We start from the raw sequence: 144,179 nt of genomic DNA on the forward strand, positions 1-144,179 counted from the left end.
GAAAGCAGTTGATAGCTATTGTCTAATGCCATATACTCATGGCCTCCCGACATAATGGGTATGATTTGGTTCTGCCTTGTTTGTTGATGTACCAGACTACTGACATGTTGTCTGAATGTATTACAATAGTCCCTGATGGAAGGATGGAGTGGAATGCTTGCAATGCTAGAAGCACTGCCCTCAGTTCTAGGACATTGACCTCTAATTCTGACCAAGTGCCTTGGACTGTCTTTCCCTGAAACAGCCCCCCCACCCCATCAGGGAGGTGTCCGTGTCACTGTAGCCTTGGGCTGATGGGGGGTGAAGGGATGAGACCACTCTAGAGAGTTCTCTGACATCCACCAGATTAAATCCTGTTTGCACTTTTGAGTTACATGAAATTTGAAAGACAGAGGGTATAGTAACGGGTACCACTGGGTGAGCAGTAGCCACTGGAGGAGTCTCATATGAAGTCTTGCAAGGGAAACAATGGTAATAGAGGCTGCCATCAACCTCAGCAGCTGAAGAACAGAGTGAGCTGTGGATCTTTCTTGAGAAAGAATTGGTATCAATTGCTGTTTTATCCTTTGAATTCTGTGGTCAGGGAGATATGCTGTGCAATTTCTTGTGTCTAGGAAAAAACCCCGATAAACTCTAGAGGCTGTGAAGAGAGTATGCCAGGGCTTCTTCCAGTAGATCCCTGGTGGGGGGCAGTAATGAGCCAGTCATCTAGGTACGGAAACACCTGGAATCCTAGAAGTTGCAGGTGGGCTGTGAGGACTGCCGTGCACTTGGTGAACACTCTGGGGGCTGTAGAGAGTCCAAAGGGCAGTTCTCAAAACTGGTAATGACTGGCTCCCACATGGAAGCGAAGAAATCTTCTCAATGTTTTTTCCATTTTTATGTGGTAATACGCATCTTGAAGATCTATAGAGCACATCCAACAGTGGAAGGACAGACTGTACCGTGACCATCCGGAATTTCTGTACCTTTACAAATTTGTTTAATAGACTGAGATCCAAAATTGGTCAGCAGTCCTTGGTCTTTTTTGGCACTAAAAAGAGTCTTGAGTAGAATCCGGATCCTATCTGGTCTGAGGGGACTATTTGAATTACTCTTTTTTTGTAACCGCTTTGATATCTGTAGTGCTGCTTCATCCCTTTAGTTTCTGAGGGGGACAGGACAAAGATTGAAGGGGATGTGACAGCCTCTCGTGATTATCCATTGTACCCAAGAATCTGCCAGGCAGAAAGGTACAAGGAGAAATGCCCTCAAACTGCTTCTAGAGGTAAACAGCTGGGCCGCCCTTCGGGAGCATTGGTAGGGTTGACCAGAGAAAGAATCCCTGGAACCCTGGTTTTGCAGACCTCCCCTGCCTCAAAAGGGGCTTATTCCATTGGAGTTTACCCCTCTACCCCTGGGGAAGAACTCGGCACATGTATCATGGAAAGGGCCCTGTGATTTCTTATGCCACATCTTTCCACTCTTCCAATTTCTGGAACATAATCTCTGAGGGAAAGAGAAATGGACACCAATGGCAGATAGGGTGTTACCGTCTTGTTCACATCTAGCCAGTGTGTCTTTTACTTTGGATCCAAACAAAGAAGAAGCTTCAATGGGAGTGTTCAGGAAGGAAGCCTTGAAGGGTTCCTCAAAGTTACAAAGGTGCATCCAGGCATGCTGTCTCACGACTATGCCTGCACCCACAGCTCTAGCTGCTCCTTCCATGGTGTGAGAAATCAGGAGCATGGAGGAGTTGGAGATGGATTCAAGGGTGGCTAACTGTGAGGTCACTTTGTCACAGACCTCATCAGAGATAGCTCCAGCCAAGGTTTCAGAGAGTTCAGTTATTAAGTCCCTTTGAAGCCTGGTGAAATGTGCCAGAAAGTCCAAGAACCTGACTGCAATGGTCAATAATGTGAAAACATGCTTCCCTAGTCTATCCACCACCCAGGACTCCTTGTTGTGTGGATGGATAGTCTGGCTCTCTTCTGCCAATTCCTTTTTAGTTGCAGCCACCACAACCATGACATCTAGTGGGAGACCTTTAGACCAGTTGGGATCACTCTCAGGGCGAGATAAGATTTTATTCGGTCTCTGGGGAATAGCTTCAATGGTGTCAGGAGCCTTCCATGCATGTTGCACGATGAGCCAGATGAGCTAGTCAGCAGGTGGAATAACCCAGGAGGTAGGGGGCCAGGCATGGAAAGCCTGCAGGAACACAGACTCCTCTGAGGAAGGGTTGGAAGACTTCCAATCACCTCTCTGTTTCAGGATATCATGGATGTCACCAAAGGACACCTCATCAGAGGGTGACTGTGGAGACCCTTCCCCATCATCGAAATCTGTGTCTTTCATCAAGGACTCTACTGGGGAGTCCACATGCTTCCTCTTGCATGTGGTCTTATGATGTACTTCCTCAGAGGGAGGTTTTGGAGAAGAAAACATAGAAGGGGTCTCCTGTGGGAGTGTGTCCTGAGACTCCCATGCCTGGTGTCTTGCAAGAACTGCATCCCAGAGGAAGAGATAGATTCCAACAGTATAAACTTGCTTACCGAGGCAAGGGCCTCTCCATGACCCAGAAGGCTGGCCCACCTGAGGAGGGATGGGAGCCTGGAGCGAAGGGCACACCCCACCCAGAAGAACCAGCCCCCTGGTCTGGAGTCTCAAGAGGGCTGTGAAGCGGAGGCACACCAATGGCACAGCTACTGTCCTGAGAAGTGACCAGTGAGACATGCAGGAGAATAGGTTGGAGTCTGTGAAGAAAAATGATTACCTCCAAAGTGGAGAGATGTCCTGGAAGTAGAAATTCCTCTGGCCACAAGCAGTTGATCGACAAGGCACACAAAATCTTGTTCAGAGAGGCTTCTTGCATAGATAGTCCTGATCCTAGCTTGAACAAATGATGTCTGCACCAAAGATAATGGTGCTGTAGCGGTAGTTTGCACCAAAAACTCTGCTGCTGATGAGGTCTGCACCATCAGAGATGGTACTGAAGGTGTCTGCACTGAGAACAAGGTCGTCAGTGCCAAGGAGGTTGTCTGCATCAAAAGGGTTGGTGCCGAAGGTGTCTGCACCCCAAGGTCGGTGCCAAAAATGGCTGAATCGGCAAAACTGTCGGTGCCAAAGAGGTCTGAACCAGAAAGAACATCGGTTCCAAAAGGGTCTGCACCAAGGCTGGTGCCAAAGGGGTCTGCACCATTGGTCAGTGCTGAAGGGGTCTGCACCATTGGTCGGAGCTGAAGAGGTCTGCACCATGATAGGTGAAGAAGAAGAGGTCTGCACCATGATAGGTGCCAAAGAGGTCTGCACCATGATAGATGCCAAAAAGGTCTGCACCATGATAGGTGCCAAAGAGGTCTGCACCAATTCCAGAGACAGTGTCAAATATGTCTGCACTAAGTACTTTGGTGCCAAAGGGGTCCTGTCAGTTTCAACTTTTTGAGTCTCGGTTCCTAGGGTCTCCAGTGGAAGACGATGGAAGAGACTTTGAGGACGTCTCAGCATGCCATTTTTTTTTTTTTTGTGTGTGTTTGTGTGTGGCTTCAAAGGAGGCGATGAAACCTCTGGACCAGAGATAGCCTCGCTGAAGGAAATTTTTAGGAGGCCTTTTAAAATCAACTTATCTTTCCTCTCATTCAAGGTACGATTAGAAAACTTCTTGCATATCCCACCCAGAGGGTCAACAGTGAGGTGGGAGACACCCAAACAGTATACACATAAAACATGTGCATCTAAACACCTTTTAAAAACCAGGACTTCCTTTTTTTTTTTTTTTGGTCAGACATCGTTATTCAAAAAAGAAAGAAGAAGAAATTACCAGCAATGGTATGAGAGAGGCTAGCCAAGAGGGTAAAGAAGGAGAGGTTACCAGCGATAGTATCAAGGTTACCTAAAAAGGTAAAAAATATTTCAAAATACTGTAAAAAAATGCGATAGGGTACGATAAAGACTTAGCTGTTAATGAAAATTGGTAAATTGTTGAAATATCTGATAAAATATTGAACAAATATACTTAGCGCAAGAGAAGTGGCTTGACACGGCTGTTAGGCAACATGGCAAACGAGATCTGAGGTAACAGGGAGAGGGGCATACTGGGTAACATCTTAGCTTGAGAGTTTTTGGCTGATGCAAGCTTGGCATATGGCTAGCTTGGTTCTGAGGACAGAACTGATAACCCATCAGTAATGAGTGAATGAAGATTAATAACATCGGATTATCCTTTATGCAAATAATTGTTTAGTGCCAGTTGAGAAATCTGGAGATAAGGGCAGCTGTTCATTTTGTTCTTATGTTTCCATGGAAACAAACTGACTAAAGGTGAGAGCAATAAATGGAGACATCTGGACATATTTTACTGAGTGAAACATAAAATTAAAAGGTACAAGGGCAAGCAGTTCAGTAAAAATAAAGTTTGAAATAATTGGAAGTGAATAAGATATAGCAACTTTTTTCTGGTGAATGAATAATGCATGTACTAGAACAGTATAAAATTTATTTTTATTTAAAGATAGCCAGTCCCTGAATAACAAGTTGTTTTTCACACCTGGGAGGGGGAAAAAAAGCTAAGGCATAAGCACAGAGCAGTTAGGCTAAGTAGGATCACATGATGTAACATGCATCTTAGTATGGATAACCTGAATTTTATATTAGGTTTTGCTTGTGTGTGCAGCTGTCAATTTGGGATGATCGTTCCTATCAGGAGGGTTAAACATATTATTTGAAAATGTACATAGTTTTATATATTTGTTTTAAATTAATATGTTATCAGGTTGTTCTGAGATGTGTTTGATTTTTTGTTTGATGGTTTTCATTAGAACAAAACATCTTGTAAAATGTGACATAGGTTCAAGTGAAGATGAAAAGAAATGACTATATAAAAGATTAACCTGCCAAACATTTATTGGATGCATGTAGCACAAAAGCAAGAAATAGAAATTTTAAAAAAGCTTTCATATGTAAAAAGTGGGAATATTAAATTCTTATCATAATGGCTATACTTTTTATTGACTCTGACTTCCTAATGATGACTAAATTTGCAACATTTCTTAAAGTGGTTGTCTGCTACAAAAAAGACGGTTATTGTTTGCTAGTCAGATGTTCTTATAAGGATACTTCCCACCACAATTTCTGCACACAAAATTATTCAAGAGATTTTACTGTATTTTCTGTCTTGCATTTTGATGGTTACATAACATTTCTTAAAGTGATAGCAAGTCTGCCACAGGGAAGACATTCCTTATTGTTTGCTTGTCACTTCTTCTTATTCTTACATGAACATTTCTCATCCCAGTTTCTGCACACTGAATTATTCAGTAGATTTTACTGTTCTTTCTGCCTTGAATGCTGTGCATACTTTTTAAAAAATGTTGTTATAACCGAATGTTTTAAAATGCATCTATTCTGTCTGTGCTCTTTTGGCTGGTCTGATGTTCAGCTGCACAAACAAATATTTTGTTGCTTTATCACATTGTCTGATGGCTTACTTTTTTAATGTTTGTAAATAAACATCTTGATCTTTTGCACTGATTTTCTAAACATGTGCATGACTGTGACCTTTTCTTAAGTTCAGTACTAAATCATGAGTTTTGACTTTACATTATTTTTTTGCATTATTTGCAAGTATCATATATATTATGTACCCTTTCATAAGCAATATGTAAAATAAGGGGGTGGGTTTAGCATAATGGTTAACTTGTTCACCTCATAGACAAAAAATACAGGGTAGGATTCTAGTGTCAGGTTTGATTCTGACCTTGGGTTATTGGCTAGGTTTAAAATGGTCCCTCTGGGCAGTTAGCCTAATATTCACCTTTGAACCTAAGATATTAACCAACTGTCTGTTGTTATAGTAATGGCAAAAATATAGCTTGTTTATTTATTTACTGACATTTGATTATCGGGAAAGTATGAGTGTATAGGAGCCCAAAGCCCATTTTTATTGGATGCCTGTGGAAAAAAAGCTCCAAATTATTCAAGAACATTTTACATTTTTTATTTAGTTCTCAAACTCAAAACTTTTAAGTTAGTTCTCAACATTTTGCATCTATTTGTACCATTTTGAACTAAACAGAGTTTGTTCATCATCTACATCAAATTGTGTCAAGCCTGGCATTTTCATGTTTACTCAAATATCTATTTAACATTTAAGTGTGTTTCCGTGACAGTGGTCCTTTCTGGTTTTATAGAGCTAGATATATGAGTTCATTTGGCTAGACTTAATTGAATGAAACAATTTTACACTAACTTGAAACAGCATGTGCTCCTTATTAATTAGCTTACTGAAAATGGATGCAGTGAATCTTGAAATGCCTTCATTGTCCGTATTGTTTTCCTCTATATAATGTAAATGAAATGAGCTTTTCTTGCTTTGTGACGGAAAAGAAATTGACTTAATTTTGGAAATTTTCACAGTGGTTTTGTAACTTAAGCAGTTTTGTACTACCACCGTAAAATATAATACATAACAAGAAGCTGTGGCATAAAACATTGACTTACTTTTGGAAGATTTCACAGTGGTACTATAACTTAAGCAGTTTTCTATTGTCACCATAAAATATAATGCATAACAAGAAGATGGAGGTACAGATTTTTGACAACAGAAAGCAAATAACATGGAAATAATGTGAGCAGGAACAATGAAAACAGAGAGAGAGCAATCGAAATCCATTCGGGGATTCTGGGGCAGTGTAGGAAGTGCCTACTGTTCAATGACAGTCAAATACAACTGGACCAATATGACTTGATTTGTTAGTGGGGCAGTTATTTATATAACCTGGGGATCACCCTCTCACTTACATATACGGTTGGCAAGCAACACATAAACTCATCCATACCTCCACAAGATCACACTAAACAAACATAAGCTGAGGAAATAAAACAATCTCCACATCTCCAAAAATCAGGACTAAAAACCTCAGCAACAAGCAACTACCAAAACTCCATCATGCTTACAGAATTCAGAGAGTTGGCAGGTTACAGGCCGCAAACTTCCACTGCCACTAAGTCTGTGAATCCAAGTAGATATGCCCTAGGAACTGGTAAATCCATTACTGGCACACTCTATACTCACTTGGTTGAACAAAGGATCACAGCTACCTTTACATAGACAAAACCAGTGAAGTCAGAAGGGCCCTACAATTTCTCAGATAAGACAGATATGACTATAACCTGATGGTGACTTGAATGACATGAATCACTCAGTTCAGAAGGACATGTAGAGAGGCATGCTGTAGTTCACAATGTACAAGTTAAATATATAGGTTAGATTCTAGCTGTGAGCAGAATTTTGGCCACACCTTAAATTAAGCCCATATACATTCAGAGCTGCATGTCTGTCCAGGATTTTGTGTTCTAATTATTGACAAACGATGCTAGGAAACACCACTGAGATATCTGGGAGCATTTATGAGGGGAGGCCAGAACAATTATTGTACTTCTATCCTTGATTTCATATTACTCTTGGGGTCAAACACTGGAAGGGGTGACCTTTAAATGCTGCATGCAGGTTTTAGAAGGAAATTACCCATATTTTTTCTCAGTCATCTTGGATATTGCAGATGAGCTGTTCCAACAGCGGTCATGACCTGAAATAAAGGGCATATGGGTGCTAGTAGGTTAGAGAGCTGATAAATAGAAGCAGTGCTACCTACAAAAATGTCTATAAGTCATACAATAAAAATCATAGCAGATGATATTTAGCAGGTCTGTAGGCTACATTCACAGAAGATTAAAGGAGAACTTCACCCAAATGTCAATTTTTCTTTCCAAAAAAATATTTTACTACATACATACATCACATACACTAAAACATCATTTAATAATTATTCCATTTGTTTTATGCCTGAACTTATTTTCTATTTGCCTTTTTTTCTTGTACTTGTCTCTTCATCTTTTACATCACAAAGGTTACTAAGAGTAGTATAGTAATTAGGCTACATTACGTATTCCAATTACAGAGCCATTAAGAAAACAATGGCGTTTAAATGTGCTTTACCAGTCAGATTGCCAGCATGACACTTCAGATAAAGTGTGTCATGAAAACTCCCACTTAGTTTATTTGCATATTTACACATTAGTTGTCTTTAACTTTAATCAAACTCTGAGTGCCACAAAGAAAGGTAATATTTGCATCTTACTATTCTTATTTTCTGTCAGTATTTGATTTTGTATTTTTCTACACTGTATTTTCTGTAAAAGTATATGTTTATTCTGGTGTTTTCTTATAGCATATTTGCATTGCATACAGTGTTTTTTGAGGCATGTCAGTGAGTTGAGGAAGGAAGATTAACATCAAAAACTCAGTCCTAGCTGCAATATTAAAATATGTGGACACAACACAAACCATCTCAGCCTAAGTAACACCTATTAATTAAAGGGGTCAGTTTTCTCACACTTCAATACTGAACTACAGTTGTTACTTTGAAAAGAACAATTAATTCAGCTACATTTCAAGCCTGTCATTCAAACATTCCTTAAATTTCTGTTGCAGAAATGGCCACTAATAAAAATGAAAGGAAACAAAGTAATTAAAAATGCAGATTGATGCTGACAGTCAAAAATATGCAGATGAAGTACTGTTGTAAGCTGTTGAGAGAGAAAACCACAGTAAATGATTCTCACATCTGTCCCGCTAAACTGTCATCATGAAGACTAAGGGATAGACTGGAAAACAAAATCATGCAACCTATGTCAGCTCCCTTCCAGGGCATTTTGGGGTATAACAAATTAGAAAGTAATAAACCACTTACTTTGACACAGAGGCATTATTAATGCAAAGAGTTCAAGATATGCTGAAAAACATATATTTTTGCAGTTTCTGAGTATGGTTCTGCTATAACTAGCAAATGTTCTCAAAGGTACAGAAGCAGACAAGAAAAGCATGAGTGGGAGTGGTGGGGCCTGCGTTGCTTCCGAATGTAAGTATGATTCTGAAAGCGAAAGTTGGTATTTAAGAGAAACATTTTCATGAGACTGTTAACCTATTCTTTCTCTGGCATCATTTGAAATATATTAAACAGTTTATCTGCAATTTTATTATAAGGCTAATTAAAAAAATCCACAACAGGTTTGTATGTATGTTTTACTGGAGAGCCTTCCATATGCATTACTATCATACAATATATATGGAAATTACTGATTTATAAATAGGCCTTCCATATGCATTTCCATCATATGGTATACAGAGTTTATTGACTGACATTTGCTAATCAGTGCATGTGTTTCCTAGCTGCTGTTAAATGTATATTGATATTTTTTGGTATATTTGTAAAAATCTACTGCCAATCATTAGCAGACCGGAGTACCGCTGTGGCGACCCCTAACCGGGAAAAGCCGAAAGACACAACAACAACCTTAGATGATGAAAGGTAATGTTTCATAGTTAACCTTTTCTGGTTTTTACCTAAAAACAGTCCCTAGGGGTTCATATAAGTGTATGGAGTAATGGGATAGCACATATGTGCAATAAGGCAATACATAAATGAAGTATCATGTACACGCATACCTCACAACTGTATATATTTTCACAGAATGTCCAGATTTTTGTCTCATATTTTTGATCTGTTTCTTATAAAATTGTGGTTTTCTGGCAAGTCATTGGCAAATCATTGAGGACTGAAGTCAGAAAATAATAGCAGACGTGAATTATACACCTCATACCCTTCAGAAAACTCATGCTAATGCAAAACATGTTATTCTATCAACTTTCTAAGTTTGTAAGAGCAATATTTAAAATGTGTTCCTATTTTTGGGCCTTTATCCCCCCACTATCTATGGCTTTGTCCAGATTTCTTGCTGTTAGTGGGTGAAAGGTATGGTGTACAATAACAAACATTACTAGGTCTCTAATTCTGAATATCTGCAAAGATACATAAAATCTTCTGACAGGAATGGAGGAAGGGTAGTTTAAGTTATTTTATTTACCTATGTTTGATTTCTCTTTACTGACCCAAATTTGCATCCTTCTCTACTATCTATGCTATCTCCCCCACCACGTTATACATTTCTGTTATATACACCTTCCTATTAGACAACAAAAAAAATAACTTCTCCTCATGAGTTTCAGAATTTATCCATTTTTTTTTTGTCAAGTCATTTGAACAAAGTATTTCTTGAAGCTGTTAGAAAGACAGAAAGAGAATGAGAGTGAGAGACTAAAATGAATCTAATGCAAACTAAACACTTAAGAACTGTTACGGAAACTACAAGGCTTTAAGTGTTTATCCTTAATGGTATTTTATAAACCTGCAGCCGACAGCTGTAAATGGAGAAGACAACGATCATTTCAAGCCTGAAGTACAGGCCTTTTCAGATGGTAATGAGTGCTTAACAGAGATTGCGAATGCCAGGCACCTAACTTCTTGTACTTAATCATCTTTGCATTGAATTCTACTGCAACTTTATTGTACCACAAGTGGCAGTAATTATGTTAACAGTATATTTAAATTATTAATAGCGACAGAGAGTTTTCTAATAACAGTACATTAGTATTTTTTCACATAAATAATACCTTATTTTGTAATTTATTTTGAAAAGAAGATATATTTAAAATGGATTCACAACATAAAAAGAAATGAGTGAAAAAATGCAGCTGGCACATTCTCCATTATCAGAAATTAATTATGTCTGATTGATTCAATGGTTTTGTGCTGCTCTTCAGTTCATCTCAATAACGTAGGTGTGCAGTTCCATGAAGAACAAAGCAGATGTTAGTTCTTCTCTTACAGCTGGGAATTTAGGAATTTACCCAGGGAACCCTTTATGGCATACAGCTTTCTCCAAATAAGAGAAAAAGGACATGTTTACTACAAAGTAAGCTAGATGTATACATTTTATGTTAAACTTATTTTAGGTGTGTTTGCACTAAGTATACGTGAAAAGAGAAGGTGATTCCAACGCCATTACTTCTTCTGCTATATACAGCACTAAATCTGCCATAGAGGTTCTTAAATGTAAAAAAAAAAAAAAAAAAAAAAAAATCTGTGAAATGAAGGCTAACAAATCTGGTTGGGAAAAATAAACCCAGAAATTCAGTATCATTCATACCTTGTATTTTGAGACTAAGAAAGCAAATGCAGTGAGCAATAGATGTGTCCAAAGGCCTGATAGCCACTACATAAAGGGTAATAACACAGAGTAAAGACTTGGACTTAACAGTCCCAGGCTGCTTTATCACACATGCAAGGGTAGCCAGATATAAATGTGACCATGCAGACATGCTACGTCTTGTTGGATGCTAAAGTGGGGAAGAAAGGTCAATACAGAATTCCACTGATTTCATAAAGTTTAACAGCAACAGACCCAGGGTATGACTCAAGAGGACAGCAAGGGTAGGCTTAAATGTTTGTAATGTTAGATACAGTTAAACTATAGCACCTTCAGCAAGCAAACATAGACTTGTGCATTTTGACACCTACTTAAATCATCTGCATGCTGAAAATAGCTCATCAAAGAAATAGTGATATAGACTGCCATTCCTACTGAGTGTATATTGATAGGTATTAGCATATGGCAGTTCTATGGCTTTGAGAATGCAATAATATATAATATAAATCAAGTGTCTCTTAAAGAAGGACCTTCTAATGCAATTATTTTATGAATTCTCTAATTTCAGTCTCAGCTAGATAATGTTCTTAATCTATAACAGCATGACTACAGTATCATAGGAGCAGCAGGAGTAAAGAAAATGGAAAGATATTAACATTAACTTCTTGTGAGAGAAAAAAGTTATGTTTGGAAACAAAGACCAGCATAAACAAGTGCTACAAATGTATTCTGTGTTTTCTAAAGTATTCGGGTAGCAGACTAATCAAAGATGAAAACAAGTGTTTTTTTTTTTTAACTAGGTTGAAAGAGAATCACAAAAAGAGTGCTTTCATATGGGGGTCTATATCATATAATCAGAATCACTATTAGTCAAACACTTACTAGTCAAACACATATATGAAAAGTCTAAGTGTTGAACGAAGGTTTCAGTGAACTGTTTCGCTGGGAAAACAACCAGTCAGCCATCATCTGTGATTTGCTCTTTTCCCCACTGTAGTGCAATCTCGGAGGTGGTATATTTAGAATGGGTTTTATTTGGTGATGTTTTTGTGTAGCTCGCTGGCCAACTGTTTTTTAACCCAGGGAAAAGTTTTCGCTGAAATGTTCATTCGACATTTAGGGTTTTCACTTATTAGTGTTCGACTAATAAGCATTTGACTAACAGTGTTTTCAATGATATGATACAGACCCGCATTTGGATGGGGTGGCACAGATCAAACTAAAATATATAAACATTGTAAGAAAACAGCTGTTCATTACTGTTGAATGGATGCCAGCGAACACATTAATTAGTGTTGCTGCCTTACTCATCTGGGGTCCAGACCTCAGTTTGGACTTTAGGTTTACCTCTGAGTGGACACTGCATATTAGCTATTTTATTTTTAATATATTTTATTTGGTAAATGGGGAAGAATATTGATCCAGGAGGGTCCTTTTTCAGGTTCTACCCAAGGTTGCCATAACACAAACAGTATATAAATTGAACATGAAAGTACAATAATGACAAAGGAAGCATCAAAGAGGACAAAATATATACATGCAAGTGCATGAGAAAGCAAAATACAATGCAAAATAAATTTTTCATATTTTAGTAAAAATTGAAATGGTCTTTGTACAAATCAAGAGAGAGATGTGAGTAGCATGCTAGAATAGTAGTAAGCAATATATCTCATTTTTACTGTAAGTAATAGTATCTAATTTTACCCTAACAGGATCCATCACACAGTGTTCATACCTACAATATGTACATATTTACAATGTGAGGATGAAGAAGCTGTGACCACGATAAAAAGGAAAAAGTTGGGGTGAGTAAAAGAGAGGAAGGGAAGTGAGTTGAGGGTGGAAGAAAAAGGAAGGAGGGAGTAGTAAATGTTTTCAACAAATGGGAGGAACAGGCTGCCCAATGAGACTGAGACAAGAAATGAAAAAGAGCATTTATGTGATCTCTGAGATGCAAAATCATTTACATTTTACTTTTTTGTATTCACACTGATTTTTCTAAGTATATTCTGTTTTCAAAATATTGCCTAAATGGTTACTCTAAACTGTTTCAAGGCTTGCATTCACACTTTCTTCCTAGAAAATTAAGTAAAATGATTTTTTGCAAATAAGGAAAATACATTTTGAAAGAAAAAGTCATGTTAACAGATTAAAAAAATGAATGTCAAAAGATAAGCAGTATTACCAACTCCCTGCTCCACACTGGTTCTCATACCATCCCTAAGTCTTTCCCCTATCACTCTCATATGTAGTAAATTTTAGACCACTACTATCAGTGCAACCCTTAATGCTCATAATTTTTTTCTTTTGTTTTTCTCTTTATAATTAAGTTTGTATTTGCATTGTTATTTTTAATAGTTTTTTGTCCTGTATGTTTATCTTTGCTTATGTTTGCTGGGACTCTTTCTCCTTGGGTCTCCAATGAAAACGGGTTGCTTACTATCAATGCAATGCAAATAGTTAATAACCTTTTCTGTTTTACAATTATTTTGTATTGTGATTCTTATTTAACATTTGTATATTGTCACTTTATTTTTACTTATGTTTGCTGGGGCTTTTCCCCTCGAGTCTCCACTGAAAATTGGTTTGTTTGCAAACTCAGTTGGAATAGCCCAGTTAACAAATGTGAAATAAATAAATAAATAAAATATCCATCTTGAGCATGTTGTTACTGTTTTTTGATACCGTGGCATAGCAAAATGTCTGCCAGAGAATGATCCAGTGATATAGTGCCCAGTGAACATAAGGCAATTTTTAAATATGACAGAACATATTTAGCATTCAAAGAAGGCTTATGAATGCTAAAACTGATGAAGCCATACAATAGCAAGGACTGCATTGAGAGATGCTTAGTGTTTGAGATAGATAGTTGGACTTGTCTGTATTATGCACGCCGTGTCCTGTCCATATCTTCCTGCAAATTCAGAATCTTTACTTCAGATGCTACTTTACAGTCAAACCCTCCTTCTACAAGTAATTTTCAAAGAGCACTTATTAGATTCCTCTGTAATAGCATTAATTATTGAAACAGCCACACCTAGTGACTATAGTGTGCTATATACTGAGAGACATAAAATTATAAAATGTCATGATATGCAAGCAAAAAACTAGAATAATGTGGAACAAAGACACCCAGCTAGTTTGAGTAGTAGTGGGGCAAACTGATATAAAAACATTTCCACGCATACTTAAATATGCAGGTAATACAAGTAACTCCATATGCACCTTAGAATGAGTCATTTTGTGTACTTTCCAGGTGTGGAGAAGAGAACTCATGGCAAGAACCAAAGGCTGATGTAATACCAGCTATGAATTTTGTCTATACTTTGAGGTAGGGACGGAGTCTATTTCTGACAAGATAGTAAAAACCTGAAACATTTGGAGAAATTAAAATGGAAAAAAAAAGACATTTCTTCTTGTCCTCTGTCTTCATTGCAATTATTAGTCAATAAGGTCATAAAATACCAACAACCTTCAGGGTCATATGGTTAGTTATGCATCTTCAAGTAAACATTATCATCTACAGCCCTGAAACTTCTTTACAGCCCATGTAGTTGTAGTAAGATCCATCAGTAAAGAAAATTACGGCATATTCTTTAAGACTCTTTAAAACAAAAACGATTGCATTTCTTTCACTACACATTGCTCTTGGAGAAAAATTAACAGCTGCATTTCAAGTCTAGATGCATCACCACAGTTAATAGTGATCATTACGCAAGCGAATTACACAATGAGCCATTATGCATGAGCAAAGACTAATACAGACAATTACAGCTTAGCATAGTCCAGTGATGGAAAACCTCTGACACATATGTCAATGGTGACACAACACAATATTTTGGGTGACATTATTTATTTATTTATTGACATTTGTTAACCGGGCTTTTCCAACTGGGCTTGTGGCCCATTTTCAGTGGAGACCCGAGGAGAAAAGCTCCAGTACTGCATTTTTAAACAAGTACAATTTTAAACAGTTTTGATATAATAACAGTTATAGCAAAAAGATTCACATATGTTGGGTTACATGCATAAAGTTAAAGTTGCATTAAAAAGAAGTTTAGTAACATAATTTTACATTGATATAGTTCAATAGGTCAACGATAACATTTTTTTGTTTGTATAAAATTATGCAAATGCATAGTAGACACACTGGAGAGAGAGGTGCAATGAGGTACTAAGTATGGACCTTTTGAGGGTACATAAAGGGAAGGAAGCCATGCCAGCATCCACCAATACCCGAGTTATCAAAGAATCTTAATGAACAAAAATATAAGAAATATGAGACCCTGTACCACCCAGAGATTAAAATGGATTCTCATCATTCATATCAGCACATCATCTGTCATCACGGCAGCCACACAGTTCATGTGACTTCTAACCACTGTACCAAAACTCATTGCACATCATCTGTCATCACGGCAGCCACACAGTTCATGTGACTTCTAACCACTGTACCAAAACTCATTGCACATCATCTGTCATCACGGCAGCCACACAGTTCATGTGACTTCTAACCGCCGCACCAAAACTCATTTTCAAGGCACAAGCATGATATCGTGCACTGCAGTCTCCAAATAGGAGCATTTGTTTGAAATCAGCTTTTGCATTCATTGCTTGTGTGAAGTGCATTCAATTATTCTTGTACCAGCAGCCAGTTCAACGACACTGCTGCAGAGGTAAGGGAGTTATTAACCTCAAAGGATATTTCGGTATATTGTCTCGAGATTCTGCAAAGGGCAGTGATCACATTGTTTTCTGTTCGTGGTTACAGTTCTGCAAAGGGAAAGTAGTTTGCATTTCTAAGCGTGTGCTGTTTTACATTCCTCTCAACTGTCCTACTTAATCCCTCCTAAACTAGTGACTTTTTACACTTAACAATAATTAGATTTATAGACTTATTTTATTTAAATGTATATTAATTCACGTCCATTTTATTCTGTTTACGTTTGGGGGGACGACACAACAGCACAGTCAAGTTAGGGCATTTTCAGAATTTGTGACATGCCAAGCCCAAAAGGTTCGCCATCACTGGGCCATAGTCCATGTAAATCTCCATTCGTATAGTCTAACACTGTTGCAGTGGTGGTACTCATCACCCGAGCATGGAAGCTATTGCATATTATCTAAGCTCATAGTAAACATCTTCTTACCTTACTATTCAGATTTCAGGTGGCTAACTTCTGTGAAGTCCTGAGATCAGTTATTTCAAAACAGATGGACCATATGGAATGGATATATCTAATCATCATGTATGTTATAAAATGAACAGCTAAAGTCAGAGGGATATGGCGGTGTGAATTTAGAGGTTCTCAACCTGCATTCAAAAGTTAATAGATTTAAAATCATGCTCCCCAGAATAAAAGAGCTGCATTTCTATTTATTTCTTAAACAGGTAATTATACTCATCCACATGCACATTTTTGAAAAATCATCTTAAGTGCAGCAGCACAGCACTACAAGGGCAAATTATAAGGCAATATTAAGGAAACAGATCTACAAGGACAAATTATAAGGCAATATTAAGGAAACAAAGGACAAATTATAAGGCAATATTAAGGAAACAGATCTACAAGGACAAATTATAAGGCAATATTAAGGAAATAGATGCAATATTACAATAAAAGTTATAGCAACAGATACTCTGTGTGTAGTAGGGATACAGAACCAGTTGCTGGATGATTTTGCAGATGCAGACATTTGATTGACTCTAATTACACAGCTAATAACCATTAGGTCATATATAAGAATAAAGACAACAGAATGTTTTCATTGGACATAATCTGGTGAATTCTAATATTTGAACCCTAACATATTTAGTTTCCTGAAGTCTAATGTTTGATTGCAGATGCTTTTAATTGCTACTGTCTGGTAATGGAGCTTTTTTGTAGCACTGTTTCAGAATTGCATGAGCGTATCAGCACTTTTCTCAGTTATGTTCTGTTAAGGATGAAACTAAATGTTCTAGATGAAATCCAAAGCATGGATCAAATATTGAATATCGCTGACCAAAATAATGCAGAAGGAGAGCTAGCTGGGCCTTTTATTTACTTATTTGTCGATCTGTGTGTCCAAAATAAGTTATTATATATCCTCAATATCATATTTTGATTTGTTTTGACATTATTTTATCTTCCCTGTGTTGTTGGCTTAGGTATTGGAACAGCATACAAAAATAAAGCTCACAGGATTCCATAAAGTGCTTATGTCAGAATTTCATCTTTGACGCTGCTGATAATGTGTTTGCATCTCTTGCAGCTTGTAGTCAACTGTAGTTGATGACAAAAGGAAAAAAATATAAATTATGTATCACTTGTAGCATATCTGTATCACTGCAGGATATACTGTTTCCTAATGTGAATAGACTGAAGATTTTGTAAGAGAACTGTTTGCAGTGCTCCTTTTCCACAGCCTGGAAAACAAGGCAGGCATCCTTTCTATTATCTGTTTCTTTTATTATTTCTGGCTGGTTGTATACAATGCAAAATGAGTGTAGCAAAAGCTTCACTCACTGATATTCAGATGGACAAGAAAAAGACAAACTATTATGCCAATGTATTTATGAGCCTAATGATCTCTCCTTTTTAGATGTCACTGAATATTCATTGTTAAAGAGTTGCAAGAGTAGTGTGGCATTACATGACTGATATGCATTTGACATTTGAAATGCATGCAGTCTAACAGATGGTTTGTGTTTGATTTAGATACTTAGAAAAAGGAATCTTGGTTTATGTGTTGCTGCAGAATCCAATAAACCAGAGCTCACATATCTTTATGACAGACAGGCAAGCTGGTGTGAAAAGCATGAAAAATAAAACAATACTGTGGTGTTTTTTGTTTTTTTTTTTTTACTTCGGGTAGCTGTTATTTCTTTCTTTCTTTCTTTAATGTTGTTAACTGGGTGATACATTGCACCATTTCAGCCATTAGCCATAAATGCTAACAAAATAATAGAGTATAATAGACACATACAAAAGAATATGCAACAGAAATAACAGCATATTATATGTTTTATATTATACATTATATAAATGACATAGTTTTGTTCTATGTTGTTGATTGTATTACTATTTTTGAGCAAGAATCTTTGATTCTTTTATGACTCAAGGCATGCCTGAAGAAGGCCCATGGGTTAGTGTACTGCTCCAGTTAACAAAGCTAAATATAAAAACAAAATAAATGCATAAATAATATAAAAAAAAGAATTACAATAAAGTGCAGGTAGTGAGAACAATGTATGGTAGCAGATGCATCAAAGTACAGAGTTATAATACACAACAGATAGAGCAGCTACACTAATAAGGAAGTAATCCTACTACACCGTCACAATAATTTCCAAAGGAGTGTAGTTAGTGCAGGATTTATAATATAAAGCATACATTGAGCAGATGTTCCTTTAGGTAAAAGGAAGGGTGGGGAAAGGATTTACATGTTGCCCTTTCGGAAAAAATAAGACTGGTTCTAAATTATTTGATGTTTTCACAGTTTCAGATGTCAGTGTAATCCTGGTTTCACAGGCCAAAACAAAAAACACAATTAGTGGATCTAAAATAGCTGTGTGGATGTTTTTCAGCAACAAGAGCAACATTTAAATTAGATTATGGAAACCAGGGGGTTGTTTTGGAGAAGAAATTATAAATTTCAGGATCTTAAAAATAAATCAAAATGTTCTCTTATTGGAAGTCATTTGCCTGTATATATGGTGACATGAAGATATCCATATCTGGGAGACAGGAAGAAAATATACAGGCCCTGTTAGAGAATATCTGACATCTGTGGAGATTTTTAGACAAAACACTGGCTTTAAATGTGAGATGATATTCTAACTGGGTTTGTAATATAACTTTCCCAATCACTTCTGGGATCAGAAATCTAAAACATTCATGGCAGGTGAAGAGCAGGTGAACAGAGTTTGATTTTGAGCTTGAACTGCTAAAGGCGAATATTCATGGACAGGGAGAATGTTATCTACAGATATCTCCCAAGATATGGAAAAGTAGGTTATCCTATTGATACTGACAGCAGACCATCTGATGTTTCTGAAGGCAGGGTATTTTTCCAGCAAGTATAATGTTAAATATGAGGGGATAGTGCAATGTTAACCAATATTCAACAAAAAAGCACTGAAGGTGAAAAAATAAAAGTACTATGTTTGAGCTACAAGTCAGAGAGATATTAGGGAACAAGAACATGATGCTTGTAAGAAAATGTAGGGGGCATGGGCAACAAAACAGTCTGAAATATAATAAAACCCCATTTCCTGCATATTTCCATGTCTGCTAGTACCAAAATGTGTTATTTGCACACTATACTGGGTTCATATCTAGGAATTTCTAAGAATAGTGACAACAAAGTAAAGTAATATTATCTTAATTTTACTGAGAATATAAATCAGATGTCACATAGAAAATGAGTTCATCGGCTCATGACCTCAGCATTATGTAATAACCGTGGTAGATTTAAGGATTGTCAGCTGCCAAACCTTTAATGAAACATTATCTCATCTGCTACCAGTTTTCTTTTGGTAATAGTGAGCAATGGATATTGAGAGGGTATCTTACTCCCTCAAGCAAGTGATGTAACCCATAAATAGATGTACCTTCCCTGTAAGTTAATACATCTAAGCAAGTGTGCACTCTCCACTGAAAACACGTTGATGGGATCCATGTCTTGAAATATGTGCAGTGCTCGTAGCCTGAGGAAGAGATGAGCAGGGCTTCCTCATTCTGTGCTATGGAGCAGGCTCTCTTTGTTACCCTGAGCACCATCTGTACTGTGTTTTGATAAGTTGCACTACAACGCTCAGCTCTTCACCCTACTTTTAACTTTACCTGGCTCTGTTGAGTACCTTACATGCTGCATATCCATAGGGTGAGTTATATTATCTACTTATGCATCCTGACTTTAAGGTTTTGACCTCTTATCTGTATGGGAAGTGGCCCTTTCAGCCACATGGTATAAAGTGCTGCCGTCATATGAATCATACATCTAGTAGTGTAGACACCCCACACATGCACACACCCACCACTAGTGCCTTGTTTACTGCATAGTTATAGGTTTAATATTGCTACATTGTCACCATTCTAGAATGAAGAGTGCAGTGACATTGTAAACATCATTACTATAGTCATTAAGATGACCGTTTTAAATGCATTGTTGCATATAACTAACAATTGCATTGTTGTGACCAAATGTTTAAACTATATCCATATAACTTTATAAATCTTAATATATACTGAGCTCAAGCTTACATCCAACTATCCATAGGAGCACACTGAGGCATTTATGATGCTGTCAATATACATTTTGATCCATAAAGGTGAGATTACAGAGTAACTAAGGACCTTAATGCAGAGTAGCTATGTCTTACTTTGCCATGTAATTCCAAAATGACTTTTTCATAGCAAAGTGGCAGTGACACCAACCAGGGATACTGATGATCTTAGGTTTAAATCCCTAATGAAAGCTAATAGTTTAATTTGATATTTCCATTATTCTAACAATGTTTAAGCAAAAGGCATTCTGTGTGTGTGTGTGTGTGTGTGTGTGTGTGTGTGTGTGTGTGTGTGTGTGTGTGTGTGTGTGTGTGTGTGTGTAAGAGTATGTTTGCATTTGTAAGTTGACCAACATGCTAGGGCTTTCATAGATGAAAAGAAAAAGAGCTACTCTATCCAGAGGTGCGTGCTACTCGAGCAGCAGTCATGCCAGCCCATGATGCTGGAGGTCTTGGGTTTGTATCCCAAATAAGAACTGATATTTTCCTTTCAAATTTCTAGTGTCAGAGTAAACTGAGGAATGCTTAAGAATATTGTGACAATATACTTTGAAAACAATATTTTAAACTGCTAAAGTTATATGGACGCATTTCAGTTATACAACGGTATCCTAATAAGTTTTCAATTTTATAATTCAAGCATAAAACTTTCAAAATAAACATTTCTCTAGATTGAATTCAAATTCAGCAGCAGCCATGTCTAAAATCCTTTCATAAATGTGCTTTACTCTGTCTCAGTATTACACAAATCCTTAAAAGCAGCAAATTTCATGTTGTCCCGGTCCCCTTCAATAAACACATCACACCGAATGACATTTGACGATCTTTATTAAAACTTCATAACATAGCTTTGTTCACCAACTTTATTAGTTACAACTAACCATAATATAGTAGATTCTATACACAGCATGAACATCCTTGTGATGTTAATCAGGGCAGCGTACCTACTCACCCTGCCCCAGTAAGCAGTGTCCATACCTCTGCTCGCTTACCTTACTTATGAAGTGCTATCCTTGCAATACTAATCAGGGCAGTGTACTTACTCACCCTGTCCAGTTAGCAGGGTCCATACCTCTGCTCACTTACTTTACTTATGAAGCAACATCCCATCTCACTTCATACACCATTCATTGAATTACCTTCCACCAAATAAGCAACATCCTTACCTCACCTTACCTAACTATTCAGCAAGCTTCCTCCAGCTGCTCATTTCCTTTCCCCAGCTCCTTGAAATGAACATCCATACACCAGAGGGGGAACAGAAGAGGGCAAGCCTCCCCTCTTCTCCACCTACCCCAACTAATAAACCCCAATCCCCCCAACCCCCGAACAAACAAGGGGAGGGTGGGAGGGTAGCAAGTTCATGCCAAAAATGTGATTCCTTACCCAGCTACACTTGTCTAAATCTCTTAAGCCCCTCCCTACCCTTATCTCATTTCCTTTCATTCCTCCCTGTCTCCACTTAACCCTTTCACCTCCCCAACCCACTTACTCATTAATATCAAACTAACCTCTCATGAAGATGTCCCGGGACAACTTGGTTTGTTGCCAAACTTCATTTATAACACAGTGTCAAATAAATGATTCTCTCATATAAACAACTTAGTTTACAGTTAACTACACTGAAAAAAATACAAATACTCATTTTTAAAACAGAATAAGGAACATACATCCACTTAAAGATATACATGGGACAGATTACAAAAGATTTGCTCTCTCTATAAGTGCTTTACTCCAGTGTAAGACCTAGCAGTATAGCAGGTATACACCAGAGGAAGTCAGTTACATTGAGAGCACATCTTTTGAAATTGGGTGCCTTGTATCCCTTGATACTCAGAAATGCAAGTAACATACAAACCCTCCTCATTTTCTAGTTCAACAAACTCACATCGGTTAAAGAGTTGTGGTATTCATTGTACTTGCTATTCAGGGGAAAGTAAATACTGTTATCAGAAAGAAAAAAAAACAGCTTCAGGGTAGAGCATTTGCAAAATGATGAGTGAGACACATTTAAATTCCAGCCTAATGCATCTTTTCTTGTTTTGTTTTTTATTTTTTATGGACGGGAAATAGCACTGTTACTGGAAAGTACATTTTCAGTCATAACCAAATGAAGACTGCATCTCTCTGGAAAGCATAGCATTCGAGAGCAGTAAAAAGTCCAAACAAATACTTTCTTGAGTCACAGAAAACAAAATTAATTCTTTTATTTAGAACTTTTGTTTTTCCAAAGTATTGAAACGTCACCTGAATTTTAGAGCAAGTACAAATATCACATAAATAACATTTAAAACATGCCATGTGATATCTAGTAACCAGTCTACAAGTCTAGTGAGTCTCTCATTTAAATACTTTACTTAAGTGAACTGAGTTTCAAAGTGTTTGATACTGACACTGTCATTTAATCTTGGGTTGACATCTGCATTTAATATCAGTTACCACTGCATTTCACTTTGTGCTTCAAAGTCTACTTTTCTGCGGTCTAACACCACTAGATCCAAAACAGAGAACATGGACTTCCTAAAGTTCTGACACACTAATAAATGTCTACATAGAGCATTTCTCAAGCTATTTTCCACAGTGTATATGTGCTGTCATACAATGGTACCTCCTTAGTATTCAAAACATGCATGCTGATTGGTCAGCCCAACCAGCCTGCCCATTCTATATCAAGCATATACCAACAGAAAAATGTCTGGTTGCTGAAGTCTGACCGGACTTTCTTCTGTTAATACATGCTAAGGCTTTGCAGTTTTCTTGAGCTAAGAGGTCAAGAGGTACATAAAGAGGGCATAGAATCTATAAGGAAAATCAGGTATGTCATGCAAAACTAAAGAAAAGTACATGATTTTCCTTGTATGCTGCCCTGTCTCTCTCTTGTACCTCTGAACTGTCCTTCAGCACTGTTTCCATATTCACAATTTATTTGTTTTGTTTTGTTTTTTTTTTTCAAAAAAAAAAAAAAAAGAAGTAACAGAGATCTTACTTTCTCTGTTGCTTGCTGTATAAGATTGTAAACGTAAGTCCCATATGCATGCACAGTACATCAACAAGGCAGAAGAATGCGAGAACAACATGGAAGAACACCACGTTACCATTATGCGAAGACATTATTTAAAAAAAGTAAGTAATTTATTTCTTAAAAATATCATTGTATAATAGCAATATCTGACTCACATGTGGGGGTATATTGAAGAGTTACCCATGGATGCCTTTGTTTAATTACTCGGGCTTTGCCCTCATGATTAAACCATACCAACCATCAGTAAATCTTCAATATATCACACCCACTCATCAGTTATTGCTAAAGTAAATTCTGTGTAGCAGCTTATGAGACATCTTGTCAATGCAGAATGCCTCAAATCTGTTACAAGTAATAAGATAAGCCTTTCCCCAGACTTCCCATTTGAATTATTGAGGATCAACTGAATATCTGAATCCTTACTGATGAAGCAGCATTTAGCAAACATATGATAATTTAACTGTTCCTTTGGGCTTGTGGGTACTCCTCTTTTGGTTTGCCTTGTTTTTTTTTTTTTTCTCTAGAACACATTGTAAGCTGAAGCTCTCCGTTTATGAAACGTTGGGTTCATTACACTCTCTTTGAAATACATCAGTTACCCTGATGTATTTTCCAGTTAGAAAATGTTCTTGATGTCATAATAATTAATAATTTAATTTCTAACCATGTAATCCACATGCTGTCTACCTTTTGTCTTATGGATATCATTAGTCACTATCATTCCTTTTTATGATTAAAAATTGGAAGAATCTACTTGGCCTGCTATCCTCAATCTGTTCTAACCGTGGGAGCAAACAATTTGTAGTGAGTAAGTGTGGCTTTAGCAGTCTGTAGAAGAGTTCATTTCAACGCATAATGTGATACAACAAGCAGCATAATCATTTGCTCACTCAGTCATTCAGACAATGAATCAATAATAAGTTAAATGTAGTTATGTTCAATAAATAGATAATAAAGAAAAATGGAACAGTACATTCCATGGGAAAGTGTACGATACCTGGCAAACAGTGTAATAACACAGATGTAATAAATATTTGTCTACCATGGGATGATCAGTTTTAGCAATAAAGCTAGAGATTTGAATTGCCTCACTAATACCCTTACAATAAAATGCATTTGTGTGTGCTATGCATTGAATGGAACGAAAGCTGTTGGAACTACTTGTGTAACTAAACCATGAAGAGGATAATGAAGATGTGTGGAAAATGTTATAAAAGGCAACGCTAGGGCAGGACAAGGGGTGCCAGCCCTGGGCACAGAGTGTTAGTGTGATCATCATTTGCTATTAGGTGGCATTACAGTATGGACATTCAGAAATCATTTCCACTACTGTACTTGCAGTCATGGCAAAAGTACTTTGTGTGTGATATTCTAACTGAAGCAAACTGCTTGTTACATTTGACCTCATTTAGAATTGAGGGGCGTGCCAGTTTGAGAAATGCAGCAGACACTAGATAAAGTAGCTAAGGCTCTGGATGTAATGGAGATTATGAAAATAGGTAATTATGAAGATGGTTAAAATAAGATGAAGGTAACAATGGAGATAACTAAGGTACAATGAAGATGATGGAGATAGCAAAGATGTGAAGAAGATGAGTATAAAGATGTGATGAATATGATGATGATGATGAGAGTGATGATAATGTTGAAAATATGATAAAAAAAGACTTTGAATATTGTGCACTTATTTAGTTATGTAACTGCTAACTGGCATATAGCTCTATTCCAAATGGTCCAGTTCAGACTCAGCTTCGGGAGGATCTTCGCAATCTAATAATAATAATTGATTGATAAATAACACTAAGATGAATGAATGCTATGATGTGCTGAAGATGATGCAGTGAGGATGACTGTGATGATGATGATGACATAATGACTATGCATATTATTTATTTATTTACATTTGTTGACCGGGAGAGTCCGACTGGACACAGGTCCGTTTTCAGCGGAGGCCCAGGGAGAAAAGCTCCACATTAAGTATTATTTGCATTATACAGTTAAAAAAAATTGCTAAATATGCAAGGAAGATGCAGTCAATGATAGAAAAATGCTAGAGCTGAAGATGACAACAACAGTAATGATGATAATGATAATGACTATGTGATAAAGATAAAGTTGCAGTGATGAATATATGATATAAAGCAATGAAGTTGATATCAAAATGAAGATGAAGAGCATGGCCTGATGATGATTAAAATGAATATGCAATGAAGCTGACAAACTATGATGACAAGATGATGTAATTATGTTGATAATGTGATGAAAATGAAGATCATGCAAAGAAGAAAAAAACAATGATTATGATGAAGATAATCAGTTCCATCAACATTGTCATCTTCATTGTATCTTCATCATGTCACCTTAATTGCCACTGGCTGTTGTTTGTACTTAGCGTACTCCCCCAACTCACATGCAGACATATACACACACACACACACACACACACACACACACACACACACACACACACACACACACACACAGTTAAGAGTAAGTATTTTTTTAATTTCGTCCATAAATCCCAATTAATGTGTTATCTTTTAAAGCTATTCACATGTATTTGTTTAACTGATAAGTATATATTTTGGATTTTGGCGGCATTTAAATATCACTTAAATTGTATGTATGAATGAAATACTGATTAGTTTGCAGATCTTTTTAACCTAAATAACTCGATGATTAAGCATATAGTTAATGTTATAATTTTCAAATTATTTGAATTTTGTTAGTGCTGCCTGGGTTTTGTTTTGTATTTTTTTTCTTTCAGGAGAAGACAATATTTACATATATTAATTAATATTTTGTGTACTGGATTAATCCTACAAGGCAGTATGCGTTTTGAGAAAGGACCAGAGTGGGAGGAACTCGTGAACAAATGTAATTTAAAATGATTTTGACACCTTGTATAGAAACAGAACACAAATGTTGCTGTTATTTTATAACTGCAAGAAGTGTCATTGCTTATGCAGTTGTTTTGTTACATAACTGAGTTGCTTTATGACAGAAACAAAGTTGAAAGTTGACTTAATTTATTTAATTGTTTTACTGCTGCTTTAATTTAGAACTGTAATAACTGAAACTACCTATTTAATCACTTGTTCTGTTACAAAACTGAGTTTTGTTTTATTTATTTTTTTTTATAAGAGAAAGAATCTTGGCCACATCCTTGGTGAAATCTTGATTCTCCCAGTGAAGTGCAGCGCTACTACTGACTGGCTTATTAGCTTTCTTTGATGTTTAAATTGCTGTGACCTGCACACCATTGTGATCTACTTGCTTGGGCTACATTTCTCTGTGTAACAGATCTTCTGTGCTTGACTTGACTGAACTGCTGATCCCTTGACCACTTGTAGCTCAAGCAGTATGAGCGAAAATAGTAATAATCCAAAAAACTCAACTGAAAGAATGGAACAAACAACTTCCAGGTACTTCACAGATTTAATATATAAACTTCAGAACAACTAGTTCAGCAGCTTTCACATAATGTGCTTCATCAGGTTTAAAACATGTAGTAAAAAACAGAACCATTTAAATAATCTTATTCAGTACTTCATCAGGTTTAAAACTGGCAGTAAGAGATTTTATGTTAATTAAGATGAGTTCACTGAATGAGGTTATTTAAATGGTTCTGCTTTTTACTGCAAGTCTTAAACCTGATGAAGCACATTGTGTGAAAGCTGTTGAGGTTGTTGTTCTGAAGTTTATATATTAAATCTATGACATACCTGGAAGTTTTTAAGACATTCTTTCTGTTGAGTTTTTTTATCACAAGGGAAGTAACTTTAATTTTATTTAGCACTGCTGCTGTTATTTTTAACTGTAAGAAAAACTACTACTAATTTAATTTTTGTTCTGTTATGTAACCGAGTAGAAAATAACTTGGAGGTGACAATTTGATTTTATTTATTTTCTTTGCTGTTATTTTATACCTGCAACAGATGCTACAACTAATCTAACTAGCAGGATATAATAATTGCTTGTCCTGTTACATAACAGAGATGTTTTGTGAGAAGAAGGAATTTGGCAGTGTCCTTGATGAAATCCCAATCCCCTAGAGAAGTTTAGAGCTGCAGTTAATTTGATGATTAGCTTTTCTTGCAGATTAAGTTTCTGTGACCCACAAACCTCCATGCTATACTTAGCTGGTTTATACAATGCAGTGCATTGTGCAATAGTGTAGTCCATAGCTACAAGGCATCTGAAGTTAACACATGGTAAAGCTTTACTGCCCTGTTTTACTCTATGTACTGGATTTGACCTCAGATTAGTCCCTTTAATACCAAGGAATGAATTACCTCCTCTTCCTTTCATATCTCAAGATGCTTTAGTACTAACACTTGCTGCATCTGTACTGATTACTAGCTAAGACTGTAGCTACCTAAACTCTCCATTCAGTTCTTGGCCAGCTAAGATATGTCTCCATTGATCCTTGTTGTTCTGGTAGAGTAAAGCTTAGAAGTCCTTCTGCTAGGTTGTCTTAATAAATCACAAGTCCTCTGACTATCTTAGTTAGCAGATAATCTTCTACTACTAAATTAAATGAGCCATAGGACCTTAGTCTGCAGTTACACCATCAGTTGCCAGCTTATTAGCAGCAGGCTGCCTCAGGTAAAACACTGACTGCCTCATGCTTATTGTTAATTACTTATTTCTGTCTCACACTTATACAGTTCAGAGATACAGATAGATATATATTAAATCTGGAGGTTATCTTCTCATTTAACACATTGTCAGTATCTGCACTCACTTCACATGAGCATGCCTTTTACTGAAGTATAAGCTTCTTATGCTGAGATACTTGAAAAATCTCTGCCCAAGCCTGCAAGGCATCCAATGTGGGGACTTGATACACAATTACCTCAGTAGCTCAAAGACACTCTGCCAAATACATTTACAACACCATCCATGACAAACACTGCTAACAGGAGGCTCCACATTGGGCAGCCCCCTAGATCTTTGCAGCCAGTAGTCTTACAAGGTAATGTCAAAATGATGCATGGATAGATAACAAAATAATATATAGGAATGGGTCAATAGAACAGATCCATTTTGCCTACCCCTATCACAAGAAGCAACAATCTGTGAAGAGTTCTAACAGTTTACTTTTAAAATGGATTGTTTCAGTTATATTTTTAAATCATCTGGAAATGTATTCTACTCACCCACCACTGTCTGTGACAGACAATTACAGAAACTAAATAGTTATATGGAAACTATTTCTTAATCTAAGGTTCTTTACTGTAGATTTTTGTAAACTAACACATGCTAGTGGCTCTTGGAAAAAATATGCATTATTAGAAGGCCTCCTGACAATCTTCTTCTTAACAACAAGAATAGTTTTAGGCATTTTAATCTCATAATAACCCATATTTCCAAGATGTTTTATACTTTTAATGTAATGTCTCTGGACATATTCAAGTCTTTGTATATCTGGTTTTTTTACTCCATGGATGCCACATTAATACTCCATATTCAGTTTTAAGATAACAAGACTTATAATTTCTTCATCAGATGTTCCTCACTGTTCTTACAAAATATAACTATACATCCTACAGTCCTGTTTGCTGATACAAAAACTGTCTCAATATGATCTTCAAAAGAGAACTTTGCATTTACAATTGCTCCCAAACAGAGGTAGCTCATGGTATTAGCTGCAGGGCTGCAGAACCTCAGAACCCCACCAAAGAAAAAAGCAAAATTAAAAAGTTTTATTTTACTTACTACTTATGTACTTAATTATTTATATCTGAAAAATGATAAACAGATTTCATCTTTCTGGATCTCAGAACTCTGGCAACAAAGAATTCCAAGTTTTCTTAAACAATCTGTGTACTCCACTTGCAGGACTACGTTTAAACCAGTCTAATATTATAGGCATGCGAAATGGATAATGAGGTCATCTGGCCAGCAGGAATATATTTTTTAAAAAGTCGTTGACTGGGCTACTCTACAAAGCAATGAAAAGCTATTTCAATTTTCTCAGGCTGCCTCAGGTGACAGAGGTAACCTGGTATGGAAACTGAAAGAACAAATTAATGGACAATTGCAGGGTGATAAGCATGGAAGCAAGGTATTTTCTTTTTCTTAGTACTATACATGCCACTGACAGCTAGCATGTAGGAAGATGAGTATTTTGTTATTATTTAAGTGTAACTTTGTATGTGTGTGTGTGTGTGTGTGTGTGTGTGTGTGTGTGTGTGTGTGTGTGTGTGTGTGTGCACTTGTGTCTGTGTGTGTCTGTGTGTTTGTGTGTCTGTCTGTCTATTTTTGTCTGTGAGTCTAGGTAAACAAGCTATTGCAGCTGAACAAGGCTATCCAGCAGGAAGTGGAGGTAGTTAAACCTAGCAAGGAAAACTCTCTACTGTTTTGTGTTGTTGTCATATCTACAGTATATCTTTAAGTAAGATATAAGTTTGTGCTAATCCTGTGTTACTGTGGTTGGAGCACCTCTAACTGAGCTTCACTTAAGTTAATATTTAAAGTATGTAACTTTAGACTTCTTTTTTTTCTTTCGGCTGTTGCCGTTAGGATTCGCCGTAGCAGATCATCTGTTTTCATTTTTTCCTGTCCTCTGACCTGCATGTCCTCTTCACCACATCCATAAACCTTATCTTAGGCCTTCTTCTTTTCCTCTTACCTGGCAGTTCCATCTTTAGCATCCTTTTCCCAATATACCCAGCATCCCTCCTCAGAACATGTCCAAACCAATGCAATTTTGCCTCTCTGGCTTTGTCTCTAAACCGTCCAACCTGGGCTGATCCTCTAATATACTTATTTCTAATCCTGTCCACCCTCATCACACCCTGTGCAAATCTTAACATCATTAACCCAGCCACATCCAGCTCTGACTCCTGCCTTTTTGTCAATAAAACTGTCTCCAACCCATATAACATAGCTGGTCTCACTACCCTCTTGTAGACCTTCCCTTTCACTCTTACTGGTACTCATATGTCATAAATCACTCCTGACACTCTTCTCCACCCATTCTACCCTGCCTGTACTCTCTTCTTCACCTCTCTTCCACACTCACTAATACTTTGAACTGTTGATCTCAAGTATTTAAACTCATCTAACTTCACCAACTCCACGCACTGTATTCTCACCATTCCTATATCCTCCCTCTCATTCACACATATATATTCTGCCTTAGAGCTCTCTAGAGCATATCTCCACCTCTCCAGGTTCTCCTCAACCTTTTCCCTATTCTCACTACAGATCAAAATGTCATCTCCAAACATCATAGTCCACGGGGACTCCAGTCTGATCTCATCTGTCAACCTGTCCATCACCATTGCAAAAAAAAAAGGGCTCAGAGCTGATCCCTGATGTAATCCCACCACCACCTTAATCGCATCTATCACTCCCACCACAGACCACATCGTTGTCACACTACCCTCGTACATATCCTGTACCACTCTTACATACTTCTCTGCCACTCTCAACTTCCTCATACAATACCACAACTCCTCTCTAGGCACCCTGTCATATGCTTTCTCTATGTCCACAAAGATACAATGCAACTCCTTCTGACCTTCTCTGTACTTCTCCATCAACACTCTCAGAGCAAACATTACATCTGTAGTGCTCTTTTCTGGCATGAAACCATACTGTTGATCACTAATCATCACCTCCCTTCTTAACCAAGCTTCTACTACTCTTTCCAATAACTTCACGCTGTGACTGATCAGTTTTATCCCTCTGTAGTTACTACAGCTCTGCATATCACCCTTATTCTTAAAAATTTGGTACCAAAACACTTTTTCTCCACTCCTCAGGCATCCTCTCACTTTCAAAGATTTCATTAAACAATCTGGTTAAAAAGTCCACTGCCATTTCGGCTAAACACCTCCATGCTTCCACAGGTATGTCATCTGGACCAATAGCCTTTCCATTCTTCATCCTGTTCATAGCTATCCTTACTTCCTCCTTGCTAATCCATTGCACTTCCTGATTCACTATCCCCACATCATCCAACTCTCTCTCTCTCTCATTTTCTTCATTCATCAGCCCCTCAAAGTAATCTTTCTATCTGTTCAACACACTCTCCTTGCTTGTGAGTATGTTTCCCTCATTATCCTTTATCACCCTTATCTGCTGCACATCTTTCCCAGCTTGGTACCTCTGACCAGCCAATTGGTACAGATCCCTTTATCCCTCCATAGTGTCCAACTTTTCATACAACTCTCCATACGTCTTATCCTTAGCATTTGCCACCTCTGTCTTTGCCATGCACTTCATCTCCTTATACTCCTGTCTACTTTCTTCATCTTTCTGACAATCCCACTTCTTCTTCACCAGCCTCTTCTTCTGTATACTCTCCTGTACTTCCTCATTCCACCACCAGGTCTCCTTGTCCACCTTCCTCTGTCCAGATGTCACACCAAGCACCTTTCTAGCCGTCTCCCTTACTAGCTCTGCTGTGGTTACCCAGCTATTTGGTAAAGCTTCACTGCCACCCTTTGTCTGTCTTAACTCTTCTCTGAACTCCACCTCACAATCACCCTTTTTCAGCTTCCACCATTTGATCCTTGGCATTGCTCTCGCACTTGTCCTCCTCTTCTTGATCACTGTCATCATACAGACCACTATCCTATGCTGCCTAACTAAACTTTCTCCTGTCACCACTTTACAGTCTCCAGTCTCCTTCAAACTGGCCCTCCTGCATAGAATATAATCCACCTGTGTGCATCTTCCTCCACTCTTGTATGCCACCATATGCTCCTCCCTCTTGTTAAAATATGTATTCACCACAGACATGTCCATCCTTTTCGCAAAATCCACTACCATCTGACCTTCTGCATTCCTCTCCTTAACACCATACCTACCCATCACTTCCTCATCCCCTCTGTTCCCTTCACCAACATGCCCATTGAAATCTGCTCCAGTCACCACTCTCCTTAACCCTTGGGTACAGTCATTACCACTTCATCCAACTCACTCCAAAGTTTTTCTTTCTCATCCATTGCACACCCAACTTGCAGAGCATATCCACTAACAACACTAAGCCTGGATAAATGAGGAGGGTTGCATCAGGAAGGGCATCCGGTGTAAAACGTTTGCCAAATGACATATGCGGACAACAATACAGATTTATGTAACTTTAGACTATATAAGTACATTTATTCATTCATGCATTCATTCATATTTTAATTTTAGATTCTAAACCCGTGACTAGGCTATGAGGGGATGTAACTTTTTAATGTAGTATTGCTGTTAATTATTTAGGAATTAAAACCTAAAAACCTGACCAATCATGCACACAGCTGCATAGAAGGAGCAGTACCTATCAGAAATAAGCATAGGACAAACTCAAAAAGCAAGCCTACCTGGTGGCATCCCAACAGGTTATATAACAAAATGAAGAAAACTATGACCATGAATAGGAAAGACAAGGCCAAGCAAGGGACAAACTAAATAAGCAACTCAGGGTAAAAGTAGGCTTTCAGCCTAGGAGCAAAATAAGGCATTCTTCAGCTATGTCTGCAATCTCAAGGGCACTAAACAGCAATGTACCAAACTAATTGTAAATGGAACCACTAATACTGAGCCAGATGATATAGCAAATCTACTGGCCAATAAGTTTTGCTCAAATTTCACCACACTTTCACCTCTCTGACATCTTTCAAGAGATGCACCAAATCATAACTCCCCCAACTATCACTAGGGAACAGGTCCTAAATGCACCCTGTATGGCTGGGACCTGATAATATATCAGTATGCCTGCTTATAAATATGAAACATTGTGCGGACTAGAATCAATATTTAACCATAGCTTCCCAACAAACTTTGTGCCTAACAAATGGAGGACTGCAACAGTTATTCCTCTGTAGAAGGGTTCGTCATCCATGGATCCGAGAAACTATCAATCCATATGCCTGACTAAGGTATGGAAATAATAATCATGGATAGGATAAATAAAGACACAGGAAACATTCAGACATTAGATCCAACTCAATTTGGTTTTGTCAAAGCAGGTTATACCTACTCAAACTGGTGGATTTCCTCAAGAAAGTCATCAAAGTAATGGATGAGGTCAAAATGGGACAAACCGTTTAACACAATACTTTACATATGTATTGTAGACAAGCTCACTAAATTGAGTGTAAATATCAATGTCACTCACTGGATAGCCAGCTGGCTCACAAATAAGACCCAAGAAGTTATTATAGGGCAGTCCACCTCCAAAAAAGGCTGGTCATTAGTGGGGTTTATCTGGGCTCATTGCTGTTGCCACTCCTGTTTGGTATGTACACTTCTGAAGTCAAGGCTAATGTCATAAGACTTCTGGTGGACAAAGTATGCACATGATTGCACACAAGATGCTGTCAATGAATTCCCCCAATATCACAAATATCTTTCAGGATGGCCTGACACAGACTAATAACTGCTGCTATAGTCATAGTCAGAAACTCAATGCCAAGAAATGTGTAATAGTTTCTTTAGGTAAGACAGCCATTCATGCAAACTACTACATTGATAATACACCCCTAACAACAGACCCACTGGTCAGGGATTTGGGAATGCATGTAGACAGGGAATTGGCCTTTGACTGTCATTTGTCTTCTGGTGTATAGAAATCATTCTGTATTACATGACTTATAAGCAAGGGTATGGTATTATTGTCCATAGATATCATACGTGGCCCTGATTAGAACAATCATTAAGTAGAAAGCCTCCTTTGGTATGTACTTGAGCAAGCATATGCAACAACAGGAGTGTCCACAGATATTCCTCACTAAAAGAATACATGCTTTACAAAAGACGTGCTGAGTAGACCAATACTTGGTCTGTTACAGGCTGCTGACTGGTGAGCGATGCCAGGCTTGAAAAGCATCCCCTGATTTAGCTTTAATGGACCTGTTGTAGATATCCAAAACAAATGGCATCAGAAACACCAGATCCAGGGATCTAAACCTCATCTACAACATAAATAAGACATACAGGAGGGACAGGTATTTGTCCTAGAAACTACCCCTTCTCTGGAATAGACTTCCCATCCATGTAAAACAGAGTTCATACCTGCACTTATTCAAGTGCAACTTGGATTAGTGACTGGGGCATCATAAAATTATCCCTGATTTGACACCTGTGTCTCTATCAGAGGGATGAAGCTTAGAAATGCTGTCCATGTTATATATAGCCTCAACACAAACCTAAGGGCCCAAAACTTAACCAATATATCTGGGAAGCATGGCTAGTCTTAAAAAAGCTCTTTGGGATCATTAGAATAGGATTCTCCTATAGAACTATGGTTGTAATGATGTGCATTTCACAATGGAAATATAAAAGGCAAAAATATTATGTTGTAGTATATATACTTATATATATATATATATATATATATATATATATATATATATATATATCCATATATATAAAAAACATTATACAACAGTGCACCTAGGGATGGGCGAAAGGGGGCAGATGGTCTAGTTCCAAAGTATCAAAGTATTAGAGCAACATGATTGGCAGATGCCTATTAATCAATAGTGCAATACTGTATGACTCCCCATTTGAGGTAATAAGAAATTCTGAAAAGAAGCTGGTGTACTTTAAAACAATCCAGTGGGCAATATATATTTCAAAAAGTGTTTATGTTTGAGAGTGATTCCACAGTGTCTAAAAGTTAACAAAAAACTTTTTGGCAAAGAGGATAACACTGCCTTGGCAAAACAATGAATAAAGATTGCATAAAGGAATGTAAGGACTTATTGCGTCTATTAGTTAAACACCACCATAACAAATACAAGCATGCACAATCTGAAGGTAATGCTACTCAATGCTAGAAGTCTAAACCTCAAAATACACTCCCTCAAGGCACTCCTAAAAATGGATATTTGGATATCTGTGCAGTAACTGAGACCTGGTTCAAGGCTCCAGAGAGCACCCCTGCAATACCAGGCTACAACTCTTACCACACTTTTTGGCTGCAAAACCAAGACCGAAACACTATACATGGAGGAGTGTCCATATTCACCAAGGATATTCACACATCCAGGCTAGTTGCCCAACACAATGCATCTGAAATTCTCCAGGTGCAACTAACACTAGGTAAGACTGCAATCCAAATTGTAGCTTGCTACAGATCCCCCACCATGCCCCAAGATTCTAACTACACCTTTCTAAACATACTGGAAAATATTAAGATACAACCAAACACCCTAATACTGGATGATTTCAACTACCCTGCATTAACTGGAAAAACTACTCGGGTACCAACTCCTTTTCCCAACGGTTCTTGGAATTCATAAATTCCAATGCCCTGGATCAACTAATCCATTGTCCCACCAGGGGTTCCAATATCCTAGACCTGGTCATTACCAACATGGGAGATAGCTGCTCCACAACAGTGGTCACCCCCTCATTGGTCAGGTCTGACCATAAGCAAATCACCCTTGACATCCACATCCCACCCCCAGTAAGGAAACCTCCTTAAAAAACTTCTTCAAAGCCAACTTCATGACACCCATGCAGATGGGATCTGTTCGACTGCAGAATCCTACACTAAGGCACTGTATGAGCACATCCACTCATGCATGAATCGGGCCATCCCAAATAGAACCAAGATGCTCTTCTCCAAAAAAAGGAAGTCGATCTGGTGGTCCCCTGCTATAAACAAACTATACAACAGAAGGAAGAAACTGTTGCAGAAAAGAGGAAAATCCCAGGATGAAAAAAAATCCCTCACCAGCCCCAATAAGAAACTGAGATCCCTCATAAAATCCTCAAAAGCTAGTTCCGAAAATAAAATTGCCAAAGATTCCAAAGACAACCACAAGGCATTCTATAGTTATGTCAAGAATCTAAATGGCAATGCTCAGATCTGCTCTGAGCTACAACAGAATGGCATTAAATATACTGATCCCAAGGATATTGCCAATATCCTGGCAGATCAATTTAGTGCCAACTTCACCCCCCTCTTGCCCCCTAAAGGGCCCATCTCAATACCAAAAGATTGCCAAATTCCGGTAATCATGACCCCACAGGTAGAAACTGCACTCTCCAAAGCTAAGAATACAGCATCCATGAGACCAGATGACATCCCAGGCTGTGTACTACATGAACTACAAAATGAACTGCACCTCACCTAAGTGTCATGTTTAATCATACCTTCACCTCAGGCTTTGTGCCCACTGAGTGACGCACAGCTACAGTTATCCCACTCCAAAAGGGGGGATCCACCTTGGATCCCGGGAACTGCCATCCCATCAGTCTGACAAGCTTGATCTGCAAGAGCATGGAATGCATTATCATGGAACTTATAAGCAAAGACATTGGCAACCTTTAAACACTGGATCCCACCCAGTTTGGGTTTGTGAAGGGCCGAGCTTGTCTCCTGAATCAGATTGACTTCTTTGAATCAGCCTCCAGTGCTGTGGACGGGGGTAAGGTGGTCCACACAGCCTATCTGGTCCTCGCCAAGGCCTTTGACACCATTCCCCACTCCGGAATCATAGATAAACTTACTAAGCTGGGCATAAATCCCTATGTCACTTGATGGGTTGCCAACTGACCTACTGACAGAACCCAGACTGTAAACGTAGCCAACTCCAAATCCAGCTCCAGACAAGTGACAAGTGGAGTACCTCAGGGTACAGTCCTGGGATCACTTTTGTTTGGCATCTACTTTTCTGAAGTACAGGCCAACACTAAGGGACTCTGGCTAACAAAGTTTGCAGATGACTGCAAACTGGGAGCCATTATTGAATCCCCAAATGATGTGGATATTCTACAAAAGGGCCTTACAGAAACAGATGCCTGGTGCCAGAGCCATGGGCTCAAGCTTAATGCCAAGAAATGTATAGTTATCCCCTTTTGAAAAAAACATGTACCCATGAATTACCACATAGGTGGCAGTACACTAAACATTGAAAGTGTGATGAGAGACTTAGGGACACAGATGGGCAGTGGTCTCACTTTCGATAATCACATTGCCACAACAGTCAAGAAATCCTTCTATGTGGCACACCTCATCACTAAGGGCTTTTCATCCAGAAAAAAGGAGGTCATTGTCTCACTGTACTCATCCCTCATTAGACCCATTATAGAGTATAATGCCCTGATTGGTATGTACCTCACAAGACATCTGCAACAGCTGGAAAGGCCACAGAAATACCTCACTAAAAGAATCACAGGCCTAAAGCAGATGCCATATGCTGACCATCTAAAAAAACCCCAGCTATACTCTGTGGCATATTGTCTACTCAGAGGTGATCTCTTCTTAACATACAAGGCCATGTCAAACCCTGAGCTGTTGGACATGCTCCACTTAAAGAAATCCCAATCCCTCAGAGCCACACGCTCCAGGGATCTAAACATTGTCATCAAAATGAACAAAACATGCTGGAGGGATAGGTTCCTGACCCAGAGACTCCCCATACTCTGGAATAGACTGCCCATACATATCAAGCAGAGTGCCTCCTTGGCCCTCTTCAAAAGGAACCTTGATGATTGAATGGGAGATAGGAAATTCACCCAGAGGATCATGTCAGTCACCTGCTAGACAGAGGTCCAGAGAAGTAAATATCGTGTGAAGAAATATCCAGGGAATTTTTATGGCTAGGCTTGTATAGGCCCTAGGGCCAATAGCCTAGTACCAACCTATGAACCTATGAACAATGATTTGAAAATGGATACTCTCCTTACTGAACTAAAATTTTTTTCCAGGGAAACTGAGAGTAGAAATGCAACTAGTGAGACCATTGATGTTATATTGCACAGAGTTTCATAAAAACTGAAGGAGTTTCAAACTCTTAAATTGAGGAAGTTAAATAGAGACTAGTGTAAAAAGAGTGAAACCTCGAAACGTACATATGCGAAGGTTGTTTCTGCCAACATGTCATCAGTGATTCATGAAGTCAACCAATTAGGGAAGCCATTCAGTTCTACCAATAAGAAAGAAAAGGGCAATGGAATTCATCAGTGGAATTATGCTTCTTTTTCCAATAATGATTACTTTTTTTTAAATAATTGAACCAATCAATCAGCATTTACATCCATATTGGATGAAATGGGATGATTTTCAAACAGATCAAGGAGTAGGTTTATATCCTTTAACAACAGGGTTTCAGTGAGGACAGATGGAAAAATGGAACATCTTATTCATTGAGAAATTACCAGGATAGAAAGTGGAACCAATAGAAATGTATAGGTTTTAAATATTAAGAATAAATTATTAGATTGTTTGACTATGGACAGTTAATAATTTAAAGGTACTTTTAACATTATTAATTTCAGTGACCGAGAACCGATGGAAAGTGTGATTAATGTGTTGTTGAAGGACCTTACATTTGCTCATGGGAAAAAAAAGCCCAGTTACCAGCTATATTTGGAATTTTGAAGATTCATAAAAAATTAATAAAACCCCCCTCCAGGCCCATAGTAGCAGGAAAAGATTCTAAGATTGAACCACTGGAAGCCATGGTGAACATTTCTCACAACCAGTTGTCAGAAATATTGGGCATCTTATTAAAGACTCTTGATTTTATTAAATGAATTAGGGAAGTTACTGGTGTTGAAAATGCTTTATTGGTCACCCTTGATATTGTATCACTTTATGCAGTGATTCCTAGAGATGAAGGGATAGATTTAATAAGGAATTGTTTAGACTGCAAAACTTGTGATAAAACATACTTTAGATCTAGTTTACAGCATGCTTGAATTAGTTTTAGATAATAACTTCTACTAGTGTAGCTATGTGTGCGGATATGGCCTCCACCTATAGGAACATCTTTGCTGCTGCTTGGAGAAGAACTAAATTTGTTCTTTATAGATTTTTTTAAGCACTGCAGTGTGTATTTATGGTTTACTGACAATGTTTTTATTTTGTTGGATCCTACTGAAACTAGTTTGAAAGAGTTTGTTAAAATCTTGAATAAGAGGTCAGAATATCTTAAAGTTGAGTTGAAATGTTTAGTGGAACGTAGTAATCATTTTGATATGACTTTGTATAAATGTAAACAGGGTACTATATATATATATATATATATATATATATATATATATATATATATATATATATATATATTTACATACACACACACACACACACACACACACACCAAATATTTTAGGAAGGAAATATTAGAATGAATACATACATGGATTTTAATAGTATGCATCTGATGCATATGAAGAAAGATATAGTAAAAAGTCACTTTATACAAACATATAGACTGACTACAGTAGATGATGTTTTTGGAAAAGATTCAAGAATTAGTACAACTTTTAACAGCTAAAGGTTTTCCTGAATATTTTACTGAGATTACTTTGTGTGAGTTACTAATGGCCAGAATGGGCACCTACTCCCCATAACTCACAATGGTAAGCTTATAAAAAAATCAAAATGGGCAAGAAAATATTACTGTACCTGTCACTTATAATAGTGGCATTAGGAATATAAAAAATATTATCATTAAACACTGGGGGTGCTAAGAGGTAGGGATACCACTTGTCCCTCTTTACGAGGGACAGACCCACTTTGGGCAGTTGTGTCCAAAGAGAAAACTTAAAAAATGGCAAATATTCTGAGATTTTAATACAAAATATATTAAAAGAAGGCTCTGTATAGACAGAGAACTGAAAGGTAGAGAAAATGAAAAGGGCACTAGACCATGTGGCAAGTGCAACTTTTGTAGTTTTATTTGTAATGGTTCACAATTTAAACACCCTGACACAGGGGAGACGTTTTATCTGCGAATCTATGTGAAATGTGATACAGCACATGTAGTATATCTGGCTATCTGCCAGGCATGTCACAAATTTTATATAGGGAAAACAGATTGTTTTTAAAAAGATAGGATAAGAGAACACCTATATCACATTAAGAAAAGAAGTAGTTTTACTGCACTAGCGAAACATGTGTCAGTTACCAATGAACAACATGTTTTTAAATTTGTTGTCTTATGTAGAACATTCACTGATATAAGAGGGGTGATATAAAAGCAAGAACTGAGGAAAAAGAAGCTGAAAGGATTATTAGGTTAAGGGCTAGTTCAGGGCATGGACTGAATGATTCTGTTCCTATAAGACCAATATTAAAAAAGAGACTATTGAATAGGTGAATGTTGAATTTTTTAGAACTTTACGTATGCTTTTAACATATATTTTTTATTTTTTATACTATATAAGTTTAGAATTTGTAAGAGTGGATCAAGTAACACTTAGAATGTGTATATACGCCTTTAAAAATGGTTAAGCAGAGTCATGTGACTGACTTTAAGTGTTATATAAGGTGTGTGTATTTTAATGGTTGTTATACACCTGAAGAAGCTGTTTGTGAAAGCGCTTGTGTACCAATAAAACTGTGTTGCAGCCGAGTGGAATCCAGATCTTTGTTCTGTGATTGGAGAAATTTGAGTATACACCTTATTAAGCTGAGGTTGCTGTATTGGAGTATATTTTTTTACTAAACTGAAGCTGCTGTTCTGAAGCCTCACCTTTGCAGTTCATGGACTTTGTGTTTACTTTGTGTAACAATATTAATATGGCTTGTTTTTTTTAAACTTAAACCATTGATTTATTGAAAGCAGATCAGTTAACGGGAGTCATGTGATTTGTGATTATCTGTATGTATACAATTTTCTTTTTACAGTTTTTAAAAGCAAAACCTCTTTTTTGGACTTTGAGAAGCACAGATCAGGGAAAGAATGCAACAGGGCAGCTGAGCTGAATAGCAGACCATTATTTTTATTCATTCATGTTGTGTGTTTGTTTTTTTGCACCTAAATTTTGAGGCTGAGGAATACAGGACCTGGCTGGATTGAAGAAAACAGTGAGCAGACCTTTTTTTTTCCTTTTTATTCCTCAACTTGAAATTAGAGTGGCATTAGGTGCTACATTAGCCAGCTATAGCCCTGAAATTATAAACATAATTGTTTCCTACAGAAGTATATGTATGAACTAGTGGGTTAATAAAGAAGCTCAAGTCAGATCCTCATCACATTTTGACTTGATCACTTCAATAAATCCTAGCACTGCTTTAGTGCTATATTTCAAAACAGACATTTGTGCTTAGTGATTGTGATTAACAAAAGAATACTATTTAAAAGGACTGTAATATGAAGATATGTCTGTATATGTGCAGGGAGACATAGAAGTTACCAATTGCCCCAGATTTTGCAGGATGCCCTTGCCTCATATTTGGTCTGTTCCTTTAAAATGTTTGTTTTTCTGGCAAATCACTCAGGACCGCAGTTATGAAATAATGACAGGCAATTAAGTTTCAGATTTCAGGAACTTGAGGAAGACTATGTAATTTGAACTTTATGTCTATTAAATCAATATCTGACTCTCATTCTGGGCTTTGCTGCTGCTATTTTTTATTTGTTGGTGATTCTTAAGATAATAAGTTGAGAGTTATACAGAAAAGTTGCAATGGGCTGCAGATTGCATTCTGACAGAAATGAGGTAAGGATATACATTCCTGTATAATAATCATTTATTCAGTCAATCAAAATGAGTGCATAGTCATAGTAATACAAGCAGCTGTAATTAGTCACATCCGTGTGTGTGCATGTATGTATATGACTGTGTGTCTTTGTGTGTGTGTGTAAGGATGTTGCAATAGGTTGCACTCAATGGTTCTGAAAGCAGCAATCTAAAATACATGTAAACATCAGGTATGTATTTATTCACTCATTTAAACTATCAGACATCTAAAGTGTACACAGTCATACAATTTGCAGTAATTTTATAGTGATCTGATATCTGATGTGTACACCATCCACAAAATTGCCTTTAATTTATGTCTTGTGATGAAAGTAACTGACCCTGCTGACATTTAGTGAAGTTAAGCTGTCAATTATTCTGTCTTTGCAGGACTGATGTATATTTGTGTGAAGCAATACATTACTGCAGCTACTGTTTGAAACAAAATTTAAATTGATTACTGTGGCCATGATTTTTATCACAAATGGTCAATAAAGCAGCTATCATATCTGGGTTGTGGGCTCCCTGAGGATGAAAATGATGAGTATTCTGTCATTTTCTCAAGTTAATCATCATTTTGGCTTTACCTGATGGTATATTTCTATGAAACAAGTTGGAATACTATTCTTTCTGTGACACAAAGCTAAAATACATTACTTTGACTATTATATATTTATGAAAACTAAGCATCTGAGGAGTTCACAGTCAACACATTTGGCATTATTTGCTGGGTATGTAGTCTATTGCTGAAAACAAGTAACTTGCCCTGCTGTTTGCTTAAATTATGCAGTGGTTATTTTCCCTTTACAGAGCTAGTGTGCATTTATGTGAAGCCGGCCAGAATACTTCACTGTGAGAATGTTTGCCACAATCAGACATCTGAGTGGTGTATAGTTGTGTATAGTCAATAATGTGGGTGTAATTGATTGGTATTTGGGCTGTCTCTGGATGAAAATGACTGTATGTGTTCAGGGACAAATCTGTAGTGTATCTAAAAGTAGTAAGCTGGCCAAAATTTGTTTTATTTTCCAATTTTACAATCAAACATCAGCATTGTACAGAATAAGTGGCTATATGTGGTTGTCTGGGCAACATGTGTGTGTGATAGTACTGGCACAGTGGTGAATCAAGTAGTGTTGTCATCTCACTGTATTTGGCTCTTGGGTTTAGATTGTGTCTGTGATTCTTTCAGACTGAAGTCGACATATAATCCCTATTTCTGTGGAGGTTTTATAAAGCTAATTTGTTTTCTGACCCAGGCATTAAGCTGTAAAATGTATACTTTTGGCTTTCTTCAGTTTAATTTCATCTCAATCTAACTCCAATGGGATACAAATATTGTATATATCTTTTTGGATGGGTAGAGAGGCAGCCAGTATTCCCATATAGGCATTAAATAGCCTTGGAAGCATTTGTCTTTACAATTTATCAGGTTTAAATAACAACCTTTGAAGGCAGTTTATTTTTTTTTTGAAAGAAAAAAATAACATTAACCTTCTTTGTTTGTTTATGCATGACTTTTGTATAGACCATTACTGGATCACAATGTTCAAATAAAGTGCTAAGATACACTTTAAAATATCTAGAACCTTCTGAAGTTGGTAGGGGTATTAGCCACTAGACGCCCTGACTTAGTTCAGATACTGTCTCCACACTTATTACTGTGCAATCTTGAACAGATATGGTATATTTAAAAAGGAAGGAGAAAAATAAAAAAAAATAAGATAAAGTGTGAAGAAACCAAAAAGAAGCAACTGCCCAGATGGCATCTGCCATCTGTATAGCTTGAGTCACTCATCAGTAGTACCCCACAGTAGTGATCTTGTCTGTCTTGTCTCTCATTTATGTTGCATCTCTTCTTTAGCTCTTCCCTAAGCCTCTCTCCAAAACTGTCTTCCCTTCTTCCTTCCCCAATTTCCATCTTATATAAAAATTTGAAAAGTAGGGGTTATGTCCCCTGCAAAAATATATTGACCCTTCTGTCCCACCTCTTCTAGAACAGCACTCTTGATGTCTTCCTTCTCTATGTTACTTGTCTTCTCTCTTCCTCATTTCCAGCTTTCCTAGTTCCCCTTTCCAACCTTATAAAATAGCAATGAGGGTGTCCACATAAGGACACCATTACATTCACTAAATAATACCTTACCATTTTTTTAAGTTTACTTCTAGACAGCTGCGCTGAGCACTTTCCTCAAATAATTGCAACTGTGTATTAGACTTGCGCAAGCTTGCACTCACTTATCTAATATGAAAATAGCCAGAAAGAAGTCATGACTTTTCCATTGCTTTTAACTAGATTACTTTTAATCCATTGTATGATTTTTTTAGACATGCAAAACTGTTGTGGGTGTTTTTGCACAGCTCTTCACTTTTGCAGAGTCAATGCCATTCAGTGGTGCTCAGAACATTAAGATAATGGTGCAGCAGTGCCCCTCACCAATAGCTCTTACCCATTTGTGAACTGCAGGATTATGAGTCCCACTCCTAATCTTCTAACTCTGCATTATCTTCCAGTTCCACAGACGTTTTTCCTTTTTGATTCTGTTGACTTCATATTTTATCTCATGAACCTCATCTGCTTGTTTTCTGTAGCTCTTCTAAGCCACTTCACGTTTTTTAACAGTTTATCCTCTTCATGTCTTGAACTCTGTTACACAACTCTATGGCTAGGCTTAGTATATTCCACACTATGTGGAAGTCACTTTTTCACAAAATTTTCCTCACCTTACCCTTTGAAAATATGAAACATTTAAGGGCTACTCCTTTCTTAGTGGATTCCACTAGTGTGTTGGATAGGTATTGCAAATCACGAAGATCAAACATACTAATCTAGATTCAGTCTTGAATCTGGAATCAAGTCTTCTAACTCTCAGCTAACATGGAATATTCCTACTTTAATAGAGTAGAATGTTGTCAAATTTTGCCAAACCTAATTTTGAAAACTGTATATGCAACACACTTCCTTTCACAAAATTCACGTTTCTCCAAGATACAGAAATCTTTGGGTAAATAGTAAATATATTTAATTATCAAGAGAAGAAATTAAATATCAGAATGAAACAGCAAATTTTGGTTGATGATAATATTTATTCTACTCTTTGTCTTTACTTGGGTATGATCCTTATCAGTGTTTCTACTTATTTTGTATGGTTTATTTCTTTATTTTTTGCCTTTGGTATGGGTTATGATTGACAGAGGTCTACAAATCTATTCATTTAGCTGTTGTCATACAAAGAAAACAAATAAACCAACAAATAAATAAATAATGAAATCATTCAAGGCAATGCAGAGACATCACATTACAGCTGATGTAATCTGTTCAAAATTTTAAGATTAATGGTTTGCCAAATTTTCAAATGACGATGTAGAGCATTTTAAAATAGAAAGAATTAAATTTTTACATTCTACTCAGTACTATCTGTTTAATAAAAATTATATTCCAATGAAAAGATTAGCCTTTGTTTTTTTTTTAAACTCTAATTACTAATCACTTCTTCTGTATAAGAAAGATGCCACCATTTTTTATAATAAATGAACTTGAGATGAGAATAAATTAAACTATTTTATAAAGCATGGAATAGATATGGGTATATGAAATGAAACTATACTAATGCTTAAGTTCAGTCAATATTTTTCATCAAATTTGTCTTTAACCCACTTCTTGTACTTGGGCTATTTCAGTCTGAGATATTCCACAATGTATATGATGGTATCGCTAACAAAGGGCATGTTTACTTCAGGTCAGAGGCTTCTTTGTGGCCCATCTATGGTCCACTCTCTAATGTGTAATAACAAACCTGAAACATGTTTGATTTGTGTTTTAATACTGAGGCTATGGTTTCTCAGGGAATTCACATGTCTCCAAGATACAGCAATTTTGGAGTAAAGATATTTAATTAGCAAGAACAGATATGAGATGTAAGGATGAAACAGTGAATGTTGGCTGTTGTTCTTTCACTGTAATGTTGATACTCAATAAGCACATGTTTGAATGTTGAGCAAATACTTGTCAAATTCTTCAATAAGCTTTATGCTCCAACTTGATTGGTGACTTGATTAAACAGGCTTATTTTAACAGCTACATTATAGTTGAGATTAAGATGAGATTCATGGACAAACTAGCATGTGCAGAGGCCATGAGTAGGGTGTGGGTGATTTTAAATGACAGATAGTTCAGCTATGCATGGTCCAAAACAGCACAGAATGCAGTCCAAGCTAAAGATTACATAGTGACATGTAAATGAACAACCCCATGCAGATAAGTCACATGAAATATGCAAATGACAACATCCAACATGACAGTCCAAATTCCAAAATGTTTAAAATGGGTGCAATGTGCTACAGTGCATACTCATTTCAAAAATCAAACTTTGGGGTGTATAAGGTTGGCACGATATTAGGAGTATAGGGATAGTAGCACAGAAGCATATGTTAGTAGCTCCCATTGGGGTCAGTGCCTGCAATGTTGCATGGCCATTCATACCAATATAGTAGGGACAGACAACACTGACATACCACCAGGATCAGACCAACATATTCTGAGCTTCTTCTTAGTGGACACACAGACTGTAAAAGAGCTGCATGAAATGTGTCACTCACAATCAGAGCTCAGGTGGAATATGTGGTATGCCTTTTTGTATAAACACTAAATATGTGTAGCGTTAACCACCTTAGCTACAGGGAACTTTCATTAACCTATGAGGAACATCTTAGAGGTACTGTAGGTGTCAGGCTCATGAATCCTGTACTGGTTCCACAGCATTATATTACAACATGTTGAGGAGCATATCTGGTTTCCCCAGAAAAGTAGAGGAGGGAACGAGGACCATGTGGGTGTTTTATAACATAACCCATTTCCCTGAGGTCCTGGGACCAACAGATGGTGGACTTGCTTCAATCAAGGCCCCACCTGGTTCCGAGGGCCTACCAGTCAGCACCAGGAATGTCTTCCATTGTGCAAATGTCAGGTGGTCCATAATGCCTGGGGCATTATTTACAATGTGTCCATGTGCCAACCAGGTAATTCATGTGAGTCACACATTTGCATGTCTGTCCTATATTAAAGGTTCCCATGAGGAGACTTCCCTCAGGGTCATTTGGTTGGCAGGTGCACTTACATGTGGGTTGTGGCTGCTATATAGACATAGGTGCATGTAAACAGAAAGTAAGCAACATATAAAATGCATTTTGTTATGTGTTGCAGGCAGTGCTAGATATGCCATAAATCCCGAGTCGATGACCAAAAATCCCCAAACTATACAGAAAATGGACTATAACACAGCTCATTTGAATATAAGAACTACAATAGACTACTGAAGAGTTGCATCCAGTCTGTAAACACCTCAGGAGGAGTACTACAATCTAGCCTAGATATCTGCAGCAAGATTTTGTGTGCCAAGCTGCACTGCATGGCACTGTACAAGCAAATGGAGTAACAGATGAACCTCTTGACAGGGTCTTCCACACCAGGTTAGAGGGTGGGGAATTATGGGAGGAAGGTGTGGCAGCAGTACCACAGCTGAAACAGAGGGCACAGCACATTGCAACACTGGCAAAAAGGCAGAGTCTGGGCCACAGCTATGGACCATGACACAAACAACAGAACAGAACAATGCAGATGGTGTTGTACCCAGGTTTTTCAGGGGTGCACATGGAATGGCATGCTTTGCATCACACATCACTACATCCACACAGGCCGGGGGTGGATACAGCACAGTCATCATCACTTACACAGATGAGAGACACAATGACAGGTGATATCTACATTACAATATTATGTAAAGTCATGGGAGACAAGCATGGTAGCCACATCATCTGAATTGTTCTGAGGAATCAGAGATCACATACCTAATGGTGGGAAATGCTACCATGAAGTTACCGTTGACAGTGTCCACTACATTGGCTTACAGTGTTGTGCAATGATTCTGAAAGTTGCAGGAAAAGGGTAGACCTATGGAACAGTGTGATACCCTCTGATGGGTTATCCCATATACCGATTCCAGTGAGCAACATCATCATCCATCATCCATGTCCTGGATGATGTCCATAAAGAAAGATGGCAGGCCATACGGCCTACCTCAGGTGCCCATGTCAGTACGTGTACAGCTGAGGGTGAAATATGTCAATCAGCTACCTGTGCCAGTGGCACAGACAGATGATGCCTTAGCCACAGCCCTGGTGACCTAAGTTACTTGGCATCACAGACAAGGAGGACAGATATGCCCATCTTTATTGGGAAGAAAGGAGAGTGGGTTCCACCTGGCAACAAGTGCTTCTATAATGACAGGGCTTTGGCTGGAAAATGTTTTTTTTTATGATGCATGGAGCTAGTACTTTGAAGACGTGGGTGGGACCACCAAAGTCAGTGATGGTAACCTTTGAAGGCGCATGTGTGGGAGCATATGCATACACAGATACAGAGGCATAGGCAGCCCTGGCAATGATGCAAGTGCTCATGTCACTACCTGGGGTAGATTTAGGCCATAAAATGAAAATGTTCTCATTGCTGGGATGCTGGTGATAGCACAAAGAACCCTTTTGGCTTTCTAGACTATGCCTCCACTCAGTTAGCATAAGGGCTAGTGAAGAGGAGGCTTAATAGTCAGTAGCCATAGGGTCAAAATCATATAAAACATATGTCAGATAGCGGGTATGTATGATATGTTGTGGGATGCATATATTCATTGACTCATCAAACATTCCCATGAACACTGTTCTCACCTGTCCCCTTTTCCTCCTGGCTATCACTGCAGTTAGTGCCATACACAGAATTATCCCAATTTACATGCTGTAGCCATGTCTCAACATAATGCCCTGGAAACCCTACCCATTTTGTCATGTCCTGAAGATTTCCAGTGTTCATGACCTGCAACCGCCCAAGCCAAGCCACAGGAAGATTGTACAGTGCCATTCTAGTGACATAGACTCTTAGTTACAAATACACCATGACATCTGCCTTACTGTTACCAGCATACACCACAAGATTGGTTGTTCATCTACTTGCTGAGGTACTTTACCAGGAAGGTCTCCATCTCTGAACTCTGCACATCTCCATGTTTACAGAATGTTTACTACAATTCCTCTATTTCATAGTTTTATGGTTCTGTGATGCTTTGCAAAATGGGCCTGTCACTTTATATTATGATAACAAGAAGTCATTAGCACAGCCAGTATGCTAATGAAATCATTTAGGACACTGTTTGTGAATGGCTGCTGGTGTGCAGTGTGCTATCCAGATGTTGGCACTATCATGCTGATATATTCAGCCATTCAGCTCATGCATATCAATCTGTGTATACCCAGTATACCATGGTGCAGCACCCCAGCTGTGTTTTAGCACCACCAAGCTATGCTGCATCCATGACATACCGCTATATTTTAGTGCTGCATTGATTCAGCCATTCAGCTCATGCATATCAACCTGTGTATACCCAGTATACTACGGTGCAGCACCACAGCCATGTTTTAGCATCACTAAGCTATGATGCAGCCATGACATACCACTGTATTTTAGTGCTGCATTGATTCAGCCATTCAGCTCATGCATATCAACCTGTGTGTGCCCAGTATAACATGGTGCAGCACTACAGCTGTGTTTTAGCACAACCAAGCTATGCTGCATCCATGACATACCACTGTATTGTAGTGCTCAACACATGATTCACAAACACAGATTTGTGTGCACAGGTCAAATATATGCTCCTCAAATGGAATTTGGTGAGTGGCATACCTTTCACATCTTAGAGCAAGAAATCTGGACAAAGGCATTAAAAATGGGGGGCAAAGGCCCTAAAATAAGGACTTTTTTAAATATTACTCTTACAAACATAGTTTGCATAAGCACAAATTTTATAAAGGATCTTTAGTCTAAAACTCAAATGTTTATTGTTATTTTCCAACTTCAGTCCTGAATGATTTGCCAGTGATTTGTCAGAAAACTGCAGTTCTTGGAGAAACAGACCAACAATATGAGACAAAAATCTATTCCTAATTTCTTGTCCATCTATCCCTATCACCACTTGTCCCCATACATTTGAGGTCATTCACTGTCCTCCCCACTTTTGTGTGTATACCACTCATCTCTTTCTGAGTCCATATGTTAGTGTGTTCATTCCTCCTACTTAATTTTACCCATTCACATCTTTCCCTTGATGCCTCTCCCACCTCCTCTACTTTTATAAATACGCATTGTGAACACCAGCATTGGTGTATCTGGTAGCTGCTATGCTGCCCTTCTTATGCCGGACAAACCAGGGGTGCAGCTATGTAGTGCTACATTGCCATAGCTGTGATTCTCTTCATGTTCATTGCAACATTGTAACTTTGCTCTTCTTGTAGAGTTGTGTAGTGTTGTTGGTTCCACTTTTGCTGTGCCTCTAGTTTCTTATACTGTACTTTACTCAGTGTGCAGGTACTATTTATTTCCTAAAACATAACTTTGCAGTCACTTCACCCAGCAAACTCCCTGAAAATTGGCACTGCACATTCACTTACTGCTTGTGTAAGAACCCCATTAAAAATAAATATATATGTCTATATCTATTTATATAAATATAAATGTATTCCACCTTACATATGACGTGAGATAGCAAGAGCCAAAGACTGCTGCTAGCAGTGAGAGAGTAAAAGAAATAAAAAAAAAAAAAAAAGATTTTCCAGGCTGTCCCATCTAAGCAATGTTATGTAAATAACCAGATATTTCTTTCTCAGCCTATTCAGAATTGCTACTTCACTTTTTAAATCATAGTGAGAATTAATGTTATTGCCATTTATCCACCTTGCTCACTATTTTGAACAAGAACATAATTTGAATCTCAGGCAAACATAAAAACATGTACTCTCTCTTTTTAATCATACTGAGCTGCAAAAATGTAAATACATGGGTTTTAAAACTTTCAATCATGCGCTGGTATTCAGCAATCTATGTCATGCAATCTACCGTTTTGCATGACATACAAGAGAAACAGTTTACCATGCATCATCCAGCTGGGAGCCTTATAGGTTCATGGGATCATAAGATGATATCTAGGCTAATGGCACAAGAGCATTTACAAGCCTAACCAGTAATACCCAGTATATGAGAACATTATACCTTAATTCCCCTGATATGGGATGGAGTAGTATCAGCATAGTGGGTCTTTGGGTGTTGGAGCCCTGAGTCATTTTACAGACTGCCTCTGTCCATAAGGGACATGACCAGTACCCCAGGAGTAAATTTACAGTTCCCTATCCAGTTATCTAAATTATTTTTGAAGAGATTGAGGGACACACTTTGTTTTATGAAGATGGGACATTTATTCCATAGATGAGGTAACCTTTTGGTTATGAATCTGCCTCTCCAGAAAGTTCTGTTAGAGTCACAAAAAAGGTTCAGATCCTTGGCAAGCATTACTCTTGTATAATTATTGTCAAGAATATGTAACATTTCCATCAGTGCTGGATCAGAGGATGCCTTGTAGGTCAGACATAAGCCCCCTCTCAATAAGCAATATGAGATGGAGTAAGGGAATAGGGCTTTAGTCAGTCTGCATAAGATATGTCTCTTACACTTTGTTTTTTTTTTTAGTGAGAAACCTCTGGGGACACTCCAATTGGTGTAAGTGCCTGGTTAAGTACATGCAGAAGGGAGCATTGTACTTGATTACAGGCCTGATGAGGGCCAAGTACAATGGTACTATGACATCCTTTAATCTTGATGCCGTGCCTTTACTTATAAGTTGAGCCACACAGAAGGATTTTCTCACTACTGCAGCTACCTGGTGGTCAAAGTTTAAGTTATTATCTATCTGTTTTCCTAGGTCCCTCACCACTGGGTCTAATTTTAGGGGTGTGCTTTCAATATTATAATTTGCAGGAATATATGATTTACTGTAGGATATGATTATGCATTTTTTAGCATTTAGTCTCAAAACATGGTTTTGGTACTAGTTGTTTGTCAAATTTAGGCCTGTGTGTAGGATGTCAACATCATTTTGGGATTTAATGATTGCTCGTAGCTTACAGTTGTTAGCAAACCTGGACAGCCAGAGGCCCTAAACATTAGCCTTCACTTTGCAGAAGTGTATACTAAATAGTGGGGTCCCAACACTGAGCCCAGTGGGACTGGGACACCACTAGTAACAAGTGTCTTATCAGAAGTGGAGTCACCTATCTTGACAACATGTGTCCTGTCAGTGAGTCAAATGGCTGTCCATCTGATGAGGTAGGGGTTTATGCCTAACTCAGTAAGTTTATCTGTAATCCCCAAGTGGAGGATTGGGTCAAAAGCTTTGGCCAGGTCTAGATAATGGTGTGCACCATTTTACCCTCATCCATGGCCCTGGTGACTTTCTAGTAGAAGACCACATGATTGAGCAGGCAAAACCTCCCTTTGACAAAGCCAAATTGGGTCTGGTCCAGTTTTTGGAGAGTTCCTATGTCATTATTAATAAGGCCCTTGATAATTCTCTCCATGACCTTGAGATAAAACTGGTCAAGCTTATGGGTCTGTAGTTCCCCGGGTCAGTTGTTGCCCCCCCTCCCTATGCAGAGGGAAGACTGTTGCAGTCCTCCATTTATCCGGAACAAAGCCTTTTCAGAGGCTGTGGTTAAAGAGGGTTTCTAGTGGTCCTGACAGATTCTGTTTTAAGCTATTTAAGAAGCATCCTGGAATATCTTCGGGATCCATGGAGGCTATGTTTTTGGCTTTAGCGAGTACAGTAAAGATCTGGTCTCATGCAATGACTGGTAGTGGTATGGTTGCAGGTATTTCTTTGAGTGTGGTAGAAGATGATGGGGGGAGAAGTTTGAACTGAACTTGTCAGCCAGCAGGTTTGCTATAGTTTTAGACTGGGTGTAAGTGTTGCCATTCATAATTAATTTTCCTTTTGTTGTATAGCCTGTATATGGTAGGGGTCCACCAGGGTGGTTTATTTTTGTCAGTAATCATAGGTTTGATTCAGACAGGTACTGCCTCCTTTATGCAGCTATGAATGTGGTTATACAGTGCTTTTGTTTACAGCTCAGAGTAGGCCTCAGTGTCATCTGGGTTTGGAGGGGCTTGAAAGTTTAATAAGTTGTCACTTAGTTTGAGGTATTTGGCTTTAGCAAAGTTCTTTAACAAATTTGGAGTGTGATAGGGGTTCTTGGTTTGTTTTAATACTAAAGGAGATCACTTTGTGGTCAGATCTTACCAGTGAGGAATTATTGCATGAGAGGGAGTAGCATCCCCCCATGTTCATGAGTACTAGTTCTAAGATATTAGTACCTCTAAACTGAGTAGCTATCTAGTTGCTCCAGGGTGTTTGCACTGATGAAGTCCAAAAACCTCTAAACAAGTGAATTATTGGTCATATACGTCTCCCAGTTTATGGAGGGGTAGATGAAGTCACCCATAAGTATGGTGTTAGGCTGAATGTTAAGAGATGCCAGCAGGGTTAGGTAGGAGGTGTGGTTTTCCATGCTCACTTTAGAGGATCTGTAGGTAGCAAGGATATGATAGGGGGTCGCACCTATGGTTAGCTGGGCTTACAGTAGTTCAAGTGAGTCATATTGTTGGACCAGTCTAGATCGAAATGCATTAAAGGCATTGTAGCCTTTGATAGCTGGGGTGCTTTCTATAGTTCTGAACCATGTTTCTGTGTCTGCACTTATGTCTATATTCTCCAGGGTGAGGAGTGCCTCCAGGAAGTACATTTTTTTATTTAAACTCTTAGCTTACCTTTAGGCAGTCATAAGTGATTTTTGTTATGTTGGAGGATTTAACAATTTGACACAGCCTAAAAAAGGCACTATGGGGATAGATGAAGTTTTGTCAGTATCCAGAAGTCAAGTGGTGACAAGTGCAAACCATCTCTATCAAAGCATCATAGTTTGTTGATCATGTCTTACTAGGGTAACAGATATGGGATCCCCTTGTTGTGGTGCCAGAAACTTATCCAATTTTTCAAGTCAATTATTTTTTTGCTGGTACTGTGCCATCCTCATTGGTGAAGGTAGTATGCTACTCAAGGCTATAGTCATACCCACCTAGGACACTTATTCAGAGAGCTCCATCATGTTTCTATTCATATAGTCTAGTATGGTACATCTTAGGCGGTTACGCCCACATGCACTATGACTGTGTCATACTGGTACTTGTGATTTAAAGACCTAAGTGAATGTGTGATCTGATGCATCCTGGCTCCAGACAGACAACTCACTCTGATGTTCTCCCTGTTTAGCCTGGTAAAGGTAACATCATTATGTCTTATAATGGAAAACCCAATAACTAGAATGTTTGGCTGTGTGGTGTGTTGCCTTATGGGCTTGAAAGAGGGGTTACTATGATTTTCAGAGTTATGTGTTTTGTAAGGTGCTGTCTTTTTGTGAGTGTGGTCAGGGTCACTGACAATTGCCTTTAGGAGGTCTTGGAGGATTGGATAGTTTACAACTGAGTACTTGACATATGTGGATCTATGTGTTTCTTCCTTACTGTTGGTAGTGAGTGTTTTGGGTGTAACGCTAGCAACCTGGTTTGCATTTTTCATGTGTGTGTGTGTGTGTGTGTGTGTGTGTGTGTGTGTGTGTGTGTGTGTGTGTGTGTGTGTGTGTGTGTGTGTGCGTGTGTAAGAGAGCTTTGTCTTCTATATTTCTCACATACTATGTTTGTTTAAAAGGAAATGATTGTCAGTGAACATGAAGAAGTTACTACACTTCCTCAGGATGCCCATATCCACCAGGCCAAAAAAAAAAGATGACAGGGAAGTGCCTGTCCATTATATCAGATCCTTAGGAAGGAGTAGGGGAGACTCACTTAAAGGTTAAAGTGAGAGTGTTTTGTAGTATATTTAGCTGACCTTCAGTATTACCACCATCTGCACAGTCTGGCAGCTCTTTGAGTAGCTGTGAACAGTGGAAGACTATGGAGAACATTTCCTATAGAGGATTTTAAACTGGGGAGGTTTATATACAAGGCACAGGGAACCATGTTTGCACATCATTTTATACCAGCAGGGTGAAAGACACAATAAGCCTTCCACCAGCAGTTGCCAACCCAGATGGGTTGAATTCAGCCCTCTGCTTCCACAAGAGTGCAAAAGAACCCTCTTAATATAAAACAAACTGGTTTTGAGCTCAAGTGAAGTAACAAATTGCTTTAAAATAAAAGTTGGAATTCCTGCATTATCAGGAATCATTGGAAGTAAGTTCACTAACCCTGAGAAATGTTAATAAAATACAGAAAAATGTGTATAAACTTAAGAGACTTCCAACAACACAGAAAAAAATTGCAAAACTTAGAAATATTTTGGCAAACTCAGAAGAACTTTGGCAAACTCAGAACAGCTTTTCTAGTATCAGAAGAGGTTAGGAAATATCAGAATATTGTTAAAGCAACCTAAAAGCAGTACAATAGGCTGAAAAATAGTGATAAATTCATCCAAATCAATAAATATAGCACAGAAGTGTAAATAGCACTGAGACAGAGCAAGTGCAAAAAAAAATACTTATATCAACTTTGCAGGTCCAGATGGTTTTAGAAACAGTCCAACTCCTGTAGTCACAGGTGTCCAAGCCAGACACAGGGAAGCTCTGAATAAATGAGACTAAAAATCAAACTCATAACTCATGTCTGTGAGGTAAACACCTTAACCATTATGCCAATTAACAACCCCTAGCTATTCCTTAGTTATGATTTCTTTCTTTTTTTTAAGAGACTGGTATCATTTTAAAATAAAATGATAAACCCAAAGTTTATGTTCTAAAAACTTTGATTGGCTTGTCTGGTAGCCTTTACTCCAAGAAAATACCCCCTATTTAGGAAGCAAGCTCTTCTGATGCCTACTCTAAAGCAAGTTAATGAGTGAACTCATCCAAGAAGTTATCACCCAGTCGTTCTTAAATGCAGACACTAAACTATGCAATGGTATCCTCAGTAACCAGGCCTTACTGGTAACCAAACAGGCCTTGTACAGAGGAGATATATATAGAGTAATATATTGAGAATAACTCAGCAGATTTAGCCTCACGGAAAGGACAGACAAGACAGTGTTATGGTATTGTTAGGCACTAAAAAGCATTTGGTTTGGGTAGCTTGCCATATTTATTCCAAGTGCTTACTGCATATAGTTTTTCTACAGCTGTGCATTGCCCTGGTAAGAAAGATTTCTGATGGCTCATTAGTAGCACCCATGATATGATGTTTTGTATACCAGAAGTGCTCAGATCATTGTGTGTGCCCTATAGGATGTGTACTGGTGCCATGGTTATTCATTCTAATGATGGAGCCTCTGAGTAGAGTGCTATGAGCCAAATTCATTCATATAACAAATATTGCAACTGATACAGCTTATGTCAGAGAATTAGCTGTCTTTGTGGATAAATTAGACCTTGTACAAGGAATCAATTTGATGCATCTCTTGAAATATGGCAAGTGCTGCAGGCAGAGAGATTGTAAGGGTGTGGTGAAGGGGGGTGGGGGCTGCCCCAGGTAGAAGGTATTAGGATACATGATTGGCAGTTGCTAATGGTGTGGTATCACAATACCAGCATTTAGAAATGAATGTCAGTATTGCATTTGTGGCCACAGCTGCTTTATGTGGGGGATTCTAAATGAATAGTTATGGTTTCAGCAATGGAAAACATTTTTTACTGTCCTCAGGTTTTTGTCTTCAACCAAACCCTCAATCAATGCAATGAGAGCTGTTTTTTTTTTTTTTTTAGCCCACCTCGCTGCTGCTGTGCGTGCTTGGCTGCGCGCTCTGACTCTACACTATCCCCTGCTTTACCCTGTGTTTTTGCCTGGGTGAATCTCACTACTAAATCCACTAAGGTGCTCTCTGCCCTTGGAAAAGTCAAGACACTGCCTCTTCTGCTACCCACTACTTCAAGAGTTCAAGAAACTATCCCCTGCTTTACCCTGTGTTTTTGCCTGGGTGAATCTCACTACTAAATCCACTAAGGTGCTCTCTGCCCTTGGAAAAGTCAAGACACTGCCTCTTCTGCTACCCACTACTTCAAGAGTTCAAGAAAGTATGTCTACCCACATCACGAAGTGTTATTTTTAACAAACTCATCCTTGCTAAGCCTTTGTCTGACCCCAGCCAAGCGGCCAGCAGCAACCCCACCCCCTATATTCCCTTATCTCCTTCCTCCCCCACACCTTAGACTGCTAACTTGCTTTTCCTCTCTCTACCAGTTAGTCTACTTCTACTTTTGGAAGCTCCTGTGCATGTTTGTGCACCTCTGCTTTTTGGCCACTAGATGTCATCCTACACCCACCTATACTCCTTACATTAGCATTTATACCTTCCTCATTTTTTCTATTCTCTCCTTTCCTACAACTATCCCTTTCCTCCTTCTGATATTCTCTCTAATCCTTCCCTCTTTAGGCTCCTATCTCCCATCTTGACTTACCAGCCTACTCTGATACTTTTTCCTCCCTCCTTGGTGGTCTACTCTGTGCTCTGCCTGTCCTATCTTTTCCTGAGTCTTCTCGGTTTCTACACCAGTCTCATCTGTGTCCGTCCTTCCTTACATATGATATCTCCTCTCTCACATACTGATCATACCTGGTCCTACTACTTTTATGTCTGTTGATCTCTATAGTCTACTCTTTCCTTTATATTATCCCCTATCCCTTTTCTCTTTCTCTGTTTCGCTTTCACTGCTCTAACGTACTCTATCCTATCCCTATTTTTGTCTGGATTTAATAATCCCCTCCTCCATTCACCTGTACCCACCTCTTCCGGTCTCCACCTGCTTCTCTGCTATCTCTACACCCCCCCTCTAGCCACTTCCTTTGGAAGTTGATAAAGTCCCTCCCCAATCCTAGGGCGCCATCTTTTTAGCCCACCTCGCTGCTGCTGTGCGTGCTTGGCTGCGCGCTCTGACTCTACAGTAGGTTTGAACGTGCTCTCTAAAAGGAATTTGTGGCTGGAATTGTATTGCATTTTATGTTTGTTTCTGTTTTAGAAACAGTCCTGTAAACACGAACGCGTTGCTCTCAGTATTGTTTTGTGCTTTGACTCTGCAGCTTGTTTGAACTTATTTAACTAAGATATCTCTGGGCTGAACTGTTCTAACTCTGTGAAATAGAATCCACTTTATTGACTGTCCTGTAAACGCGTTTGCGTTTGCGCTGTGTATAGTACTTATAACTATGCTATTTTTGGGTCATTTAGCTGTAGTATCAGCGCTAGATACTATGTAAAGCTTTTAGCGACTCCTCTCATATATACTTTCTCTGGAATTACACTTTACTTGTCCTGCTGTGTATAATTAGTAGTATTCTTTGCTTTTTATGTTATTTTATTCTCCTACATGTGGAGTTCTTGTCGCTAACAGGGCTGCATATTTAGGTTCTAACCTGTTACTGTGTTTTAATTGTAAGCGACAGCGTCCCAGCGTTGTTATATGGATATTTTACCAAACAACTTCTGCTTAATCCTGTGTAATTTGTAGAATTAGCCTTACTGTGCCTGGATCGTTGTAGTCTTTTAATGCAATAACTGGTTACACTTATACTATTTAGCAACTGTGTGCCAGCACAGGTTTAGATATCTTCTGTTTACCTTAAAAACTTGTTGAAATATTTAGCGACTGTATGGCAACTTAGGTTGTTATGTTTTTCTGTTTATCTTAGTTAACTGTTGTGCTTCTGAAGACTCATACTCTTGGCTTCATTTATTTGTTTGACTACTTTTGTGTCTGATTAACGTAGTACTGCGTAATTACTGCTGCAAGGCTACTTATCCCTACTGGGCTCCCTACTGTTTATATTTTCTTGGTAATGTTTTGGCTGGTTTATTAGTTTAAGGGATTTTGATCCTGCTAGGGGTCGTTCAACCTTTATATAATTGCTTCTATTATTAAGACCTATTTTTACTTCTACTAGCCATAAAACTTCTTGCCTAACCTGTAGAGGCCTTACACGTGCAGGCTGGGCTAAGATCCCACTCTGTTAAGGGCTTCTTATAGCCAACCTTTACTACGTACCTGAATCTTTGTATTTTTTTTATACAACATATGGTTTTGCATACTATAGATGTTATAGCAGTCAATTAAGTAGTATCTCAATAGTATTTGCTATACCTAGACATTTAATTTCCCTAAGATTTCTGCTTGGCCTGCCTGACTGTTTGTGTATGTCTTATGTGATATATGACTGTTTTGACCATTGAATAATCTGTACTACTTGCATTTTTGATAGTGCATTTGATACTCTGTATGCTAATATTCACTTTAACATTATCTTATTGTTTCCACTGTTTTCTTTTGTACTAGCTATCCCCTGCTTTACCCTGTGTTTTTGCCTGGGTGAATCTCACTACTAAATCCACTAAGGTGCTCTCTGCCCTTGGAAAAGTCAAGACACTGCCTCTTCTGCTACCCACTACTTCAAGAGTTCAAGAAAGTATGTCTACCCACATCACGAAGTGTTATTTTTAACAAACTTATCCTTGCTAAGCCTTTGTCTGACCCCAGCTAAGCGGCCAGCAGCAACCCCACCCCCTATATTCCCTTATCTCCTTCCTCCCCCACACCTTAGACTGCTAACTTGCTTTTCCTCTCTCTACCAGTTAGTCTACTTCTACTTTTGGAAGCTCCTGTGCATGTTTGTGCACCTCTGCTTTTTGGCCACTAGATGTCATCCTACACCCACCTATACTCCTTACATTAGCATTTATACCTTCCTCATTTTTTCTATTCTCTCCTTTCCTACAACTATCCCTTTCCTCCTTCTGATATTCTCTCTAATCCTTCCCTCTTTAGGCTCCTATCTCCCATCTTGACTTACCAGCCTACTCTGATACTTTTTCCCCCTCCCTACCCCCAATTCCCACCCCCCCGGGGTCCTAACCTTATACTTCTCTAGTCCCTCCCCTAGTCCTACCATCCAATCCTTTTGTCTTTACCACCAGACTAATCCCCTCCCCTCCACACTCTCCATATCCTCCTCCCTCATTTTCTCTTTTACATACTAGCCCTCCTTATACTACTCACACCTACTCTCTTCTACCACTATCACCTCTCTTTCTATATCTCCCCACTCATTTCACCCCTCTCCCTACCTCACATTTCATACCACTACCATACCTCCTGTTACACTTCTATATATCCCTTCTTTACATCATACACCCACACTTCCTCTAGACTACCCCTAATCTGTGACTTTTTCCCTACAACCTCCTCTAACTTACTTACTCTCTAACATGAGTCTCAATCTATCCACACTGTTTTTACTCTTGATTCTACTCTTAACTACTCTTTACTCAACCTACCTCCTTACCTTTTTCGAGTATCCACTTCTCCTTCAGCCAACAAACTCACAGACACACACTTCTTCCTTCTATACTTCTCTGAATTCTTTCTCCAATACCAATACTACCCCAAGATACCTCCTACCCAAATACCATAGGTACTCCCATCTCTCCTACACTCTACACTCAAACAAAAAAATAAGACCTCTAACCCTTCTTAGTATCAAAATCACATCTAAACCTATCAATCCTACCTTACAAGACGGTGACATTCATCCCAACCCTGGCCCCATACATCCTTCTACACAAACACCCAAACATGGCACCAATACTACACTCCTCATAGGACACCTTAACATACGCAGTGTAAACAACAAAGTACCCTACCTTCACACCCTCCTAGATATACACAGCTTTGACATTCTCTGTCTCTCTGAAACCTGGCTAAAGCCAGCCACTAAGGATACTGAGATTATACCACAAGGCTATAATATACTCAGGCTTGACCGTAACAAACGAAAGGGTGGTGGTGTAGCAATACTGTTTAAGAACCATCTTAATATCTCTACCCTACCTGCCTGTCCAACCCAAGATAGTAAGGTGGAAGCCATCATCTCAAAAATTCAACTTAATGCCAAAAAAGCCCTTTACATCATCTGCATTTACATACCTCCAGGAAACAACATACCAGTTGTAGAAGACTTTCTCAATTGGGTTTCCAACTACTACCCCCAAGAAACTATCATTCTTGGCGACCTAAATATTGACTGGAATGCTATTAATACCGATAATCCCATCTCTCACATTAACCTAAACGGTTTCACCCAAACCATTACATCCACAACAAGAGTTAATAAGTTAAACAGAAAACAGACTATATTAGACTGGATTCTTATAAACAAATCTAATATCACTTATAATGTTGGGACCCTGCCTGATGACCTCAGTGATCACTGTTTAACATACATTGCAAGAGAGAAGACTGATTATCTTCCCTCCCTCAATATAAGAAAAATACGTTCCACTAAACACTTTAAAACCGACCTATTTCAGAATGATCTCAGAACTTGCAACTGGAACCCTTTAAAGACTCTTCCACTTAATGAAGCAGTATTATTCTTTAATTCTACTTTCCTTTCTATTCTAGACAATCATGCTCCCGAACGCACTATTAGAATGAAATCTAATACAGCCCCTTGGCTCTCAAATGAAACTAGAAACCTAATTCTCTCCAAAAATAAGATCTGGAACAAATGGAGGTCCCATAGAATCAGCTCTGATTTTCATCACTTTCGCCAACTTAGAAATCTTACCAAAAAAGCCATCCTCACTGATAAAAGAAAGTTCTACTGCAACCTACAAGAAACTAACCTAAATAAACCCAAACAATTCTGGTCTTCTATCAATAGACTCCTTTCTCCAGGTACTGCTAAAACTCCCTCCCCACTAAATGACAACCCTGACACCCCTCTTCAAACTGCAAATACTTTTAACTCATTCTTCTCTGATACTATTCAATCTCTCGCTAGACAATTAAATACTAATAACTTTTATCCTCCTAACAATCACTTAAACTCTAACTGTAGCTTCTCTTTACAACCCATCTCTACTACTACCATCTTCAAACTACTTCTCAAACTCAAACCTTGTACTCCCTCTGCTGACAAGCTCCCTCCCCTATTCTTACAAAAAGCAGCCAAAGAAATTGCTTACCCAATTTCTTTACTCATAAATAGAACCATCCAAGAAGGAACCATCCCTCATATCTGGAAAATCTCTCATATTATCCCACTACATAAAGGCGGTAACTCTATTGACTATTCCAACTTTAGACCTATTGCTCTTCTCTCTCCATTAGCAAAAATTATGGAGAAATGTATACATCAGCAACTGGTACAGTACCTATCTCTTCACAATATTTTAGCTCACTGTCAACATGGCTTTAGACCCCACCATAGTACTACCACTGCCCTCCTTTCCTTTGCAGATACCATTAACAGCAATCGCAACAAGAACCTACTCTCTTCTGCCCTATTCATTGACCTCTCTAAAGCTTTTGACATGGTCAACCACTCTTCTCTAATTAGCATTCTCAAATCCCTCTCATTTGACAGCCATGCCATCAACTGGTTTACATCATACCTCAGTAACAGACAACAAGCTGTTCTTTGGGAAAACCATATCTCCTCCTTACTTCCCATTGCAATTGGTGTCCCTCAAGGCTCTATCCTTGGTCCTCTCCTCTTCTCCCTCTATATTAATGATCTCCACTCTGTAATTCCTCAAGCTACCTGCATTCAATATGCAGACGACTCTACTATCATTTGTTCAGCATCCACCTCCTCTGATCTAACCACTCTAACTCAAACTACATTCAACACTGTAGAAACATGGTTTACTAGACGGTATCTACTTCTCAATGCCAAAAAAAACAAACTTCTCCTCTTCACCCCCACCACTGCCTCTCCACTTAACTTCTCTATCTACTCTAACAACAAAACTATCATCTCTCCTGACTCCACAACAAAACTACTTGGTGTTACCATTGATAACAATCTCTCTTTTGACCAACACATCAACAACACCATCAAAACTGTTAACAGAAAAATTGGATCATTATACCGTATAAAACCATTTCTTACCCCATCAACTAGAGCTACTATTGCTCACTCCCATCTTATATCAACTCTCTTCTATGCCTCTCCTATCTTCACCAACCTTAAAAAAACTAACCTAAACAAATTAGCAACTTGCTATAATAACATTGCCTGCTTCGCCACTGGTAACCCTTTTAGAACACATCACTGCCTCAATTTGAAACAGTTAGGCTGGCTGGAACCACAAAACTATCTTAATATTTCACAACTTACAATTGCCCACAAAATACTGTACCAACCTAGTAACACCCCTATACTTTCACAACTTCTACTCCATTATAACAATCTCACCTCTCTTCGTTCCTCCTGTAAACTTATGACCAAACCCATAAAGGCCCACAACTTAGCTGGTGACTCTCTTTTCACCAATACTGTAGGCAGAGTATGGAATTTGCTGCCTAAAGAGTTAACACTAATCTCATCCCTGCCTCTCTTCAAACAACATATCAAACTACATTTCCAAAACCACTGGCTCTGTTCTTGTAGTACTCCAGGCTAACTTTCCAAAACCACTGGCTCTGTTCTTGTAGTACTCCAGGCTAACCTCCCTCTCCTTACTCTCTCCTAACCTTTAACCCTTCATTTTGCCTGAAAACTAACGTCTACCCTGCTTCTCTTCCCTGCTGTCCTCTTATGCTCTGACCTACGTCTACTATCTCTCCCACCTCGTCTTGACTGTCTTTTTTCTTCTCCTCTCTTACTTATGACTCTGGCCTGTGTCATTTCTTTTCTTTCCTTCATACTCCTTCTACTTCTCTTCCCTTCGAGCTTTTAATGTAATCTACATGGCTGTTGCCTTCTGCATTACCATATGTTTTAGGTAAACTTGCTTTGAATTCGACAGAACATTGTGTATGAGTTTAAATTTTTGAGTTCCTTTAATGTATGCTGATTTTTGATTACTAGTTGATTTAAATGTATATTTTATGTGTAAGTCTTTATTAACAATTTGTCTATCTGTCTTGCTTATGTTATGTGTGGAGCTTTTCTCCCCGGGCATCTACTGAAAATGGACATATATCCAGCTAGACTAGCCCGGTCAACAAATGTAAAATAAAATAAAAATAAAATAATAAATTTTTTGATAATCAATTTGAGAGGGGTTCTAGATCAGGGAATTACACCAGATGCTAGATCCTAAGACACTGTAGGAGTTTGGGAAGCTCCTAGACTATAAGACCATATTTTTAACTCAGTACCTATTTCTTTTATTATGAGTTTACCTTTTAGTCAGAGTCCAGTACTTTAGATAATTAAGTATCTGTCTGTCTAGACACATGAAAATCATTTAGGATATTATAGATAATAGCACAGTAGCATGCCAATACATTGCCCTCCCATTTGAGCTTAAAATAGTGGTGGTGAAGATGATTTATACCACAAGATATTATGTATTCTGCAAGCCCTTCCCAGTACATTTTTCTAAGGCGTCTTAAAAGATGGGATAAAAATACTGCAGAACAGCTGGGCTCCCTAAGAGCATGATATGACTGTAGCAGCATGTTATAACAGACAAAACTATTGGTTGTACAATGTTTAACATTGGGACTTTAAGCTTAAGTGATAAAGTGAGCATTACGATGGTGCCAACATCGTGCACACAAAAATTCTGGAAAGTACTTCAAGCTCCTTTATTATTTTTATGACTGAAACTCAGTATTAAAGATAGTAGACTAGGAAGACTGCACTTAAAGGTTGATTAAAGTATTAAACATGAAGTGCACAGAATTTTAAGCGAATTTTCCCATCAGGATATGTTAACACTATTTTTACGATAAAGAAATGCATTAGTGAGTATACACAATTCAGTAGCTGTCTCTTGTTATTTTTCTTAAACTGCATTGCAGAATTAGTGAAACAGCAGACAGGCTTCTCCCTTCAAAGATAGTGGAAAAAGGTTGTCAAGATATAATGGGTGATGACAGAGATGTACTTTTTAAGACTTTACATGCTCAGTTTGTGTCTTTCGGCTTTTCCCGGTTAGGGTTCGCCACAGTGAAACTCCGGTCCGCTAATGATTGGCAGTAGATTTTTACGCACTGGCTTGCCAGGCCTAATGCACAACCTTCAACGAAGGAACGCCCATTCATGCATGTCGCTACACAGAAGACGCTCTAACTGAGAATTGAACGCAAAATGTAGACATTTAATTCTGTGGTCAAATCTGATACTTCCTTTTAAGAGTAAAATAAAATGGGACAAAAATAATCAGATCCCATCCTTATCTAATTAAGGTTTAGTATTCCACTATTCTATATAACAAGTTCATCTCCAGGTGCTATAGTTAGTTGTGAGATGTTGATTTAGAAGGCAGTGAGCAATGTTGGTCTAAGTTGAACCAGCAAGAAGAGAGGCCATACAGTAATATGTTTCACACTGATTTGCCTGTATAGGACCTTCTTGACCAATGTGAGGTTGTCTCTTCTCTTTCCTGGAGGTTTCTGTATTTGGTGTATATGTCCTGAACATGGGGGAGAGCACTTACCACCATATATTTATACTGAAAGATCATTGAAGAGACTGGTCAAATATCTTTGGAAAGGGCTACAGACTCACATATTGGGTGATAGCATTTTTGTACAAAGGGAGGTAATGAGGATATCAGGGACAATGTATGTTTTAGCAGTTGCAAATGCAGCAATAAAATGCATCATTATTAGCAGATGGAAATTTCTTACTCTCTCAGCTATTCTTGTTGGACTATCAATCAGACATAAAAATAACAGCAAAGTGAGTTCAAGAAGATGCAATATACAATTGTTTTAAAAAAATGGAGATCAATTCTAAAATATCAGGAATAAATTACATTTAAAATCTTTTTTCTCCCACAAACACCTAATTTAGCAAGCTAAGGTTAAAGGGGAAAATCTTTTAATTTGAAAATCAGGATTGTTTTATTTCTAAAAAATAATCAGGATTATTCTCTTAGTTTAAATCTGAGACACTAATCTTGTTTGTGCTGCTTATGCTTTTGTTGTTTTTCTTGTCTCCTGTATATGTTTTGGGCCAATTTCTGTGTGTTTGTCTTCATTTCGATGTATCTTATAAGCTGTATACTGAATAATATGTCATAAGCCGTTTCTATATATACTACTTATAAATGCACCATGGCAAAATATACATCCTGACGTTAGTCTATCCTTATAGTTGTTGCATTCATTAGTTAAATGATTTACATAATCATACTATGGTATATATGTAATGATAGTTAAGTAAGAGATGATGTCTGATTGGAAAAAAATTAAAATACACACGTACATGCACACAGACACACACACATGCACACAGACACACACACACACACACACACACACACACACACACACACACACACACACACACACACACACACACACACACACACACGCACACACACACACACACACACACACACACACACACACACACACACACACACACACACACACACACAATTATTGCCAGTATTCTGGACTTACACACACTAGAAGATGGATGATATCAGAAGATGACCTGAAGAGAGAGTTTTACTGAAAGACATTTTTAATGTAGCCCTATACCAATACAACGCTCTTGGTCAAATGAGAACTATACCCTTGAATGACTGTTAATACATGTTTATTTTACATGGAAGAAATGTAAAAACTGATATATTTATAAAGCAATTAGTTTGTCTTTCTCTCCCCCACCCCTCAAATATGTTCCAAAATCATTTTCTGCATATCTGACTGCCATATTATATAAGGACTCAGGAATACTAATGATGTAATTTGAATTGCATGAGAAAGCCATTGTAACAAATTCTAACTTACTTACATTTTTCAAAACTTCTACAATAAGGATAGTTAAAACAATTGTATTACCAGTTGTTTGTCAAGAAAGATTTTATGCATTTAACATTTAGAATGGTGAGGGTAAGCATTTAGGAATTTGGTAAACAGGACTCTGGCCTGTTGAACTGCATTAGGGTCTATGGCAGTTTAAATCCATCCAATCTAAAATAAATAAAATGCATTCTAAAATAAAGGAATAATATTATTATTCATTTATACTCCCTGTCATGTTTTCAGACTACTCATGTTAGAGTCATTGTCGGAATAACAGAGTAATTTATCTTGCATAATTACACTTGCTGACAAGAGAAGATCTGAACAAATCTCAACTTTTAACAGAAAAATGTATGAAGTCTTCTTTGTTTACATGGCAAGAATCTGATGTGTTATAAATAGCCTAAGTATTAACTTCTAAACAAACATATTCTAAGAGATAATAAAGGCAGCAGCACTTAACTAAATGACTAACCTGCATTTATGTTAGTTTTAAAACTTTTTACCACAAATTAGTGTTTCAGAGTTTGAAAGTCTTAAAAGCAAAATAAAAAGGAAAAAAACATCAACTGCACAAAGGACAGCATTGTTTTCTGCAGTTCCTGCTGTGAAGATGAAACCTGAATATAATCTCATCAAACTGCAATTAAAGTGAGTACACCAAAAATCATATATGGAACTCTGCACTGTTGAGCAGGATGGACTAATCTTAGTATGTTAGTTGTATTGTGCTTGCTGATGTGATGTACTGCTTTCCATAGAATGTATGCACTTCGCTACAGATATTAAAAACTGAAAATCAGCCATTAACAAACTTTACAATAAGAGGAGAAAGCTATTACATGATAGAACAAAATCCATAAAAGGGAAGTCACCCCTGATCATTATTAGCAAAAAAAATACGAGCACTCATAAAATCAACTAAGGCCAATTTTGAGAGAAAAATTGCCATGGATTCAAAGGACAATCATAAGGCCTTTTTCAGCTATGTTAGGAACCTGGGTGGAAACTCACAGATATGCTCAGAATTAGTCCAAAATGATACAAAAATCACTGAACCCACAGACATTGCCAACATACTGGCAGACAGGTTCAGTGCAAACTTCACGGGGCTCTCCCCCAGCTAAAGGAGAGATAACTATCCCAGCCGAATGTAGCCGGCCGGACATCTCAGATGCGCAGGTGAAAGCTGCTCTCTAAAGCTAAAAACACAGCATCAATGGGACCGGATGGTGTCCCCGGCTGTGTGCTACACGAGCTAAATGAGGAATTAAACCCGCACATAAGGCAGCTGTTTAATCTCAGCCTTACCACAGGATACGTGCCCAAGGAGTGGCGTACGGCAACTGTGGTCCCACTCCACAAAGGTGGCGCCTCTACGGACCCTGGTAATTACCGCCCCATAAGCTTAACAAGTCTAGTCTGCAACGCTATGGAGAGGATCATAATGGAGCTCATAAACAAAGATATAGGGGACTTGCAGACATTGGACCCGACCCAGTTTGGCTTTGTCAAGGGAAGATCATGCCTTTTGAACTTGGTCGACTTCTTCAAATAGTCACCAAGGCCATTGATGAGGGAAAGGCAGTCCATACAGCCTACCTTGACCTTGCAAGGCTTTCGACACAATACCCCACTCGGTATTGTAGAAAAACTTACCAGCTTAAATGTAAACCCATATGTCACAAGATGGGTTGCAAACTGGCTTAAGGACAGAACCCACAGGGTTAGAGTTGCTGGCGCTGTGTCAGACTCCAAGCCGGTCACAAGTGGTGTCCCACAGGGCTCGGTCCTTGGCCCCTATTGTTTGGCATCTACTTCTCAGAAGTACAGGCCAACATGGGAGGACTTTGGCTGACAAAGTTTGCAGATGACTGCAAACTGGGCGCCATAGTGGAAAGTGCATCGGACACTGATATCCTTCAGAAGGGACTCACGGAAACAGATAGCTGGTGCCAGAGCCATGGCCTGAAGTTAAACACCAAGAAATGTATAGTCATACCCTTCGGGAAAAACAAGGTAACCCCAAGCTACCATATAGGTGGCAATCCACTAAGCACAGAAGTGGTTATCAGGGACCTGGGGACCCAGGTTGACAGTGGCCTTTCTTTGACACTCACATTGCTAAAGTGGTTAGAAAGACCTTCTACATTGCCCACCTGATCATGAAGGGATTCACATCCAGATCTAGTGAGGTCATTGTTCCCCTGTACTCTTCACTTATCAGACCAATGATCGAGTACAATGCCCCATTCGGGATGTATCTCACCCGACATCTGCAGCAATTGGAGAGACCCCAAAAGTTCCTCACCAAAAGGATAAAGGACTCCAAAATCTGTCATATGCTGCCAGATTGAAGAAACTCCAGCTCTATTCAGTCGCATACCGTCTGCTCAGAGGTGACATGTGCCTGACATACAAGGCCATGTCCAACCCGGAATTAATGGACATGCTCCACCTCAAAAATCCAAATCCACCAAAACCACTAGAGCAAGCGACTTAAACCTTAGCACGGATATAAATAGGACGTGCTGGAGGGATAGATTTATCACTCAGAGACTCCCTATGCTGTGGAATAAAATCCAGGTCCATGTGAGGCAGAGCACCTCGCTGACTCTGTTCAAGAGAAATCTAGACCTGTGGATGGGAGATCGTAGGTTTACCCTGGGAATCATCTCTGGGTCACTGCTAGACAGAGGCACAACAAACTAATGGGCACAGTATTTTTTCATATAAGGGGTGGCGTAAGCCACAATAATTTGGGCTAGGCTTATAAATGCCTTAGGGCAGATAGCCTAGTATAAACCTATGAACCTATGAACCTATAAGCATAATCTACCTTCTTAGCCAATAATCTTTCAACTGATTCTTAGTTTCTTGGTTCAATCTATTATAAATACACAAAATAAAGCTTTATTATAGAACAGCAAAATAGATAAGGAAAGTATTTATCAGATCCACTTTCTTACTACCTGTATTTAATTCCTGCTAGGTTATACATACACATATTCTGCTGTACACGCATCCAGGGGGTCTATGTCATAAGATGGAAAGTTCAAAAGACTGAAAATCAAAATATCTAAAACTCAAAATATTGAAAACATTTTTAATGCAGGGGCTAGCCCCCCTGCACCCCCACACTCCCTAGAATTGTATATACCAACTCCAAGACTGCACGACAGTGGAGAAGGGGCAAATTCCATTTCCAATATTTTGAGTTTTGGATATTTTGATTTTCGGTCTTTTGAACTTTCGATCTTGTGACATAGATCCCATCCAAGATAACATCATAAGGATATAAAGGATTATGACAGAGTCAGTGTCTGAGAAATGAATTCAAAGAAATATACTTCAAGAGTGAAGCATTTTTTTTTTTTTGCATTTTCTTTGCATAATATTAGTTGCCCTAGTGTGTTACAGTTTGCTTAGAGAAAAATCATAGGAGCTTTGAAAGCTTTAACACACTTAGCACTGACAGAGAGACACCAGTCAGAAGCCATGTTTCTCTGATGATTAAACAGCATTAAAAGTTGTGAGACACCTCACTATGCCACATTTGTGCTTTTTGTGTGATAGAGTAGAATGTATTACCACTTTGAACACAGTGAAAATGTCATGGACTCTGTTCTATGATGCCTGCTGTTAATGCCCAAGTATTGTACACTAATCTTACATCTGAACAATACTTAACAAGTTGTCTTCTTTTTTGTTTCATAGTGTAATTGAGGTGTTCCATGAACTACAAATATTTTAGTTTCAGCTATGCTTATGTTTTTCAAACATTAGACTATTTTCTTAGAATATGGCAGATGAACACCTGTACAATGTTTACTGTGGAATTCCATGATTTAGGCATAAATACTTAAGTATTTGTATGATTTGACAAGATAATTTGGACAAACAGGATTTACTAAGTGCATTTAATAAGTTGACTTCAGGAGCACTGTTTAAACTTAGTTTAAAATAAGTTTGAGTGGATATTTATCAATGTTAAATGTCTAGATGCTCACTGTAGAAATGCAAGCTTATGAAATGAATATACACATAAATGAACGAAAGATGGGTAATGTTATTTTGAAGACATATCCTTGTAGAAGGATTTACTTTGTTACTGTAAGGCGCAGAGAAGGCAGCCAAAGGCTAAATAAAGACAAGGAGGTAAGCAATGACAAAGAATAGAGGCTGTAATTTCCTCTAGATGATTTTTAATAATTATGTACTGCTGACTGAAACAGAATTCTTTAAATTCAAGTTTAATAATTCACTGATTCTACTGTTCTCAGAAAATATCTGTCATGGAATAAATTAATAAAATAAGGAGCCAGATTCCAAAAGACTGACTTGCTCTCAGTGTAAGTGATTTACTCCAGGGTATTACACCAGAATAAGTCGCTCATACTAAGACAAATTATTTTGCAGTCTGTCCCCTGGTGTAAGTCTGTTTATGGATAACCTTACACCAAAGTAAGTCACATAGAATGACAGTGAGTCTTTTGGAATCTGTCTCTATATGTTTTCATGGAAAGGTTCATCCCAAACTCTCAAATGGGAGGCCAGCAGCATCTAAGTATCTGACTTGCTATGAATTCCAACCATAACTGTTATAAAAGCATCATTTTAAACAGTCTGTTAGGACATCATGATTTCAAATTCTTATACTATGCCTCTTTAATTTTATATTGAAATTATATAAATCAGTAACATAAAACAGGTAGGAGTCATATATTCATCTAGTAATGAATTGTTAAACAGTAAGAGAGAGAATAGCCACCATGCATGTTAGTGACTGATGAAAAGTCTAAACACTGCAGGAAAACAGAAAACTAAAAACATTCCCTGGGATGCAGAAAAGCTTAGCACAATGAAACCTTATCTTGGAAGGTTTCTACATCACACTAGGTTTTCTGATTCATAAACCACTCTTCTACTGAGATTTTCTCCTTACATGGGCTTCTGTGCAGAATGCCTGACAGGTGAAGTCACATGCTAATATAGCAGTCTGTGGGAATTAGTCATGTGGTCTTCCCTTGCACTAACTGTGGCTCCCGATATCCTTGTGTAAGCAATTCACAGAGTAATTCTGTCAAGTAACATTTTACTCTAGGAGGAAAAAGTAACCACCATCAAAACATGGCAATCCCCCATTCGCTCCTATGGACGTTAAAAGGCTCATGCCGTACAGGTAAGTTCAGCACAGACATGGGAGTAGAGGGATGTTAGTCTGTGGATATGTGTGTACATATGTGTAGAGACATGAATGTCTATGCATGTCTGAGTGTATAGCTACCTAAGTTGTCATACTAGTGAGATTAGGTATGGAAGCAAGGATCTGGATGTGTATCTGTTAGTATGTGAGTGTGAGTGTAGGGGATGAGTGTTCCCATGAGTGAGACTAAATGTGATGATGCTTGTTTTTGATGACTAGAGGGGTTGTGTGTGTGTGTGTGTGTGTGTGTGTGTGTGTGTGTGTGCGTGCGTGTCTGTGTGTGTGTGTGTGTGTGTGTGTGTGTGTGTGTGTGTGTGTGTGTGTGTGTGTGTGTGTGTGTGTGTGTGTGCGGTAAGCCTTAGCTAACAAAATGTATATTCCACAAGACAGAACCTAGTGTGGCTGAGTCTAATAACACTAGCTTCCAATTCAGTGACATGCTAATAATGAGGGCTTTCTCATTATGGCTGTACCTAGGTCTGAATCTCATGTTCCTTCTATTCAGCTTACTGTCCAACCCATGTTTGGCAATTAGTGTGAACAATGATGATTCTACTGAATCCTATAGCCTGTTACATGACTGGTACAATTAATTAAAAAGTATTAACAGCATGAAGAACAACTTTTTTAGGCTTCAGCCTACTGCAGTACAGGACTTTTTTGTTCATATTTTTCTTTGACATTATTCTGTATTCAGTGTGCAATAAATAATATGAATGCGATAACCCACTTAATTTGAGCAGATGTCGAGTAAAACAGAACCCAAATTATACAGTAAACTGCACAATTCACTTCATAAACAACATCCTCCATAAGCTTTCTGTCTCACTGGAAAAGACAAACTTTATTCTGCACTTTTCATATAAAATTAAAAATGCACTAGTGATCATGCTAATATGTAATGCATGTCCTGATAACGTTGTTAGTGAAAACTATTCATAAGCACTATTTTTTAATGTCAACAATTCAGTATATTATTATTCATCAAAGAGAACCTGAAGACAGTGAATTAAGAAAATTTAAATTAAGAAAGTCAAAATTAAAATATGAATTACAGTTTGCTTAGGTAGAAAATGCCTTTAGTCTTCAAGGGAGAGCTCATGTGCATTGTGCTATTTTCTTTAATGTTTGAATGTTGATACATACATGGCTTTACCTAGCTGCAGGTCTGGAAGATGGCATGGGATGAGATTTATGATAAATGTTTAATACACAGTATGGAACTTATGACATAATATTAGTGAAAAAACACGTTGTCGCCTCACAGCAAGAAGTTCTCCCATTTGATTCTCAGCTGGAGCGCCTCCTGTGTGGAGTATGCATGCCCTCCCCACTGTCGAGTGATGTTTAAAGACATCCAGGTAGGTGCATGCGTGAATGGGTGTGCCTTCTTTGAAGGCTGCGCATCAGGCTGGCAACTCGGCACCGTAAAAATCCACTGCCAAGCATTAGCGGACTGGAGTTCCATTGTGGCGACCCCTAACCGAGAAAAGCCGAAAGACATTACTTTATTAGTGAAAAAACACAGAAGAGTGTAGTGCAGTGTAACAGACCATTGCATAGCAAGGCAAGGAATACTATGTATAGTATTGTACTAAAGGACTGCATGTAAAATGGGGAGGTGGGATAAAAAAAAAACTAAAAGTGGGATAAGTTGATCATGCCAATAGAAAGTAGGTGGTTTGAAATTACCTGATATAAAGGGGTATTTTAGAGCTGCATAGTTAAAGCTCCTATACATAGCACAAGCAGAAAGCTATTATTTCAAAGTAGAAAGAGATGTCGATGAAATGGGGGTGGGGAGCTCAAGAAGTAAGGACAGACTGGAATTTTGGATGCAGGTGTTTAAAGAGCATAATAATCATACAGAATATTATATTTATTTATTTAACATTTGTTGACCGGGAAAGTCCGACTGGGTTCCACAGATCCTATTTTCAGCAGAGGCCCGGGGAGAAATGCTCCAGACGCATGTCTTTAGAATGTGGGAGGAAACCGGAGTACCCAGAGGAAACCCACACGAACGCAGGGAGAACATGCAAACTCCACACAGAAGGCACACCGACCGAGAATCGAACCAGAGAACCTCTTGCTGTGAGGCGACAGCATTAACCGCTGCACCACTGCGCTGCCCATATATATATATATGTTCATAAAGTAGTGGAAAGTATTCTAAGAACTAAGCCAACACAGGAATGGAGAAAGGAGATTAAGGGATAACTGCAATTAGGGGTGCATAGAATAGGCAAGATGAGGCTGGAATTTACTGGGGAAAACTAGCAAAGGAACCAAGATACTGGGAACAAATAATTAGAGAGTGAAAAGTAATAGAATGGAAAGAGGCCAAAAATGAATTTGTACTGCAGGTTAGAGATTGCCTTCTCTATCAAGGACTGATATCAGAGTATAGGCAAAAAGAAAGGAACATAAAGATCCTAAGTGAAAGACCAACACTGGTAGAGTCTTTAGGGGAATCTTGAACTAAAGGTCCTGTTAAAAAGGGATAATTAGTGGGGCATATAAATATTACTTGATAACTACAGGAATCAATCAGAATAGGTTAGAAAGGATTGGGAAGAGAGACTGGATAAGCAATTCACAAAGAAACAATGGGAGGGTATATGTTTGGCTCCCAAATATGCAACAAAGTGTAGAAGATTTAGGATTTTTACTTGGAATTGTTTGCATACAGTAGGTGTTTTATACCCCAAACAGTCTCTAATGGATTTTTCCTCAGGTAGATTGCAAATGTTAGAGTTGTGCTGAGGAAGAAAGACATAATTGGGAACATATCTTTGGGAGTGTAATGAGATGACAGACTTTAAAAATTCCCTGCAGACTATTCTGTTAGAAATAGTGTGTGAGCAAATTGGTATAACTAAGAATTTTTTTTAGCTGTGATACAGATTTAGAATTGCCTGTACACATACCTCTCAATATTTTACAGCAAAAAATCTGGACAAAGTCACAAATAATGGGGGGATAAAGGTCCAAAAATAGGGATAGTTTTTAAATACTACTTTTGCAAACTTCAAAATTTGATAAAACGACGGGTTTTGCATTAGCATGAATTTTAAAAATGATATGAGTTCTAAAACTCAAATGTATGTCTTTACTTTCTGACTTCAGTTCTCAGTGATTTGCAAGTGATTTACCAGAAAACCACAGTTTTGGAGAAAGAGACCAAAAATATGAGGCAAAAATCTGGGCATTCTGCAAAAGTCTAAACCAACCATAATAGAAGTAGTGAATATAGTAACACAGATAAAAGAACTGGAAGTGGGATATTTAGGGAAGGGTAGGAGCAAGTTACAGGCAAAAAATGGGAATTGTGGAAACAGTACATACAGAATAATGTTTTAGAGGAGGGATGAGGTTTAAGGGAAGGCAGGAATTGAATGAACTATACAATGTTTAATTCAAAATTACTGTATAGAAGATTATATGTGATGTATCATGTTTGTAACTGAAAATATGTCAATACGGTTTGTTTTCATTGATATAAATGAATGATTGCCTATGTTATAAGTGATAATTCAATAAAGATGTTTCTTGTTTAGAAAAAAACTGTCAACCAAATACAAGATGCATTAGGAAAGCAAGACACTCTAGCATGTTTAAAGGTGATAACACAAGTAATACAATATTCTGAATTGTGCTCACATTGGTGAGTAGCACACAATACAAAATGTACAGCAACACAATGCCAACAACATGGCATAAGCAAGCACTGTACATATGTTATGACTGAGCATATGTTACTAGTTTACTAGCTCTCTTAAATGTGTGCTTAAGGTAAGTAGAACAAGACTTCTTATTACCATGAAATAATGTCTTTCTCCTATTATATAATTTATTAGAACAAGTGTTTCATCATTTTTAAATTTATCATTATATTTGATGTGAATAGGTCCTGCCTTATCAGTACAACTATTTAAGTGGAGGTGAAAGTCCGAGGCATAGGCAGCAGCTTTAGCAGTGGGATCCATTGGGAGAGAATTACAGCAGAATTTATTTATGTTATCAAGTAACTGAAGAAGGTTTGCTTTTCAGATATTTACAGAGGAAGTGCCACAAGCTTTACAAAGAATGGTCACTGATTGATGGTCTGATTTAACAAGGGAAGATGATACACATGGAGCTGTACAAGAAGTGGACACATTTGTGAGGATAACATCAAAGGTACTGGAGACCCTAGCAGGATGGCTATCTAACTGTACAAGAGAGTTTATATTTACAATGTCAATGAATCACTGGGTATGTGACCACTGGCAGTCTGAGTCAGATGGTTTATTAGTGGATAAGTAATGTCCCCCAGTAGAAAGATGTTGGGTTTGGCATGGAATTTTGGCTAAGCTCTTAAGATAAGTATCATTCTCAGAAGAGGACATACAGGGTATTCTATAGTTAGCTAATTTATCTTGTTTACAGTGATTTGGACATTTAGGAGTTCATATTTGGGGTCCCTTGGAATCTGTTGTGAGGTGATGATATCCTTGACAAATACTGATACTCCCCCAAAAGTGCAAGTAAATCTGAAGATATGATAGCTACTAAACCCAAGAACAGAGAGAGTTATTTCATTGTTTGGAAACTATGTATGTGCAACTACATAACACTTCAACTGTCAAAAGCTCAAGAGGAGATCCATAAAAGGACAACTGGAGCCCAAATCTCTTTAGAGCTATTTTGCCTAGAGAAAGAGAAGCAAGAGACTTGAAAGAATAATGCTAGGAAACAAAGCCAACAGTAAACTATATATAAAAATGTATATGCATCCACACCCTGACAATATAAAATGAAAAAACATATATTATAAATGGGGGCTGGAGGAAGGGTTGACTACTTTAACAGTGATCTGTTGTTATGGTAAGTTTTTTTACATGACTGCACTATATTCAATGGGTCTATATTACATAGTCGAAGTTCCGTAACTCCGAACACTTAATGGTCGAACCATTATGTTCAAAGTTACAGAACTTCGACTATGTAAAAAAAAATAACTACACAACGTACAAAACAATAATTTGTTGTAAGCAGGGAGCAAGCACCCCTGCACCCCCCACAACCTCCACTACTTAAATATACCAACTCTGAGACTGCACCACATTGAAGTGAATGGAAACTTCCGCTTACGGAGATTTCCATTCAAACGCTCAAACTTTTACAAATTCGAACGTAAGGTCTCGACCATGTGTGGTTCAAACCTGTAAAAGTTTGACTACGTGATAGGAACCCATATTCAACATGTAGATCAATGCTGTGACAGCCTAAGTTATTTGGGCAGATTACTATTGGTTGGAAAATAAAAAGAGAAGAAGCAAATAAATTAAGGCTCCAGGAACTACTGGTGAATGGTCCAAGCAAAGCCTGTTCTGAACCTGGAAAAAACAGTCTAGTTTGTAGTACTTTGTAAATGTATGTACAGAAGATGAAGTTTCTGCATCTAGAAAACGTCCAGAGTCCATTCCCTTTCAGAAAGCTGTGGAAGAAGACAGAATTCTTGAGGAATGAACCCTAACCCTGCTTGGATGTGGCTTATCAATGTGAGAATAAAAAAAGGTAATTGCATAAGACAAGCATCTGGAAGCAACCTGCTTTGGCACTGATTTTCCTTTCCTCTTACTTTCATAGGAGACAAACAGCTGATAACATTTCCTGAAGGCTTGCCTTTTGCCGAGGAAGTTTCTGAGCTGCCTGCAGAGATCTAGAGTATGAAGAATCTTTTATCGGTCATTCTACAGTTCATAAAAGAAGACAGAAAAATTAACAGTCTGGGTTGAAGTAAGTCTGAGACCATTTTAAGCATACGCGAAGGACTAATTCTCAAAAAACCCTGTCCTAGTAAAAAATGGGGTAGGGTTGACTCATCATAAGTGTTTGTAGCTCAGATACTCTCCTAGCAGAAGTCAGAGTAATGACCAAAAAGTTTCCTGTGTTAAGAACTGCAATTCAGTCTGATGAGCTAGTTCAAATGGAAAAAATATAATCCTTTCAAGCACAAATATCCCAAAAAGGAGCCACCAATTTCTTAAATAGGCGCATATGTCTCTTTCAAAAACTGTTTAAAGTGAGAGTTGTTAGAAAGGCCGATCTAAGAGCAGACAAGCAGAAATGGCCAACAAATGAACCTTGACAGATGAATAAGAAAATCCAAAGGACAGTGAATCACACACATAATCAAGAACCAGAGGCAGCTGGGACTGCAAAGGGTCAACGTCCTTGGACTGGCACCAGCTAGAAAATCGTTTCCACTTATACATATGCAATTTTCTATTAGTATAATGTTTGCCTCCTTTAGTACCTGCTGCACATCCTCTGAAAAAAAGGTGCTTAAAGGGTATCAAAATTCTGTTATCCAGCCAGTGAGTTGAAGGGTTTTCAGATGGGGTGTATCAAACAACCTCTTTCTTATGTGAACAAATCTAGTCTGTGGGAAAGCCTGTGAAAACTGACCCTGGTCAGCTTGAGATGAAATACGAAGAGAGATGAACGCAAAGCTAGTCACTTTTTTCACCATTGTTTATTAACAAAGTCACAGATAAGCACTTTCATCTTCATCATTTCAAAGACTTCTTCAGATAACGTAATATATCAAGGAAGAAAAATTTAAGCGTTCACTCAAATCATATGACCAAATTACACAACCAATTCAGTTATTCACTATTTAAAGACATGCTCCCTATTTTAATATACAATTCACCTTCGATATATTGCAAACGTCAATAACATGTATTGAATTAAAATGTTTTTAAAAACTTATTTTAAAAATGCTGATACTGTTTAATAAATTATTATATCGCTTAAATGAAATCCTGAAATTCCAAAAATTCATGCACATAACTAACCTCATGCGTTATTTCATATAAGCCTTTAATTTGAAAAGATAGGTAATTGACAAAATTTCATTTAACCCTGACAAACTCCCTGCATTTAATCTCATTTGCCAGAATAATTCCTTTTTCTCTAAGTATAAACTCCATGGTCCTCCCCTCGGGTTGGAGTCTACAGTTTCTATCATAGTAAACTTAAATTCATGATCCGGACATTCGTTAATATGATTAAATAATGCATTTGTCGACTTATTTTTTCTAATTTGATATATATATATATATATATATATATATATATATATATATATATATATATATATATACGTATATATATGCTCATATACTCTCTCCTTTAGCTTACACTCATAAACCTGGGGCATTTTTGGCACAAAGCCACATAAATCACCCTCCATGTATTACAATTATAATTACCGCTAACCTTAAATTGTTCATTTTTTTATAATAAATGTCTCACTTGTATGTATATACTTACACTAATTACAGAACCCACATTTTTTCATAACATTGTTTTTAACCCCAGTATTGAATCCTTGCAATCAAGAGTCAAAAACACATAACTATCATCGTATTCTAAACCATCAGATTTTTTTAAAAAGTCCAAAGAGTCTTTACATACATACTCTACTTTTTGCACTAACATGTTTAATTTTTCATCTAAATATTTAGCAGTGGGTTGTGTTATCAAACACTGAGTGTCTACTATCTGTCTCAATGGTGGATGATTTTGATCCTTCTGTATTTTTGGTTCACCGAAGATCATAGGCACAAGGGGATTTATCATATTTAAATACTTATGCTCATTGATGCTTATTTTTGTTGCATTAACATATCATACAATAAAACATATATTTTCTTATAGGAAATATTAACTTCATTTTAGATACCTGTCTGTAAGTTTCCTCAACAGACTATTGTACATTCTCTCCACATAGTCAAGTATATCGTTATATCCCCCCATCTGTTTTCATAATTCTAATACCATTAAATTTTAACAATTCTAACATTTTATTTTCAAATATATCCCATTTGGTATATACCTAACCAGGCATATCCAACAACTGGAACATCCATAGAAGAATACAGGGCTTAAGTAAAATATCCTATGAAGACTGCCTCAAGGTTTTATCCTTGTATTCTGTCTCCTACAGGCTTTTGAGGGGAGATCTATGCCTGACAAACACAGGGCATTATCAGACCCCACTCTGATGCACCTCCTACACATCCGCAAAACAAACAGCACCAGAATTACCCATTCTAAAAACTTAAACCTGTAGTAGTGATTCACTAAAAAGAGAACATGCAGAACTCATCCCTTTAGTTATGACTTAGTAGTGGCAGTAATAATAAGTAGCTAATGACCCGTTCAGATCTCAAACACTAGTCTTTAGTAATAATAAGTAGCTAATGACCAGTTCAGGTCTCAAACACTAGTCTTTAGTAATAATAAGCAGCTAATGACCAGTTCAGGTCTCAAACACTAGTCTTTAGTAATAATAAGCAGATAATGACCAGTTCAGGTCTCAAACACTAGTCTTTAGTAATAATAAGCAGATAATGACCAGTTCAGGTCTCAAACACTAGTCTTTAGCTTATTTAACTCACTAACGCCTCTGCGCTGTGGAATGTCACACCTCTAGCAGCTTCATATTCTACAGATTTCTCCTGAAAAAAAATCATGTTAAAAACAATAAGAAAATGCTAAGTGTAATATGTACCAGGAGGTGGACGGAGATGAGAAAATGATGCAGATAGCAGGTCTACACGGAAAGTCAATACACTGAATGAACAAAGATCAGCATTCAACCCCAGCTGTTATACTTGTGAGGGAGAGATCATAACCAGTGGTCCACCATGCTGCCAAAAGTGTTGGGCTTCAATGCATTCTTGTGGTTTTAGAGACTTTGTTGTATTTCTGTTTTGATTTAACAAACAGATTGATGAGGCACCTTAGTCTGGAATCTTCCTCACGAATGTCTGTGGTATCACAGTGTGGCTCCTTGTGAGACAGTATTGCCCATTATATTAGCTGTGCTTAAAGAATATATGTTCTTTATTCAGTATATATAAGATCATGTTTAAGAATTTTTTTCTAAATAATTTTTATTAGAATTTCAGAATGCAATATATAATGCAAATACATACACACTGTCATCAGGTACACCCTCATATACATTCATAGGTAAATACTAGGCTATCAGTCTGTAGACTATTACAAGTCTAACCATATCTAGAGGTCATAATGAAACCATATACCTTGTATCTGTGAGGTAATGACCTTAGCAACTGTGCCAACCTCTCCCCTATGTGAATCTGTGCTGCCATTCAATGCTCACCTACCTTTACCAGCTTTAAGCAGTTATGATTATGTAATTAATTAAAAGGTCAATTAAATTATCATAACAAAAATTATGACACAAATTGGTATTACCCTAAAATTGTCCATGGTATGATCTTAGTTATTCTCACTATGGGTAATATATAAATATTGACATGTGATTGGTATAGCCAATCTAACACCAAATGGGATAGGTTAATTCAAGCACCAAAAGGGAAACTGGCTTGGCTTAAAATGGCCCATCAGCTAGCCTTGTACTTACCTAAGGACCTATGACCCAATGAACCTATAATACACCTGTTCCAGAATAACTTACCAGTCACTTACATGTGAGCTCGACAATCACTCATTTACTGTAACATTTTTTCCATATCTTTTTCTAGCTACTGTGCCCACTGACCATCTAGTCTACTCCATGGTGGCTATTACTTCTCTGTCATCAAGATCAGAGCCTGTGGCAGCGTAGCCATTATTTAGGCAGCCATGAGGGTTTTTTCAGCTAACCCCACCACTGATGGCTGACTGCATTCCTGCATACATGAAGACTTGCATTAACTTCTCATTTGAGTGTTCTCACTCCTGTCCATGTCCCATGAAATCTATTACACTGTTGTAGCTTGTCAGAGCCAAATGCACATGTCCAATTCATACACTATAAACCATGCAACTCTAATTCCAGCAGAAGCAGTTCTACAGCAGGCTGGACTGACCCCCTTCCTCCCCTTATGTTGTGCCAGTGCTGGTCATGTATTTCCACCGTACCTCATCAACTCCACCAGAATCTGAGTCACCAATCAATTCTAGTTTGTCTTGGTTCCGGTCAAGGCTTTATCTATCTGTGTCACAGGTTATTAAATTAATTTTCAAATTGCTGAAACTGCAATACAGAAGTAGAGGGTGTTGCACTCCTAAGTGTGCCATCCTTCAGATGAGACATTAAATTAAGATCCCATCTGCTTCAGCTGGTGGTTACTCAGGTGGATGTAAATAATCTCAAGACACTTACTGAGCATAGGGGAAATTGCCAGTTCCTGGCCAAATATCCCTAAGTGTTATAAACATCACCTTGGGTCTCCAGTGAAAAAAGGCAACTAGCCTAGTGGTACTAGCCTAATCAAAAAGAATAAATAAATAAAGTAAAATAAAATCCTTTTGAATAACGTCACCTTTCTTCGACAGCCTAATGACACACACATACACACACATATACATGTATGTATGTACACATATATACATATATATATATATATATATATATATAGGGTCTAGATTAGAACACCGAAGTTTCAAAACTTCAAGTGTTCTAATACTGACCCGTTTTCAGCTGAAAATATCGAAGAAACAGAAAACGAAATTTTTTCCTAGGGAAAGAATTTGGTTGTCTGTTTCTGTTGCTTCGGTATTTTCAGCGCTGTGGTAGAAAGTTACAGGTCAGGTTCGGGTAAGTGTGCGATTGTGTGGACGTGAGGGTTAGGGCAGGTTAGGCGAGTTAGGGTTAGGGCGCGGGTCAGGTAAGTGGGCGATTGTGTTGGCATGAGGGTTAGGGTGGTGTAGGTGAGTTAGGGTTAGGGCACGGGTGAGGTGACTGTGTGATAGTGACGGACCTTAGGGTTATGGTTTGGGTTAAGGTAAGTGGATAGTTAGTGGTGTATGTATAGTTTAGTGTAGGGTTAGGTGTAAGAGTTTAGGTGTATGTGTGTGGATTGCTGTTTGTTTGGTGTGCTTGTGTTGTGTGTATGTGTTTTGGAACAGCAAATTTTTTCCCTAGGAAAAAATTCACTGTTCTGTATGTTTGATGTTTTAAATTTTCGATTAATAGGGTTTGATATTAGAACACTCGAAGTTTTGAAACTTTGGTGTTCTAATATAGACCCTATATATATATATATATATATATATATATATATATATATATATATATATATATATATATATATATATATATGTGTGTGTGTGTGTGTGTGTGTGTGTGTGTCTATATTAGAACATTGACTTTTTAAAACCTCGAATGTTCTAATATCGACCCCTATTCAGCGAATGCTGACAATATCGAACATGCAGAACAGCGAAGTTTTTTCCCAGGGAAAACAATCTGCTGTTCCGACACACATATACACAACACAAACACACCAAACAGCAATCCACACACATACAGCTAAAATCCTACATCTAACCCTACACTAAACTGTACACACAACACTAACTATCCACTTACCTTAACCCAAATCCTAACCCTAAGGTTCGTCACTATCGCACACTCACCTCACCCGCGTCCTAACCCTAATTCACCTACCCTGCCCTAACCCTCACGTCCACACAATCGCACACTTACCTGACCCGCGCCCTAACCCTAACTCACCTACCCCGCGCCCTAACCCTCATGTCCACACAAACGCACACTTACCTGATCCCGACCCGTAACTTTCCACCACAGTGCTGAACATAGCGAAGCCACAGGAACGGCCAACCAAATTCCTTCCCTAGGAAGAAATTCGGTGTTCTGCAGCTTCACTGTTTTCAGTGTTCGCTGAATAGGGGTCTATATTAAAACATTTGAAGCTGCGAAACTTCGCTGTTCTAATATAGACCCATATATATATATATCTTATATCATATAGAAACCAGTGACATTATAAACTCACAAATGGTCTTACCCCCTTACAAACCTCAAAATACTGCCAAGATAAAATTATCCCACACACTTCTCCCTACTTGGGTTCTTCCTCTGCTAATCCTCTGCTAACACTGTCCATAACTTTTCCACAAACTTTCTTGCCGCTGCCTTGCAAATCAGTCCCAACCTACCTTCATGGCTTACGAATAAATGTTTCACATCTGTTCTCTCCCTCCTCCAATACTGTCCTCCCAGTCAGGTTCTGCCAGAAATTCCTCAACCACCTTCAGTTCAAAATCATACCACAATTACCCCCCTTTTCCATCTAAACTCTTTTTGCCCCTTGTACCAGTCTTTATAACAAGTACCATCTAACTCCTGTATGTCACTTACTACCTTCATCCTGTTTTCTTCACACCTTTTTATCTTATAAAATTCTCCCTTTGGTATGCAATAGTGCAGTTCCCCATAGTCCTTCCTGCAGGCACCAACGCATACTGACCCCCTTGCCCTAACTGTCAGCTCTTGAGTGCCCTCCTCTACCTTGCTAATGTACTCTTTCATATCTCCCTTTCCAACTGACTTTTCCTATCTGCACACAATGACACACTTGCTGTTCTGCCAGCCATTTTCCAAGAATTCAGAACCTTCTGACACCCCCAACCCCCTTTTTCTTATTAGCCTGCATCCTCTTCCTAGCTTTCCTCATTATGCTCCGCCTTCATATAAACTTACTACATACTTCTAGTAAGCTTTATAACATTCCCTCACAAAGATAAAAAGTTAGGTGTCTAACCCAGTGTCATACCTATCTGCGAACCGTCATCTTAATCACCTGCCCCTTCGAACCATCATCTTAACCACATGCCCCTTACTCATTAACAACACAAGTCTGCTTCACCATCTCTCACATTGCTTTCTTATACTCTCAGACCGATGTTTGTGTTAGCATCCTACTTTTGCTGCAATGTCATCTACTATTGTAATACAACTTTGTCTACATGTATTCCCCAACACCACATCCAAAGCTGTATCAAGGCAATTGGGCACACCAGACAATATACCTCTGTCTCCTTCTGTTATCTATAAGTAATCATATTCAAACTTAATTACAGTCTATAATCTGTCAAATATTTTTAAGGTAGCAATTAGCAGCTTGGTTATTACATTACTAAAAATGCTTTTCATAAACTTGATTTGCTTTTAAGCAGTTGCTTAATGACAGCACAGAACATTTATAAAAAAGTATGTTTATTAATGTAGGATGCTAAAAGCATGTTGCTACTTTAAATAAAACAATTGTCATTATGGGATCAGTAACAGACAGCATACAGTCAAATGTTTCAGTTTATATCTTGCTATGAAAATCTTGTGAACTGCCACACTGTTCTTTTTAATAATCTACTGATGAATGCCCCCTTCCCCCAACTCTACCCCAAGCCAGCAGCAAAAGCACTCTCTAAATCTACCACTACCAATTTCCCCTCATAGCACTTGAAGCCTGCTCCTTCCACAAACGATTTTACTAGTCCAGAACTATCAGCAGTTTCTCACTCAGTTTTCCAAAATTGCAGTACAGTCATTTGCTAATTGTGATTTTTGCCATAGCACTTACCTCCCCACCTGATCATGTTACATGTGACAAAGAAAGAGTGATTCATTATGTAAGCTGCACTTGCAACATAAATCCTGTAGGAGATATTATTGCACCCTTTAAAATCCATCTTTTAGAGCACCTAAATGATGTAGCAACCTCTAGTTTTGTCAATGTAGTATCTAAACATTTTCACGAAAAAACATGTAGGCAATAACAGACATATGCATTGCTAGGTAATGTTTGCCTTAAAAAAAAACAGCATACACTGGATCAGGAAACAAAACTACAACTGTTGCATTACACTGGTTACAAAGAGTTTAAATGCACTGCTGTGTATTAAGGTTGCAGTGTGAAGAAGTTCCAAGGTTTTTGGCGTTTCTAGAACTTTGTATTAATTTTAAGAAGTAATTAAGTATAAAAGTCACATGACTGAATTGTGCTGTCCTTGATGTGCTGAGGAGATATTCTCTTCAGCCCCTTTGAAATAATGCAAGCTGAGGCAGCTGAAGATAAAGAACTTAGCACTGATGTTTTATAAGCCTTTTAAAGGTTATGTGGTATGAAGTTAAACAATAAATAGGTTTACACGGGTGAGGTGCTAGGGATTGCTTTTTGCAGTTCCAGGATTAGTACTTCTTTTTGTAGCACCTTATTTATAAATGCTCATTTCACAGAGCCAAGCTCCATTTAATATCCAGCATGACCTTCAGCAGCAGATAAATTAGACATATTAGTGTAATAGATTCTTATCACTACATATCTCTCACCAAACCTGCCCTCATCCAAGGTCTCTTTCAATTTCCCTGCCACTTTCTTTTTCACCATACTATAAAAGTAGACAGGGAGGTCATTCTCCACCTGCCCCCAAGAACCCAAATGTCTTCTGTACTTCCCCTGGATCTCACAATCTACTTCCAATGTATTCTTCTCCATCACACATTCCCACTTTTAAAGGCATTTTATCTCCCAACCCTTTATTTGCAGACACCTCTAGCACAAGTTGATGATACCCTTCCCTACATCTTCCTTCTTGCACACCATCTCCCCTCCCTTGGTGACCATTGCTAAACATCCTAGTCCTGCTGCTGCTTTTTCTGCCTCCTGATGGGGTAGTTTCCTCCCATATAACCGTGTACCCATTATAATTATTCACTGCCTCGACAAAGCTCCATTATCCCCATTACTCCATCTATGACCTGTTTTCCTAGTATACCCTCCTCTCAATGTCATCTGCTGCAGATCCCTAATGGGGTCTCCAGTCCTTTAGCATGTATATCCTTCCATCTAGCCCTTTCCTCATTCTTCACTTCTATTTTTCCCACCAGGTTGCTTTCACCTCATCACGTTCTTCTCCCTCAATTGCTCTGTCATGCATTAGGTTGATACCACATCCCATACCATATCTTAGATCCCTACATACCCACATTTCCATAGTCGTAGGTTCAGCCTCCACTTGCGCATTCTGTGTCTCAGCCATATAGCAGACGTATGCATGATCACTTCCTCTAAGAGGTCCCCTGCTAAGTCAGCACTCACCAGAATCTGATCTAGCAGACTCATTTAATTACATTAATTTCTGGAAAACTTTTTTTTTTTTTTTTACCACTGGGATCACACCATCCAGATATCCTTGTGTTCACTGCAACATATCAAATCCCCACTAATGACCACCATAACACTCTAATCCCTTTCTGATACAGCACCCTACTGCAAACAATACCATTATGCTGCTGAGTCATCTTTACATGGCCTATAAAATGTCCTACTAACCATGTTTCCACCCAGTCTACATTTCATGTGCATCTGCTTTCTATCCCTACTCTCTCTGACCCTCCCCCCCACTACCTTGTCATCCATCTCCTTCATGACAGCACTGCACCCCCTACTAAGACCTTTTCATGCAGTACCCTCATATTTCCTTCCTTTTGCTTCCCTTCATGACTTGTGTCCTATCTAGTTCCAATACACTATCTTCCAAATCCTTCCTATGTTCTGTATTACTCGCCTAAGGCTCCCCATCCCTTTCCATCTCGTCTTTATACCTCTGCTAGCCTGCACCTCATCCTGAAGCTAAGTCAATCAACTTTGGCTGCATTGTTGCCACAAGCTACACAGAATTGACTTCCTTTACCTAGACCTAGTGAAAGCACCCTACACCAGTCCCCTTATCGTGAACATGAGCACAATGTATGTCTCAAGCATACAAGCATCAGTCAGTATTGCAGTGTAGGTGCCCAGTGTACATTTTGTGATGCTTTTATGTATTTTGAAGACTATCTCATGATGCAGACAGAAGCACTATATCACAAATAACTGGCACATACTCTAGGATTGGATGTACTGCAGCTATCTTGCCTGTACTGCTACATTTGAGCCATTGGGAGAATCACCTTTTGGAAAATGTACTAGTCCAAAGGACACTGGACAGCTCATGTAGGAGAAGCTCATGTGGGCTTATAAGGCACAGGCTGTAGGTAACAGCTGGCACATTCTAGCCAGGCCTCAAACACTGGAGTTACACCCACATAGTAATCAGGATGGAGGTGCTAGGAGGCTTGACCACTGCCAGACTGTGTGTGTGTGTGTGTGTGTGTGTGTGTGTGTGTGTGTGTGTGTGTGTGTGTGTGTGTGTGTGTGTGTGTGTGTGTGTGTTTGTGAAATATAATGTGGATCATATGTAATAGTGGTATAGGAAAAGCTATCCCACTGGATGTGGTATATACTAACTAGCCTAGGCAACACTTGCATTCACAGTTGCACATTGTTAAGTATCTCTGGGTTTCTGTCTGCTATAGTTTTGTATCTCAGTATAGATTCATAGGTAGGTACTATGCTATCAGCCCTAGGGTCTATATAAGCCTAGCCATAAAGATTCCCTGGCTTTTGCCATCCAAACAAATTATTTTCCTGTACCCCTGTCGAGCAGAGCCACAGAAGTGATCCCAGGGGTGAAATTCCTATTTCCCATCTAATCGTCAAGATTTTTCTTAAAGAGGGCTAATGAGGTGCTCTGCTTGACATGAATAGGCAGTCTGTTCCAGAGTATTGGAAGTCTCTGGGAGAAGAACCTATCCCTCCAGCGTGTTTTGTTTATTATGATGACAAGGTTTAGGTCCCTGGAGCATGTGGCTCAGAGGAATTGGGATTTCTTTAAGTGTAGCATGTCCAACAACTCTGGGTTTGACATGGCTTTGTATGTTAGGCAGAGATCACCTCTGAGTAGGCAATATGTGACGGAGTAGAGCTGGAGTTTTTTAAGGCGGTCTGCATAGGGCATCTGTTTGACGCCAGTGATCCTTTTTGTGAGGTATTTCTGTGGCATTTCCAGTTGTTGTAAATATCTTGTGAGGTACATACCAAACAAGGAGTTGTACTCTATAATAGGTCTAATGAGGGATATGTAGAGAGGAACAATGAGCTCCTTTTTTCTGGATGAGAAACCTTTTGTGATGAGGTGTGCCAAGTAGAAGGATTTCCCAACTACTGTGGCAATGTGGTTCTCAAAGGAGAGACTACTGTCCACCTGTGTCCTTAGGTCTCACACTTTTGGTGTTAAGTGGACTACCATCTATGTGGTAGTTCCTGGGCACAGGGATTTTCCCAAAGGGAATGACTATGTATTTTATTGCATTGAGCTTGAGGCCATGGCTTTGATACCAGGCATCTGTCTCAGTGAGGCCCTTTTGTAGAATCTCCACATCATTTGGGGATTCAATAATGGCTGCCAGTTTGCAGTCATCTGAGAACTTTGTTGTTGCCATAGTCCCTCTGTGTTGGCCTGAACTTCAGAGAAGTAGATGCCAAAACAGGAGGGGACCCAGGACTGAACCTTGTGGTACTTCACTTGTCACTGGTCTGGAGTCGGATTTGGAGTCAGCTACTTTCACAGTGTGGGTTCTGTCAGTGAGCCAGTTGGCAACCCATCATTTGACAGGGATTTATGCCCAGTTTAGTGAGTTTATCTATGATTCAGGAGTGGGGGATGGTGTCGAAGGCCTTGGCAAGGTCTAGATAGGCTGTGTGAACCACCTTACCCTCGTCCACGGCTCTGGTGACTGCTTCAAGGAAGTCAATCAGATTTAGGAGACATGATCTACCTTTCACAAACCCAAACTGGGTGGAGTCCAGGGTTTGAAGGTTACCTATATCTTTGTTTATAAGTTCCATGATGATACATTCCATGGCCTTGCAGATCAGTCTCGTCAGGCTAATGGGGCAGTAGTTCCCTGGATCTGTGGTGAATCCTCCCATGTGGAGTGGGATAACTGTAGCTGTGCACCATTCAATAGGCACAAAGCCTGAAGTGAGGCTCTGATTGAACATGGTACTTAGGTGGGGTGCCAGTTCCTTTTGTAGTTCATGCAGAACACAGCCCGGGATGTTGTCTGGTCCCATGGATGCTGTATTCTTGGCTTTGGAGAGTGCAATTTTTCCAGCATAGCCATGACTACCAGGACTTGGCATTCTTCCAGTATTGAGATGGGCCATTTAGGGGGTCAGAGGGGGGTGAAATTAGCTCTGAACATATCTGCCAGGATGTTGGCAATATCACTTGGTTCTGTATATTTAGTGCCATTGTGATGTAACCCAGAGCAGATCTCAGTGTTGCCATTGAGATTCTTGACATAACTATAGAATGCTTTATGGTTGTTTTTAAAACCTGTGGTGATTTTGTTTTCATAACTAGCTTTGGAGGATTTTATGAGGGATCACATCTTCTTACTGAGGCTAATAAGGGAGTTTTTTCAATCATGAAATTTTACTCTTTTTTGGAACAGTTTCTTCCTTCTGTTGTAGAGTTTGTTTATGGCAGGGGACCACTAGATTGGCTTCCTTTTTTTTGTGGAGAATGTCTTGGTTCTATTTGGGATGGTACTGTCCATGCAATCATGTATGTGTTCATACAGTGCATTGGTGTAAGATTCTGCAGTTGTACTTCTACTTTCCATCTGCTTGGGTGTCATGAAGGTTGCCACTTCTGTCTTAAGAAGCATGAAGTTGGCCTTGGAGTAGTTTTTTACAGTGGTTGCCTTAATGGGGGGTGGGTCAGGATGTGGATGTCTAGGGTGATTAGCTTATGGTCAGATCTGACCAACATGGAGCTGACCTCTGGTGTGGAGCATCGGTCACCCATGTTGGTAATGACCAGGTCTAGGATACTGGTGCCCATTGTGGGGGTATGGATAAGTTGATCCAAGGCATTGGAATTTATGAATTCCAAAAAATGTTGAGCAAATGTGTTGATACATAAGTAGTTTTCCTAGTTAATGGTGGGGTAGGTGAAATCACCCAGTATTAGGGTATTTGGTTGTACCTTAATATCTTCCAGTATGTTAAGAAAAGTGAAGTGGGAATCTTGGGGCATGGTGAGGGATCTGTAGCAAGCTATAATTTGGATTGCAGTCCTGCTTAGTGTTAGTTGCACCTGGAGAATTTTGGATGCATTATGTTGGGCAACTAGCCTGGAGGTGTGGATATCCTTGGTGAATATGGACACACCTCCACCTTTAGGGTTTCGCTCCAGGTTAGGTGGCCGAAAGGTGTGAAATGAATTGTAGCCTGGTATTGCAGGGGTGCTCTCTGGAGCCTTAAACCAGGTCTCTGTCACTGCACAAATGTCAATGTTCTCCATTTTAAGGAGTGCTTCGAATGAGTGCATTTTGAGGTTTAGACTTCTAGCATTGAGTAGCATTACCCTCAGATTTTGCTTGCTTGTACCTGTTATGGTGGTAATTTTGTCATTTGAACATTGCCTAAAAAAGGCACTAAAGGGGTGGCAAGGGCCTTAGCCAGTATCTGGAATCCCAGGAGTGACAGGTGCAGGCCATCTCTGGCAAAGCATCGTGGTCTGTCAGTCATGTCATCCCAGGCAAACAGATAGGTTCATAGGTTCACAGGTTCATAGGTAGGTACTAGGCTATCTGCCCAAGGACATTCATAAGCCTAGCCAGAGTGTGTCAGTTTTTGCTGCCCCATTGATTAATTAACTGAGCCTATGTCAAGAAGAGCCAATGAAGTGATCCTTGGGGTGTATTGTCTGTTACCCATCCACTAATCAATGTTTCTCTTGAAGAGTGTTAGTGAGGGGCTCTGCCTATTGTAATTAGGAATTTTGTTCCAAAGCATGGGGAGTCTCTGTGACAGGAATCTATTCCTCCAGCATGTTCTATTTATTGTCGTGGTGAGGTTTAGCTCACTAGAGCGAGTGGCTCACAGTGACTTGGATTTCTTAAGGTGGAACATGTCCATCAATTCTGAGTTGGACGTGGCTTTGTAAGTCGGGTAGAGATCACCTCTGAGTAAGTGATATGCCACTGTGTATAGCCGGAGTTTTTCCAGTCGGGCTGCATAGGACATATGTTTGAGGTCAGTAATCCTCTTGGTGAGGTACTTTTGTGGTCTTTCCAGCTGTTGGAAGTGTCTTGTGAGGTACATCCCAAATGGGGCATTGTACTCTATGATGGGTCTGATGAGTGACGAGTAGAGGGGCACTATAACCTCTTTATTTCTAGATGTGAACCCTTTAGTAAATACATGGGCTACATAGAAGGATTTCCTAACTATGTTGGCAATATGATTGTCAAAGGAGAGATTACTATCTACCTGGGTCCCCTGATCTCTTATTACCTCTTCTGTATTAAGGGGGCTGCCACTTATGTGGTAATTCACGGGTGTTTTATTTTTCCCAAACGGAATGACTATGCATTTTTTGGCATTTAGCTTGAGACCATGACTTTGACACCAGGTGTCCATCTCAGTAAGGCCCTTTTGGAGAATGTCAGTGTCAGCCGGAGAGTCATTTATGGCTTCCAGTTTGCAGTCATCGGTGAACATGGTTAGCCATAGTCCTCCTGTGTTTGCCTGTACTTCTGAGAAGTATATGCCGAACAGTAGGGGTCCCAGGGCCAAGCCTTGTGGGACACCACTTATGACTGGTTTAGAGTTGGACCTGGAGCCCGCTATTCTTACCTTGTGAGTTCTGTCTGTAAACCAGTTGGCAACCCATCTCATGATGTAGGGGTTTATGTTCACGCTGGTGAGTTTTTCTACAATTCCCGAGTGGGGAATGGTGTCAAAAGCCTTGGTGAGGTCAAGGTAGGCTGTGTGAACCACCTTCCCCTCATCTATGGCCTTGGTGACTGTCTCGAAGAAGTCAACCAGCTTTAGTAGGCATAATCAGCCCTTAACAAAGCCGAACTGGGTCAGGTCAAGTGTTTGGAGGTTCCCAATGTCTTTGTTAATGAGTTCCATGATGATGCGCTCCATAGCCTTGCAAACCAGGCTAGTTAGGCTTATGGGGTGATAGTTACCAGGGTAAGTTATGGCCCCTCTTTTGTGGAGCGGAATAACCATTGCTGTGCACCATTCTATGGGCATGTAGCCTCTGAAGAGGCTGAGGTTGAACAGTGTGTTTAGGTGGTGATTAGTTCATTCTGTAGTTCGTGCAAGACACAGCCTGGGACACCATCTGGCCCCATTGACGCTGTGCTTTTGGCTTTTGAAAGGGCTGTTTTCACCTGTGCGTCTGTGATTTCCGGGACACTACACTTTTCCGGTATTGTTGTGGGTCCTTTTGGGGGAGAGAGGAGGGTGAAGTCTGCACTGAATCTATCTGCCAGGATGATGGCAATATCAGTAGGTTCAGTATATTTTGTGCTATTTTGCACTAGCTCAGAGCATATTTGTGAGTTGCCACTTAGAGTTTTGACATAGCTAAAGAAGGCTTTGTGGTTATCTTTTGAATCCTTGGCTATTTTTCTTTCGAAGTTAGCCTTGGATGATTTTATGAGGGACCTTAGTTTCTTACTGATACTGATCAAGGATGTCTTTCCTTCTTGGGATTTGCTTTTTTCTGTACTAGCTTCCTCCTTCTATTCTATAGCCTGTTTATGGCAGGGGTCCACCAGACTGGTTTCCTTCTCTTAGGGGAGTGAGTCTTGGTTTTGCTAGGGATGGCACAATCCATGCATCCTTGTAGGTGCTCATAGAGTGCATTTGTAAAGGTTCTTGCATCTTGGACAATGTTATCCTTTAGCGTGGGGGCTATGAAACTTACCACCTCTGTCTAAAGTAAGGTGAAGTTTGCTATAGAAAAGTTTTTCACTGTGGTTTCCTTGGTTGGGGTGGTGGTGGTGTGGTGTGGACATCCAGAGTGATTAATTTATGGTCTGATCTAACTAGTGACGGGTTGACCTCTGGTGCAGAACACCTGCCGCCCATGTTGGTGATGACCAGGTCCAATATGTTTTCACCTCTGGTAGGGGAGTTTACCAGCTGATCCAGGGAATTTGAGTTGATAAATTCCAGGAAGCTCTGGACCTGGGAGTTTGTACTTGAGTAGTTTTCCCAGTTAACGGTAGGGTAATTGAAATCGCCCAATATCAGGTTGTTCGGTAGGACCTTCATGTTTTCCAGTGTCTCCAGAAAGGTGGAGTGGTGGTCTTGGGTCATGGAGGGTGATCTGTAGCAGGCCACAATTTGCATTGCAGATTTGCCCGATGTTAGTTGCACATGGATGATCGCAGAGGTATCATGCTGCGCCACTAACCTGGAGGTGTAGGTATCCTTGAGGAATATGGATAGGGTCTATATTAGAACACCGAACATTCAAAATGTCGAGTGTTCTAATATCGAACCCTATGAATCGAAAATTGAAAACATCGAACATTCAGAACAGCGATTTTTTTCCTAGGGAAAAACTTCGCTGTTCCAAAACACATACACACAACACAAGCACACCAAACAAACAGCATTCCATACACACATACACCTAAACTCTTACACCTAACCCTACACTAAACTATACATACACCACTAACTATCCACTTACCTTAACCCAAACCCTAACCCTAAGGTCTGTCACTATCGCACAGTCACCTCACCTGTGCCCTAACCCTAACTCACCTACCCCACCCTAACCCTCACGTCCACACAATCGCACACTTACCTGAACCCAACCTGAAACTTTCCACCACAGTGCTGAAAATACCGAAGCAACAGAAATGGACAACCGAATTCTTTCCCTAGAAAAAAATTCAGTTTTCTGTTTCTTCGATATTTTCAGCGTTCGCTGAAAATGGGTCAATATTAGAACACTCGAAATTTTGAACGTTCAGTGTTCTAATATAGACCCTATGGATACACCCCCTTCTTTTGTGTTTCGGGCTATGTTCTGTGGCTGAAATGTGTGGTATGAGTTGTAGCTCAGTAGTGCTGGGGTGCTCTGTGGAGCCTTGAACCAGGTTTCAGTTACTGCACAGATGTCGATATTCTCCATACTGAGTAGTGCTTCGAGCGTGTGCATTTTGAGATTTAAACTCCTGGTGTTGTGTAGCATAACCCTCATTTTTTTATGTGTGCTGTTTATGGAGGTGGGTTTGACTTTTGAGCCTTGCCTAAAAAAGGCACTATGGGGGCAGCAAGATCCTTGGCCAGTATTCGAAAGCCTAGGGGTTACAGGTGCAAGCCATCTCTTACGAAGCAACGAGGCTTGTCGAGCATGCCATCCCAGGCTGACAGACACTGGATCCCCTTTGAATGACACCAGAAGCTTCGCCAATTGTTGAAATTGATCATTTTTTTTTATAATGCGGTATCATTCTTATTGAGGGCAGGATGCTACTCAGGGTCAGGGTCATACCCGCCTGGGCTACATGATCAGAGAACTCTTCCATGTCTCTTCTCATGTACTCCAGGGAGGTACTTCTCAGGCCATTTACACCAGCATGAACAATGACAGAGTCATATTTGTACTTGTTCTGGAGTGACCTCAGTGCTTGTGTTATGTGGCGGATTCTGGCTCCCGACAGGCAGCTAACAGTAACCTTCTCCTTGTCCAGCCTAGTGAGTGGGACGTCAGAGTGTGTCTGACTATAGAGTTGCCTATTACTAGTGTGTTAGGTATGTTATTTCACCTTAAGGGCTGTGATTGTGCGGCACACTGAGTTTGTGTTTTATGTGTTGTCTGGTTTGTGACGGGAGGTGCAGGTTTTTTGGTTGTCTGCTTTGGAGGTCTCTGATGCTTTTGCAGGTTTTTATTTAGAGCCTCTGAGTATGATTTTGTGTATTTGTATGTATTTTTGCCAGTGCTGGTTTAGCATGTCTATGTGAGGCTGGAGATGTGGTGCAAGTGTTAACCTTCTCCTCATGACTGCCTGTTCCAGTCTTGGGTAGAGAGAGCTTAGCCTTCAGTCTAGCTATATAATTGTATCTCTTACATATATTAATGTTTTGTGGTAGGAGGAGAGGGTTGTCTGTGTACATGAGACAGTTGTAACATTGCCTCAGGATACACAGGTTCACCAGCTGGACTGGAGAGTATACCTGAAATTGTCCTTTGGTTATGCCTGAATAGTAGGGTGAGCTGCTTAGTCACTTGGTTGGTGAGGGGTGAATAATGAGCCTTGTCCTGTTGGGCAATCAAGTGTTAGGGTATATTAGTGCGTACTATTAGGTCTGAGCAAGTGCTGGACTGGATCCCCTATGAATGACACCAGAAGCCTAGCCAATTGTTGAAGTCAATCATTTTGTCCTTGTACTGTGGTATCATTCTGGGTGATGGCAGGATGCTACTCAGGGCTAGGGTCATACCTGCCTGGGCTATAAGATCTGAGAGCTCCTCCATGTCTCTTTTCATGTAGTCCAGGGAGGTACATCTTCGGTCATTCACTCCAACATGGACAATGACAAAGTCATATTTGTACTTGTTGTGAGTGACCTGACTGTGTGCGTCATGTGATGGATCCTGGCACCCAACAGGCAGCTGACTGTAATTTTCTCCTTGTTTAGCCTGGTTGAGTGGGACATCAGTGTGCCTGACTATAGAGTCACCTATGACTAGTGTGTTGGGTATGTTGTTTTGCCTTAGGGGCTGAGGTTGAGAGGCACACTGGTTTTGTGAGCTATGTGTCACTTGGATTCTGCTGGGGGTGGTGGTTGTTTGTGTTTCATCTTCGGAGGTCTCTGTTGCTTGGGCAGATTTATATTAAGAGCCTCCATGAATGTAGGTGTGTGTTTTGTGTTACTATGTGTGGGTTTTGGTGGTGTAGGTTTTCAAGGACTATGTGTTGTGTGTGGTGTGGTGTGGGTGTTTACCTTTTCCACTTGACTGACTAGCTCAGGCTTGGCTGGAGAGAGCTTGGCTTCCAGCTTGGCTATATAAGTGCATCTCTCACAGGTTGTAGTGTTGGGTGGCAGGAGGAGAGGGTTGTCTGTGTATACGAGGCAATTGCAACATTGCCCCAAGAAGCCCAGATCCACCAGGTGGACAGGAGAAAACACCGGGAGTTGACCCTTAGACATGCCTGGAAAGGTGCTTATTTATTTAAGTACTAAAACTGTTTTCCTCTTTACTTAATAAGGAAATTTGAGTGCTGTAGTAATTTATAGAATATGTATTGCTTACAATGAGTTCTAAACAAGTGTTGAGCTAAAAGAATCAGGTTTGAGTGCTAAAACTGAAACACTGGCTAGTTTTAAGGGAAAACTTGAAGAGCAGACTTTCTGGCACAAGTAATAGTTTAAAACTAGCTAAGCGGCACTGCGGGATATGCAAACCCACGCAAACATGGATTTTTAAGACAGAAAGTTGAAAGGGATAGAAAGCAGCCCCAAACGGCCAATAAGGTAAAATTCCTGAGCTGGAAACCATTCCTCTAGTGACAGATAGACATCTCAATGCTTACCACTCCCACTTATAAGCAGAAAGACTTACCTTTGCCACAGCAAGTTCTGGACAACTTGGAAACACAAAAATAAAGTCCCGAAACCAGCAAATCTGGGATCCGGACTATTCTAGTATAGAAAAAAGTAGGAAACGGGCAAACAGTAATTTTTTGGGGATTTTTTTTTTTTTTTATTTTATTTTTTAAGGTTAAATTAAGCAGAAAAATGCAATTAAACAGTAAATAAGCACAGAAAAGGCTATTGCACTTGAGTATGTAACCTACAACAGTAAATGCAGTTTAAACTTTGAATTTAAGCAGAAACCAAGTGCACAAACTAAAACGATTTAATGTGACTTTTCAGCTTGGCTACTCACATCCTGGAACGATGCATGATTCTTGAATATTGATGCAGTTATGTACCACTGTTGCAATTATGAATTATGTAACAAGGGCATCAGGTACTACAATTTACAGAAATACCCTCCTTTCATGACAGAGTATGATGTGGTACATTTTAAGTACAGAAATTTCCATGCTTGCACTTTTTCTGACATATACTTGTGACTTTTTTAAAAAAAAAGAGCTTACGTTTATATACATTTACTTCCTCTACTAGAAGTGTACTCCATTCTGCCTTGTGAAAATTTGTCATTTTATTCATTTGCTAGTGTTTTCTCGACTGCATAAAAACAAAACAATTCATCTAACATTCATATTTGAAGAGGTATTTATTGCAATATCATTTGATAATTCAATTTGTACTTAACTGGAATTGGTTTTCCCCTTAATTTAGTTTCTTTGTCTTTTCTTGTAGGCTGTCTGGACTAAAGTATGTTTCTTGATGTGAATTTTATTTTTTAATGCAATCTTCTTCCATAGAGGCTTATTGGTATGTGTTGTGGTATTAGAACTCTGGAATAAAACTACAAAAACATTTAAAATTAAATAAAGACATTTGCGACCACTGAATATATGAGAACTGTGATTTTAGTTACAGTAGTATTTAAAGTTACCATTACTGATATTGGTATCAATGAACTCTGTCTTTTAAATATCATCTTTGTCTATATCCTAGTGCTAAAAAGTATAACCTAGGGAAGCACTAATGAGAAACAGGGTATGCTATAACTTGATGCAGCAGCAGATTTGGATTTTCTTTTTTAATCAAAAAAAGGTTCATTTGGTGTGAATGCTTCTTTTCAAATGCAGTGCATGGGTACTCAGAAGGCAGAATGATTAGGTGTGATTCAGACAATATATACACAGACGTTCAGGATGAATTGTCAGGTGCAGTGAAATTCTTTGTAGTTCATCAAGTGTTCTAATATACATTTAGTCCCTGCATAGTTTACTTACAATCTGTGTGACGTGCAGTAAGTCGTGCATCTTATTTAGTACTCCCAACTCACCGCAAGGCACCAGTATACCCAGTAAGTGATATTATTACTGGGATTCATAGTCAGTAGCCCTGGGGAGCAAGGTGCTCTTCAGCAAGTAGGTGAAGTTGCTGTGTTCTTCCATTTAGGGATTTATAGTCAGGCACAGCCCCACCATCTCATTAATGGGAATCTGGATGAGTATGAATCATGTAACTGAAGCAGATCTGCACTGGACAGCACCCCGTCAACCGATGCTATGAAGCAGCGCAGGTCCTTGAATGAGCAGACCACATACAGTACACACTTCTTCCTATCACAACAGAGACACAAACGCAAGCACAGTAACTTACGTACACACACACACACACACACACACACACACACACACACACACACACACACATACATACTGAAACATACACATAACAAAACACACACGTAAGTGCCTTTGCTATGGCACCTGCGATCCAAATGGTCCAGTGTCTTTTAACATTTCCCCTCCAGGACCACTTGAAGTAGTCAGTTGCCATTTCTCCCATGAAAACATATCCTGTTTTGTTGTGGAGATGATCATTCCTGGTGGTCTTATGACTGGCAGCTCACATCTGCTTCAGACCTAGCCAGTCCATGCATGTGGTCTACTGGTTGACATCCTTCCTCCTCCCTCCTCAGATCTACCCAATACATGACTCATCATCTAGTGACTGATGACCCTCCCCCACCTCTCCCTTGCTGTGTCCAGGACACACACACACACACACACACACACACACACACACACACACACACACACGTGGACACACACACATGCCTGCACACACATGCCTGCACACACACATGTGCACACAGGAAAACATCCTGAAAAGGCACACACACACACACACACACACACACACACACACACACACCCTGCAAAGACAGACTGACACTCCACTGAGTACGCACACACGCATACAGGCACATAAACCCAAAAATAGACACATCTACTACCTGCACTCATTACAAATACAATCTGCCCATTTATAGCAGCCACAGTCATGTCAGACAGCTGTCATTCACCACACACGCACGTGCGTGCGCATACACACACACACATACACACATATATATATATATATATGTACACATACTTACATACACACATATACACACGCAAACGTGCAACCACACGCGCACACACACGCACACACATACACACACACGTACACACACGCGCACACACACACACACACACACACACACACACACACACTCCAAGTAGCATGTATGCACAAACACACACAGACCCACTCATATGCAGTCAAATATAGACACTCAAACAGTCTCGCGTAGATAAATACTAAATGTATATAGCTCCACTTATGTGTTTCAGCAGTTTACACAATGTCAGCCTGAGCACACCTTGCTTAAGTTATTTCCTACTGAAATGCTGAGGTGCCCACTGAAAAATATTGGTGTGCATTTGCACATTTTCTACATTGCTCTGTTAGGTGATCTGTATAGGATGTATATGTCTGCTGGCCATGTCACAAGTGAATTTACAGAGTAGTGCACCTGGCTGCATAAGATGCTTCATTAGCACCATAACCCCACTCACTGACTACTTGATTAGTCTGTAGGTCTAAAAAACCCACATTGCATAGTAATGAATAGCTGTGTTACCAGTGCGCCATTTGGTACTTGAAAAGGCTTGCGTACTGCACAACTTGAAAATGGATATTGGCCAAAGAAATTAAAATAAATAAATAAATAAAAATCCTAAAGATGTACATCTCACTAATAGTCAGTGAAGAAACTTGTTTGGACTGTGAATATATAAAGTAGTGTGAAGCAAATTTGTATATGGCGGAGGTGTACTGAAGACCTGCTTGACATATTGCTACTGCAATCATTTCTGCTTGTCAGTTTTCTCCATAATTCCTTATTTTTGTTACCATGATCCATTTTATATTAAATATAATGAACCTGTAGGCATACACTTCATAGGTTCATAGGTCTGTACTAGGCTAATGGCCCTGGAGCCTTTACAAGCCTAGCCAATAGGATTACCCTGGCATCGTGTCACCCGATCTTAGTTCCCAGTGCCTCTGTCAAGTAGAGCCACTGGAGTGATCCCCGGGGTGAATTTTCTATTTCCCATCCACTCATCAAGATTTCTCTTGAAGAGGGCCAGTGAGGCGCTCTGCTTGACATGTATGGGAAGTCTATTCCATAGCATGGGCAGTCTGTGGGTTATGAACCTGTCCCTCCAGCTTGTTCTGTTGTTTGTGGTAATGAGGTTGAGTTCTCCAGAGCATGTAGCATGGAGGGATTGGGATTTCTTTAGCTGTAGCATTTCTAACAGAGCTGGGTCAGACATGGCTTTGTAAGTCAAGCAGAGATCGCCTCTAAGTAGGCGATATGAGACAGAGAATAGTTAGAGTTTTTTTGAGTCTGTCCATATAGGACAAGTGTTTAAGGCCTAAGATCCTCTTTGTGAGGTATTTTTGCAGCCTCTGCAGTTGTTGTAGGTGTCTAGTGAGGTACATGCCAAATGATTGGTCTAATGAGGGAAGAGTAGAGGGAGACAATGACCCTTAGTAATGAGATGTGCCACATAGAAGGATTTTCAGACCACAGAGGGAATGTGGTGGTCAAAAGAGAGGTTGCTGTCAACCTGTGTTTCCAGATCTCTTATGATGCCTTCTGTGTTCAGTGGACTACCATCAATGTGGTAATTCATGGCAACCGGGTTTTTCCCAAAGGGGATGATGACACATTTTTTGGCACTGAGCTTAAGGCCATGGTTCTGACACCAGTCATTGGTTTCAGTAAGGCCTTTCTGTAGGATGTCAACATCACTCGGGGACTTAATTATGGTTCCCAACTTGCAATCATCTGCAAACTTTGTCAGCCAGAGTCCCTTTGTGTTGGCCTGGACTTCAGAGAAGTAGATACCAAACAGGAGAGGACCCAGGACCGAACCCTGTGAGACTCCATTCGTGACTGGTCGACAGTCTGACTTGGACTCAGCTACTTTCACACTGTGGGTTTTATCTGTGAGCCAATTTGCAACCCACCTAATGATATAGGGGCTGATGCTGAGTTTTTCTATAATTCCTGCGTGGGGAATGGTATCAAAGGCCTTAGCCAGATCAAGGTAGGCTGTATGAACCACCTTGCCTTCATGAACAGCTCTGGTGACTGACTCAAAGAAGTCAACCAGGTTGAGCAGGCATGATCTACCCTTCACAAAACCAAACTGTGTGGGATCCAGAGTTTAGAAGTTCCCTATATCTTTGTTTATTATGTCCATGATGATGCCTTCCATAGCTTTGCATATCAGACTTGTCAGGCTAATGGGGTGATAGTTCCCAGGGTCTATAGTCACTCCTCCTTTGTGGAGAGGGATGACTGTAGCATTGTGCTATTTGGTAGGGACACAGTCTGAGGTGAGGCTGTGACTGAGCAGAGCACACAGGTGAGGTGCCATTTCACTCTGTAGTTCATGTAGAACACAGCCAGGGATATTGCCAGGTCCCATAGAAGCTGCATTCTTGGCCTTGGACAGTGCTGTTTTAACCTGTGCAGCAGTAATACTGGGTGCCTGGCAATCTACTGATATTGTGATTGGTCCTTTGGTGGGGGAGAGAGGGGTAAAGTTGGCACTGAATCTGTCGGCCAGTATATTGGCAATATCTGTTGGCTCGGTATAGGAGGTGCCATTGTGCAACAGCTCTGAGCAAATCTGGGTATTGCCATGGAGATTCTTTACATAACTATAGAATGCCTTGTGGTTGTCTTTACTGTCTGCTGCAATTCTGTTTTCATAGCTAGCTTTAGAGGATTTGATGAGGAATCTCAACTTTTTGTTGAGGCTGATAAGGGAGTTTTTCCAGTCTTGGGACTTCACCTTATTTGTCATCAGTTTCCTCCTTCTGTTGTAGTGTTTGTTTATGGCAGTGGGAACACCAGATTGGCTTCCTTTTTTTGGGGGAGAGCGTTTTGGTTCTATTGGGTATGGCGAGATCTATGCATTTTTGTACGTGTTCGTACAGGGCATTAGTGCATGATTCGGTGGTCATGCAGCTGTTCTTCAATTGCATGGGTGGTGTGAGGTTAGCCACCTCTGTTTTTAGGAGCCCAAAATTAGCTTTGGAGAAGTTTTTCATGGTGGTTACCTTTGCGGGGGGAGGGGGGGAGGGATGTGAATTTCCAAGGTGCTTAGTTTGTGGTCGGATCTAACCAGGGAGAAGTTGACTATTGGTACAGAGCAACTGTCACCCATGTTAGTAATGACCAGGTCAAGGATGTTGCTACCTCTAGTGGGGGTAAGAATGAGATGGTCCAGGGCATTGGAATTCCAGGAAAAGTTGGGCAAGTGTATTGGTACACGAGTAGTTTTCCCAGTTAATGGAGAGGTAATTGAAGTCACCCAGTATGAGAGTGTTAGGTTGGACCCTAATATTCTCCAGGGTGCTTAGGATGTGGAGTGTGAGTCTTGGGACATGGTTGGGGATCTATAGCAGGCTACGACCTGAATCGCTGTGTTACCCAATGTTAGCTGCACCTGAAGTATCTCTGATGCGTCATGTTGGGCTACCAGTTTGGAGGTGTGTGCATCCTTTATGAATATGGAAACACCACCACCTTTGGAGCTTCGGTCCAAGTTCTTGGGCCAACAAGTATGGAATGAGTTATAGCCTGATAGTGCAGGGGTGCTATCTGCAGCCTTGAACCAGGTCTCTGTTACAGCACAAATGTCAATGTTCTCCATTTTAAGGAGCGCTTCGAGTGAGCACATTTTAAGATTTAGACTTCTAGCATTGAGCAGCATGACCCTCAGATTGCATTTGCTTGTAGCAGTTATGGTGGTAATTTGGTCTTTGGAACACTGCCTAAAAAAGGCACTATAGGGGTGGCAAGAGCCTTGGCCAGTATCCGGGAGCCCAGGTTTGACAGATGCAGGCCATCTCTGGCAAAGCATCTAGGTCTGTCAACCATGTCATCCTAGGCAGACAGATACTGGATCCCCTTAGAATGACACCAGAAACCTAGCCAATTGTTGAAATCAATTATTTTCTGCTTATACTGTGGTATCATTCTGTGTGATGGTAGGAGGCAGCTCAGGACTAGGGTCATACCCGTCCGGGCTACATAATCTGAGAGCTCCTCCATGTCTCTTTTCTTGTAGTCCATGGACATATGTCTCAGGTCATTCACACCCACATGTACAATGACAGAGTCATATTTGTATCTGCTGTTGAGGGACCTGAGTGCGTGGGTTATGTGGTGGATCTAAACATAGAAGGATAAGAAAATGAAACAGTGGTACTTTGTAATGATTAGTATGTACCTAATGTGTCCATACTGAACTAACCAAACCATTTAGTCTCTCAGTTTCACATGAATGATTTTGTGAACTTCATTATTTATGAAGCATTACGCTTGCATTCACCAGCCATTTAGTCTTACAATTACACTCATAGGAGTTTTGTTACCATCATTACTCAAATCAAAGTGCTGAAATAATTCTGTGGTTACACTGTTTTAACGCACAAGTGATTCTTACAACAGAGACATGTATAATCATGAAGGAACAAATGGCCCATGCAAGTGAGCATAAGATAATTAAAACAATGCAAACATTTAGCAATACTGACCCATATGGAGTTTCATTTCAGTAAAATGCTACTTCTAGAATCACGTATTTTCTAAATGGAATGATTTTTCCAAATAGTTAACTTTTTTAAAGTAAGCCTTTTTATTGAATATCATTTTCACAGAATACACCTGATATGCATAGCTTAATATTCATCATTCCAGTTTCAGTTATGAACTTTAACTTGTTGTAGAATAATATACCAACCATTAGCCCTCTTGCTTCATCATTGGAAAGTTCTACTATCCCTCCTATCACTGTCTAACTCCTAGAAGGGGTTTGGCTACCTGTCCCATCTCCATACCATAATCCCTAACTCACAGCTTTACATATACTTCTTTCCTGAAACCCTTCTGTCTGCCTTAATCCCTTTCAGCTTCTCCCATCCTATCTCACCTGGGCTTTTTCACATCTACCCAGTCCACTCAGTTCCCCGGCATCTTAGTACTTCACCAGCTGATATCCTCTCTACATCCATCATCATTAAGCCTAATTTTTTTATTTTGTCTTCTCAGGTTTAACCCATCCTAAAATTGTCATTACTACTGTTACCTTTCATAAGCCGCCATTCCTCCTTCTGCACCCAAATCAGTCATAACTGCCACCTCCATCATTCTTGCCTCTTATACTCCAACTCCACTACTCTTAAGACCCATCCCTGGGGTCACCTCTACCACATGGATAACCAGTATGCTTTTTGCTCTCTGTACCTTAATAGCACAGTGGTGCAGCAGTTGCATTGTTGGCTCACAGCAATAGGTTCTCTGGTTCAATTCTTGTCTGTGGTGCCTTCTGTGCGTAATCTGCATGCCTTCCCTGCATTCATGTGGGTTTCCTCTGGGTGCTCCGGTTTTCCTCCCACATTACAAAGACATTTGTCTGCAGCATTTCTCCCTGGGCCTCCACTGAAAATTGGCTTCATTCCATGTCGGACTTTCCCAGTAAACAAACGTTAAATAAAATAAATTTAAGTACCTATCTTCTTTCATTCTATTGGTACATAACTTCAATGAACCACCACTGAATACTGGCAATAGCTAGTTTGCATAAGATGTCTCATTAGCAAGGACTGAACCTTCTAATGTCGACATACATCCGTATCAGACCTTCCCAGAGCACACCCTTTTCCCATTCCTCTTCCTTTTTCATGCAAGACTTCATCACTGTTTCTATCCACAATAGAGCCTCCTTTCCCCAAATCCATATACACCTGCCCTTTCAACCTATTCTTCCAGCTGACTCAAGTATCCCAATTATGTTCTATAGGTGACTTCTCTTTCTTCTTTTCTTGTTTCTTTCATCTCATGATAACTCCTATCCATCCATCCATCCATCCATCCATCCATCCATCCATCCATCCATCCATCCACATCCTCTTTTCCCATTTTGCACATAGGTTCAGGGTGTCACTTCAACAGTGACAATCATCTAGAGCCAAGATTCACACCACTGGGTGGCTAGCCCTGCTGCTGCTGTTAGTTCATACCACACATTCACACATACACTCACACCTATGGCCAGTTTAGAGTGTCCAATCCACCTACTGCATGTTTTGGAATGTGGGCGGAAACTGGAGAACCTTGAAGAAACCCACGCGAACACAAGGAGGACATGCAGATTTGGCACAGAAGGCAATCCGGCTGAAAATTGAACCAGAGAACCTCTTACTGTGAGGTGACAATGCTGCCAGCCTGGCCAAGAAAATGAACCCAAATATATTACATGATGTCAAAAGTCAAGGCTGGTGGCAACTCATGTGCTCTTTGAGAATCTGAAAAAAAACTTAGAAGTTGGCTATAGTAAGAACTAATGAAAGCAGCTAGGAAAAAAGTTAGCAGAAGCACTAGTAGCCAATAAACTTCTTCATACGAATCCCAGAAATGTTGTAGTCATGAAATACTTCTCCGTTGGTAAGATACTTTTAATGTCAAGCAAAAAATTAAAATACACGGAAGAAATAACACTCAGTAGAAGTAGAATCCAACGTTAAAAAAGAAATGAATCAAGCGCTTTCACCCGTTCCTATGACGGGCTTTCTCAAGATAAATTATGACCATTACCTTGCTTGCTTATATACAATGCTAGTGATCCAATTATACAATTAAGAAAATTTTTTAACAATCTAAGTAAATCAATTATTGCATAGTATTACCTTGGTGTTTATTTTTTAAAAGGCAACTACTAAGTGCGTTCAGTTAAAATGAATTATCTTACAAGCTTTATTGTAAAACATTTTTATCGTAATACATTCTGACACTCTGCTGGTTGCATTTGTTAAACACTATTTTGTAGTGCATTACGTTGTAATTAGCTAGCTATTCCTTTCAAAACTGGGAACGTTCCTAAGCCCAATGTTCATGTTGAGATGCAAATCACAGCTAATGTCTTAACTAAATCTTCGCGCTGTATCTTATAACTGGCGCGGATACATTTAACCGTGTAACCATATATTGACCATTCAATAAAACTAGGTAGATTTAAACTAGCTTCTACTTCTTATTTCATTTTCTACGTATATTGTTAACTATAAATCATTGAAAATCCAAAAGTATATTAAGTAGTTCGTTCTCTTCTGATGTTAAAAGCAATATTTTTTTGGGAAGTAATGATCGCGTGATACATGTTCCTACAAACTGGAACCTTTAATGGAATTTAGTTTGTTTTTAAATGTATTATTCATTGTTGTGATTAAGCTTGAGTTACTAAAATTCCGTCCGCTTTATCTTTATTCAAGCATCCTAAATATAAATTTCATATTTTGACTTAACAATGGTTTCTCTAACCTATCTCTTACTATACAAATTTGAAAGGAAAATTTTTTTTGTTGTTTTTTTGTTTTTTTGTTCAGTCCTAACCACATAAAGCTTCAGTGTTCTTAATGTTGGTAGTAAGCAACCCTGTATTTAAAAAAATATTAATACTTGTTAAAAAATGTGTTTACAAAAGTTTTAATGAAAATATTCTTTTAATAACATATAATTTACCTGTCAATAAACATACATATAAATTTCATTTTACTGCTTTCTTGTTGTGTTAACCAATTTCCAAAGGCATAAAATATATTATTATTGGTTAACATAAAAAATGAATGTTTAATAAATATGTAATGTATAAAAATGACTGAATATATGTAAATATATATGAGTAAATAAATATAAATATAAATATAAATATAAAATGTAAATACTTGAATAAATAAATTAGTATTTTAAATATTTTAAATATTTTTAAAAAATTTTTTTATATAATATGAAACTGTCCATATTTTTTATCCCTTATACCATTATGTCTGTGATTATCAAATCATTTAAAATATAATTTCATTGATTTTGTTAGTGCATTTTTTAATGAAATAAATACTATAAATTCTTCCAAAATCAGAATAAAATAAAATGAATATTGATGTATTCATAACCAAACAATGCTTTTCCAAATAATATGAAGAAATATTTTGTCATAAGAAGGATCTGGTATATATAATGAATTATCATAATTTTGCCCTTCTTAACTTGAGAAGACTTGTAATACTAATGGTCTCATTGAGCCCTGGGAATTTTGAGGCATTTAGTCTAAGCTGCCAATTCAACTCCTTGAATTCAATGGTAGCTTCCCAGTCTCCCCCTCTTGGATTAAGCGGCACTTGTTCTATAACTATGAATTTTAGAATCATATTTGGGCATACATTAAGATGTTTAACAAAGGCGTTTGCTTCTTTCTTTTTCCGAATATCATACATGTGCTCATAGATTCTCTTGCGTAATGTTCTTTCAGATTTACCTATATAGAAACTATCACATTTTTGACAAATGCCTAAGTATATAATACCTTTTGATCCACAGTTGTAATAACATGTTGATTTAACAAAAAAATTTCTTGATTTAATGTAATAACCATTACCCTCAAGAATATGAGAACATTGTTTACAGCTATTACATTTATATGTTCCAAATCTACCACCTTTATTATCAGGTTGTGTTGGTGGTTGGTTCTCGAACATATTTTTTAAATTGGCATTCCTTGCATTCACAAACAAAGGTCTATCTGGTACCCATTTTTTTGTTTCTTCATTAGTAGTCAAAATGGGCCAGAATTTATTTACCATTTTCTTTAATTTTTCAGTTTCATTGTTATAAGTGCAACAAAAACTAGTCTGAAAACTAGGGGAATCAACCTTAACTTCTGGAGTGGGGTTCACAGGAAATAATGGTTCCAAAACTGTGCCTAATAGTGGACTATACATAGCTGTTCTTCCTTCTAAAACTTCTTGAAACATTTTCTCTGTTAGTGTCTGTGGGTAACCTCTCTCGAAAAAGAGTTTTCTTAACAATTGGGCCTCTGCAAAGAATTTTTCATCCGTGTTACACATTCTTGAGGCCCTGATGAATTGGCCTTTAACAATGCCTTTTTTCTGTGAGAAAGGATGGGCACTGCTATAATGCAGGTACGTATTAGAGAAGGTTGGTTTTCTATATACAGAAGACTCAAAGATTTGTAATTCTGTATTTTTAACCAATAATACATCCAAATAATTCATGTGTGTGTTACTAACATTGGATGTAAATTTTAAGAAATTTGTTGTCTCATTTATATACTCCAAAAAAGCTTCTAAACTTGTTATGCTTCCTTCCCATAAAATACAAATGTCATCTAGGTATCTTCTGTAGTGTAAAATGTTCTTTTCCCATGTTGTTTCAAAAATATATTCATTCTCCCAGTGACACAGAACTAAATTTGCATATGCTGAGGCACATGGCGATCCCATGGCCACCCCTTTGTTTTGTTTAAAAAACTCCCCATTAAAATAGATAAAATTGTTCTTTAAAATCATCAACATAAAATCTGTTAATAAATTTATGGTGTTGTTACTAAAATTTGATGTTTTAATTAATATTTCGTTGAACCATTGTGTTCCAATATCATGTGGAATGCTAGGAAAAAGATCAATTACATCTATCGTAACTAAAAAGTCTGTTTTGGTATAAAAACACTCCTTTATACCTTTAAGAAACTCCCAAGAGTCTTTACAAATGTGTTGAATTGATGTTATGGTGTTTTTGAGTGTTGCATCTACAAATTTACCAAGGGGTTCTGTAATCCTGCCTGAACCTGCCACAATTGGTCTAAACTTGAGTGGTTCCAGTCCCTTGTGAATCTTGGGTATACCAAATATTACTGGTGTAAGAGGTTTGTTAACTAATAAATAGTTATGTAGTTTCTCATTGATAGCTCCCTGTAGAAGCATATCATATAGTATGTGTTTGATCCTTGCATAAGCTATGTTCAACTCATTAATTGAAAGGGTGCTATACTGCTCTGTGTCCTGAAGCATGTTGTACATTACTTGTTCATATTCTGTTTTATACATTAAAACTACCCCTCCCCCTTTGTCCGGTTTCATTACCCTTATCTGCTCATTCCTAAGTTGTTTGATAAGTTTAAGGCAATCTTGATGTATGTTCTGTTTGGAAACATTTTTATTTTTAGATAGACTTCTAATTTCAGTTTCCATCATATCTTCAAAGATTTTAACTACTGGATGAAGGGGTGGGTTGAAAGTACTTGATCTGCTAACTAAATCCCTGGAAAAATTCTTTCCTTTAAAGAAAATATCTAAATTCAGCTGTCTCGTGAATAGTTTAAATTCCAAAATGGTTTTAGTCAAATCAATACTTTTGGTTGGGACAAACTGAAAACCTTTAGTGAATAATTCAAAATGTGTATCCTCCACTTGATTTTCTGTATAGTTATATATGGTAAAATTATTTTTTGTCTCTATCACATATGTTGAGGAATGTGCTTGAGATATACTAGTCTCGTTTAAAATATCTATCTGCGCTGTTTCCCCCACGCTTGCTGGTTCTGGAACTGTGTTCTGTTCCCTTGCCTGCGTTGGGGAAATTGAAAACCCTGGTTGTCAATATTTTTTGGGGTAGTATTATTATTGTTCTGTTTTTGGGCCAGTCTTTCGCTACGTCTCAAAGTTTCAATCATAGGTGTGTTGTCATTTACATTTTGAAAAGAAGGAGGTGCTCCATTTTTATTCATGAATCTAGAGGACCAGTTCTGTTTGTTTGAATAACATAATGTTATTCCATTCTTGTAATCATTTAAGTCCCTTTCTAGTTTTTTTACCTTCCTTTCTATAATCCTTACACAATACTGGTCCACCTCATGAAAAACATTATTATAATCTTTTTTGATTCTACAAAAAGCAGTGTCAGTATAAATAGAGTCATTCAATATATTCAATTCTTCAAGTAACAAATCAGCTTTCTTTTCATAGTCCTTCACCATAAGATGTAACATTTCAAGTCCAGTACTATCAAAGAGTTCAGAAATTTCTTTATGCAATTCTGAGCCAACCGATGCATTGTTAGGAAATTTGTTAATGCGCAGCCCTCTTGGTACTCTCTTTACTTTAATACATTCCTGCAGGTAGTCAATTTCTAGCTTTGTTGCTTTAAAGGTATATAGTTTATCAGTGAACAGTGAAAAGTCTGAATCTACTTTGCAAATGTCATTAGTAGTAACATTGTTGCACACTGTACCTGCTGAGAAGGCAAATTGCTTGTTGGACCAAGTGTTAAAGTTGAAGGTTCTTTGTGAATTGTCCGTTACTGGAAAAGCTGGTTGATGTTGAAAAAAAGTTTCATTCCTTTGCGAAGTGCTGGGTTGTTGCTCCGAACCATCAATAGAAGACAAAACTGGCGTATTTGTTCTTTTCGCGCCAAATTCCTGCTCCTGGTTTGCAGCAATTCTGCTGCTGGGATTAGTGTTAATGTCTCTCACTGAATTTGTTAGTTGAGTTAACAAAGATAAAACTTGTCTGAATTCAGACCTGGTGACCGGAGAATCATCCGCTCCTTCAGTTAACAATAGTGGTGTTACTTGGAAGTCGGTACCTTCAGTGCTTTCTGCCATGATAATACGCCAAACACAAAACACGAACAATGTCCCAAAAAGCAGCTAGGAAAAAAGTTAGCAGAAGCACTAGTAGCCAATAAACTTCTTCATACGAATCCCAGAAATGTTGTAGTCATGAAATACTTCTCCGTTGGTAAGATACTTTTAATGTCAAGCAAAAAATTAAAATACACGGAAGAAATAACACTCAGTAGAAGTAGAATCCAACGTTAAAAAAGAAATGAATCAAGCGCTTTCACCCGTTCCTATGACGGGCTTTCTCAAGATAAATTATGACCATTACCTTGCTTGCTTATATACAATGCTAGTGATCCAATTATACAATTAAGAAAATTTTTTAACAATCTAAGTAAATCAATTATTGCATAGTATTACCTTGGTGTTTATTTTTTAAAAGGCAACTACTAAGTGCGTTCAGTTAAAATGAATTATCTTACAAGCTTTATTGTAAAACATTTTTATCGTAATACATTCTGACACTCTGCTGGTTGCATTTGTTAAACACTATTTTGTAGTGCATTACGTTGTAATTAGCTAGCTATTCCTTTCAAAACTGGGAACGTTCCTAAGCCCAATGTTCATGTTGAGATGCAAATCACAGCTAATGTCTTAACTAAATCTTCGCGCTGTATCTTATAACTGGCGCGGATACATTTAACCGTGTAACCATATATTGACCATTCAATAAAACTAGGTAGATTTAAACTAGCTTCTACTTCTTATTTCATTTTCTACGTATATTGTTAACTATAAATCATTGAAAATCCAAAAGTATATTAAGTAGTTCGTTCTCTTCTGATGTTAAAAGCAATATTTTTTTGGGAAGTAATGATCGCGTGATACATGTTCCTACAAACTGGAACCTTTAATGGAATTTAGTTTGTTTTTAAATGTATTATTCATTGTTGTGATTAAGCTTGAGTTACTAAAATTCCGTCCGCTTTATCTTTATTCAAGCATCCTAAATATAAATTTCATATTTTGACTTAACAATGGTTTCTCTAACCTATCTCTTACTATACAAATTTGAAAGGAAAATTTTTTTTGTTGTTTTTTTGTTTTTTTGTTCAGTCCTAACCACATAAAGCTTCAGTGTTCTTAATGTTGGTAGTAAGCAACCCTGTATTTAAAAAAATATTAATACTTGTTAAAAAATGTGTTTACAAAAGTTTTAATGAAAATATTCTTTTAATAACATATAATTTACCTGTCAATAAACATACATATAAATTTCATTTTACTGCTTTCTTGTTGTGTTAACCAATTTCCAAAGGCATAAAATATATTATTATTGGTTAACATAAAAAATGAATGTTTAATAAATATGTAATGTATAAAAATGACTGAATATATGTAAATATATATGAGTAAATAAATATAAATATAAATATAAATATAAAATGTAAATACTTGAATAAATAAATTAGTATTTTAAATATTTTAAATATTTTTTAAAATTTTTTTTATATAATATGAAACTGTCCATATTTTTTATCCCTTATACCATTATGTCTGTGATTATCAAATCATTTAAAATATAATTTCATTGATTTTGTTAGTGCATTTTTTAATGAAATAAATACTATAAATTCTTCCAAAATCAGAATAAAATAAAATGAATATTGATGTATTCATAACCAAACAATGCTTTTCCAAATAATATGAAGAAATATTTTGTCATAAGAAGGATCTGGTATATATAATGAATTATCATAATTTTGCCCTTCTTAACTTGAGAAGACTTGTAATACTAATGGTCTCATTGAGCCCTGGGAATTTTGAGGCATTTAGTCTAAGCTGCCAATTCAACTCCTTGAATTCAATGGTAGCTTCCCAGTCTCCCCCTCTTGGATTAAGGGGCACTTGTTCTATAACTATGAATTTTAGAATCATATTTGGGCATACATTAAGATGTTTAACAAAGGCGTTTGCTTCTTTCTTTTTCCGAATATCATACATGTGCTCATAGATTCTCTTGCGTAATGTTCTTTCAGATTTACCTATATAGAAACTATCACATTTTTGACAAATGCCTAAGTATATAATACCTTTTGATCCACAGTTGTAATAACATGTTGATTTAACAAAAAATTTTCTTGATTTAATGTAATAACCATTACCCTCAAGAATATGAGTGAATATGAGTGAATATGAGGGTGGCTAGCCCTGCTGCTGCTGTTAGTTCATACCACACATTCACACATACACTCACACCTATGGCCAGTTTAGAGTGTCCAATCCACCTACTGCATGTTTTGGAATGTGGGCGGAAACTGGAGAACCTTGAAGAAACCCACGCGAACACAAGGAGGACATGCAGATTTGGCACAGAAGGCAATCCGGCTGAAAATTGAACCAGAGAACCTCTTACTGTGAGGTGACAATGCTGCCAGCCTGGCCAAGAAAATGAACCCAAATATATTACATGATGTCAAAAGTCAAGGCTGGTGGCAACTCATGTGCTCTTTGAGAATCTGAAAAAAAACTTAGAAGTTGGCTATAGTAAGAACTAATGATGTGTGGATATGACAACATGCTAATGTTTTGTATGTGAAAAAGTGAAGCATTTCACACATTTTTGAGCCACTAGGCTGCTGTGTGAATTTCATTAATACAAACATAAAGTCAATTAACAATAAAATAATGGAATAACATTAGAAATACGTAAAATAAAGAAAAAATGTGTAACTATGTGAAACAGACATTCCAGAAGCTTTTACCTCAATGTGCCATACAGTTCAAAACAGAGGAGAAAGGACACCCCAAGCAAGAAGCAATGAAAGCACATCATTACACATCAAAACAGTGGCATCGTCATCATGGCGGTAATTTATCACTTAACCCACCAATGTTTTTAACAGTACAGGGAAGTTTGTCAGAAAATTGTAAAGAATGACTTCAAAGATTTGATCTTTTTCTCCTGCAGCTAGTATATCAGGAAAAAAAAAACACAAACTTCTAATAAGCTGTAGTTTTAGCCAGAGGAAAAGCAATGAGTAATGATGTAGTTCACAGAAACCTCTTAAAAAATTTTTTTTGTAAGGATAAAAACTCAGGTCATGCCTCTTAACTGTCTAGAATTTCTGTCCAGATTTTTGTTTGCTAGTTTTGGTCTGTTCCTTGTAACATTGCTGTTTTTCTGGCAAATCATTGAGAACTGAAGTCAGTTAAATAATGACAGATATATGAGTTTCAGAATTCATTTGGGGATAAACTCTTGGCTAGGCTTGTAAGGGCCCCATGGCCATTAGCCTAATAACCTCCTATGATCCTATGATATCCTTCAGCAAATGCATAATAATGCAAAACAGGTTATTCTTGCAATTTTCTAAATTCATAACATCAATATTTAAAATATATTCATTATTTTTTCTGGATGCATTTTAATGACAGGTTCGTGTCCAAATATATCTGAATCAGTCATACTAGCTCTGTTTTCAAAGTTAAAGTTAAGACATCCATGGACCCTGACCTGATTCCAGCTAATCTGTTACAACAAAGAGTCTAACTTATACATAGATTAACTTTAGTATTTAATAAATTATTGGAAAAAGGGTAAGGTCCCTGAATCGTGGAATATCTTATTTATAAGAAAGGAAAGCGAGACCAGTTGCAAAACTGCAGGCCAATTAGTTTAACTTCACTAACTGGAAGGTGTTTTCAGAGATTTTTATTGGACCTTATGAGTAATTCCGAGAATAGTATAGATACACTAGATAGTTATCAACATGGTTTCACTAAAGGAACATCAACAGTGAGCAATTTATGTAATTTTTATGACTATATAACAGAAGCTCATGATCTGAGTTTGTCTTCTGGTGCAGTTTTTTGGGACTTATCCAAGGCTTTTGACAGCCTACCCCATGTAGTTATTATGAACTGTATAAGTGATTACAAAAAAACAGTTACATTACAAGGTGGATTGGAAATTGGTTGCTGGGTAAAAAATAGAAAGTTAAGATTCAGAGTGTTCACTCTAAAGGTGGGCTTTTCTCGGGGCTCTGTGTCAGGACCTGCCTTGTTCAATCTGGTGTTATCTAAAGGTGGGCTTTCCTCAGGGCTCTGTGTCAGGACCTTCCTTGTTCAATCTGGTGTTATCTAAAGGTGGGCTTTTCTCGGGGCTCTGTGTCAGGACCTGCCTTGTTCAATCTGGTGTTATCTAAAGGTGGGCTTTCCTCGGGGCTCTGTGTCAGGACCTGCCTTGTTCAACCTGGTGTTATCTAAAGGTGGGCTTTTCTCAGGGCTCTGTGTCAGGACCTGCCTTGTTCAATCTGGTGTTATCTAAAGGTGGGCTTTTCTCGGGGCTCTGTGTCAGGACCTGCCTTGTTCAATCTGGTGTTATCTAAAGGTGGGCTTTCCTCGGGGCTCTGTGTCAGGACCTGCCTTGTTCAATCTGGTGTTATCATCATTCCCTAACAACAAAAATATCATGCATCAAAGTATGCCAATCGTTGTAAAATTGGATTTACAATACACAAACCTGACATAGATGAGCTAAATGGATATCTAAACTTAGTGACTGGGCAAAGGACATAGCATTAACATCCAAGAAAGCTCACTCCGGATATAAAACACAAACCACTTTTATTTTCCACTTATATCACAACGTAGGTAAGTGCTTTCGTCCCAAATTCAATTTTTACAGGAACTTCATCAGACAAACCAAAAAATCACAGTCACATCTATAAATGCTCCTAAAACATAATACCACTTCCTGTAACATGTTTAAAGTGATAAATCATCAAAAATGCATATTATAAAATTACATTCATAAGACCAGCAGAATCCTATGTATTTCGTAAAGGGAACAACATCAAAACCTTACTTGAACATCAAAGGAAACCCCATAAAAATGGCCATATGTATGAATGGTCTTGTAAGTTTTGCCCTTATATACTAGAAGTGAAAGAAGTAACTATAAAAGGGATGAGAATTCAAATTAACAATAGATTTAGCTGTTACACAGAGAGAGTTGTTTATGGTGCCTTATGTGAATTATGTCCTTGTTTTTATATCGATAAAACCGAGCATAAGCTCAAGAATAGGATAGGGGATCATCTCAGGGATATCAGGGACAATTGTGACACCAACGCTCTTGCTAAACATATTATACAACATCCTGGGCACAAATTTAAGTTTATTATTCTTGACACTATTTCTCCTTCCTGTAGGGGAGGTGCATGGCAATATTTATTAGAGAAAGCTGAATTGTGTTGGCAACTACGTCTAGATTCCACCCGTTGGCCTGGGTTAAACTAATGTTTATCTATTACAAGTTTTTTAAAACCAAAAGCAATATGTAGATAGGTGGCTCACTTGGTAGAGTGTTAGCCTCTTAAACTATAGGTTCTGGGCCCAAACCTTGGCTTGGGTGCTATATTTTATATTTTAAGCAAAAATGTCTTTCTATATGTCTTTGTATCTGTCAAGATATATATTTGTATATCAAGACATTTTAAAGTGATTTGAACTGTTATTGAATTCGAAAGACTGAACTTTTTATAAACAGATTCAGGATTCTGCTGATCTTATAAATGTAATTTTATAAAATGCTTTTTTGATGATTTATCACTTTAAACATGTTACAGGAAGTGATGTTATGTTTTAGGAGCATTTATAGATGTGACTTTTATTTTTTGGTTTGTCTGATGAAGTTCCTGTAAAAATTGAATTTGGGATGAAAGTGCTTACCTACACTGTGATATAAGTGGAAAATAAAAGTGGTTTGTGTTTTATATCTGGAGTGAGCTTTCTTGGATGGTTTGTTCGTGGTTTCGACTGCATTTCCTGGTTTAAAAGGACATAGTATTATCATTTAGCACAGATAAGCACAGACAAGTCCAAAGTTTTGTATTTTTCAAATAAAATTATTAAACAACTAGTTTACTTGATAGCTTCTCAACCAGAGAAAGTTAAGGGATATAAAGACTTAGGAATGATAATTACTATTTTTTTCTTTTAAATCTCATTCTAAGCTCATAGTAGCTAGAGCTACTAAACAATCAAGTAATGAAAGTGTATTAACACTAGTAGTCAAAACTTATATCAGACCTCTCCTAGAATATAATCATTTATTCTGTGTCTATACAAGAGGACAGCTTAGAATGCTGGAGGGATTTCAGAGGAAATTTACAAAAAAAAATTAGGAAGTTAAAGAATATGGGACACAGATCATGATGTGAAATATTACAAATAATTTAGTGTCTGTTATAGGTATATTTGGGCTAAATTAATCTTAGCATACAATTTTTTTATTATCCAGTTCTGCAGATCATGTTCAGTTTAGACATTAATACCTTTGTTAAAATGTAAAAGCATAACAATATGCAGTTTTATAATGAAAATGGGAAATTCTGGGATGAGGTCTCAGTTTATTTCTGTTAGAATTACAAAACTATGGCATGGCATCCTATTTGAGGTTCGATCTAACAGCTAGGAAACTTTTAAGAAACATTTAGATACATGGCCTGGTAGAAAGGCCTACATACCATATTTGGAGGACTCAACATTTCATGACAGCCGATCAGCCTAAAATTCTGTCTTTGAGCTTACACATTTATGAACTTATCCTCATATACTTTCTTAAGTATGCTAACTCTGCAGTACCATGAACAGTAAGACAAGGGAGTAGTGAACCATGGTAAAAGTATCATGATGCTAAGAAACGCTCAAGGTATACTATATTAATTCATAGGACAACTCATAAAAAGGCATGTAACTGAGTCCCTCTTGTCAAATGGTGCAGTGAATTTTCTTCATTATATCCTTCACTAGCTTGCTACCTCTTTCAGGTGTCCAAACCACTTCATTCACAGTTGTTCCACAGGGAATCTCCTTGTCACTAGTGAGATAATTTTCTGGCACGCCTTCTGTTACCCACCTGTATTCCCAGAGTAACAGTCGCCCCAGTCCTTGGCTATTACACAACCTTTTCCTCCTTCCACTATTCCCTTAATGGTGTTGGACAGGAACCTTCTCCCCTGCCAGTAAACCATGATTAGAAGGTAAGTAAGCTTCACACAGACTAATTTTGCCTCCACTAACACAGCAACATCTCTTTAAAAAAATTACCTTATCTAGTGCAGGTCAAAAGAAGAATGTTCCAGACATCTCATATGATGCCTTGCGAACAGCCATCTGCATGAAACATTCACCTCTTGCAGCAGTCAACTTTATCTCAGTGGCTATACATCTTTAATAGCAAGAGTCTCAGATACTGCTTAATGTCCCTGAGGTACCCAAACCTACATTTATTTATTTGTCATTTGTTAACTGGGTTGGTCTAGCTGGGCAGATGCCCTTTTTCAGCAGAGACCAGAGGAGAAAAGCTCCATTACAGCAATTAAGTTTTTTATACAATCAATTTAAGTATTTAATCAAACAATCGTATAAAAAATAGGTTTATTTTATACAATGTAGAAAGAGAGAAAAATTCAACATAGATATAATCTATTACAAGCCATATAAAAACAGATTCAACATGAGAATAATCATTAGGATGGGAACTTAGCTAATCTAAGTGTAAGTGTTGTGAAGAATATAGTTACCAGGAAATAGGGGTTCAGGTACTAGGGAAAGGAAAAAGGAGGGGTACAGAGTGTAGGAGGAGAGAGAGGTAAAAAGGGAAGACAGAAGTATAGAGGAAGGAAAAAGTCAAAGAACAGGAAAACCTAGAATACAAGTAGGAGTGGGTATCTGTAAAGACATAGAGGTAGAAAGGAGGGGGGACAAGGCAGAGTTCAAGTAGGATTCTTATAGTGGCAGTTCCAAGAGTTATGCAGATGTTCCTTTATAGCGAGTTTGAAGTTGCAAGGGTTTTGGATGGTTCTGATATGGAGAAGTTGTTGGTTCCAATACGAGCTAACTGAGTGGGTATATAGCATTTTTCCTATAGATTGATTTGGTTTTGTGATTTGAAGGAGGTGCTGGTCGGAGCTACGATGTTCCCGGTTGGGGACGTAAGGAGAGATGGGGGTTGTTATAGGTGGACAGGCTGTGGGTTGATGGAGGATAGTATGAGGCAGAAGGAGCTGTGGCAGAAGCAGCTGATTATGGAGTTCTAACCAGTGCAGTTTTTGTAAGGAGAGGCAGTGATGTGAGCAATAGAAGAGATTTGTGGTGAATCTAACAGTTTTGTTGTAGGTAAGCTCGGGTTTGCTTGACAGATTTTTTGGAGGTTAGTGAAGATAGGGGCAGCATATAGCAGGGTAGGCAGTAGGCAGGCTTGAGCTAGGAGCAATTTAAATTCTGATGTTAAGAATTTTTTATTTCTGTAGAGCAGTCTTAGTTTTTGGTGCATCTTCTTGATGCAGTTATTGATGTGGATGTCAAATTTAAGTTTGTCATCTATAAAAACTCCGAGAAGTTCAGTGTAAGATTCGACCTTAATAGTAGTGTTGTTTAGAGAACAGACCGAGAAGGAGGCTTTGAGGTGTTGGAGGGATTTGGGGAGGAAGAGTAGAAGTTTTGTTTTATTTGGGTTAAGTAGGAGTTGGTTAGTTGTGAGCCATCTTTCAACTGAGTGAAGGGTGTCCTGAGTGAGAGAGAGTAGGTGGGGTATACTGTCAGAGGTAGTGATGAGGGTGGAGTCATCGGCATATTGTATAAGTCTGGAGAGGGGGAAGGATTGGTAGAGATTATTAGTAAAGACATTAAATAGAAGTGGGCCCAGGATGGAGCCTTGGGCACACCAGTTTGGACAGCGAGGAAAGGTGAAGTTGCAGAGAGCCATTTGACCGATTGAGCTCTATTTGATAGGTATGAAGAGAACCAGGCTAGAGCAGACGTAGAGAGTTTAAAGGAGGAAAACTTGGAGAGAAGAAGGTTGTGAGACACAGTGTCAAAAGCTTTAGAGAGGTCAAGGAAAAGCCATGATACTAGTTTGTTATTGTTAAGAGATGTAGCGATATAGTGAGTGAAGGATAGTAATGCTGTAGTTGTGTGCATGTCCTCTCTATGATAAAGGCTATCTCTTGAGCCACTCTGAGACTCTGCCATTTCACTACAAAAAGGTCATGACATCATTAGTCTCTCCTACTTCCAGTAGTTGTGCATGTTGAAGCTTATCATTCCAAGACAATGTCACCCAGTTTAACCTGCCTGGATGCCAACTCAGGCTTTCAGTTCTTGAGATTTTAATTCCTGCTGCTGAATAATGGACTGCTGTCACCACCAGCTAATAAGCTCTAACCCATTTGGCAGTCCACCTAGGTCCTCTCACAGGGTCATTTTGTGCCGTACGTTACAAGGTTTGGTCCAATTTATGGACACATTTCTCACTCATCTTGTCCCCTGACACATATCTTCAACATTCTGTATACCCATGGCAAGTAAATCCTAACGATGTTATCAGTTCTATGCATTTATTCACTACTCATGCTTTGAAACATAAGCTGCCATTTTGATGTGGCTTCAAAAGTGTCTGAATCATTGAATATGTGCACCTCTGTCTATGTCTACTTACACATGTATGTGCTAAAACGTACAAACATATCACAAGTAAACTGAATGACGTTTCATATGGGTGTCATTGTCTTGTACAGGGTGACTCCAGCACAAGGTGGCTAAAACAAATAAATCTGTGATAAAATTCATTTAAAATAATTATTAGAAACTGTGATTCCTCTGTGAGAATTCTACTTCTATTGGAAGTCTGCTAATGAAATGTCAGTATCAGAATCACTCATTTAAAATAACTGAGCATAATGGCACCAAAATTGCACAATACAATTACAAATAACATATTTTATGCATGGACAGCCCCCCTCCCCCACAATTTACTTAAATATCCTAATTCAGTGGTTAGTCAGTTACTCAACGGTGGGAAAAGAGGAGCACCCTGCAAGTGTGAAAACATTAACCACACACACACACACACACACACACACACACACACACACACACACACACACACACACACACATACACACACACACACACACACACACACAGTGCAATCTTCCAATGTCAAGAATAAGAAGGAAATGCAGTTAGGGCCTCAAAACTCAGAGAAATGTGATCAGTTAGAAAATGCTTGTAAGGTTATTGGTTATAATATGTACCTGTTTGTAAAAGTTTGTTAACCATGTCTTCCCGTGCTGATAAATATTGTATTCCCCTAGAATGACACAAGAAACTAAGCCAATTATTAGTCTATTATATTTTGTTCATATTCTGGCATTATCCTTTGTGAAGGTAGAATACTGCTCAATGGTAGGCACATATCAGCCCTTGATACATACTCCAAGAGCTCAATAATGTCTCTCTTCATATACTCTGGGGAGGAATGGCTCAGGTCATTTACACCTACATAGACTGTGACTGAATCATAGTGGTACCTGTGGTGTAGTGACTTGAGTGTGTGTGTGTGTGTAACATGGCAGTTTCTGGCCTATGATAGTCACCTGAGTGCTAAGTGCAGCATCAGTATGTTGTACAATGAGTCCCCTATGACTAGAGCCCTGGGTAGTGTATCAGCTTGCCTTATGGGCTTGGTAGTTGCCACTCTATTGGGTGTGGCTGTATGTGCAGTGCTAGGTGTTGTTACTGTTGAGTGCTTTCAGCTTTGCTGAGGATAAAATATTTTCTGATGGAATGTCAGGAGGTCTTTGGGGCTTGGGAATGTTGCATTTAAATACCTCAGCATAAGTAGGTCTATGTGTGGGGTGTGTATTATGTGTAGTAGGTGTAGCGTGTGTGTGTTTCTGATGATCAGATTGCTATTTTGTGTGCTTGTACATGAGAGTTTTGTACCCGAGATACTGTGTATATACATCTCTCACATATTGTGTTTGTTTCTTTGAGGATTAAATGGTTGTCAGTGAACATTAGACAACCATTGCATTGTCTCAAGATACCCATTGCCACCAAATCATCTGCGGAGAAATTCAGAACAGTTGTTAAAATATTCATGAGAATGTTTTTGCACAGATGGACAATGGTTTAATATAAACTGTTACTTTTTCCCACCGATGAATGCAGAAGCTGAATTAATAAAGTAAAAAAAAAAGTAGTTCTATCTTTTGTTTCTTTCTCCTACACTCACTGTATTCTGCCTACCATTGCTGGAAGCCTTCTGTACCTTCAGTACTCCCTTCTACCATTGGTGGTAGGCTCTTTCTTTCTACTTATTGGTTTAATTTGGCTCTGTTTGTGTCATTTATTTGTTCAGATTATGGCCGACAAAGGTAAAGGCACCTCCAGTTTTAAAAAAATATAAGGAGTGTGGCCGTAAGATGCCCAGTTCCGATGGGCACTTTCTTTGTGTCTATTGCCTGGGCCCAGTGGATTTGCAAGAGGATTGTTCAATCTGCCATGCCTTTAGTCACCAGGTCCTTGAAGAAATAAAGAATAAACTGCTTTTAAAGGGGATGAAAAAAATCTTTGTTTGAGGAGGCCTTATCTGTTTTTTCTGGCAAAGGCAAAATGGATATTTCATCCCCTTCTTTGTCATCATCTTCTTTGAAATTAGACAAATCAAAATAGAGGAGTTGATCAGTGCCAGCATCACCCTCAGCACCGATAACCAAAAAAATTAGAATTTCATTTCCCCCTGCCCCTGTGGAACAGACAGTTTCTACAAAGGATATTTCTGTGCCGATCTCAGTACCAAAAATGTCTTCTCCATCAGTGCCAAAGTTATTGACACAGATATTAGATCAGCCCATGAAGCCAACAGCCTCAGAGCTGTCTTCTGTTTTGGCACTGATAACATCAGTTCCAACAGAATGCACTGAATTTTTTTTCATGGGTAGACCAGATACTCCCCATCCATAGATCCCTTTGCTGGTCTATTACACAGCCCCTTTTTGGAAAGACCAAAATCCCCCACTAACCAGTCAATGAATTCCTCTGACAGAAATAGATGTATTGAGGTTGGTGGATCACCTTCTTGCAGCAAGGTGACTGGTAGGTGAGTCGTCGTCGTCGGTTCCTGCCCCGTTGGGTGCTGGGACCCTTCCTTCTGTGATCCCACCTACTCTTTCTTCTCTAACCTCCTCTGAGGCCTTGAAGATTCTGGCTCCAAGTTTCCCAGCACCAACTGTTTCAGTTCCAATGAGATCTGTATCTCCAGTACCAGTTGCTACCCTCAGTTCCTTGGCTCTGTCAGATCTGGAATACTTATGGGGTCATGGCTATGCTGTCAGTTCTGAGGGGCAGGACTTGACTCTGGTGTTTTTGGAGCCACCTCTGCACCTCAGGGCTTCAGCACCTGTTAGCTCTACCCTAGTTTCAACTTTGTGGGCAGCTTCTTTGGAGCGGGGAGTGACCACAGTTCCAAGGCAGTGTTTCTCAGTCCCAGTCCTCTTTGGGGGGACCAGCCTTCCAGGTCATGGAAGGGCCCTGTACACTGCGGGCATCCAGTTGGCTCCTTCCCTGTCAGAGCAGTTTCCCGATCCTTACTCTCATCCAGAACTTCCAACAATCTCAACACTTGGACAGCAAGCGCCAAAGCCACAGTAGACACCTATTCAGGTATTGTCCTCTTCTGTAAGATTCCCAGAGGAATCCATCACAGAGGACACTGATTTTGATGAAGGGTAGGGTTCCCCACAGTCATCTTCAGAAGATGTCTCCTTTGGAGACATCTTTGAGATCCTTAAACAGAGGGGTTGCTGGAAGTCCCAAAAGCCCTCTTCTTATGAATCAGTGTACCTGCAGACCTTTGGCACTTGACCAGATATCTCTTGAGTTACTCCACCTGCTGATGAGCTCATTAAGGTGTGGATGGCTCCTGACACCATAGAACCTATTCCCAAGAGGCCAGATACATTTTTAACTGCACCAGAGGACCATCAGGTTTGGGCAAATGGATTACTGGTAGATGCCATGGTGGTAGCAGTGGCCACAAAAAAGGAACTCCCAATAGAGAGTCTCAGGCAATGGATAGGTTTGGAAAGTGGGTTTATGCTTTGCATTGCAGTCTTTGAACTTTATGTCACATTTCACCAGACTCCAGAGGGATCTGATTAAGGAGTTATCAGAGACCCTGGCAGGAGCCCTATCTGACGAAGTCCAAGACAAAGTTGCTTCTCAGTTGGCCACCCTTGAGTCCATTACCAATTCGATCATAAGGCTCAGAGGGCTCATTCCACATGCAGCTGAAGCAAAGACTAGAGCAGCAGGATCTGGCGTAGCCATAAGTAGACATGTCTGGATGCACTTGTGCAAATTTGCAGAGCCATTCAAGTCTTTATTCATCACTGCCCCCTTTGACGGATCATCCCTTTTTGGCCCTAAAGTTTGAGAAATGCTGTGTAGGTGTAAAAAGGATGGAAAGACCCTTTCTGCAGTGGGCGTATGTTTTTCTACTCCTCGACAGTCCTTTTAGAGGAACCAAAGGAGCAGGAAAATGTGGTTCAGAAAGTCCCAAGGGCCTTTCCAAGACACATGTGGTAATGGCTCCCCCAGGGCCAGGGGAGGCGGCCTTAATGGAAGATGCCGTCTATGCAGCAGAGGTGGCCCACAAAATTAGGGTTCCAGAGATAACTGTCCTGGCAAACCCTACCAGCGCTCCTTAAAGGAAGCCAATTGCCTTCCTCTGGAGGCAGTTGTGCGACACTTATCCCTGCATTAACACACTTGGCTTCAGATTACTCCCGATGTTTGGGTGCAGAGGATTATAACCAGAGGCTACTCCATACCCTTCCTTCTACCTCCCCAAAGATGCAAGAAAATCCCCGATGTTCAACCCAGTCAGTGCGAACCAACAGTGCTAAAAATTCAGAAACTGCTAAAAAAAGAGTCATCCAGGAGGTCCCACCAGACTAAATAGAATCCAGAATTTTCTCAAGATTCTTTTTAGTGCCAAAAAAGACAGGGGACTAGAGGTCAATTTTGGATCTAAGTGTTTTGAACAAATAGGTTTGACAAGTAAAAATATAGGTGGTCATGGTCAGTGTATTCTGCCATTTCTAGGGAAAGATGATTGGATATGCTCTATAGCTCTCCAGTATGTGGATTACCACATCAAAATGGACAAACACTCCAGGATATTTCTCCCCTTTTGACTGGAAACCAGTCATTACCAGTTCAGAGCCCTGCCCTTTGGTCTCCCCACAGCCCCAGGATGTTCACAAAGTGCATGGACGTAGTAGTAGCTCACTTGAGACTGCATGGAAGTGTTTCCATACTTAGACAACTAGCTCATTACTGCTTCCACCAGGCTTCTTCTAGAACAAACAAGAGACTACATTCTCCAAACCTGCATCAACCTGGGGATTACTGTAAATTATGAGAAATCACCAACTCAAAATATAGAATTCATAGGAGCAGTACTAAATACCAATGCTTGCATAGACTTCGTACCTTATCTGAGATTGCAAATGATCAAAATACAATTGGAAAATGTTACCAGAAACAAAACAGTACCTGCATGCCTAGTTCTGCAAGCTCTAGGTTCAATGGCAGCGACCATCACATTAGCCCCCTTGGCAAGATATCACATGAGAAAATTGCAATGGCTTCTAGTATCCCAGTGGTCCATTCTGTATCAACCAATGTCACACCAGATTTTGATTATCAGCCATTGCAAGGAAGACCTAGCTTGGTGGATCCAATCAAAGGAAATTCTCCTGGGCCACCCCTTTGTCCCAGGTCAGCCCCAAGCCGTAGTGACCATGGGCACCTCCCAGATGGGGTGTGGGGGCATTATCTTGACAAGAAGGTCCAAGGCACTTGGTACCCCATGGAGGCCAGCTTTCCATATCAGTGCTCTAGAGCTGAAGGCAGTGCTTTTAAAGGAGTACAACAGGTTTCTCTAATGTGTTCCTCAACTTCACGGCCCTTTTCCTCCCTATTTACATTGTCCTCTGTAAAGCAACAACAATAAAGCATTTACAATTTCTATAATTCCCTTTACTTCTGTAACAGAAGCCTACCTTCTCATACTGTGATGGTTTCACTTACAAAATGATTTTCTCACATTTGAATAAATCTTGCTGGAGTCACCCAGTTACTGACATCATCGAGGCCAGGCAGTGCAGGTACTTTTTTTTTTTTTTTTAATCAGTTCCTCCCCAAAGTGACATCACCACAGCCATCATCTGATTCTAACAAAAATAATAAGACCCACCCATTCTGTGATGTCATGGCTCCCTTGTCCTTCCCCCAGTCTGAATGTTGTTCATTTTATTAATAGTAGTGTAGTAACACCGATGTTTGGAAACACAGAGATTTGGTATGCATACTTGTACATTCTGCACGGCAAATGATGCTTAAGTGGTGTATCGCTTGCATACTTCTCTGTTGTATTTGCACCAGATACTGCTAGTGTGCAGTGTGGGAATAGAAAGATTAAAACATTACCCTGGTATCAGAGGTGGCAGTGCAACATATTCATAGTGGCTTAACATGAGAGTAGCTCTAAGCAAGCACCATGTGAAACCTGAACAAGCACCTAGAATTATTCAGTGCAGCTTCCACACCTTAAGTCTGAAAATGAATTCACATACTCACATGAACATATTGATGGCTAAAGGTGTATGGGCATGTCGGGTGGTTACTACACTGCAAAACTGGTATGTAATGGAGGAGATATTTGGAAGGCATGAGCAAACACACCAGTATATTAAAGCCATAGCACTAATTGAATTGGAGGCTGGCAAATAGATTTAGTAAGGGATTTTGTCCATGCACAAATATTTCAACAGTGATTCTTTGCAGTGGCATCCATTATCTGATTCAAGGTAAGTTAACCTTGATGTCCTTTGTTTAAAAAAAAATCAATAAAAAATGTACTTTGTTATAAGTGACTTCTGGACACAAGAAAAAGGAAGGGGAAAATATAGCAATGTGGTTTGTATGTACAAAGACAAATCCAGGGACACTGCAAAAGGATTTTTTTGCAAACCAACTAGTGGAGTAAAAACATATGAAGGCAAACACTGCATACCAACACACTTTACACATGTAAATCTCAATTTGTAACACGGTGGAAGCATGAAGTGATACCTTAACACTTAAATTAATAAAGATCTAAACTGGTTAATAGTATAAATGTTTTATTCTTTAGCTCCTTGGTGCAAGACCTTACTGGATGTGATTGCAGTCAAGTAAGGCCATGGCTATAGTGCAGCAAAAAAATGTCCCCTCTAACAAAGGAAATGCTAGAGCAAAGATTAAATTACATGAGTCAAGCACCCTGCTGAGATCTGCCAATCAGTGGAATTACTGGTCAAATTACCCTCAGGACTTTGACAGCTAGGGAAGCTAAGTGTTATGGGGGAGGGGAGAAGTAAATGGACTGGAATTCATTGTCTCACAAATTAGTGCCATTTAAACTAAATTAGAAAAAAAGTCAGCAGTAAACAGCACTTTGAGTGTGTTCTGTGACATTTGCACTGTTTCTGTTTTAAGTAGTCATCCAGCAGCAGGGAATGTTACTTACACTGTTCTATTTTACTCAGTACTTTGTACGCATGCAACATCTATGAAATGACAGGAATTTTAGGCAAACGGAGGCCTGCATGATGTAACATTTCTGAGCCAAACAATGATTTCTGGGATACTGGATGGCAACCTGATTTATCCAAGCCACGTCAATATGCCAGCCTCCAGGTGGTCAGAGTCTGGAATTACATATAAGAATATTTAAAATCCTGTAAATAATCCCAGAGTGCTGTTAAAGTGTAGGAAACATCATGCCGTGATGTTTTAAACATGTTTTTTGAGTCTGTGGGTGCGGTACTCCTTTAACATTGCCGGCCTTTCAAACTACTCTCCCTCTAGGAACAATTGTGATTGAAATGGACAATATGTTAGTAGTTCGGTACATCAACAAACAGGGAGGAACCAAGTCATACCCCCTTTGTCAAGAAGCACTCAGAGCCTGACAATGGGTGATCTCTTCCAGCTGATTTCCATATTCCAGGGAGATCCAATGTGATAGCAGACAAACTGAGCAGATGCATTCTTCTGCCTCATGAGTGGTCTCTCAATCCCAGAGTGTAGAAAAGGATCTGTCATTGCTGGGGCCAGCCTTGCTACGACCTTTTTACATCATCCTTGAACACAAAGTGCATCAGCTACTTTGCCCAACTTCCCCCTCAGGGGGAGTCGCCAAGAGAGTCTCTCCTGCATGATTTGCCCTCCTGAATCCCATATGCCTTTCCCCCTTCCCATTAATTCCTCAATTTCTAAAGAAAGTGATCAAGTTGAAGAGCAAAGTAACCGTCATTGCTCCCCTCTGGCCTCAACAGATTTGGTTACCCTTTCTTTGGCCTTATCTGATTCAACGAATGTGGACTCTGGACCCAAATCTGGATCTCCTATCCCATCTAGAGGGATTAGTTCACCCAAACCTTCAAAACCTCAAGCTCATAGCTTGCCTTCTCCAGTTCCATTGATTGGCCGACATAATAAACTTTCTTCCCCAGTTCATAGGATGTTTTGGCCTCCCACAAGCCTTCCACCAGAACACTCTACAATAGTAATTGGAAGAGATTCTCCTTCTGGACTCCTGTAGTTATCTACAGGAGTCCAGAAGGAAAATCTCTTCCAATTACTATTGTAGAATTTTAAGCTTTACTGTTTGAAGCAAGGGCCTCTTCCTCTACCATCAGGGTTCAACTAGCAGCTATCTCAAATTTTCATAATGAGTTTAAAGAATGTTCCTTAATTTCTTACAGCCTTTGCAAAGCATTTGGGACCTTCAAGTGAGCCTGCTGCACTCGACTTGAAATTCTTGTCTTGGAAAACTATACTTTTGGTAGCAATAACTTCTGCCAGACAGATATCTGAAATTCAAGCTTTATCTTGCAAACCACTTTATTTGATATTCCACAAAAGCAGGGCTTCACTGAGAACAAACCCTTCCTTTTTGTAAAGTTGCTGTCAGAATATCAATTAGGCAATCAATCTACATGTATTTCTTCCCAATTATTCAAATAAAGGGGAGAACTGCTTGCATTTACTAGATGTTCATAGACAATTATGCTTCTGTCTTCAATGAACAAAAGAAATAAGAAAGTCTGACCAGCTGTTTGTTTCCTTTGCAAGTACTAAAATGGGCAAGCGAGTTACCAAAGTCACTTTATCTAGATGGCTAAAAAGATTGTATTTCCTTTATATACAACAAGAAGAAAGTTGAATTACTTGGGCCTTTAAGGCACACTCTACCAGAGTAGTCACTACTTCAGTAATGTTCCAATCTAACACCTCCATGAATGAGATCTGTGCATCAGCAACACAGGCTACCCCACATACCTTTATTACTCATTACAAATTGGATTTGTTCTATAGGGGAAGAGGATCATTTGGTTCTGTGGTGCTCAGGAATATCCTTCCATGAGTCCTCCCAGGATCTAAGGTAGCTGGAATCCCATAGGTCAAGGAATAAATGAAGATTAACAACATCAGATAAAGAAGTTATGTACTTACCATAACATTCCATCTGTGTTGTCCATCTTCATTTATCCTTGACTCCACACCCTCCATCCCCCTTCATTTCAGACCTCTTGGTGGAATGATTTATGATCCTAGGTATTCATTTTGTTACCTACGATGCTAGACATGGTCTCCATGAAGGTATTATTAGGATTATAATTTCTGTCTTTTTCTATCTGCAAACTCAGTCCGAGTTAATTGGGAGAGGATTATTCTGGGTAGGACATAAGCTCGGGAGTTTTTGGTCCTTATGGGCTGTAGTAACAACCGAGTCCCACAGGTCAAGGATAAATGAAGATGGACAATACAGATGGAATGCTAAGGTAAGTACATAACTTCTTTTTATGGACACCCATACTGTCTGTAGGAAGTCCTTAAGTAGTTGTTAAAGAGACATTTGTATTCATTGCAGCATAATGGCCAAAAACTTCATGGTACAAGTTTGTTGCATAGCCTTTTTACACCACATTCTGCAGCAAGTCATTATATCCCACTACGTAGCACACCTGCTTGACTATACAATTTATATAGTTTTATATTTGCCTTTTATTAGAGGGATGACAATACTTTTTCCCTGGCATACCCATGAGTCATTGCTGGCTCTGCCATCATCTGTCTTTAGTGCTGTGTTTCATCGCAGTGAGCTTCATCACCATGTAATGTATTGTGTGAGCCAACAGTATAGTTTTTGTTTTTTTTTTTCCCCTTTTCTTCACAGTTGGGTAACCGTAGAGTTAGTATATAAAATTCTGGGGTGTGGGGGCTTGCCCCCTGCAAAAAAATATTTTTTGTGTTTCTTATGTTTTTTGGCTCACTGTTTTGGTATATAATTTGCGAAGAACAGTGATCCTAAAGACAGCACTTCATGTTCATGTAGGTAAACCCATTTTCCTCATAGATGTATGAAACTTCCAGTGTTTTATACTAATAGTGGATGTGCCATGTGCACTGCAGACACATATACACTGGGGTTTCTGTTAATGTGGCATACATAACTTAGATATATGAGTATGGGATATGAAACTTCCAGTGTTTTATACTAATAGAGGATGTGCCATGTGCACTGCAGTCACATATACACTGGAATTTCTGATAACATGGCATACATAACTTAGATATATGAGTATGTGATATGAAACTTCCAGTGTTTTATAATAATTGTGGATGTGCCATGTGCACTGCAGACACATATACACTGGGATTTCTGATAACATGGCATACATAACTTAGATATATGAGTATGGAATAGGAAACTTCCAGTCTTTTATACTAATAGTGGATGTGCCATGTGCACTGCAGACACATATACAATGGGGTTTCTGATAATGTGGCATACATAACTTAGATATATGAGTATGGGATATGAAACTTCCAGTCTTTTATACTAATAGTGGATGTGTCATGTGCACTGCAGACTCATATACACTGGGAATTCTGATGACGTGGCATACATAACCTAGATATATGAGTATGGGAAAATTACAGTGCTCACAACATCTATTATACTGATATGTACATCAGGTCACAGTTCAGCACACAATTTCAAGTAGGACTGGCCAGGAAACACGAATGAAAACTTTTGGTGATAATGAAACTGATATTCTTATGTAAGGGAGCATAAACTGGTTATGTATGAGCGAGATTTGGTGTTGACATATAAGTAACTGCTGACATTAGTACAGTGAGTTGCCAGCGGTAGATATTATAGACTTACCATTAGTGACTGACATGCATGGTGGACTTTGCAAGTGGTGGGCTAAAGCACATTTCATCTCTTCAGCACCAGGGTGCAAAAGGATGAAGCCTTAACTGTGACCCAGATGAAGCAGGACTGACTACTGACAGAGATGCTGGTCAGCAATGAGGATGGAAATGGGTGACTAATACTGGTGACTAACCAGTCCTGGGGAAGGGAGGCAATCTGGCAAGCTACATTGTTGCCACCTGCTGCAGAGAGTGGTATGTAACATACACTGGATGGGTCAGGCATGTGCACTTGGCTTTTCTAATCTGCATGCATGTGGTAGTCTTCATGGGCCATGTGTGGAAGCATGCACAATCCCAGTGGAAGGAATGGTGGACCTTTACATCTACAAGCATACATGTCAATCACCACGGGAAGTGCTGGGACTAAAAAAATGTAAAAGCTCCTCATGGTTATCTGGATGATGGCAGTGCTGTGACAACTCTCACCCCTATGAACGGGCATATTCACAGCAGTCACTAGATGATCAGAAAGCACAGGGGACAGAGAAAAGACAAAAAAAATCAGGTCCCTTCCTTCACACTTGATAAGGAAAGCATAATTTCTATTGGTGACTTGGGCCAAATGGAACCTATATATGGAGTATGAAGTGAGATATTTTATGTGGGGCATACAGTTATATAAGTTGTTTATACTCCACCAATTATCATTGGCAGATTTGGGACTGTAGGAAATGGTTACATGGCAGTGCATCTTTCTTTGAGTTGGGGAGATACAGAACTTGATATATTCTTTCATTTCCTGTAATGTGCAGCTAAGGCCTTCTTGTTATTGTAAAAGACATGAATACATGCAGGGTATCACCTGTAGATTACTGCTATGTGACTCTAACAAGAATGTGGAGTGCAGCACCAAACTTGGTTACCAGCAGAATGAGCCAGCTTTGTAGGTCAGCTGGTGTAACGTATGCAATACACAAATGCACATGGTATCTAACAGTGCCCATTCTATCCTGCATTGGTCAATGAATTATTTTTCCATCATAGGGCATTTGTGTCCAACAGAGAGCTGCTGGTGTCACAGTGGATATATCTGGGTATACAGTACTTGAATACAACACTTGTTTTCTGTTAGCCATTTGCCAAGGTAGAAAAATTTGAGCTCCTTCATCCACTTTTGCCTCTTTGCCCTGTAAATATTTATAATGTTCAAGAACACTGGATAACAGGATAAGGCATATGGAGAGTTGTATGAAAGGTTGAACACTAAAGAGAGAGAAAAGGACCTGTACCAATTGGCTAAACAGAGGGACCGAGCTGGGAAAGATGTGCAGCAGGTAAGGGTGATAAAGGATAGTGAGGGAAACATACTCACAAGCGAGGCGAGTGTGTTGAGCAGATGGAAAGAGTACTTTGAGGGGCTGATGAATAAAGCAAATGAGAGAGAGAGAAGGTTGGATGATGTGGGGATAGTGAATCAGGAAGTGAAACAGATTAGCAAGGAGGAAGTACGGACAGCTATGAAGAGGATGAAGAATGGAAAGGCTGTTGGTCCAGATGACATACCAGTGGAAGCATGGAGGTGCTTAGGAGAAAAGGCAGTGGAGTTTTTAACCAGATTGTTTAATGAAATCTTGGAAAGTCAGAGAACGCCTGAGGAGTGGAGAAAAAGTGTTTTGGTACCTATTTATAAGAATAAGGGTGATATGCAGAGTTGTAGTAACTACAGAGGGATAAAACTAATCAGTCACAGCTTGAAGTTATGGGAAAGAGTAGTGGAAGCTAGGTTAAGAAGAGAGGTGATGATTGGCGATCAGCAGTATGGTTTCATGCCGGGAAAGAGCACTACAGATACGATGCTTGCTCTGAGACTGTTGATATATATGTAGGTTCATAGGTTAGTTCTAGGTTAACTGCCCTTGTGGGCCATTTTAAGCCTAGCCAATTACCCCATGTGAGAATTGAACCCTGCACCTTGTGTTTGTAAGGTGAACACCTTAACCATTATGCCAACCTCCCCAACGGAGATGGAGAAATATCGGGAAGGTCAGAGGGAGTTGATTTGTGTCTTTGTGGACTTGGAGAAAGCATATGATAGGGTGCCTCGAGAGGAGTTGTGGTATTGTATGAGGAAGTCAGGAGTGGCAGAGAAGTATGTAAGAGTGGTACAGGATATGTACGAGGGTAGTGTGACAGTGGTGGTCTGCAGTGGGAGTGACAGATCCATTTAAGGTGGAGGTGGGATTACATCAAGGATCAGCTTTGAGACCTTTCTTATTTGCAATGGTGATGGACAGGTTGACAGACGAGATCAGACAGGAGGCCCCATGGACTATGATGTTTGCAGATGACATTGTGATCTGTAGTGAGAGTAGGGATCGGGTTGAGGAGACCCTGGAGAGGTGGAGATATACTATAGAGAGGAGAGGAATGAAGCTCAGTAGAACTAAGACAGAATATGTGTGTGTGTGAATGAGAGGGAGGATAAAGGAATGATGAGGATGCAGGGAGTAGAGGTGGTGAAGGTGGATGAGTTTAAGCACTTGGGATCAACAGTTCCAAGTAATGGTGAGTGTGGAAGAGAGGTGAAGAAGAGAGTACAAGTAGGGTGGAATGGGTGGAGAAGAGTGTCAGGAGTGATTTATGACAGACGGGTACCAGTAAGAGTGAAAAGGAAGGTCTACAAGAGGGTAGTGAGACCAGCTATGTTGTATGGGTTGGAGACGGTGACACGGACAAAAAGGCAGGAGTCAGAGCTGGAAGTGGCAGAGTTAAAGATGTTAAGATTTGCACTGGGTGTGACAAGGATGGACAGGATTAGGAATCAATATATTAGAGGGTCAGCTCAGGTTGGACTGTTTGGAGACAAAGTCAGAGAGGCGAGATTGTGTTGGTTTGGACATGTGCTGAGGAGAGATGATGGGTATATTGGGTAAAGGATGCTAAGGATGGAGCTGCCAGGTAAGAGGAAAAGAGGAAGGCCTAAGATAAGGTTTATGGACATGGTGAGAGAGGACATGCAGATGGTTGGTGTGACCAAGCAATATGCAGAGGACAGGAAGAAATGGAAACAGATGATCCACTGTGGCGACCCCTAATAGGAACAGCTGAAAGAGAAGAAGAAGAACACTGGATAACTTATTGGCATCCCAATTTGCATTTCACCTTCTGAAGTATAATGTAGAAAGCATGTTTTCAGCAAAATTTGGTTCATAGTAAATCAAAGTTAAATCATATCGCCACAGACAATTTTGACAGACACTAGAGCCATCTGAAGCTTGATAAAAGTACAATGTTACCCTTTGCCATAACAGTGATTTCCTAGAATTGTTCTCCTTTATATGCTCAGAATTGAATTCCGAAGATACACTTCAAAACCACAGATGTAGAGGCACAAAGTTGCCGTCTTTCAGTAGACCTTGTGATTTTGTGGCAGATCTCCAGTGGTCTCATTAGACTTTGGCATTCAGTTCTTCCGTGTTTCAGGAACTATATACTGTACCTACTCTCTACTACATAACTTATATTTTCCTAGAAAAGAACATATATTGGGCGGCACAGTGGTGCAGCAGCTGACATTGTCACTTTACAGCAAGAGGATCTCCAGTTCAATTCTTGGCTGGTCGTGCCTTCTTTGTGGAGTCTACATGTCCTCCCTGCATTTGCGTGGGTTTCCTCTGGGTACTCTACTTTCCTCCCACATTCCAAATACATGTGTCTAGCATTTCTCTCTGGGCCCCTGCTGAAAATAAGCTCTGTCTTAGTCAGACTTTCCTGGTCAAAACTGTTAAATAAATATATATGTATGTGTGTGTGTCTATATATATATATATATATATATATATATATATATGTGTGTATATATATATATATATATATATATATATATATATACATGGCATCGGTACTGATCACGAAGGAACTTTTAACCGAAGCACAAACAGCCGAGCATACTTACGCGAAAGTGCTTTTTACCGAAAAAGCACTTTCGCGGAATTATGCCTGCAGCTAGAGGGAGTCGTGGGGGAATGACTGTTGTGGAGATCATACTACAGTGCGGATAAGGGAATATTCCCTTTTCCTCACTGTAGTGCGATCTTGGAGTGAGAATATTAAAGTAGGGGGTGTGGGGGGCACAAAGTAGATTTATTTATTTATTTTTTAACGCACTTTAACGAAAGCGCTTTTTTGGTGAAAGCACTTTCGTTAAAGTGTGTTCTGTGATTGTGGATTTGGACTATTGAACTTTTGTTCAATAGTCCTAGATCCATACACATATATATATATATATATATATATATATATATATATATATATATATATATATATATATATACATATAGATATATATACATATAGATAGATATAGATATATAGATATAGATAGATAGACACCCCCTTCTTTCCTGGCACTTTAATTGAGCCATAACTCTGTGTCTGTGTTTTAGGGATAGGGTTTGTGCTTATGTTTAAAATAGATGACACATTGATTTTATTATATAGCAAGATGTTTAAATGAGCCAAATGCATTTTTTATTTCCCACTTATTATTTGTTATCTGTTATCTTTTTCAAGTAGTTTGATACGTGACTGCCTATCTGTTTATAGTTTCATTTCATAGTATTTCAGCCATTTTTACTTTGAGTATTGCATGTTATACATTTTTTATTTTAAAGCCTCTTGTAGTCCTTCTATTCATGTAAGGCCACTGAGGTTTTGTCTTTACTTAAAGTGAGTTGTATATCACTGTCCTCATTTATTTAATCACATTTCAGAACAGGAACCTGTGCTGCACCACAGACCTGCTTGCCAGAGCTCAGTCACTTAATCAAACAACCAGTCAATCAGTTAATCAGTGCATAACTTGGATGCAACGGGGACTAGCAGGGCAGCTTATCTTGGACCTGAAGGATGTATAGCCATCATAGTCTACTCTTCTATGCACTCTGTCACAAACCATTCATATTTATTTTATGCAGTTATTACTTAAACACTTGGCACTTGCATGTACTGTTTGCTGCAAAAATGCTATTAATGTTACTTTTATCTGCATGTGGATTTTTTTCCTTTTTGACTACTTGTGCGTTTCCTTTTTCCACTCTTTCTGTAAGATACAGTCCTTCAGCTGGTTGACTTTTTCACACATAACAGCTTTGCTTCTGAAGAAGTTTAAAGCCACTTTTGCTAACTTTCATAAATATTCTTAGACCAGCAGAATAAATAGATTAACTGCAGACTATTCCATTAAACAGCAGAAGAGAATTCTGCCAAACTGATCACTGTCAGAGGTCACTTGTATGGAAATTCACTGCATTAATTCAACACTTCAGTGACTCACTGAAATGTAGGAAAAATGATCCTGAAAACCAACCATTTTGTATTTTTATTGAATAAGCATTGTAATTGAAAATATGTGCTCAAGGTATTAACTTGCACAGAACTTTTCTATGAAGTTGACTTTTAGTAGTTTTAGACAAATTCTATGTCATGAGAATAAGTTAAGATAATTGCTTTATATATTTTGCTCTTCTGAGTATCCAACCACAGCACATTGTTTTCTATAAATATAATCCTAGTTATAAATATTATTAGAACTGTTACTAGCCAGAGAGTAGCACTTTTATATGTTATGTCTTTATGGATTTTATTGAGTTTTGCCATCCATTTCAGATGGGATCCTGCTTCCGAACATATGTTCATTTGTTTTTACAGTTATACATAAAGGAAGTTGTCGCCTCACAGTTAGACGTTGCCCGTTCGATTCTCAGTTAAAGCGTCTACTGTGTGACGACATGCGTGAATGGGCGTTCCTTCGTTGAAGGTTGTGCGTTAGGCCCGGCAAGCCAGCATGTAAAACTCTACTGCCAATCATTTGCGGACCGGAGTTCCGCTGTGGCGACCCCTAACCGGGAAAAGCCGAAAGACACACACACACACACACACACACACATAAAGGAAGTTGTTCATGTATTGTACAAATGGGAAGCAGATGTACAGAGTAAACAGGAAACTGGAAGAAGAATCTGAATAGTTTGATAACAACAACAACTAATACTACCAATGTAGAAAAATTGTAGGGGCCTCATAATATTCCAGTGTACCTCTAAGAGTAGGGCAGTTATGTTTACTGTAAGAGCTACTGATTTTTACATATCACTAAAATAAAGAACTGCAGCAGTGCGGAAGGGTGCCATGCTCTGTACAGAATGAACAGCAACCAACTCAAGCTTTATTGACCGACAACAACATACATGCAATGCAATGCATCAACTTCCTGTCGCGCATATATACTTGCGTTCCCCGCCCCACCACAGAACACTAACTACAAGATAACGCAGTCAGTTGAATACGCCACATCTCCTTTCCATAAGGCCCAGATCTATTCAATTCTCCCTTCACTACAACTTGGTACATGGACACCACCAAATGCAGCAGCCACATTCGAGGATTATATAACCCCCAAGACATATTGTATCCTGCCGAACTACATAGATCAAGCTGTCCGGCTTATTAATGACTCTTCTTCAGATCTGGTCTCACGTCCCCAGCAGCAATGGTTTTGATCTACCATACCTGGGGTCTCGGGTCTGTCACCCACACCTGGTCTCCAGGCAACACATTCCGGCCTGGCCCCCGGCGGCGTCTGTTGTAGTTTTTTTCCCCTTATCTCCTTCTCCCCCCCTCTTCCCCTGAGCCTTCTCCCCGATAGACGCGGGGGTCCAACAAATCGGCATCTTAAGACCATGTCATTTATCTGTTGGCTAAGCCCAGGCACCAAACGGTCTGACAGCTCTGGCTTTTGCATCCACGATGCCTTGATGTCCCTCATGCAACCGACAACACCTCATTACTATTACGCGGGCTAAAGGGGAGATGCAAAAAAGCAAAATCTTTCAACTTCACCAGTGAGGAGCGATCCTGGCCAGTAGCTCTTCAGGTTTCAGCTGCTCCCGTAGGTTTTGGAGAAGGATGGCTCTGCCTACATTTTTTCCACAATACTGTATACGTATAGATATCCGTCCATCCCTTAACTCTGTTTCCCCAGGGGTTAGCCTTTTTTTAAGTGGAGAGGTGACAGGGGCACACTGCAGTGATTTCCGGGTCTCAGCCATCCTCCCATTTGTTGCTGCAAACACTCCCCCCCCCCCCAAAGGATGATGCATCTGGAAACCTTTCTATCTCTCTTGGGTCATACACCACAGAACTGGGGGGGAGTAATTACCTCTTTCTTTTAAATCATGCCCTGCCTGATCCCCACCCCCCACCACAGCCAGCTATTTTGCTTAATAGGTCTCTCAATCTCAAGCTCTCTATCCTCTCCAGAGGATGAACTTCCCCACCTGATTCACCATGCCACCATGCCCACTGAACTTCCCCACTGTAGCAGAATTATGGGTGCTTTCATCTGGGACCGGGTCCCGGCAGTCGCAGGATGATCGGGCTTACGAAGAACTTGTAATGACAGAAGGTCACTGTGTCTCTCGACGGGTCACAGGTCACATTTCTTCTATATACTCTTCAAAGACAGTCCCAAAAAATAGCAGGAAGGCCCGGCAATCGCATGTGCCGGTACAACAACACTTTACACTTTCTCGCATGTCTGTGTCCGTAACTGAGCTGAAGCTCAAAGGATCTATAACCCAGCGGCGTCCTCCAGGACAGCAAGGGAGGTTTCGCGCTGGAGCACAGGGCACAGGAGCCGTTCAAGTTGTGCAGGTTTGACGGTTGATACATGGGAGATGACATCTGCGACTGTCTGGCCATATTTACAGCCCTCTAAGTCCCAACTCTTTTTCCATCTGCATCCGCTGACAGTCTAGTATCTCTGCTGCCACAACAACAATTCTATAAGCCCTTATAAGCTCGCTGTGTACCATCATTAAAATGTTAAGCAAGTAGCAGAGCAGGCAGTAAAGCATCAACAGTCTCATTCAGTTCTCAGTTCTTCTCCTCATGCGTGCCACGTTCATACACAATGTTCTTTTTGACAATAAATAACTTTTGAACTTCCCTCCCCTCCTTTTTGCATACTCCTGGTGCTCAGCCTCGGTTAACTTGGCTCCTCTCAGCGTCGCCTCGCCTCCTATCAAGCTTAGGGATACATCTTGTTTCCAGGTAACTTACCATATTCTGACAAAGAGAACGACCAGTGGAAGTTGACTCAATGGAAATGTCTGTTTTACAGAATACTAGGGAATAAATGGATTGTGTACCACAGAATGGCAAGGAACACAAAAAGGACATATAGTGAGGTATTGCCTCAAAGATTAAAAAAGGCACAGCTCAACGTTTTCTTGTGTTTGTTATTGCTAGAGTAGAAGTCCTGATATCTTTTCTCATTACAGGCACATCTTACAGTTTCCCAAGACTGTGCTTCTACCTCGTGTTTTCATGCAGTGTAGGGATTTATAATGTGTTGAAAAATAAATGGGTTCACAGGCCTAATACTATATTAATGAGACACAGTCACCTAGACATACTATTCTTTTTTTCTTGCTGGTCTGACCTTTAGGAGCTAACCCTTCCCTGAACCAAAATCTGAGGGTAGCAGACTATGCTTGGGAGTCTTTTCCCTTCAAAGTGGGTGGTTTTAAGGAAGAAAATGTGTATTTGCTAAAAAGTCAGATATCATTGAGAATGGCACACACACACACACACACACACACACACACACACCAGCTTATTAATAAGTATACACTGTTATTAAACATGATGTGAACTTCCTAAGTTGCTATTAGTAAGTATTACTGTTTTTAATGTTTTGTCCATTTGTTCCATCCTTTGTGAGAGTTAGTATTCCACAATTTGGAAATGGAAAGGAAGGCAATCAATGGAAGAAAATAAATAACTGGCTGAGACTGATGCCATTAAAGTGATCATTGATGTGGCTAGGGGAGTGGGAACAGAGCTTAGTGTCCGAAAGCCCAAAGTTACAGTTCATGTGTGAATATAAAATTAGTGAATCCAACTTTTCGGGTGTTGTTTTTGTCACAGCCTGGCACTATGTCTGCACAAATGAAGAGGTAAAACTAATCTCCAGAATATATGCATACTAAGCTCTCATTATGTGAGAAGTAAAATACTATATATTTCACCAGAAAAAAATTAAAATGTAACACACCATGGGTAGAGTGCCATGCTTTCAAGCAGCTGAACCAGTGAAGTCTAATTCAGATGTGCTCTATACTGGAAGCTGTAAGATATGAATTACATTCATAAGTGTGTTTTGTTGATGAAAGCCCTGTTGGTATTGGCTGAAAGTTTTGCAATGAAATTTCAAAGTGCGACAGAGACATAACATTTGAAAAACAGGGATCATTCAAATTAGTTCATCTGCTTTTACTGTTATTCTGACATTTTGCATTTATATATATATAGATATATATATATATATATATATGGGTCCCCTTCATATGAACGAACTTTCAAAAGTTCAACATTCATATGGTCAAGACCATATGATTGAACTTTTGAAAGTTCAAACATGTATAGCGGAGATCCCTATACAGCGTGGAACCAGGAGATTTCCCTTTTCTGCACTGTAGTGTGATCTTGGAGTAGGAATATTTAAGTAGCAGGGGGTGGGGGGGGTGTACAGTTTGTGAAGTGTTTTTGTGTGTTTTACATTGTTTAGCAGATGTTCGACATTTGAAACTGTCGATCATATGGTCTCGGCCATATGAAAGTCGGTGATTTGAAATGTCGAACATCTGAAGTAGACCTATATATATATATATATATATATATATATATATATATATATATATATATATATATTTACTGTGGGGTCTGTGGTGAATTTATGCTCAGCATGCTAAGTACAGAAATTAATTATATTATAGCTTTACTGAGCTGTGTTTACATGACAAGTAAAAATCTAATTTATTTCTTGTAAATACAGAAGTTTTTTTTGTCACTTGACTTATGACCCTGTCCCAGTTTTAGACTCATGTGCATTAAGCAGCATTACAAGAAGATAAAGCTGTGTGTATACTTTTACAAGTGGAATGGCTAAGTGAATTCAGCATCTGAGAGTCATGATTCATTGCTAGGTACCATCAGTAGTGTAATGTAGCCATATGGATGCTCTGACTTTGGCATCTTTTCATAATCTTTTCTGCTGAAATCAATTTTTTTCTGAGAGGCTGCTAACTTTTCATAAAAGCTATTGGGATGTAGAAAATAAAATGAAAGTGGGATTATCAAATGGTCTTGTCAGGGAAAATGTCATAAGAACATATTGGAAGTAGTAAAAATAGATTCTTATTTGAAGTTAGGATGGAAATATGTCATGTTGGAGTGATTTTAGACCTAAATACAGTGTTTCTGTATAAAAGTGATAATTTCTTTCCTTGTATATATTGAGGCATAAAAAATATATTTTCTTGGAGGTAAGGGTGCATTACTGTTTTAAAGATAATTATGCTATTAATGTTTCCTAAAAGATTCATGAATAAATGTTTAATCATTTTGGAAGTATAGGCTTTTAAATCAAAGAATAAAAATAGCTAAAACAAACAATATTATGGGGACAGACTTTCTGAAAATGTGTATCAGTTAAATGGTTAACTGCACTATTAGTACTCACTGTTGCATGTCAGTACTAGCAGTTGCATATATATCAGTACTCACTGTTGCCTGCAGGCCAGTACTCACTGCTTCATGTACATCAGTACTCACTGTTGCTTGTCAGTACTAGCAGTTGCATATATATCAGTACTCACTGTTGTCTGCAGGTTAGTACTCACTGCTTCTTGTACATCAGTACTCACGATTGCATGTATTACCATGACAGAATCTATGTGCACATTTTCATTCTTGAGTTTTCCACAATTCAGCTAGATTTGTTCAGATGTCAAGGAGCATTTATCAATTTTTGTAAGGTAAGATATGTTTGTAGATTTTCTTTTTTCTGCATTCTGAGTTTTATTGCCTATTGGTCAGTATTTTGGCATCTTCAGCCCTTATGTTCAGTGCATTTTCTAAAATAATTTCTGGGTATGGACTCATAGACTTGCTATCATTTTCAAGTAATCTAAAAAACAATATACTTATTTCTATGCCAGTGGGTAGCTTAGTGCATTAGCTGTCTTTCTTATGACTTCAGAGTGGCTGATGTTTCTTTGCAATGCTTCAGTTTGCCCAGTACATCCCCACAGTACTTTCTATTTGAGATACTGACATACATAATCTACATTAATGTGTTCATTGCCTTTGCTTACTGACAATGTTGTACACAGTTCATGCAGTTTTCTTGGTGCCTGCATAATTCCTGTAGTCACATTTGATTTTAACATAATTACAGTCCTCTATATTGGTGGAGATGGTTAGTTCCACTACATTTGGAGAGGTTTACATTGGTGGTAGCTTCAGCCAGACAGAGCAAACCATTTAAAAAAGTTTCAGCCAGGTGAAAAAAGAAACATTTTTGCATGAGGTAAAAACACCTGTACATTCTATGTGAGGGATTTGCCTGACACACTCTTCTTATTTATGTACACTATTTCTAGGATTGTGCAATCTCAGAGAAGATTGAAAATCCCATTATCTTATCATCACTGCTGGCATGCTAACCTGCGAAGTGCTAATACAAACTGAAATAGGACTGATTTTCAATTGGTGATTAATGAGTTGCAGCATAGAGAAATAAACTTGACATATTTAAAGTTTGTCCAGTTTACACCTGGCCAAGGGTAGGGAAGCTGATAGAGATAATAACCTCATGCTATTGTTGCACGGTAACAGACTTCTGTTGCTGACATCTAGTCTTCCAGTATGTTCTGCACACTGATAAATTCAATATTTAATGCTTCAGTCATATATACTGCCAGGTTTTTGACATCTGCCTTTTTTATTTTCATCTTTGTGCATTCATTGTGAGCATTAGGCATGCACCAATGCTCTGTTTGAACAACTGTGCAATGAATAAAAAAACATTAAGTAATCTGTCTCCTGTTATGTTCATTGTGTGCATTGTATATTAGCTGTCATTTGTATAATGGTAGTTTACGTGCACATATTCCTTGCCTAAACTGGTTATCTATAGCTCCATTTGCCTTGTGGCCAAAGCCAAAGATTAAAGGCATCACTTAAAATAAATCTAGATCAACGCAATGCCTCAATGACAAAGAAATGTATATGTTTCCTAATAGTGGTATAAATACTATTATGTAATACATGGTATCTAATATACTGACTGGAGAAACCAATTAGATTGGTCATTCTAAATCAAATATTGGCAATACAAATGAGTCTCAGCATTTCTTCAATACTTCCACTATGTAGTGACATTTAAAATTAAACTAAATGTTAGCATTGCTGGCATTGAAGAAATGCTGACAATGTACATTACAGTTTCTTTAATTAAGTGGCTACACACCTACTTTGCAGCATTTTGTAGACACATTTGCTCCTCACCTTCAAAGGAGTAAGTTTTTTTTTTCTTTCTATTTTATGAATCTCAGCACAACAAATGGGTGATGTCACTAAGAAAACAAAATACAGAACTTCAGCATACAAATGTGCATGCTGATTGAACAAACCAATCAGCATGCCCAACATAAATAAAGCATTCACCCAAAAGGAAAAAATAAGACTATAAGTCAGTTTCTCTGTACCTCTGATCTGAGAGTCTGATAAAAAAAAAGAGAGAGAGAAACTTCCCACACTACTCCACAAAATTAAACTGCTTCATGGATAACAGAATTACACCATAGGATAAGGTCATAGAAGAAGCACTTCTCTATGCTGCTGTTATAGTTTACCCTCCATATTAGAAGGTATCATTCCCCTTGTGGAAACATAGCCTGTACCCCATACTAGACCTGAAATCTTTTGAATCCACCTGGCCCATTTTAAACTTCAGAAGAATAGTGGCCTGTTCCCCTTTTTCTTTCAGGACCTATCTTCATAAACTACCTTCTGCAGCAACCCCACCCCCACCCCACCCCCCCAATGATGGCAGACCTAACTCTGAATCTTGTTAATTTATAAAACCCGGTTAGCTTCTGTCCTGTATTTCTTCCATATTTTTTTTTTAGCTATTTTATATATTTTTTTAGATAACACTTAATGGACTAGGCTACACCAGCTTACCTCACCCTTTGCATTCCATTTCAACAGTGATATATGCTATTTATATTCTCCCATAAAGCCATGCAGTATGAAGGAGCTATGTAAATTAACCCATATATTCCTGCTTCTACTATCCATATCTGTTCTGTACAAGACTGGATCCTTGTCTTCCAGATTGTAATACTTAAGTATTGTACCGCCTATTGCCTAGATTCACATGCTTGTTCTTCTGTTTTACTTTCAATCTTTCCCCATACTTTTTTCACTCAAGGCCCCCTTCCAAACAAATCTGCATACTATTTGTACCAAACAATAACATTGCCTTGAAAGATGTCTTTCAGATAAACAATGTCTTTTAGCAACCGAAAACACA

The sequence above is a fragment of the Protopterus annectens genome, chromosome 8.part1 (assembly GCF_019279795.1).
Source record: "Protopterus annectens isolate FY-2018-M chromosome 8.part1, PAN1.0, whole genome shotgun sequence".
In the NCBI taxonomy this organism is placed as follows: Eukaryota; Metazoa; Chordata; order Ceratodontiformes; family Protopteridae; genus Protopterus; species Protopterus annectens.